Source organism: Solea senegalensis, linkage group LG8, assembly GCF_019176455.1.
Source record: "Solea senegalensis isolate Sse05_10M linkage group LG8, IFAPA_SoseM_1, whole genome shotgun sequence".
Taxonomy (NCBI): Eukaryota; Metazoa; Chordata; class Actinopteri; order Pleuronectiformes; family Soleidae; genus Solea; species Solea senegalensis.
Genome location: NC_058028.1, coordinates 14,442,352 through 14,564,247, shown reverse-complemented (window position 1 = coordinate 14,564,247; position 121,896 = coordinate 14,442,352). Strand labels below are relative to the sequence as shown.

Below are 121,896 nucleotides of genomic sequence, written 5' to 3'. Positions count from 1 at the left end.
CCATTTTATCAAAAGTCCATCTTGTTATTGCACTTTTAACACAGCAGCATCCAGCAACCACAAGGGTAATTTCTTGTTTGTGGAAAGAGTGAAAGTCAGTAAGTGACTGGTATTCTGCATAAATGAATAGGGACTGTTAAAGATGACCAATACAACCTTTGTTTTTTATCATGCATTTCTTTTAAGTGATTTCCTGTGAGTGGGATGAAGAACGGAGGCTCCAGAATCTTTTGGTTTGTTGAGATAGAGATTTTACTGTCAGATGATTCACTTTTTAAAAGGTCATGGCTCTTCAACGTTACATCAGTTAACATGAGTTGATTTGAATTTGAACCTTTACCCTGCAAAATAATGGATTAACAATGAAACAGTATTTCTATGGCGCTTGCAGATTCAGTACTGATATTAACACAATAAACCTTTCACTCAGATTACCATGGAAGTCAAGTGTGTATTTTTAGGCGTGCCTTATCCTCTCACTGCTCTTTGCAAAAAAAACACCAGTTGTGCAGTTAACCACAAGAGAGGATTTATAGACACAGACTCAGAGAAAGAGCCAAAAAGGCATCAATGCACAAATTAACCACAGCCAAACTAAGACCAGGTGTTTGCTCCTGGTGCAAATGTTTTATCATAAAAGCTAAGGAATGACAAATGATTATTCTCTTTTAAAACACCAGAATGATTCAACAACATTTTTTAAATAAAGCGGAAGGAGAATCATGAATGCTTCGATTTTCCTTTCCTTTGCTTCTCTTTCTTTGAACCTTGTGAGTGTTTTGTTTTTTGTTCCCCAACAGCCCTCCATTGCAGTTCACTGTGCATCATGTACTTAGTGAATAAGTGGAAAGAGGAAACAGTCTGGTGAGAGCGAGAGAGAGATGAAACTTGAGGTGACGTCATGGCAGGAAACGTGTCGTCGTAGAGGGAGGGGAGTTGAGCAAGATAGGAAGGTATCTAGAGAGAGCTATGTATATAACAGAATTTGTGGGGTAAACCTGGTTTTTATTCTTCAAACAGACATCACTGTGCGAGAACTGCCGCTTCTGCTCAGTCTACATTTATCAAACACAGTTACACAGAGTTGTTAAGGAACAAAAAGATGTGTCTACAGTTTAATTTGCCACAGTGATGCCTGGACCAACGGATTACACTGGTGACTACCGTGTGGATTACGTGTGAATAATGATTCTCCGGACATCAGAAATCGATAAAAGCAACAAGATGCCAGTTCTTCTCTCCCTGGTTATCTGTATAAACTCTCTGTCAGGTAATTATGAACCCTTTTAAAAGTTACGTCTTTGTCTCTTTATTTTTCTCTTTTTTCTTTTTTACAATACCATGTTTATCATGGGGAAATTAACCAATTTTGTCCTTGTGGGATTGTTTGTGATCAATTTGAGTGAAATACTGTGGGACAAATTCAGATTCAGATAATTCAGATATTGGAGGGGAAAGAAGAGATCTAATCTTAAATGTTCCTGTTCCACACTGGTAAATGATTATGCAGCTATAGTAGAAGTGGTTATTTCTCAGTTCTCTTTCATGACGCCCAGAGTGTTGAAGTGACCAGAAATCCCCAAAATTTGGAAACCATGAGGTCACCATGAGATTAGTTGTTTTAACAATGTAAATATAAGAACCATCCAGTATTATTATATAGTGCAGTTATTTCTCCTGTATGCAGTTTTAAAATAACATTGAAAAAACTTTTTTTTTTGCAGCAGCAGTACTGGGTGTTCCTAAGCCTGCTGACGTGAAAGTTAACATTTCAGATGGAGAGGTAATAGTATATTGGAAACAACCCGTGGACGCCCCCTCAAACTCCAAGTACAACGTAGAAATGGCAAAGTAAGCTTCACTCACCAGTCACAGTGTCCTTTTCACTCACATCCTGTTATTTTGCAATTCAAACTTCCCAGTATTCTCAACCTTCATTTCCATTTGCCCACGGACTGAAATTTGTTTGTCTCTCACCTCAATAATTCAATTAAATGTTAAGACTTTATTTCGTCTTTGTTGTAAACATATGACTCCAACCCTTCCACAGGTACATTGATGATTGGGCCAAAGTAAGAAGCTGCACAAAGATCACCAACACCTTCTGTGTCCTGAGCGGCCTTATTCACGACTACAACACTCTGTACAAGGTCAGAGTTCAGCTGGTCGTGGGAGACGACACATCTGTGTGGACATCAAAGAAGGTTCGCCCAAATGAAAGTAAGCATGGTTACTCGTTGAGCTACTTACTTTGCTAAGCTGTGACTGGTATGACAGGACTAGTAATAATAACATAGTATTTTGGATTTGTAATTGTTCTATAATGACAAACTATAAGGCTGTTTTCATATCTTTACACTCTTTAATCCTTCAGGTAAACTATCCCCTCCCACCTTCACTTTGTTGGCTACATCCAGCACACTCTCAGTCTATGTTCACCAAAAACCCATTCTGAGAATGCTCTTTCCTTATGGCCTCACCTACACCATCTACTTGGAGGAGGCAGGACAAAATAAGGTGGGCATCAGCATTAAAGGCGCAATTGCAGCCACTAATCTAACTGACAAGGCTGATTAAAGACATGGATTAACCATTTTGTTTTGATCACATTTCTCAATGCAGCTATATGTATGTATCTTTACATATACCATTTCATTCACATTTTGATTTTTACCCAACAGACGACCATAGCATACCTGAAGGATGACGTAGGGGACGACCAGAGGAACACGACTTTCAGGTCTCTCAAATGGGAAAGAGTGTACTGTGTCAGCATGAGCGTAGAAGGCAATGGAGCCATTTTCCAAAGTCCTGTGTCATCGAAACAGTGTCTGCTGCTACCTGAGAGAGGTAAGGAAAAAACATAATAAAGATTAAACACAACTATGAGATGACAGCTTTAAATAGTATTCTAAGTCGTCACCCAGGTAAAGAAACACTGCTAAAAATGTAACATACGGCATATAAAAATGTTGTGACTTCCTCAGACAGCATCCAGATAAGGGCCAGTTCAGGCAGTGATGTGGCACTGCTGGCTTACATCTGGCCCAGACAGAATGGATGTGAGCCAAAAGTGGCCCAGATGTGAAATATGGCCCTAATATGTAAATCTGGTTCTGTTTTGGAAACTATGCAGTGCTGTTGGCAACATGTAATCTGGCTGTTACCCTAAGGTGGATGTCATAAATAATAAATTATTATCTTTAGATAAATGTGGGTGAGCACAACATTGACATGTGGCAATGTAGGGGCAAAAAAAAGTAAAATCAATACTAATCTGCATCATTCTTTTGTTTAACATGGTTGCTACATCTTTGAAATATTTTTTCGAGCAAAAAGTAAAGTTCAACACAAGTTTCAATCTATATATCTGGAGAAATCCACCATCACGCCTATTAAATTATTTTGTTATTGCTCTCTTCAGAATGGTTCGTAATTGCAGCAGCATCCTCGTCTATTCTGGGAGTGCTGGCAATGATTGCTATCATTGCAATCATCCTCATGTGTTACCTGAGACGTCCAGAAAAAACACCTGCTGCGCTGGTAAGTAGATGTAGAAAATTGATTAGAAATTTCAGTAATATAAATTGTATCCAGCCAACAGTGTAGGAAACATGAAGGAAATCTTCACTATTAAAAGATAAAAAAAGCTGATTGTGGACACTGCCTCGCATTAAGCTCAAGGTGACAATAAAACAATGTGAAAAAAAGACTACAGCCTTTGTCTTCTCTTGTTTCGCCCCAGAAATCTCCAGTACGTTACTGGCTTCCACTACCTATTGAAGAGGGCGTCATGGAGACAGTCACAGACAGAGGATGGTTCCTATCCAGTTACAAACCAGAAGTCAAAAACTGTGACAATGACCCACAGACCCATGTTACGGTAACAGACGACAATGAAAAGGAAGACAGAAGGACAAGCATGGACAGTGGAGTCAGCATGGAATCCAGCTCTGCTACAAACAACAGAGGAAGTCCAGTAACGAGACAGGGAGACAGTGGCTGTGGAAGCATGGGAGGACCAGAGAGCTCCTCCTGCAGTCAGGCAGATTACCCCCTGCAGGATGAGGGCACTGACATTGACAAAGTTCGGAAGAGGGAGGACAGCGGCGTGGGGCTGGGCTGCCAGATTGATTCTTTTTCCGTTACTCTGGATCAACCAGACAGCAGGCTTGTGCAGGAGTCTGGTTCTGGTGGGAACTACCGCACGCAGAGCCCCTCTGCAGTGCAGATCCACGAAGAGGAGTTTAAGCAGAAAAGTTCAGATACAGTTTTGGCTGAAGTGGTCACAGGTTACAGGGCTGGTCCTCAGCTGTGCATCTGTTCAGGAGCAGGTCAGTGCACATGGTGCCACAAAAAGTGTCACAGTGGATCTGATGTTATCAAACAAAACAGCATGGGTAACACGTATCCAAGTTGTTACAAAAAATCACAAATGGACACTGTCACGGTGGATGATTTTACAAACACTTTTTCACAACTAGGGGAAATGTTCCCTCTGCTAACAACATTACCTCCACTGCCCCTGCTGGAGAGAGGACATGACCTCAATATGAATAATGTGTTCCTTTCTCTGAGCGACATACAGCTGAACACTGACTAACAAACTGTGGAATGTAACAAGCACTATTTATAAAACTATGCTGATGTTACCTTCCTGAGTGGAAAACACTCCTTTTTTCTTCAGATATCTCGTGTTGAATCATGAGATATGGAGTATGGAGCGGGAAACAGAGCTGCTAAAACTCTTGCAGGTTGCACAGCTTCTGGCTGGGAGCTGTTGCTTTGATTCCCATGAGATGGACAGATGGAGACTCAAATGTCAAAGACCCTATTTAAACCCGTGTCGTAGGGTTTATGTAAAACTGACAAGACAGCATGCCGGAAGTGAAACTGATGTGGGGGAGCAATGAAAATGAACGGTTTAACAGATACATGTTTATGGATATTTTGTTCTCCCACCTCTGCCGACAAAGAACTGACTCTTTTGGTTTCTGATAATTTCGCAACTTACAATTATTCTGCAATTATTTGCAAAATAAAGTGATTTTCAGGGAACAGAAAAAAAGGAACCGACAGTCCTTCACTTTCAGCTAGTGACTCTCATTATGTCATACTGCAGACTCCTCTTTTAGCTACTTCCTGTATATATTATTTATTAAACATTATTAAACATATTGTTGAACTGTTTTGATGTGATTCTGCGTTTTCCTTTTTCTTTTTACAAGTGAACAAAAAAGAGCCCTCCCTGATGCTTAATGTCAGATATTCATTAAAAACACCATATGAGTAAACAAATCATATGATGTTGATTTTCAGAAACCGTGAGTCAAGCAAACACAAGGAAAACCCTGAAACGAGAAAACTTGTACCTGTTGGGGAAATTAAAATATTACATATCTATTTTCTGTACATGGGATTCCCAGTTGTAAAATAACAGGAACCAGAGCAGTGGTTTTAAAGCTTGTAAAGTGAGAAACAAACACTTCCTCTCTCTCTCTCTCTCTCTCTCTCTCTCCCCGCCTTCGACTCATTTAAAAGAAATTAACTCCATGATGAAAATAACAAGAGATATTATTAGCGAGGCTGAATTTTCATAGACACTTAACAGTATCCTCACAACTCCGACCTCTCCTTACATGGCATTAAGCACACAGAAGGGAGATACTTTTTAGCAAACAACATTATTTAAAAAAATGAAAAAGTGTTACAGGTTTGTAGGTGAATATTCTTGTGTGCAGAGCACACACCCTGTCAACCTGCCAAATCTCTTGTCGTAACCAGTGACACCGGTACTCCCATGGAATAATTACAATCTGTTGTCTCTCAAAAACTTCACATAAATAAATTTTGATGCAACGTCCTTTGACAAGATGTAGTCAAAAGCATTAGCTTCTCAAATGTTCAGCCCGCAATTAAATGAGGCCATAATAAAAACCGGTTGCATGTTTTAATGCGGCCACTGCGTGGTACATGGTATCAACGTCAGTTCAGGGGCACGTCAGTGTGAGGAGTGCAACTGAAGACTGATCTTAGTCTTGAAACCACTGTGTGAAGATCTTAGTCTCGTCTTAGACTTGCACAGATGTATACTCGGTCTTGTCCTCGTCTCAAACATAGAGGAAACCAAAAGTGTTTTTTTATATGAATCACTATTATGAAAATTTCTATCTTCAAATGCAACCAATAACATACGCAGTGAGAATGTTTTTGTCACCAAAAACAGCAGCTGTGTGTCGCTTCCCTTCCAGTTTGTTGTTATTTATATAACATCTGAAGAAAAACACTACACATCACTACACATAATAAACATATCAATACTTTTCCTGGGTACAGGCAGATGAAGAATGACTTTCTTAATTCCAAAAACAGTAAAGCTGCATTTCCACCGGCTCTCCTCGCCTCAGCACGATTAGGTTGCATCTCCACTACAAAAAAGTACCTACTAGTCATCACTGTACGGCTGAGTGAAACTGCGGTGACTTGTTTTATACGCGACACACACCCACACACACAAGTGACTAGTGACTTTACACCACACACTGTAGTTGTTGGAGATTAACCCATGTTTTTAGGATTGTTAAGTAGTTAATTTATCTACAATTCGGCACTGTTCAGCTTGATTTCTGTCCACACGTCTCCGGAGTACAGCCTCCTACTCCACAGACTACAGCGGCAGCAGTCTGTGGCTCACGATCAGCGGCGCTGTTCTTAAATACACCACTCCACTTTAAAAGACTCCTGTTAAATATAGAGGTTTCCCTGGTAGTTGTTGGAGATTAACCCATGTTGTTAGGATTGTTAAGTAGTTTTAAGTGATCTACAGTTTGGCACTGTTTGGCTTGATTTGTGTGTGGGAGGTTTCTTCCTGTGACGGGACTCAGTGGCCGGGAGTCTGACCAATCATCGCATAGTACCTGCTTTTAAGCACGCATGGAACCTCGCCTGAGCAGGTACTAAAAGTAGTACCTGGTACCAGATACTAGGCTAGAGGAAACGCTACTTAAACCGTGCCGTGCTGAGGCGAGAAGAGCCGGTGGAAATGCGCCATAACAGATCAAATATATGCACAAGCCGTCTAGGCATGGACTCTGCACATTAAAATGAAACTAGTAAAACATTAAAGTGGTAAAAGTCTTTTAAATGCATCATAGGCGTTCCTGATTACAATGCATTTAGGTTATTAGTTGTAGCATTGGCCCCTCAGAGATATCTACATCTATCTGTGTGTGTGTGTTTGGGGGTCTGATTGTTACATATAATTAGAATTCTTTCATTTTCAGTCAAGTTTGCTATTTCAGTTTTTTTCAAAAAAACACCCTAAAAGTCTTGACCTTGTCTTGATATCTAGCCTGTGGTCTTTATTATGTCAAGACTTGGTCTCAGTTGAGGATGTTATGTCTGTTTTTGACTGACCCTAAAATTTGACCTTTCTCCAGTTTAAAGTAGACAGTTTAGATCAGAAAAACATCCGATGAAGAGAAACACGTTTTTGTTATATTAGAGGAAAAAAGATGAGACACTGAAGTTCTGGCAAATATGAGAGCATTGAAAAGTAAACACATGTGGAGGGAAGTCACCTGCATTTTACAAGAAAACTGATCTGCCTGGTTACTGTGGTTAAGCTGTTGATATTCTGACTTCACCTCAAAAGTCACTTTGTTTCTTTGTGTGTGTGTGCGTGTGTGTCTGCTTCTCATTAAAAACAGCATCGCACTGAATTATACATTTAAATTTAAATGTTTTATAATTTTATTTCAATATTTTAAAGTACATGACAAGACATAAAAATACAACAGCTTACTGTACCATTCCATTCCTTCATTCATTTGAAGGCAAAGTAGACATTTTATAATGTTGGCAAAGGGGCAGTGATATGGTTTGATAGCATCACACCACCCAGGTAGGTTAAAGGTTATTCTTAAATAATATTTAATTTAATCTTGGGGTTAAATAAAAAAGCAGCAAGTCACAAACAGGAAGAAATAATAGAACATTGAAAATAAGATGTATGGCATGTAGGCAAGTGGCAGAGTGAGTGAACGGGTGAGTTTTCCATGCTGATGGTTGTCAGAATCAACTGCATCACACTTATTTTACCCTGCTGCTGATTGTAAAGGGAGAGGAGGACTTCTTCAAACCGACCGTGCTGCAGAAAGACAGAGGAGATCAAACACCATGCTTGTCCATGCAAATATAAAACTTCTGTATGTATGAGGGGAAAAAGGATTATTTGGCCTATGTAGCCTACTTACGTGAGCACTTTGTCTTTTAATGATGGCTCTGAAGGAGAAAGAGGAGAAAGTACAAAGAAAGTGCATTATGACAATTGAGTGACAGATTCATTTAACTGCCTTCGTACATTTTAAACATGCATGTCTGTTTCACAAGGTTCAAGCAAAGTCACCCAGAATAAAAAAGCTATATCAATAAATGTAGCTTTATTTATGCTGATTTGAAATATCCATCTCTGAGATGTGCTTTCAAATGAACATCCTTTCACTAAACTGACAGTCAGCATTTCTTCATATTCTTTCAGTACAAAGTATAAAAACTGTCTTTGGATTAAAGTAGAAGAAATGTTGCTGCTGAAAGTGGAGCACAAAAATGCAACTTTGTGCAGCACAAAGTTCATTCACCTCCACTGTAGCAGTGAGGCTGCAGAGACGCACATCAAAACCAAATTGATGAAGAGATAAGACAGAAAGTATGTTTTTGTATCATTACATTCCAGCTCCACTCACCTTTTTTCTTGCAGCACTTCTTGCACCTTTGGCATCTGTACTTGCAGCAGAACTGTAAGATGCCAACAGTGAACAGGACTGCCAGTATAGTGAAGCCCACAATGATCCCAACTGCTGTTGAGTTTACCCTGCTCGCTGCAAATAAACATACAGGGGTAATTATATCGTGACCAGAGACGAGCACTCGTCTGTGAGCATTCAACAACAAAAAAGAGGCAAATTAATGACAAAAGATCTTCTTCATTTTACAGGTTATCACATCACTGACATCCAGATGGTCTGCCTGGGCCTAATTCAAAAACTCAATATAAATATCTGTTTGTTATGAATGAATATTCACAATGATCGATGTCTGGGAAGGATCTGGCATCATTAGCAGTTTGGATAGACACTGAAAACCGTGTGAATGTAGTTTGAGAGTTCATACGGTACATCATGCCAGCAGCTGGATAATGTTATGATCCGATCATGTTTTGTCACTGACGTACATAGAATTTAGAACAGCTCGATGGAGAAATCTTTACTAGTTAACTACTGTTTACCCAGGGTTTTAACTTTCAAACACAAAAACACTTTTTGCTTGTATATTTCTCATATACAAGCAACAATGACAAAAGTGAGGTTTAAACTCTAATCTGAAAAGTTGTCAGCTAATACACTCCAAAGCTTGTATCCTCTCACTAAATAAGACAAAAAAAGTATTATTTCTGAGTGAAATGTACAAGGAGCAAAAAAGAAAGGTAAATCATGCTTTGGAAGTTGTTTGTGTGTCACAAACCATACAAACATTAGTGAAATAAGCTCAGTTAATCAGTTAAAAGACTCTTACCATAACTCCCCATAGCTGGTGAGCCAGGGTGACAGATGTTATCTTGTGTCGGTCCTGTCCTCTTCTCCCTCTTCAAGTGCTGTAGAATTCTGTCACTCACACACTTGGTTTTTGTCTTTGAATTAAAGTATTTTAACACTTGTCTCGGAAGAGCAAAATCTGCTGCTTACTTCTTTGCCCACGTCAGGCTGTTAATGTCCCCATACCAGTCATACTTGAAACTGGTTTATCTTCTTTCTTTATCCTGCCTTTTTGCCTTCCCTTTATTAGCAAATGCTAAAAAGAAAGAGGATTTAAGGACCAATCGTTCTCACGCGGATAATCATGTGAAGCGACTGCTGTTTTGACATTGTCTCTAAAGTTTTGTGATACTGTGTAACATGGCAACTTTTCACAAGAAACCCATCCACTTGCATGACAGTTTCACTGAAATTCAACAGGACACAAGCACGGCCAGAAGCTACTCAACAGCCTAAAGAGACTGAAGAGAACTATCTCATCCCCACAATAAAGTTCCTTACAATTCAGTTTCCATCACAGCTTCAACAATAGCTTCTATTTCCAGCTCTCTGAAATCCTTCATACACCTGAATCAAATGACACTTGGGGACTCCTACTGGACGATGGGAGGTGATACACGTCTTCATTGAAAGAAAACCATGATGCAAACATTGGCTGTACCTACATTGAATGTGGCCTGTTAGTAGAACCAAAGCTTCTGACTACAAGACGTCATCATATTTAATATGAAAGCTAATCTGCAACAATCTGTGACTTTTTTTAACCCATTCAAAGGTTATACAAGTCTGAAAGATGTCACCACTCAACCACACGATGTTATCAGTTCCTGGTGGTAAAAGGTTTATTCTCATTTCACAGGGTTAGATGATTAACACTCTTAATTCTGCTGCCTTCCCTTTCAATGATTTGATTTAGATGGTTGATGACATCAATTTAACTGCTAAGCATGACTTTTAACGTCCCTTAAACGCCCCCACATTCATCTGAAATTTAAACTGAACTAACATTCATTCTGAACTAATTTTTCCTTTCTTTTCAAATGAGTATTTAATTTGAATCTTTTCCAAAATGCAAGAAGTTACTCTATTTCAACCAATAGTCTGAATTAAATTATTGTGTTTACATTGATGCCTATTGCTCCTTTCTTGCTACCTTTAAATCCTCTCAAATTTTAGTGCAAGATTAGATCAGTCACGACGAAAGTTACTACCGGGTCTGAATGCGGCCTTCACAAAGACAAACATGTAAATGGTAAATGGTAGACTTGCTAAACAACACCATAACAGCTTTGGCATTGTTTGAATAATGGCATCAGCTAAAAGTGCTGCTGTTCCACCTCACAGAGCAACAACTATGGTGGGAGGTGCTCATTATGAATGCTCCAGGCAGTAAAATTAACTAAGCTCTCTTTTTAAAAGACAAGTCAAATTAAGTTTTGTTCAATCTCCCCTGAGATGTGATCAAAAAAATGACTCCTCACTGCAGGAAACTCAAACCCACAGAAAGAAAAATCTTAATCTTTTAGACAGCATGTCTAAAATGAATGACACTTGTGGCAAATAACAACCTTTAGTATGTTATACAATAGAACAATAGAACTGTGAAATAATTTAATAGCATTCATCATGCTATGCTTTACTTTTAATTTGCTGCAATTTGTATCTAGAGTGAAGTTATAATGGGGTCTTGAGGGTGTTTGTGTGACCTTTTCCTGCTTCCTGTAAAATTATCTACTGATCCTTTATTCTGTACCTGCCTTTATGAGCAGAGGGACTATTTCTGGGAATTTCTTGCAACCACAGCGACATTTTCCAGGAAATAATTGGCATTATTGCCATTATTCTATAGGCCTCTTTATGAAGACTGTATCCATCACTCTGTCATGAGAAACAGTCAGATGCGTACACACAGCCTGCAGGGGTCACATAAAAAGTATAAAAAGTTTCTATTTCCTGGTTCTCAGTGTTTAGCAAAAGTACTTCCTTATACTGTAAACCTACTCGATAAAGTCGGTCAGGTGAGGTGAGTGACAAGTGACTCAGCGTGTATTGTATTATCACTGATGTAATGCTATTTTGGAATATCCAAATCTAAACACTTTAGACAACAAATGCCACAATAAAAAGAAAAAGCCCCTTCTTTACTTGTCCTTTTTTCCTGGAAATGCCATTTGTATTTTCCTCACTAACTTTATAGATAATATATGCTGACATTAGGTTGAAAACAATTTGAAACAACGTGCAAAAAGAAAAAGTCATTTTCCCACATGACAAATGGTCTACATGCAACTAGAGTCCAGGGAACTTGAAAGATTAACAGGTAGTTTTTCAGGCTGGACTTCTCTAAACTTCTTTGAAAAGTTTTTTGTATCAAGTTTCAAATAATGCACACCTGTGTGGGGGTGAGGGAAGTGGTGCAATGGCTCTGGACATAAATTGAAGTGGAGAGAGAGAGAGAAAAAGAGACAGGGAGAGAGCGAGAGATATAGAAGGGCAGAGTCTGGTCCTCAGTGAACAAATAAAAGTCATTTGAGAAAGAACTTGCGAGACTATGAATAACATTTTCCACCAGCATGGGCTTCTGAGACTCCACTGACTAGGAGTGAAAGCTGCTTTACAGGTGAGGAACAATGCAGGATACAGTGGTGTGAGGACTGATGGTGGTGCTTGTGTAATAATATTTTCGGTTAGTTTGTCTCCTGAACAACAGTGAACAGTGCTTGGACAATAAAGTAATAAATGCCGTTCTTTAGATGTTCACCTGTGCTCTTTTGCAAACTTAATCGAGAAATGAACTTTGATCAATTGCTAATCAAATCAGTGTAAGCTTGTATGATAAGGAGGCATAATGATTTAAAAGAAGTTCCTATAGTTTTATTTGTGCAGGTTTGCCATTTATTCAAACCTACGGTGACTTTGTTTTTTAAAAAGGAAAACTAAAAATAAACAGGCCATTTCACAAGTGAACATTTCAGGTTATTTGCTTTATGCAGAACAAGCCTGGTTTATAAATGATAAGGACGATGCTCCAGTGCGATCAATCAGGGATCGTGCCGTGCAACCACTGCTCAGCTTAGATTTACACACAATCTGAACCTGCTGCCACACTGTTTGCAAGTCATAAAGGAGTAGAGCAGAGGTATAACACTGACCTCCCTTTAAATAAGTAGCACAAATGTTTGAAAATAAAGGTCTGGGATACTGTGAATACAAAAATCTTAGCAATAGCCCTGACATCATTCTGTTAATATGTAAACCATCTGGACTACATGCTGTTCAGGAGATGACTGGTCTTGTAAATTGTCCTTGAGATTGACATGTCCCCAGTTTCTAAAGAACATGGCAGCATTTTAAGCAGAAACCATTGTGTTTATTGACAAAGAAATAAAGAATAATGGGCTGATTCATTTTATCCGTCTGCTATGGATTGTTGTTGCTGTGAGGGCTGATGGTATTATGAACAAAATGATCCAGTTGGACTCGGCAGAACAATAAAAGCCTCAAGTCAAACAAGGGTGTAAAAAAGATTAATTATATCCCTGTACTGCTCTCATCTTCTCGTTTACAGCGTGTGCAAACATCTTTTCAGCCATTGTTCAACCATGTCAGACAGGATAAACCTTGCGACTGCACAATATTCAAGTCATTTACAGAGTGGGGAAATGTGCTACATTAGAGCCAATGGAAACGGGTGATTTATTGTGCATACAGTATAGCCAGCAAATCACTTTGACACGAAACTCATTTTAACGAAGCTCAGTCAGCCAAACACACAAGAGAAGGTCATGCACTATATTTTATGCCAGGTTGGAGACCGGCGGCTTTAAGGCAACATGAATATCAACAAGGTTAACAGAGGTTGTTGCGAGACATTAAGGGGCCGTCAACCTTAAACTGATCCATTTAGTGTGAAGCTATAACCATTATGTAACCATCTGAAGTAAATGTATCATAAATGTAGATAAATCTATTCTCATGATAAATGACTAAGAAAGGAAAGGTTGGCAGAGAGTTTTGAGTTTCACTAAATTTAAAAGTTGCCGTTTCTATGGATCTATGGATCAATTCTTCTCACACTCACACTCCTGATCAAGCCTTGTGTCCCATAACATTCACAAGGGATGAATCACTGATCAGGTGACCAGAGTGGACACTGAATGCACAGTTTGCTCCTTCAGACTGACACATTGAATGAACATGTGCTGCTGTATTAATATTCACTGGTTGAAAAGGACATGTTTCACTGCATGCCACAAACCAAAGTGTCAAAACAAGCAGCAGGTGACGTTATTGACACGGGTGCGGCTGCAACTGCAGCATTCTTGTGTATTTTGCTGTAACCCATACCCAATAGGCTTTGCACATCTAATTTAATGCTCAAATAGCATTTAACACTGTACAGCATTACAAACAAACTCATAGATTTGACCATACGACCTCAATCAATAAACCCTAACTCATGTTAATGATTAAATCTGTGTTTGTCCTACTATTTCATGTCAAAAATTAAAGTCACCCTGCTTGAGCATTACCTGAGGTAAACGCATTGACAGTGTGCTAAAAAAGCTGACGGTGCCCCAAGACTTTTGCATAGTACTCAATGAGTAATGTAAATATTTAAATATATGAGATCATTTATACCTAATACATACATCCAAGTATTTAACCAAAGGATTAATATTCCAATATTGTTTAAATGTTTACTTTAATTTGCCGTCCAACAGGAACCTCTGACTGATACCACCTGACTTCTTTTTATACTGTCAAAACAACACACCTCAACCTCAGGGCATGTTACTGGACACACACATTATGCCCTGTTGTGTCTGGGTTTGTGTGTGTGTGTGTGTGTGTGTGTGTGTGTGCCAATATGCCACACTTTGTCTCCAAATGTGTGGCTGTGTGTGTGTGTGTATATATTTGGGTTTAATCTGAGAGGAAAACAGCAGTGTTGCTAAGGAAAGATTGACACAACAGAAGAAAAGGTATCGAATAGGTTTATGTCCAGAGGGTTTGAAAAGTTTGGAGTGGGAGGATTAGTGGGAGGAGGGACAACACTAGGGAGGGAGAGACGTGAGTGAGGAGCATTCAGGTGTCACATTACCTGGAATATTTCAGTTTTGTTTTGTCAGCAGGGCTTGGTCGCTGCAGCTCTGAAACAGAGCGCTACACAGGGGCAGACGAGGAATCCTTTAAGCCAGATTCAGTTACCTCACTATAGAAAGGAGAGAGAGAAAGAGAGAGGGATTGAATCAGACCAGGTTTCACATTTAAAGCCAGTGGAGTAGGAGAGAGACAGGAGAAGGGCAAAAGGACATACACAGGACAGGACTGGAGTTTCTGAGGAGACCCACCTCCAGAAACGGAGGGCAGCATTTAACTGTTGCTGTTTGTCAGATGAGGTGCAACTGGGCCTAATCGAAAAAAAACAACATCATGTGGGTGAGTGTCACTGGTAGCAGAGTCAACATACTTAAATTACTTGAACATAGCATCAAGTAATTTGCATTGGAGTGGCTTTTGGAGGGAAAAATACAGTCTCTGTGTATCCTGATAACAACTTTCTTACTCGGGTACAAAGCAACATTGGCATACTTATGGTTACAGTACATTACATTACATGTCATTTAGCAGACGCTTTTATCCAAAGCGACTTACAAGGGAATTGAGTTACAAACTGCCAGGGGTGGAGTTGAACTTGCGACCATGAAGTCTTTTGCACACAGGGTACCGGTCTTAACCACTGAGCTCCCCCACCCCCCGCAATACAACCACTTCTTTTTGTTGGAAACTAAACTAAAAAGCTGCTTACTTGTGCTTTATACATGTCACTGTCACTTGTCAATGGTGTGTGATCAGTAACTTCTGGTGCAAGACACAAGCTAATCCCGCTGATACTCATTAATTTTATATACACCTTTGCTTTAATAACAAATACACATGATGCCTGTGCCTTATAATACATAACAATGTGCATAGCACTGGTCTAGATCTCTGCCTTTGATTAAAACTTGTCCAATCATGTCACATATAGACTCTCAAAAGCCCTTTTGTGAATGTTTCACCTCATTGGAACATAATCCAACAATGCTGAAAGACAGTAAAAGGGAGCAGCAGGTTTGAACAAAAGGATTACCGTGTCACAGCTTTTAAAGTTGACCCAGTTATACTTTTCTGCTGGTGCCGGAGCACTTACCACTACTGTGTCCATATTTGGGTCACGTTTTACAGGTTAGTTGTTGATGCAGAAATAATATACGCAAGATGTGATTACACTGAGATACTGCTAACTGCCCTGCCCAATAAACTGGTTTGTTAGTCATGTTTTCAAAAATGATTGTGACGTATGTCACCAATGAGATACTCTCATCATACATCATGATGTGGAAAACCGAACCTGTATTTTCAGGTTTGTGTTTAGTCCACTCATTCATCTTTGAGCTTTTATAGGTTTTTATAGGACCTCTCACTTCTTTGTGCTGTCTCATTCATCGGACTTATTGACCTCATGCATCAGGTGATAATGAACTGTAATGTTCTGCCACCTGGTATCAGATATTCTACTCCAGTGTATCAATCTGCTTATTTCTAAATTAAATATTTTGGTAATATTACTATGATCCAACTACGTAGACTTTCACTATGTTTTAATAATTCTATGTTCAAATATCTAATATGGGGCATTTCAGAAGATCCTAGGGACAGTGAATTGCTATGAACTAGGGCTGAATGATTTTATATAAATATCCAATTGCGATTATTTTGACTAAAGTTGCGATTGTGATATGAGAGGGAATGGTAATGTTTACATATAAAATAATTATTATTTTATTTGAATAACGTATGTAAAATGAAAACAGTGATATTTGTGCAGACCTGTGTGAAAATGGTCATTTGACACACTTTGACTTTAAGAAATATTGTGCTTCCCTCCAGCAATTTGAAAATTGCAGGCCATATTGCTATTTTGATTAAATGTTGATTAATTGTTCAGCCCTACTATGAATTGAAGATTTCAGTGAGTTACAAATCACACAGGTGAAGCCATCCTTAATTCAGTGAAAGGAGAAATTAGAGAACGATTTGACGATACAAGTGGGAGGGAAACTAAATGTAAGGATCTCTCAGCAGCATGCAGTGTGTCACATTTAAGGCTCAGTGTGATTTTATGAAGCTCTTTTATATTTATAAGCAAAACTGAGACAAAGTGGCTGATTTATAAGAGAATAAATCAAACTCCCTTCCAAAAAGAGGCAAAATAGGGGAAAACCATTATATAGATTTATTTTCTTGTTCCCATATTTGACTGACCATACTTTTATCCTTTTTTCTTCAGTGTTGATTTAAAAAACAACAACTTTCGGTTACTGAAATAACATTAGTAGAATGGGCCTGGTGGCAAAGGGATATGCAAATGACGGACATTTATCTAAGACATTAAAGCAGAAGTGAAATTTAGAGAACAGGATACCAGAGCAGTTGGCTGGTTTGTTTAGCTACAGTTTCAGGCAATTCCTAATTTAGTCATCAGAGATTCAACATTAGATATTTCTTTTTTTTTTAACAAAAGTATAAACGGACATCCAGCATATTCTGTAAAATGTGTTTATAGTTCAACAGTGCTGTGAGGACAAGACAAAGGAAAAACAGCAGGTAGAAGAAATGCTCTTCTGTAAGAGTAATCCTATGAGCTGAAATTCTCCAACTAGGCAAGTCAGCGAGCATACTGATGTGATGCGTACGTAAAAAAACATAAACTACAAAATAAATTTGTTTAGTTTTGACAAATATAAGCTCACAGGTTGGATTACCTTACACAATTGCCACAGCACCTCTGTACACCTAGAAAAAGGTTAGGACTAAATTTAATTTCAAAACATGGTGGATTAGAGCTATTGCTAAATATTCTGATGAATGATGACTTTGTTCCATTTAGTTTCCCAGAGTATGAGCGTTCTCTCTCTACTGTTCTAAACTGTCCTGACTTGCATGAACTGAACAGAGCCATCAGTATAATGTGTGCTTTTCTTGCTGAAACCTGTCAAAATGTCTGGTGTGAAAAAGGCCAAGTGAGTAATATGTCAGTCTTAAGCCTGACGTTTTGGAGGACAACAATACAGGTGTGGTAGACTCAGAAAACATCATGTTACTACATTGTTGGGCTATTCAAACTACTCAACAACTAAAGACGACTTTACATCACTTCAGAGGCTAACCTTGATGTTAATTGCTACTTAAAAAAATAGTGAGTTTGTAGCCGATAAAGAGTAAGGTATTCTTTGATGCTGGGCTTAGCTTTCTATTCAGCATTTATGTGAAACACCAAGAGAAACTTAAGTATTCTTTCTTAAAAATATTTTTTTTATCCATTTCATTTGGCTTGAAGCCTTAAAAAACAAGAACTACAAAAGCTGACATTTTGGCCATTTTTGTAACATCAAGGAATACCATGCAACTATGAAACCTAGACCCAGTCTAACATTATTTCTGTATCAACATTACCCATTACTAAACACACACAATGCTTTTACAAATATTAGCTAAGTTACAAACACAAATGTTAGCAAGAAGGTGGCTGAGTCAGAGGCATTTTCTTTTTTGGCCTGATCTGGTGGAGGAACAGACCTGGGTAGTGATGTTGTATAGTTATATATATATTTGAATAATCAACAACTCATATATATATACATATATATATATATATATATATATATATATATATATATATATATACACACATACATATATATATATATATATATATATATATACACATAGTTGTTGATTATTCAAATGCTGTGGCATACACAGACATTTGGAAGGGCAGGGGGGAAAAAAAAATTGAAAGCGTACCAACTGGGAAAAATTAAAAGGGCACCTAGTGCGCACCGGGCAGGCACCACTAGTATGCTTCAAGCAGGCATGTCAGTTCAAACTGGGGCCAAAGGCAGCCTGCCCATGGGGACTGAATATCATGTTGACCTCCACACATTATCTTTTAATTAATTTCGTTCACTGAAATTGTCATTTTCTATGCAGCACTAGAGATAATTTAGTTTCAGGATACTCTTTGGGACACTGTCATGTAGGGAACTTCATAACTGCACCCTTTTTGATTGGAGGGACACCTGCAGGACGAACGAACCTGCAAGGGCATCTAATAGGACACTACATCACCTTTCTCTACTAGAAAGACTCCTTAAGTAACATTTTTACTATGAAGAACAGCCAGTAGGAAAATTCATTGTGTTTTTTTTAATCAAGAAGGTACTTTAGTGTGCTGCCATTAGGGCACTGTAGGGACAGGGCCCCCTCCGTGCACGCCACTGTTCAAAATATTTAACTAGCTAACTAGCTGTCAACAAGTGTTTACAAAAAAGTCACTTCTGCAATACTATACAATACAGCCTCCAAATTCATACACATCTTCAACATTTCAGATGTGTAGAAACGAAGTGGACAGACGAATTAAAGAATAGTCACAGTACTTACTGCTGTTGAGTATAATTAAGCCACTCCAAAGCTGAGTCACCGCATGCTGTGACACATGTCACATGCTAGCGTGGCTAACCTTAGCAACTAACTACCAAATAAACGAGAGAGCTTTTGAATTACCTTGTTAGAATAGTATGTCCATCTGCTGGTAATGACCACCACACCCTCCTCCACCTGTCGCTCCAGTGCTGCAGAGAACATCAAACTCATGGTAAGGGGAAAGGAACACACCTCCAGCCTGGAGTTTCTAGCAAAAATAAAATGGCGTTATCGCCACAACATGTTCACCTGCTTACAACACAGCCCAAGCATTCCCACCAGATACAACTTAGATCTTAAAACATGTAACAAAAAAAAATGTCATGTCATCTCTCTCTCTCTCTCTGACATTTCTTTGGCAAAGTCATTAGTTTACATAATCTCATAAAGTTCAATAGGTTTTGCTGTGCTTTGTTTCGAATGGTGTCATCTCCATAATAACTTGATGCAGGTTATTAGTAGTGTTTACATGCTGTACTTGAGGGCAACACCCTGGTGATAAACATTCAAATGACAGATACACTGGTATATCATTCAGGTGTAGTTTCCCAGGTTTTGGTTCTTTGAAAGGGCCTACCACTGTGGCATCATTAACTCTGGCATGTACGGTACATCCCATGACAGCAGGTTTTGAAAGGTTGAGTAACACACATGTTGGGAAGCTCCATAGGGTCCTACCCACTGTACAGGGATATAATTTTTCTTCATCCTACACACACACACAATACAGAGTGAAATGTAATCTTTGCAATTTTGTAACCAGGGATACAGTTGATATTCGGCTCAAGAATACTTGAGTAACACTGGACAGTGGACTGTCCCACATAATGCCACACAATACTGAATATTCATGGTGGGGTCAAATTGTCTGTGTGTGTGTTAACAGATTATGGGAACTGCCTGAAGCATATGGAGCGGCTGACATACTGTACTTTGTGGCAAATGGGTGAAACATGAAAACTCATGACAACTGTGTTCAATATTACACACCTTTGAAACACATTTTCTATTTTTGTTGTCTTTTTGGACCAATACTTAATTTACACTTTAATACATTAAAACAATCACCTGAAAATAAACACAAAAAGTTACATACAGTTACTGCATGTAAGCTCAGACAATTGTATGGAAACTTGGATTCAAAATGACACAATCACAGACCTACACCTCCTCCCAGGAGTGACCACACTGGGTATTTAAACTCAAGCAATGCTGTGCTCACTGTTGTTTTGACACCTGTGCTCACTGTATCTCGTGTATTTGCTTCTCTTTCCCCAGACAACCGCCCAGGTGCAAGAGGAAAGCGCTAAACCATTGAATCCCAGGCAGGCAGGTAAGCTTTCAGCTGGGATTTGGATTTGTTATATGTAGGTGCACTAGTAGAATAATTCCATGAATATTATGTTGCACACTTGGAAACTGTGGCGTGGGACTGTACATCTGCACATTCGCCTTGTAGCATTTTTTTCACATGTCTAACTTTCACTTCCCATTCTCTTTTCATTTTCCTTGTACTTTTGATTCCGCCTTCCCCAGTGGTTCCACGGCCAGGCCGTCACAGAAGGCCCATGGCGTCGCCAAAGACTCAAGACAAGGCGTCTAAGAGGAAGAGAGTGTTGCTGACTATCTTGGTAGTGGTGGTATTTCTGGGAATATTGGCCACCGCAGCATATTTTAGTGAGTCATGTCTTTAACATGAGGTCCTTCCTCAAAAGATTCAATTCAATTCAATGTTATTTGTATAGCGCCAAATCATAACATACATTATCTCAAGGCACTGTACATAGACAACATTAAGGAGAGCAGAGAACCCCAACAGTTCACACAATGAGCAAGCACAGCATCAGTGGAGAGAAAAAACTTCCTCTTAACAGGAAGAAATCTCTGACAGAACCAGGCTCAGAGATGCACCCATGTCCATTTTTTGCAACTTGGATAGTAGAAAACAATGCTTTGTCAAGGTGTGAAAATCACAACAGGATTCAATCATCCAAACACATTATTCTAACCCAAATTCTCTTTTCCTTTTCCTCAGTTAAGAAGCTAATCGACAGCAAATACTTCTTCTGTTCACAATCATTCAAGTTCATCCCATTAGACAAAACCTGTGACGGGACAGATGACTGTGCCGGCGGTCAGGATGAAATTACATGTATGTCAAGCTTTAGCGTCAACACTACATATCCAGGTAAACAAACAACCGATTCTCTCTTGCGTTGCCATCACAGACACAAAAACAAAGCCTAAATATGACTCCTCTTTTCTTCCTATCTGTTCCATCCCTCCCTCCAGTGCGTCTCATGTCAAGTAAGCAGGTCCTGCAGGTGTACAGTCCCGGCTCCGGTTGGAGGAGTGTGTGTAGTGAAGACTGGACCGAGCAGCACACAAAGACAGCATGCAATCAGCTGGGATACGCAGAGTGAGTTTACACTCACGTATGAGATAACATGTATGACAGTTATGCTAAGCACATTTATTTGATCTTAATCAAGTCTTACATGGCCTCTTACGTCTTCTGTTTCGACAGTAAACCTCAGAGCACCAATGTCCCAGTGAACACGTTAATGTCCTCCCTGAAAACTGGGCCGTTCACAGCTGTCAGACCTGCGACTAGAACCACACCAATACACCAGGCTACCATTGACCGGTAAGACAGTCAACACATTAGTCATCAAATGATCAAAAAATCAAAAGTGTTTCATAATTCATGACTGCATTATTTGTCATTGTTATGATCTAACAACCTGTGCTGTCTGTGAATACAGCTCATTTGCTGTTAATTATCAAGACAACACCCTCATTTTTTTATGGTGCATTCAATTCTTTTGTTTCAAACCAGCATTTGGCAGATACATGTCTCACTTTTATTTTCTCTTTCACAATTTAACTTCTACTTTCTACTCCCCCCCGCCCCTCCTGTGTCTCTTTTTATTTAGACAGACTTTGTTATCTAGGAGTTTCTCTTCCTAGATAACAAAAATCCCCCACAGTTTTTGTTCCCTCGCTGTCTAATCCCCTAGCAAAGTAAACAACACCGGCCGGCATTTTAATCAAATAAACTGGAACATTAAAAGGGAAAGCATTCTACAGCTGGGTGGAGTTGGGTGTGTGTTTTGAATTTTAATTGTGAAGCCAAGTGCAGGTGTAACTTTTAATATATAACAATGTTTTCATTTTTTCCGTACAGCACTGCGTGCAGATCTGGATCTGTGATATCTTTGTCTTGTTCAGGTGAGTGATATTTTTAGTAAAGCAGCCCCAGTCAATCACAGTGTTTACGACTGTTTGACTAGTTTCACACTAACAGGCCCAGACATGTCTACAGTGAGCAGAAAAACTGTTTCTTGACAACATGTGGCAGAGTATGTGTCATCATTCACATAATATAAATTAAAAAGGAGTTGTGGGGTGTGGGGTGTGGGGGGGGACTAATCCATTGTGACACTTCACTGAACAAAGACATCAAATAAATGATTGAAAGCAATGAATGGAGCTCAGTAAGGAAAATGACTGTCAAAAATAACAAGACAACTTTTGTTTGTCAGACTGTGGATCGGTTGGCAATCAGGACCGTATTGTCGGGGGCACAGATGCGGCCATCGAGGACTGGCCGTGGCAGGTCAGCCTGCAGCAGGGTGGGCAGCATACATGTGGAGGCTCACTGGTGTCACCTCGCTGGGTAGTCACTGCTGCCCACTGCTTTACAGGGTCGGTAGCGTCTTCACTATACACTGTTCCATTTCCAGTAAGTTTAATTTTTGGTTGAAATCTTACACATAAACTCACACATCCTCCTCTATCACCCCTTTTGGGCCTTGCAGCGGTAAGAAGGAGCTGACTCGCTGGAAAGTGGTGTCAGGCCGGACATTCATGGGCACACTGGGAGGTTCCAGTGTGGACAGAATCATAGTGAATGGAGAGTACGATCCAGCACAAAATGACCATGACATAGCACTGATGAGACTCAGCAGCCCGATCACAGTGGGAGGTTAGAGTTACATTTAATATTCATTCTGGTATGTTCATTAGTCACCTGGCTTTGTGATCTGTAGTCTGTGTCAAGTAGCCGTAAAAGGGCAAGGAAGAGTGCATACTAGACAGCTCTATTGCCCTCTAGTGGAGTCTATCTCAAACAGCAAGCTCTATTAGCTGAAATTCAGCTCACATACAGTACTGTAGCTGTTAAGTTGAACTGTGCCTTTCAGGGACATTTTAAATGAGACAAACATGAAAACTTAGAAGCCTATAAGATTAAAATTGTCATACCAATTGCACTGCTTGTTTTCCAGTTGCCCGCAAGCCGGTTTGCCTCCCCCCTAAAGCTTTTGGCCTGGCAGCTGGAGCTTCCATGGCAGTGACAGGCTGGGGATACCTGGAGGAAAATGGTGAGAAGGATAAACACTACCTCTTAATAAAAGGACTTTAAATTAAAAGAAAAATTCAAAAGGACTCATGTCAAATGTTGTATCCCTGTTCTGCCATCAGGTAAAGTTTCTCCTTCACTTCAGAAGGCCAGCATCCCTTTGATAGACCACAGTGTGTGTGCCAGTCCCACAGTGTATGGCAGTGCCGTGACCCAAAGAATGATCTGCGCCGGTTTCATGAAGGGGGGAATTGATGCCTGCCAGGTAACCAGCCACTGATTCCAGTAACAATCAATACTGATTATTAGAAGAGCTCTGGTGGCTGTTGTCAAAACAAGGCCATTTTGGCAGGAAGCTGCACTGTTTAAATCCATAGAAATATACAGTATACCAGGTGATATATTAAGCAACGTGTATTTTCACCTGCTTTTTTCATAAAAACTAAAGATAGCGGATATATTTGTGCCCCAGGTTACCAATAACAGATCCCTAGAGACAGTGATTGCTTCATATCAGGTACATAATGCAATGCTAATTAATGTTAATTTCCTGCCACCGTGGGTATGTAAACAAATTGAGTCAGGTGACATCCTGCACTCTAAATGACCACAAAACAATATCTTTCACCCATCAATCATATTTATAGTACCATTAATTGTGGGTATGAATCATCCAAATTTCATCTTTTCCCAATCATTGCTCTTATCCCAGGGGGACAGTGGGGGTCCTCTGGTGCACTTCTTCTCCTCTCGATGGCATCTGTTTGGAGTGGTGAGCTGGGGTGTTGGCTGTGCCCGAGAAAGGAGGCCAGGTGTCTACTGCAGCGTGGAAGAAATGCTCAACTGGATTCATGCAGTCATGGAGGTACAGAATACACAAATATTACTGTTAGTAAAGTCTTTCTCTACTTTGATTCTGCTCCTAAATATCGTGCTTTTGCTCTGTCTGTCTAAGTACTTTGTAAATGTGTGTTTTCAATCAATCAATCAGACTTAATTTATAGAGCACTTTTCATACAAAGTGATGTAACTCAAAGTGCAAAAACAAAAACAAAACAAAGCCCCTCTCTGCTAATCACTCATCACCCAACCGCTACTACATGAAAAGCACATATAAAAACAAAATAAACAGACAGAAAAATGAAAATGAAAACACAGTGGAAACTGAAAGCACTAGTGATTGAACAGAAATCCGAAGGGCTAAAAGAAGAGTAAATAAATAAATAAATAAGGAGATAAATACAGTGAATGAGAGAACAGGCCAGTGAAGTAAAACAGTGGATAACATAGTGATAACGTATTACAAGTAATAAATATAATGTAAATGAATATGCTATTTTTATTACTCACCAGCTTTTCCCTCTGGGTTTCAGTTTCACACACTGAAACCACAGGATTGTCCATTTAGCTGCATATTTGTTGAGAAAGACTGTAGAGCTGCTAGTACATAGACCTCAGAATAAATCTAATAAATTATAGTATTAGCTCTGTGTTGAAATCAATACATATAATCTTGTCCAACAACAGCCCTGATAAATGATACAATTCCAAACTTAACTACTATGTTATCCAGTCAGTAATGTTTACAAAATCAACTTTTTTTTGCTTGCTTTGCTTTGCTTGCTTGCAGAAAAACTCCTGAGAGAAGCAGCCACTACAAGACTCCAGTCCAGGCGACCACAGCCAGAGTGACAATGTGAGACAGTAGGAGAGAAAGGAGAGATAGGAGAAGATGTGGATAACCTGATAACACAGCCATCAGCATAAGCATACATACAAAACACACAAATTCACAAACTCACTTTTTTTTTACAGACCGATTACAGGTGTTGTTTGTGCCATTTCAGGGTCTTATCTCAGGGGACAAGTATATATATATATGTAGCTGTCTGTTGCTGGCCAGTCTGAAATCATGAAACAAACAATAACAACATTCATTTTGTGTTGACAGACCCACTTCAACAGGTTTTAAAGTATCAAATAATATTTAATAAAAACAAAAACAAAAAAAAAACCTGTTCTATTTTGCACCTTAGCAGACTGGCAGACCTCAGACATAATGTACTTGATAACTGTGATTTTAGGTGTGAGATGTTTTATGAGGGTTCACGGGGTTAAACTGCTATATTAAGATAGGCATCAAGTGTAAAGCCTCAGGTTATTACCACTAGTTACATTAGTTCTGTGCATTTATGGTGCCGATTCAGTTGATCTGATTTGTGCCCCTGTGAATGGACAAATGCACCGTCGTCATTAGCGATGAGGTGCTTGCTCCCTTCCACAAAATGGTTGACATGAGCACTTTAATTGAAAGAGTGAGAAGTACTTGACTTTACTGTGTATATGTGCGTATGTGTGCGTGTGATTATCTCTTTAGGACCATTTCTGGTGTGAACACTAACCTTGTTAGGACCAGTAGTCCTCATGGAAACCCAAACCTGGTCCTGATGAGGCAGAAGCTTGTTTATGGGCGACTGGTTAAGTTTAGGGCTACAATTTGAAATGCGGTTATGTTAATGATGGGGTTATGACTGCTTATGGTTAGGGATGACGCTTTGTTTAGGCTGTCCAAATGAATGGATGTCAATGTGGTGTCCTAAGAAGGTGTGCCAACCTGTGTGTGTTTGTGCTTGTGTGTAATGCAGATGATTCATGTGCACTGAAGACTAAAAAAAAAAAAATCTTGGTGCCTTCACACTCACTGAGGCTCAATTAACCTGGGAGATCAGGTGCGCCTTTGGAAAACCCATAATATTATCTAGTGTGATGCCATGTTGTTTTGCCTGCCTGCACCGCCAGAGAATTTAAACACACCTTTCTAAATGTAAGCAGGTGTTTTTTATTTTACCTTGTGCACTTTGGCAAAACTACACCATCATCTCTTCAATTGTTCTGTACTGTATGTAGCAAATACAAAGCCAAGCTGTGTCCTGTTTTAAAATATGTTCTATTTGGCATTCTTGAATTAAAAAATGATAGTAATAATAGCGATTGATTTTATTTCTCAAATGTTGCATACAGTACAGCAGTGGGAAACAGTTGGCTGTATAAAGGGTGGATGTTGATTGTATTTACCTGTAAATGTAAATATGTATGTAAATATAATAAAGACATTTTTTTTAATGTGCCTATTGCTCGACTGACGTGTCATTTGCTATTGCACGCAATGGAAATGTGTTCCTTGTTCCATTGAGTATCGTTCCACCTCTCCAACACACACACACACACACACACACACACACACACACACACACACACAAATCATTGTGAACAAACCATGATCAAAGTAGATCACCACCAAGTGCTTCAAACCAACATGTCCACTGTCACACTAAAGCTTTGGGTTTGATTATACTGCCCCCATATGGTGAATTGATGTAATTTACTGCGTGTGACTACTATTAGCTTTTGATTGTGTTTGAGTGGGATACACAGACTTCAACTGATGAAAAGCAATGGAAAAACATTTATTTTTCCTGATTATCAGAGTACCACAAAGGCTAATGACAAAACCTGAACCTTGAACATTAGCAGCTTGTTAATGTTAATCATCTACTGTCAACACCAGGAAGAAGTGGGTGCTTAAGTAAAGGTAAACATGCATTCAAAACAATGCAGCACCAACCGGTTTCTTCATTACAAAGAACCTGTTAATGATAAATCAACAACACACAAAGTAATACGCAGTCGACGCACTTGAGGTTATTTCCGTGAACGATGGCTGGGGCCTTTGAATGGGTTATCCTGAATCAGAAACAGAACACAAGAGAAATGGGATTTTAAAATAGCTACACAAATCTGATATAGTACATTTTGACAGAAAGAAAACAGAAAAAGTGGATCATGTTACACTAACTATAAGGGTAGACTTTAAAAAGAAAAGAGATTGGGAATTCAGATCAGTTTCACTTTCTGGAAAACATAGAAAATAAGTTAGATATGTCAATCCACAGCTCACTGTTATTCAATCAGATTAATTCCTACCTCATTATCATCATCATCACTGTCATCAAATGCAACTCCTCTGGACTGGCTCTGAGAGCTGTACTTGGTGAAGGACGATGATGATGATGCTGCTGCTGCTGCTCTGTGTTTAACAAGAGAAAGGCACAGGAAAAGGTTTTCAAATATGCAGGTAGTGGATTTCTGGATTACCATACTTCATATCAAAGCAATCATACCTGGGAGGAGGTCGGGAAGCTTTTAAGTCAGGGAAATCTTCATCTGAATCATTAATGGTCAACTGAAGATAGATAATTAGAGTTAAGAGGATGGTATAGTTCACAAACATTCAAAATTCAGGTGTGTTTGTTAACTCAGATAGACATGTTTTGACGTTACTTACGTCAACTGGCAAATAAGATTTGCTGGCTCCAGTTCGAGATGGTTTTTGAGATGTAGCTTGAAACGCTGAAGAATGAGGTGTGGCGTGAGGGAGGAGTTAAGGTAAAAGAATTTGAAACATGAGGATCAGGAAAGATTTGTATGATGGTAAATCAAAACAAACTTTCTGTCAATTTCCTGTTATGTTTCTACCTGCAATATTAGCCATGTCTAGAGAACATCACTGATACTCTCTTACCTTGCATAATGCTTCTGCTTTGGGTTGTTGTTGTGGATTTCCGGGCACGACCTCGACCGGCTGGCTTTGGTTCAGAAGCTGTTGCTCCTGAAAAGACAGATGTAAACAGTGGACTTAGGACTTGGAGTGAAACAAGAGCATCCCCTAATTGTATGCTTCTGTTTTATTGTTCTGCCAAATCAACAATGTCACATTTTCACATACACTTCAAGAATAAAATATCAACATTTACAGTAGATTATCTAAAATAATCGCTAATCATTGTGGCTCACCTCCCCTCCTTCAAAATCATTTACAGTGAGAGGCGAATGGCCTTACAGACAGACAGACAGACAGGACACACTACCACTGCCGAATAATGGCCAAGTTTAACAGTGTCCCTAGTTTTGAAGAGTCCTTAAACAAATGCTCAATGGATGGTGTTGACTGCCCTCTACTGGAATTTATGAAGACTGTGACATCAATCAATGGCATCAATGCTGTCAACTTCCAATGAGGATCTTTTACTATCCAATATCAGCTGACATAGGGCAATAGGTGGGGTACACCCTGGACAGTTTGCCATTCGATCGCAGGGCCACATATAGAGACAAACAACCATTCAACCATTCACTCTTACACCTATCTTTTACCATTCTTGTTCATTTTAGTACGTGTACAAGTCAAAGTTTATCAGATTACCTCTCACTTTAGCTACTATATTATTGAACTAACCCATTGACCCAACCACTGTTATTCTAGACTGTCGACCTACAGGTTAACATTCTAAAAAAACACATGTCTGTTCTGATGTTCATGTCATGTGCACATGAGAACATGCAAACAGTGCATGTGAGTGGAAGAAACTATCTATTAGTGAAGAAGAAACATTCTTAACACAAAGACAAAAATCAAATTGTCTCATTGGAGTGCCATCATAAGTGCCTTGAGAATTAGGTCAGACAATTGTTCATGAGAGAAAACGTGACCGTCTTAATCATGATTGAAATTAATAATCAGTGGCGCGTTTGCTTTGAGTCATTGTTTAACTAGGTCCACATTCTTAAGTAAACCTCTGGAGTATTTATTTCCTTGTCGGATATACCTCTGAGTTTCGATTTTCACTTTGTATTTGTGACAGACGGTGACAGTAACTCACCCCTCCCTCTCCCTCGGCTACCGCGCCCTCTGCTGCCACGCCCTCGTGTTGGGAGAGGTAATGGGACAGGGTCTTCATCAGAGTCCATGGCGACATCTCCAAATTCACCAGATATATCCGGGTCTAACGGCACATCACCACGTTCCAGTCGGAGAGCTTTGGCTCGGTTAATAGCCTGAGGAAGTAAATAAAGAAGAGCATACAGTTCTGACACAGCAAAAAAGTCCAAAATGTCCGACTTGTGCTTTTGACACACTTACCTCTCTGATTTCAATCTCCTCCTCAGTTGTGTTCTTTTTGGAGTCTCTGAATCGTCGGACCTGAATATATAAAAAATATGCACATTGTAATTATGTATTATAATACCGCATGATTTAGTTTAATATTACTATAAAACCTTGGTGTCATTTGTTCCATTTCCAATGTGAGCTCTACCAGTTTACCTCTGTATCGATGTCCTGTTCTGAAGTTATTCCTCTGGCCTGGAGGTGGCGCTGTGTCTTTTCTAGCTGATATGTGATCAGCTCTTGGATTGCATCTTTCTCATCTTTGTCTACAAACTCTTGAATAGCCTTCCCCATGCCTTGCTCTGTCAACAGGGACAGCTGAACAGTCTGTAAAGGTATGGAAGAAACTTTAGTGAGTACACAGCAATAATGATGATGACATCACTATTGTTAAAAATGAAATGTTGATTTCACAATAGCCCCCGTCCAATTTAATAGTTCTGTAAATCAAATTCTTATAGGTATGTTGTAGTATTTTATTAAGTTCAAGTCAAGTCAACCTTTGTTATAATTCCTCTGCATATTAAGTATATTTGGACACAATTATATGCAAACAGAGCAAGACAGACAACAAATCACAGACAAGCTTCAACCATCACAATACACAGTAACCAGTACGAAGAGTTTAAAAAAAAAAAAACCCTAATATAATGAAAGCAATACTAAGTGTTATGACGCCTTGTCTGTATGTCAATGTCAATCCATGCGTGTGCTGTACCTGCTCAGCTGCTTCAAAATACTGTTTAACCAGGTTCTCGACTCTCTGTCCTTCGACCGCAGTGGTTTTCAACAGCTTGCTGTAATCAACATCGAACTCATCTAAAAAGCACAAAGTTTGACGCATGTAAGATAGAGAATAATGTACACTGGTCTATGTTGATGAATCACAGCTGTGCATTTCTTCTGAGCCAGACCTTTGATTTTCTCCTTTTGCTCCCGTTGTCTGAGAAAGTGGATGAGGTCTTTTGGGTTGGCCACACGGTCCACAAACTTCTGACTGAAGCGAGAAGTGTTAAACGCCTCAAACCCTCCACTGTAGTCCACCTGGGGAAGGCAGTGACGTGGAATCATTTAAAGCAAGTGTAAATATAAGGGTGTGTGCACATGCTGTGAGTGTATCTATCTTACTCTCAGGCGAATGAGAGGTTTCTCTGGGGTGAGTGGACATCCAAGTCTTTCTCTCTCAGCTTCTTCTAACATCTCTATGACCTTATGAACAGCACAAAGAAAGAGTGAGAATCCAATCTGACTTTATCACAGACTAAAAGCCTAGTGAAAGTCCATAATAATATTCACTCACTCACCTTGTACCACTTTACCCTCCACATGAGACATAGGTGGTTATACCCTGGACAAGTCGCCAGCCCATCACAGGGCCAAATAAAGACAAACAATCATTCACTCTCACACCTCCAGTCAATTTAGAGTGTCCAATTTGCCTAATCCCCAAAACTGCATGTTTTTGGACAGAGGGAGGAATAATTGTTTGGAATAATAATAACTTGAGGGTTACCTTGGCATAGCACAAGTCCTCCACCTTCTTTGTAACCTGGGGTGTATCAGGTGTGAAGAGGTCTTCGTAGTCAGCCAGCACCACATCCTGAATGAAGAACTGACGAACTGTATTCAGGGGAATCTTCTGCAGGTTCATCTTCCTACCCTTCACCTTCAGAAGCCCAACGTGCCTGAATATACACAAAGAGGTGTTCAATGAGGCAACTTGATAAAACACTCAGAATACAGAGGCTACGCTTGACACTGTGTGTGTTTACATACTTTTTAGTTGCTTCTCCAGGGGACAGGGATGTTGCTACAGAGCTGCCAGGCTGGGTCACATAGAAAAGCTGCTGTTCATTTCTGGTCGGTGCTATTAAGCATTCATGCTCATGACCCCACACCACCAGGTCAATAAATTCATCAAGGAACTGCTCGGGAATGTAGTTTGTGGGGCCGTGCTTACTCCTACAGAACACACACACATTGGAAAATAAAAAAACATGAGGACGGTCTATGGATTACATGACATATATCTCTGCTGTGCTTTCCGACTAGTCTTGTTGCACCCCACCCCCTGCACAGGCAGAGACATACACATAGATCTGTCGCACACAATCTGAGCGTGTCAAATACCGTTAACTGCACTATTCACATCAGTGCTAAATGATTCAACAGCATTTTAAAATTTGGTACCAGAACCCATTTAGTACCAGGTTTCGTTACCCATCACTACAGTAAGTGTTAAGTAGCAATGACTATCATCCAACACATGCATAAACATACACCTGTTCTGATGGATGGTGAAGAGGTTGAACCATTTATCCTGATCTTCTTTGGGCCGAAGCATGGTTACCTGGTTGTTGACAAACATCCTGTACAAGCGCTCGTCTGGGATAGAACCTAAATACAAACACAAATGATTTTTTTACTATTACTTCGATCAACCCCAGAAGGATTAAGACAAATATAAATGACATACTAACCAAGACCATACAAGGCCAGCTTGGTGCTGCCCTTCTGCAAGAGGATGGGACTCATTTCGATTCTCTCAACAGACTGGGAGTGACCAAAGTGATTTACAAGACCAGAGGCACTTAGCAGATCCAGCGCACACAGACCTTCAGCCTTGGGGAAACAAAAACATACATAGGTAAAGACAAGTGGAAACACATATTTTCGTGTCATAAAACACCTTCTCCAATACTGGAGGCTACTCACCCCAGTGGGGTCATCATGGTTGCCATGAATGCTGAACACAGGAATAGAGATATTCAGGTTTTCATCCTGATAGTTAACCCAGGGGAACCTGCAACACACCAACACATACTGTAAAAAACAATAACACAATTTGTGTTGTGTTATTTGTTTGACAGTTTTGGCAGGAGGGACTGACTGAGTGGTGTTGAAGTTGACAGTCTGGTCACTGAGGATGTTGAAGAGTATGGGCGACTCTCCCATGCAGTATCGTCTAAGCATAGTGATGCAGTTGTGGAGACATCGACGTGATGGTTTGTTTTCATGAAACAAATCTCCTCCCAGCAAGATAAAATCCACCTACAAACAAAAACACGACAAGTGGTCTTTAGGGATGTCCACTGATGCAGATATTTAATATTTTATAATCTATATGACTTGATCATATCAGTGTGTATGTACCTGATTCGTCTTGGCACATTTGAGGATCTCATCCAGTGTCTTGTAAGTGTCATTGCCACGGATTGCATCCTTCTCGAGGTAACCGAGGTGAACATCTGTAGCAATCAGGATCTTGAAGGTATCCTCATCATCTCTAGAAACCACACAGCAAAATCAGTAACGAGAAATACAATTAATTAAGACAGGTGCATTAGACAGCATTGTTCACAGCCTATATACAGAATTAACAGTATTTATTATTCACTGGGACAAATTTGGAGCTCTGATTATAGCCAATCTTTATAATCACAACATTTCTGGTTTGATAATTCATGAACACAGACTCACAAGGTGCTCTCTGAGGACATGATGGTGTGGGGAAAAGACAGATTCAGCAAATTGCTTTTCCTACAGAAAATAGACGTTGAAAAAAAGTACACAAGTAACATTAAAACAATTGTCAGAGATGGCAACTATGTCACAGGGACAACACTGAGCACATCACAATTTGCAAGTAAAATGTCCCAGAAGTAGGGCTGCAACGATTAATCAGTTATCAATTGATTACTAAATGAATAATCAACTAATCGGTTGGAAAGTTTTATTATACAATTAAAACAAGTTTTCAGATTTTTCGGCTAATTAGAATGTGAATATTTCCTGGTTTATTTGCTTCATATATAAATATACATATTATGGACCAAACTACTATTAATCAAGAAAATAATCATCAGGTGAATGATTATGAAAATAATCGTTAGTTGCAGTATTTCCATAACTTTTATCTGTGTTTCTACGGAGTAATATAATTAATTATGTATTTAAAAATATTATGTGAGACAGTAAATTAGAGCTGCAATGATTAGTCGATTATTAATAATCACTTAATTAATTCAGAACTGTTTAAATAAGTTAGCTTTTGTGATTTCAGCTTGTTAAATGTGAATAATGTTGGTTTCTTTAGCCTCTATAGCAGTGAATTAAATATATTTAGATTGTGGACAAATTTGAGGATGTGTTCAATATGAGGTTTCTCAAACACAAGTAAGAGCAAACACAAAACAACTAATCAATTGACTGACAAAATAATCGACAGATGAAAATATTTAGCAGCAGCCGTACTGTGTGATAGCTAGTTAAGCTAACTAATGATCGGTTAGTAAAGTAGTAGCTAACATGTGATTAAAGTGCAGGTAGTTAATGCGAATACGTTAAATTAGCTTTCACTTATGCTAGACGCTGATGAGTTCAGTTTGTATCAGTATGACTTACTCGAACAAAAAAACTACAAACATATTGGGTCGGTCTAACCTTCAGGTAATATTTATACATTGTTTATTATCACAAGAATAACGTGCAGAACCTTTAGTTTTACAACACCCACCTCCTCTGAAGTCTCTCAGACCACCTAACTTGCACTGAAATCCCGGCAAGTCTTCTTCTCTGCCCGCCCCTCACAATGGTTCACGGTTGTTGTAGTTTTACTCAGCAGCATCTCCTTTTCTGAAGAGGGGACTCTCCGCGAAAGAAAAACTACACTTCCGGCTAATACGCCATGTGCATTTGTTTTGCTCAAAGAGTCAGACCGGACCTGCAGTTTACCGGAAAGCAGTGCGTTGCCGTGTACCGTTCCTGTCGGGCCAACCTGATATAAATATGATTCAAACCCTGCTAGAAAGGAGAAACTTAGTTAGCCGTGTTGTCTGCCAAGTGAAGTTTTCTTTTCACATTACTCATTAATTAGCACGACAGCTATCGCAAGCTGTCACACTAAATCAACGAAATCAAAAAAAACTCGGACCATTTGACTAGTTTTACTTTATGCTAGCGTGATTTAGTACGATTTAACTGCAGAATTTCGCAGAATTTACTCCCTGGTCCAGTACAAGCGAAATAGACTGGTTCAGCTTCATTCATGTCAATGGATACTCGGGACAGTACGGTAAGGGTTGACTCTAATTTGCAACAAGTTCAACCTTATATAGACGACAGCGTTTACTTGAAGCAGTTTATATTGGCTTTATAGTGAGCTACCTAGCAGCAGTTGTTACAACTCAAACGTAAAAGCGTAATGAAGTTTGACTATAGTGTGTGTGTGTGTGTGTGTGTTGTAGGACCAACATGGCATAAACCATACGAAGTGAGGACTTTTTGACTGGTCCTCACATCTTTAAAGGGCTCATATGTTCTCACTACGAATTAAATGTGTGTATATTTTTTTCACAAAGTGTACTTCAAGTAGTTTTTATCATTCCGTTTTTCTAAACAGAAGCTCCATCCTCCACCACCCAGTGGAGTGGTATCTGACAACCTGTCCCAGTCATCCTATCAAGACTATCCAGCACACCGTCCCCTAATCAACACATTTCTGCATCACACTCCCCGACAACACACACATCAGTCATGTCGCACATTATCACCCAGCAAGGCCTTCCCAGAAACCAGCAGTGCAGGTACAGAATATTTCATTTGTGTGTTGCATTCACTTCTTAATGTTCCCATTCAGGCACTGTGGTGTTTTAGAGCTCCATGGTTACTCATGCAACATGATGCTACACTACTTGAATGTCTCGGCTCGGCTGACATCTTTTCATTCCTTCACATTATCCTCTCTAAGCCACTCCTCAGCTACTTACGCAACATCTTCATCTATACTAACCTTTACATCATATCTTATTACACACTTAACATGCTTGTATTTTTAACAGTATACTTACCAACACTCACACAATTCACCTGTGTGTGTGTGTGTGTGTGTGTGTGTGTTCAGCAATCTTATCTGCCTTGAGGAATCTCCAGAAAAAGATCAGGAGTTTGGAGTTGGACAAAGGACACATAGAATCTGTATTCAGAGACACACCATACACACAACTACAGAGTGACAAAGTCACACAGGCATCCTTAAGTAATCAGACAGACAGAGGGAGAGAGATGAGTGATCCGTCCAACTGTAACCAAGGTCAGTATATGATATAAAAAGTAACATCCTAACCTTTACGTTAACAGTGTTATTCACTGCTTGTTGTTATTGTCTTCTCCTTCTCTCCCTCCATCCCTGGGCATCATTGTTCTGATAGTGTTGATCACCCACCTTGCTGCTGCAGAATCTCGCTGTGTGAGACTGGAACGACAGCTGGAACACATGAGAAGGATGTTGCACAATGTCAAGGCAGACAAGACCAACCTGGTCAAACAGCAGGTTCACCCCTTATTTTTCAACTATTTTCTCTAATCCATCATGAGGATGGTTTGGGTTTATGCACGCTCAGCTATGTGTCCTAAAACCACCTCTGTGGTTATTGCGATCGGATCTGAGGATGCATTTAGGATGAATTGGGTGTGTTCAGACCTGTACTTGGCACTGTCTGCATGAGATCGGATCACTCGGGGTGGATGTTTATACCAGGTCTTAACAATTTGCTCCTTCAAACTGTCAGGTTTCCATGGATACAGCGGAAAAAGCCCATCAACAGCCTGACGCAGTGTCCGAGCATGTCCATCTGGAGAAGCTGGAGCGACTTGAACAGGAGTATCTCCGGCTCACACGCACACAGAAAAATACTGAGGTACAAATAAAGTGAAATGTAAATGAATTAGTGGTATAGGAATGTTTACTGACCTCAACCACTGAGCTGTCCAGGTAGTGTCTTATCACTGTCAAAAGGAAGAGCACTAAGTAATGTCATAATTGCTAGATTTCTGTGTAGTTTTCATTCATCCAAGTCATAATTATCCACAGTGAAACCCTGGAATTTTCTCTGTCAAGTGGGATGCTGAAAGCAAGTTTTTTCTGTCCTGGGATGTACATCTGTATCCTCAAAAGAGTGTCCCTTTTTCTACAGATGTAGGTAGACTGTTGAGTGTTCTAAAAACTGCTCAGGACTCAGCTGTCTACCTACACCACAAACTTTGAGAACTGAAGAAGCTTCTTAGGTAAAAGGTGAAACATCTTCAAGAAATCTGCACATCCAGTTGCTAGTGATTCAATGACATTTGGTCAATATACATATGTATGGTTTCTTGTGGGTCCTTGCCACTTTTGGTAAAAATCCTACAAAATAAAAAAGAAGTCACCATATGATTGAACTTCTGATGTCCACACATAGTCATGACCTGTGGGAAAAGGTTGCAAATCATTTCCTATACTGGACATCTCTCTGATCTCTCTTTGGTTTAGAATCAAACACTGAAATTTTCAATTTAACATGCTTTAAAAAAAAGAAATCAACAAAATCTTTGCACAACATGTGTCTGGATGTGTCAGATAAAGATGCGTGAGCTGGAGATGAAACTGCAGGAGGAGGAGCATCAGAGAAAGCTGATCCAGGATAAAGCCATTCAGGTAGTGAGATTTTTTATTGTTTTTTCTCTCTCTTTATGATGTGATCTCTTTTATAGCTTACAGGACACACAAGGTTGTGTATCATTTTTTTGTATCTTTTCTCAGCTACAGACAGGTTTGGAGGCCAATAGGATCCTGCTGCGGTCAGTGTCGCCCTGTATGACCACTAGACAGGCCAAAGAGAAGAGGTCCAGTTCCCAGGTTGGTTCAAGGTTCAAAATACACTCATCTCATCCTTTCTCTGATTTGGCTTTTCTAAAAAAGAAAATCGTCATGCAGTCAGTTTTATGTTATGCTGATTTTCTTTTCCCAGAAGTCTTCACCGCAGCTGTTGTCAAGCACACAGCCACATTATAGACTGAGCCTCAGAGACGTGCCTTTTGTTGCTGGAACGGTACTATTTTGGTTTATAGAGTTAAAATAAAATGGTATTTATGTAGTTTTCTTTGACACTGTTTTTCTCCATTTCCATCTTTCCCCTCTACCACCTGGCCCTCAGTCCATAGGCGGCAGCCACTCAGTCAGAGCAAATGTCCAGTCAGTTTTGTCTCTTCTGAAGCAGCACCAGCCACACCTCTGCAACAGCCATGTACTCTCTGACCATGCAAGCAGCTACAGGACTGTTGGCCACACGTGTTCAGAGAGTTCCTCCTCTTCCTCTTCCACCAGTGGAGAGGAGCTGTCAGAGTTGATGCAAGCACTACACAAGGAGCTGCGACTCATGAGTCTGTGAGTGTACTGGTGTCACATGTTCTATATCAGGGGTAAAGTAGTTTGAAAAAATCTTGTGTTTAATCGTGTGTGTGTGTGTGTTGCAGGGAGCATGAAGAATTAATGAGGCAGATGAGGGAGAGTGTGTCTCAGCAGGAAAGAAGGGAACTTCAGAGGGAGCAGGAGAGTTTGCTGCTCAAAATGGAGAGGAAGGGAGATCAGATTAGTAAGCTCTACAAACATAAAAAACATGTAGGTGTCCACACAACTTACATTTCACATGTAGCACAATTTTTGGATTTTTTGTTTTTGTTGACTTATTTCTGGTACCTTCTTCTTGACTCTCTTGTAGATAAAGAAGCTCAGAAAGGAGGCCAATTTAAGGCATAACTGTCGGAGTGAAGTTAAAATGGGTACTGCAGTGCCCACAAGAGGGCGCTCCACTGCAGCAGTCAAACTTAAACCAGGAGAGAGAAGCAAGAGGAATCTGGAGCTGCTGAGGGACATGAAGGCTTTGCAGAACTCATTACAGAGCTGAAACGGTTTAGTCTTGTTGGTGCTATCTTTCTACACAGTACAACCATTGACTGAAAACCACCAGTTGAACATGACAAAGGAAATAACATGTGGACTGTTTGACTTGTGATTTCTTGAGAAAAATCTTATTTTAACAAACTGGGAAAATGACATTGTCTTTGTTGTCTTTAGTAGTCCAATCTAATCGTGTCATGTCAGGATCATTTATACTTCAAACAGACCATTAAAAATGCAGCATTTTTGTTCATGGTGCATCAAGATCTGGATATGAATTCAGGATTTTTTTGACACTCTCTGAGTGCTTTCTCTAGTTTTGCTTTGTGTATAACTGATTATTCACTCAGTGCTGGAAAATATGTGTTCATTTCTCTGTTTGATCTTAAGGTATAGACACCCAATTTTACTGCCATGGACAACCTGGTCTTGGGAACCACCAGGAAAAAAAATTAATGATGCTAAAAAATCTCTGGGTTGCTTGATAGTTACACATTCTCACATTGTATTAACATTTACAAAGTGGTTGCATCAACTGTCAGTAGTAGGAAGAACTGGCAGTGATGAGTCTGAGTGGAATATATTACTATAATTGGAAAAAATAACAGTTACATGGCAGACGATATCGATGCATACTTGGAAATATTCCTACAATCATGTGCTTTTTTGAAATGAAAATGTGTTTGTTGGGAAATAAAAATTGTATTGCTTGCATATCCCTAGAATCTATCATTTAGTTACAGCTTGTTTGTTTCTGCACCCATGAAGTCACTATTAGCACCTCCAGGCATGTCACTGAAGTGACAGGGCTTTTGCTGTTCAGGCCCCTTAGCTCTGGAACTCAGTATTATCTTCTACATCTCTGTTTAAAACTGGCATGACATATTTTAAACTTTTAGCGTTTATTTTTGTCACATATTTTACTTCCATGTTCCAGATTTTGCTTTTTAAGCTATTTTCACGCTTGCCTCATTTGTTTTATTGTCTATGTGACAGAGACAAAGTGAGGTGATTTCCTCTTTTACTTCAGAGACGTGATGAAAAAAGTAGCACTACACTTACTGCAAACTGGAAGCGATGAGCTGCAGACACATCCCCCCACACACACCCTGCTGCTAGTCTGTTATAACAATATCACCCACATTAGCTGCTTCACATGCACCACAGCAAGAGGAACTCATCTCGACAGTAAGTTTGTCTCCTTTTTCCACTGTGTTGTAATAGGCAAGCAACTTATTAACCATAACTGTCATAAAGTATACTGGCTTCTTTAAAAGAACCAGAAATAACTGTATCATCATATGTAAAGGTACCAGAATTACTTTTATCACAAGTACTAGAAATACTTAAACTCGTTTCATGAGGAAAGGTATCACAGATAACCTTCACAAGTCACAAGTAAATCACAAGTAAAAGTACCAGGAAAATTCTCATTACAAATACAAATAAAAGTACTGGGTGTATAATAATTGAAACAAATTCTTAAAACAAATGTGTAAGTATCAAAAGTGCCTATTATGCACAAATCATGTCCTCTTGTATTTTGCCGGTTGAGATTGACAATGTTCTAACTAAATATATAGTTTAGGCTAAAACAATACATATTCTAGATTACATGTATTGTATTGAAATGTAGTGGAGAAAACAGCTTAAAAGGGATGTAAAGTACAAGTACCTCATATCTCTACTTACTTATTAAGTTACATTTAACCACAAACATTACTTCTTCACTTCCTTTATTAAAAACTAATAGTTTCATTCAGAAATAATGGATATTTATTTTTAGGACAAATATAAGTGTATTCTGATTGATGACCGTGTGACTGGTGGATATAAACATCTTGGATATGTTAGTGTGAGGTTGTTTACTGAGGAATAACACATGGGTCAAACTGGAACATGCAAATCTTTGATTGTCCATGTTCCATTTACATTTTGACATGTGTGTACGTCAGCGTGTACTTAAGTTTACGAGGATCCTGATTTGAAGATTATAGGAGCGCTCGGTGTTGCATGAGTCACTATGTAGCTTAGGATAATTTATGATTTTGATTACACAAGAATGTTCTTGACTTGTGTGTGTGTTACACAATGAGCTGTTCTTTCCACTGCTATCCTTCCCGTCTCATTTCCTTTCTGTGACCATTCAATCCTGACAGTGACAGTCACAGTAAAACACACTCTCATTCAACAGCTCACTGTATCACATGTAGAATAGTTTCCATTTTTCTATAGGATGCCATACTGCATGTCTGATGATGGAATGAATGCTGTTTTATGATGGAATAATGCTTGTTTAATATCAAGCGATATTTCACTATCGATTATGGCCGAATGTGTGGCCTAAAGTCCACTGTGCACCTTGCAACCATTTGACAGGGGAAACGAAGGTAAACACAGGTGTTAGATAAGCACATTAACAAAGGTGCTGTTCTTTGTTAATGTGTGAACACCTGTGTTTACTATAGTACATGAGTTAATGTCTACTGCTGTAAGAAAAAAAAGCCAGTTGAGAAGTTACAACTAAGTGTTCACCCAAGAAATATACAGGGTTTTTTTTCTTTCTTTTTAACTAATTGCCAGAGATAAATGTGTTATTTGATCATTAGACAGTGGATCTGAGATACAAGTCTCATTCCCACAACAACAGAAGAAGTTGGGATTGAAAAAAATAAATAAATCTAAAAAAAAGTCGATGTCAAAGTTGCTTCCTACAAAGAAAATAAAAGCCCTACATTGCTCTTTACTGTGCGCACCAGAAACGTTTAGTTTTTAGTTTTTTTTTCGATGTCCCTTTAGGGGCTCCGTATTACTGTGTTTCTGTCAAGTTCTGAGTAAAAGATCTGAAAAAACTGGTCAAATTTAATCAGACTCTAGAATAGAACATGAATTAAACAAACAGCAGCAAACTTAAATTCATTATGTGGGGGAAAAAAATGGGTGAAACTGCCGTTTAACTTAAATCAGTTGTAAAAGAAATGCATTTTTCCTGTTTTCTTTAACTTGTTTGATCAGAAGGTTAACCCTTGTGAAAATTATTCTACAGTTTAACATGGGAATAGTTTGTTGCACAGACTTTTGTTGACAATTTTAAGATGAAAGCATACCCTTTAAATGTAACCACTGGGGTTTAAAGCAACACGTGACACGGACACAACAAACGTACATGGACAGAGGTGTGGTGTCCAGTCACAGGAGGGCAGTGTTTCTCTAACAAGTGAATCTCAAAAACACTATGAAACCTTGTATTTCTTTCATCCTTTCTTTCTTTCTTTCTTTCTTTCTCTGCCACTTTAAACCACTTCCTGTTAACATCTTCACCGGTGAATTTATGTCGTTGCAACTACATTCGACTTCCTCTTGTCAGCTTTGTCAAAACCAGGAAATACAAGTTTTATTTTGAAATTGATGCAGCACAGCTCATTTGAATTCTTGAAAGCCAATGTTTGTTTACTGAGGCTTTTGACAATTTGGAGGCACTCATGTGTGTTAATGATGGTATCATCAGTCTGATTAATGGCGTTTAAGGTGAAAGGGAGTGGTTGTGGCTTTAATACTGAATGTATGATCATAGCAGGTGATTGTTTGCTCTTGTAGGTGATGTGTTTACAAAATGATTCACCCTTTTGTTTGTTCCCACAGATATGAATAAGTCCCACGTGGTTTAATGGACGGCTCACTGGTTCAACAGGCCGCATAAGTGGACAATATGACCAACGGCAGACAGTACATGGTACAAGTCAGGGTCTAATTGGTTTCAGATATTTTCGAAATCAGCTCCTGAAGGTGTGTCTGGGTTTACTGTTACTACTACGGCATGAAGGATGGGCCAAACCTGCTCGGATCTGTCGCACAGCAGCGCCGCCACCCCAGGCAGAACGCGGTGGAGCGCAGACGAGAACCAGCAGCGAGTCTGCGTCCGCGAACCGAGGAGCGGAGAGAAGCCACGGAGAGGACATTTCAGGAGGAATCCGATGAAAAATAAAGTGCTGTCGTGTCTTGGAAGGAGAAAGCGAGACTCCAGCCAAACAGAAGGCGGTTTCTGTTGCGGAAACGGAGCGGCGGCGACGCGACGCGATCACAGAGTGGGAAAGTTGCCCAGGGACGAGGCTGTGTCGGCGGTTGGGGAACGGGGAGCAGCAGCCACGGGTTGTTTGAAAACACCGACGAGCCTGGATGCCAACACCGACGCTTACCAAGACGCCGTGACCGGAGAGGAGACGACTGGCTCGTCCGATGCGTCGGGTACCGTTAAGCGGCCTGGTGAAGTCAGCGGTGCGGGCATCGAGGATCCGAAACCCGAGCGGGAAGACAATGCCTCGGATCCCCCAGCGAGGGCCATGGAAGATCATCCACTGGGGGCAACAAACAACGACGGTCGCCCTGAGCCCGAGGTTCGGTTATTGACAGGGAGTTGTGTGACCGCAGCCGCTCCGTTCACCTCTGACCCGGACATTCAGCGGACTCTGACTACTTCGCTCCCGGATCAACCTTTGGACAGTGGACTGTCGATAACGGACGAACACACGGAGGCAGAAATGACAAAAACTGACCGCAGCGACGTCTCATGTCCGCCCAGCGCGGCCGGGGATTTAAACAACTGCTGTGCGGTTGAAACCGAGCACAGAAAAGACTCTGGTCAGGACACATGGATCCCGACAGGAACACCGAGTTACCCGGGGACCATACCGAAACTCATTATAACCAGGGACCCCAGTCCAATCCGCTCCCACGGGGCCCCGCCTTTGCTGACCGTCTCCACGGATCTCAGCTCTTGTCTGGAGCCTCGCGCCGAGGACGAGTCTCCCTGCTCGGACAGCGGCTGCGGGGGCTCCCCGGCCCTGATGCGCTCACTGAGGAAGTTGTCCAACTCATCGTCCATCGGCCTTTCCTCCGCATCGTCCTTTGAGGAGTCCGAGGATGACTTCACCGGCAGCGACATTGAATCCAGTTTGTCTCCTGCCCGGTCTCTGTGCAGTCCAGACGACGGGACAGTGGTGAGTGTCTTCTCCCTTTTGATTTTTACGATGTTTCAGTCATTTAGAAATCCCACAGCTATGCTCAATCAAAACAAAGTCATGATCCGTTCTCACTGCTCTGCCTACCAAAAAAAAATCACAAATGCAAATATTGTGCAAACAACCATAGACCGTAGCAAACAAAAACTAACTGTACAGTTTATCAGGCACACTGTCCAACTGCTTGTTAAACAAATTTTATTTTATATTCCAATCACATGGCAGACTCAATACATCCGTGCAGGTAGAGGACCTGTTAATGTTCAAATGCAGCATCACAACTAGGAAGGAAATGTGATTTAAGTGGGATGACACCACTTTTTTGTGACCGATAACACAAACTCTAATATCTATCGATGTTAGTCCAATACAGTCATTTTAGAAATGACATTTTCTGTGTCATTTCAAAGACACAATTCTCCAACTGTTTAACACATATTGAAGAAATAAACAGCCCAAACCTCATCTGTGCATAGAGAAGCATGTGACATACATGCTTCTGTGAATTTACATTTCAGTCTGTAAGATATTTTGACCAGTACCAGACCGACAGACAGATTTTCACACACGACCATCTCTAGGGTTGACAGAGAGGGGTCTGAAAAATATCCAGTGAGACACAGTTCTCTGGGTGAAAACGTATTGCAGAAGACTAAGTTCACAACATGTTGAACCTTGAACACACAACAGCAGATAAACTACAGCACTTTGTTGAGATATACTGTGTACCTAACAAAGTGGCCAGCAAGTGTACGGAGCAGCTTGTGATTGTGGGCCACTCCTCACCTGCGGAAACATTGCTCACTCTTCTTACAGGATACATGCAGGTCAACACTTGTTTAGTCATCAGATAGCTCCTGGAGACATGAAGACGCACTCCTGCATTTGCACCTTGTTGCACAACGACCCTCACACCAATCAGTGGATACACACACATCAGGCCTGTCACTACAGGTGCACAATATTATGAAAACATGCCGTAATAACTTGTGATAAACAAATACTGAAGTCTGCAGGGTAAATGTCTTTCTGCTTTTAGTTCTTATCCTTACAGTCCATACTATCTGGATGGTTGCAATAAATGAATAAAGTGTGCCAGGCTATACCAGATGATAAAATGGATAATAACAAAACCATAAAACTTGGTCTAACTTCATGCAAGTCCTCAAGCCAAACAAAATTAGAACAACAAATTTGCCACATTTCAACCAGTCATTATAATATGTTGATTGTAATTGTACAGTATGTTGCGCCTGACAATTCATTTTCAACGTTTTGTGCGGCTCTAATTCACACGGCTGAAACGCAGTCAGGAGTCAGAAATGCCCGTGATTTGTCAGTATCAAGAATACGACAATGTCAAAGTAAAAGCAGGTTCCACCTACAGTGTGCGATTCATGTGGTTTTGCTGGATCTGCTGGTTTAGAATCACATCTTTGGTTCAGAGCTGTGATGTTTGGACTCGCACCACTCTGATAAATGGAACAAATGACTCCAAAAAAAATGTACACAAAGTAGGAAGAAATGGGCTCGGTGGGATTTTCCACCCTTTCTGTGTCACTCGACTCACATGGCTCATGATCACAAGGCTTTGATGAGCTCAGCCATGTCTCACCACTCGTAGTCTCAATGCATATTTGTATAATTTGTCACCCCATTATTATTGCTGCCTCCACTGTACTGTACTGCTCATTTACTGTTAGGCGAGACAAATGCTATTAGAGGTCATTTAGACAAAGTCTTCTGCCACAGGAGTTCATGGTATTCTTCACCTCCAGGCATGACGCGCAATTTAAAGTTTCCATGTAGGAAGCTGTCTGTCTGTCAGTCAGTCTTTGATGCTGCATGACGAGAAATGCTTGGAATGGGACGCGACTTAAAAACAGGATGTGTCCGGCACTCAGTCCACACCTCTCTTCTTGGCAGCATGTGAGTCTCCTCAGGTTCTCTGTGATTGGGAGAGAGATGCTTACTTGCTAAACTAGAAAACTGGGCTGAAATTGTTTACATTTTAATAATGTAGCCCGAGTTATTTTTCCACTGTTCCACCCTTGTCTGGTATTTTTTCTTTTTACTTCTTTTTCCCAGAGGGGAAATAAAGACATGATACACAGAAACGGAAACACTTGACTCATTCTCTATAATCACTGTGAAGTGAAGAGAGGTCACAAAGCAATGACTAATTACTCTTATATTGTTGTGTCTCATCTTTAAAATGACCGACCCAGATCTATATAAACATCAAAGCAAAGCTTGAAGGTTAATCATTTCAGTTTCTCAGGGAGGTTACACATGTATCTCCAAAACAGTAGAGCACACCTACCACAACATATATACTTCTACTATACTATGAAAAATACACACATTACCTAATACTCATAAATCAGCTACAACTTGTCTACAATTTGTTGTGTTTGGGTTCCCATTCAAATAATCCCATTTTCAAGAAATGTGTCCCTATGTGGTGGTAAGATAAAACATAAATGTACATAAATCAAACTGTACAATGTAAAAAAATATACAAACATTGAACATTCTGATCATTTTTGACCCTGCTATTGTGTTTCCTGTCCTAAGTCGGTGTTATTTTTAGTCACATGATGAGAATGGCTCTCCTCCATGCACACATTTCCCAACAGCTTTAATTAAAGTGATTGGCTACCATTAATAATCATTTCTATCAGCAGGTCAGTGGCCCATGTAATTTCCTGGCTATTACAGCCAGGAAATGAGCAACGTGGGGAGTGGTTGCACTTGAGCTGTTTCATCAAAACATGATGATGTTGGCCTGTGATAAGTGATGTTTCTGATAAGAGCAGTTTTATAATGGTCACCTTTTTAACCTATACCCCCCCCATATATATAGTTGTGTTAAAGCCCTGTCAGTTTTATAGTAATTAGTGGAAGGAGGGTGTGTCCGTGTGTTTGTTGTTCTCAGCTTTTAAAAGTTGGAGTCATGCTGTCAGCTCCCAGCCAAACCTGTTACATTTCATATGCTCGCTGATGTGAACAGATACTTGCTCACACATGCATGCTGAGACACACAAATACACATTTGCAGTAATGCTATTTTGCATTCAGAGTTGAGTGTGTGTGTCATGGAAAATTGGGCTAAAAGCAGAGCCGGTTGCTATGTGATGCCATATACTATATGTTGTTGTTTTTTCCTCCTCTCTTGTCTTGTCTTGTTCTCTCTTTCTCACAGACAGTTTTTAGTCTGTCCCCTACATTTGAACGTTCAAATTCCTAAACGTCTTTCCAGCTAAAGAGTAGGAGGAACCTTTTCTCCCCCACAGTGAGCCTCTTACAAAAAAAGCCTAATAATTTCCTCAGACGTTATGAGACATACAGTAAGACAGAAAACGAAAGAGGAAAATAATAGCAAGCTGAAAGAAGACAGAACACAGACAAAAAACACTGACTGACGGTATGAACACAGAGCCTACACGTGATGATTTATACACCATTATTCATGTGAGCCCCAACTGCTGAATTGTGTTCCATGTTGCTCATTATTCCAAGTCCCACACACAACTCCCACATAGCTTGAAACAAACTTAATAAGCGGAAAAAACCCCGTCATATGAAATGAAAACAGAAAAGAGAGAAGTACATGCTTTAAAAATGGAAATCATTACCACTCACACAGGAGTAGATGAATATTCAGATGCTGTGTTGTATTAATAACTGCATTTTTTTTGTTTATATTATAAATTTGATCTGCAACCAAAATTCAATTAAAACCAGTATTATTTATTATACCATTAGGTATTTTTGTTCTTCTCTGAGAGCTCTACGTTATGAAATGTCTCCAACACTTTTCCCAAAACCTCAGAAGACACAATGTTAAAAGGTAGAGAAGAGCAGTAAATAAGTGGCATAAGTGTATACAGTATTTGCCACCACAGCTGAGCTTGGTTTATGTCGACAACTCTGGAGAAAAGAGCATTGGCAGAACCTGAAAACACCCTCCCAATGTACGCATGTGTTGTTACTGCTGAAGCCTATGATAGTTGTCTGACAGGTTCTGTTTTGTGTACGCACACACACACACACACACACACACACACAAACATGTGCACACCTGTAGGTTACATAGTAGAGAGGAATTTGTCATGCAGGCAAAAAGGAGAGCCAGATCGTGTGTGTGAAGGCCTGTTGTCTCTCAATGCAGTCAGTCAGTCATGAATCCTGGCTCAGTGTCAGGCTTAGGAAAAGCCCTGTGGGGGGGATTTTGTGGGAGTGAGATGGGGGGCGGGCGGGGGTGGTTAGGGTCAACGGTTTGACTGAGTAGAAAAAGAAACCGATTCCTGTACCTTCAGAGTCGAGAGGCTTTAAAGAAGGAGACACAGTTGAAGTGAACATGTACGAGCAGGCAGACGGTTGAAAGTAAAGGCTACAGCTTCAGGACAGTACGTAGATAGACTTGACGACAGAGCAGAAGACACGGTGTGTTGAGCAAGTGTCGAGAGAGGAAGGGTGGTTGACAGGGTGATGAAATAGTGAATTTGGTTGACAAAAAGATGTTGCAGAGGAGTAGATGGGTTGAATGATCGATGCTTAACAGCAGTAATACAACGGCGCTTTATCCACAATCTACCTAGAGCCGCTTTTCAAAAAGCCAACAGATGACTGTGAAGGATCTCAGTCCCACAGTGAGACACACATCCCTGGAGGTGGTCGTCTGTGGAGACCCTGTACTGATGGCGCAGAGTATTCTGTGCTGGCTTCATTCTCAGTTCTTTCCCTGCGGTGCTGTGTGGGCCTGTGTCAGCACCTGCCTCCTCGTCTGTTTCTGTCAGGTAAGAAATGGCGAGTGGCGACTTTAACCGGCGTAGGTTTAACATTATCTTAAAGTGGAGCTGTCCCGTTGCAAGTTCAGTTAGATTTCAATAAATCCAGTTATAGTTTTAATGGATACAATGGCTTTTGATGAATGAGAATGTCATTGATAATTAGGATAAGAAACACGTTGTAGCTTAATTAATGGTTTCACCAGCAACAGTCACGTTTCTCATGTCACTTCCATTAGCTAGGTGTACCTAATATACTGACAAGTAAGTGAATGACTTGCTGTGTCTGGTGTTAAAGATGTAGAGGATGTCTTGGCTTTCAAATGTATGAAAGGAGCTTGTGTGTGAGATTTGTATGACTCTTTGTAATGTAATTAGTGTTGTCATGTGGACAGAGGGACCCCGGCCGAGGTATGTTTGCCTAGGTGATTGGCTTCATGATGAACATGGGAAACATTCCAGTCGTTCCAATTACATCCCAGAAAAGCCTAAAATATTTGGATGGGGCAAAATTTATGACGAGCGAGAAAGCTAAGCGTTTTACCGATAATTAGGAGATGCTGGGAATTCTAGGAATTTGACGCAGAGAAAGGGGGAAAACCTTGAGAAGGGAAACAGACAAATAGGCTTTAGACTTTGTGATTTATCATCATGGAAACATGGGGTATTGGAGCCTTGTCTGTCTGTGACTGTATTAGTCAGATTCATTGGATACAAGGAAGGCTATCACATAAAACACATAAAGCAATTACAAAGAGGGAGAACGAGCCTGTTATGATGTTGATAAAAGAAGGGAAATAAAAGACGGTGGTGATTTGAGTGTCTCCTTTAGCCTCCTCTCCATCCTTGGTGTCTTTTGTCTACAAACGAATGTGACTGTTGATTTAAAGTTATTATTGGTATTTCTTTTCTTATCCGACACCAAAATGTACTCCGTTTTTCTATCATTTATGGCAGAAAAAGCTGCACATTGATGAACCTGAAGTGAATATGATGTTTGCCTGAAGAATCACAAATAGATTATAACAGTAGCTGATTGATTTCTATCTGATGATCGACTAATGGATTAAAGAAAATGGCATCAACGTGTCCTCACAATCAAGTATAAATGGATTCTTTAGGTAGGGCTGAGCATTGAACGTCTGTATCACTCGATATTAAATATGTGTTGTCATTTGATATCAAATTTTTGTACCTCAGGAGTTAATCTCACCAGCGTGAGTCAGCCAGTAAGCATGCAGCATGCCGTTTGACCAATATCTCACAGTGCTTGACTGGCTGTCTTGCAGGAAGTTACCACTAGAGATGGAGCTCATTCCCCAAAGGAGTAGTGAGTGTGTTTCTGTGTTAATGAATGAAGATGTCAAGAAGATCTAAATTGCTTGGAATAAATGTGAGAGCACAAAGTTGGTGAGCCAGCCAAAACTGAAGAATCCTATGTGTAATGTGAATTTTAAAAAAATCCACACCCAGCCCTTTCTGTAGGTCTGTACCTCACAGTAGTAAGCAGGTAAATACTATGTACATATACACCAGTGCCCCCTCTCCTCAGATTACTATCTGAATCACCATGCAGTCTTTATCCCTTCTGTGTTATGAACCTTACATAACGGGTTCATAAATATCCCTTACAGCAGCACTTTGGAGGCCAAGCACTGGCGACAGTTTTACTGGACTGACTGGGTGGAGTGTCTGAAGGTGGACCACTTGTTGTGTTTTACATGGGTGTAGATTGGAGGGGGGATATGTGTTGTACTGTTGTAAACAGGGGGGGGGCAGGATAAATGGAGGAATTGCTGGAGAACGTTTGGGCAATTTTGCTTTGCCTTGAGACATTTTCCACCTACCGGGAGTTTTCAAGTCGGGGTCGGATACCTGTCTGTGCAGTTTGCCTTTGAAGGATTCCTCAGCAACATAGGTTTGAGAGACAATGGAAGTGAGTATGACAACACTCCATTACTGTGAAGGCTTCCTCTAAAGGAATGTATTTTTAAGTACCAAGCAGAACAGCTGAAATGGAAACATTCAAAGAATATACAATGTAATAGATGGACCATACCATGTTTCACTGTGAATTGCAGCACTTGTTGCTGCTGGAGCACAGTGTGACATGACGTACTGAAATGAGGAATGTTGCAAATTGTGGCTTCTGTGCAGCACGTTTTTGTGAAATGCTGTAGCTGTACATTTCTTTCATCACTGCTCTTTGGCCTAAGGTGATGAAGGTTGCAGAGGTCAATCCGGTGATGCAAGCAACGGAAGGCTTCAGGTCAAAATTGTCAAGTTCAGGTCAGGTCAATTGATGGGGTCAATATTTTTTTCAGTAACTGGCACTGGCCAATTGGTATTCAATAAATGACTCTAATTAAATTGAATCATCAAATCATAATACATTTGTACACATACTGGTATTAATCGGCACAGTTTGGTTCTGAGACACTTGATAAATGGTGCCATGTCGCTAAAACTTTATATTTTTTATTCTGTTTATTAAAAAAGTTATTTTATCAAGTAAAAAAGGTGGACCTCGAGTTAAGTTGTGTGTGTTGTTGTGTTTGTTACCTCTTCCTAGTTGTCATAGAGACCAAAACTTGGCTCCTAATGAGGCCTAACCTAATTTTTGAGGAACTGGTTAAATTTAAGGCTAAGATTTGAACTGTAGTTAGATTAAGGTTAGACACTAACTAGTTATGTTAAGGTTTGGGATAACGCATTGTTTAAGCTGTCTAAATGAGTGGAAATCAGTGCAGAGTCCTAAGAAGAATAGAAGAAATGTGCAAAATGATAATTGTATAATATAAATGGAAGTAGAATAGTTACCTATATACTAGGTACTGCTCTGTAACCTTTCTGGATTTTTTTGGGATCTTAAAATAGCTAAAGCCTCCAACCCTTTGGAATCAAAGTTTTTCTCAATAACAAAAATTCCAACATAAATATAACTTCAGCAGATTCTTATGTCTGTCTGTCTCATTGTAAGGGGTGGATTGAAATAATTGGCGGTTCAAATTCCAGGGCTTTGAGTTACAGAACAGCACTACATCAATTTTTCCGATAATGTTTTTTCGTGTGGTTCGTCTGAGGTAAACACTAACTCTATTTCCTTCTTTTGTGTGTGTGTGTGTGTGTGTGTGTGAGGTGTTTATTTCTGCACGAAGACTAGGTTTTATTGTGACAGTGTTTCAACAGAGCAGCTGTGGAAGGAATGCGTGAGAGAAGAGATAGGCCGACATGTAAACATGGCAGAGATAGGCTTGGCAGTCATTGACACAAGTGACTTAGTTGTAAAAAAAAAAAAAGAAAAAGAAGATGGTTTTGTGATTTGTTATTTCACACACAAAAAAAATCTGATTTCTAATTATTTGACATTTATGAAAATGATTATTGGTGTGATATGATATCGCATCTGTTTTTCATTGTTTGTTTCTGTGTCTGTTTACTTAAAAAAAAACAACACTGAAGGAATGATTCAAGAGTTTGGTAATTGAGACAGAGCCAAGACAAATATTCAGTCATCCTGTTTGCGTTTCGGTAGTATCCTTTGTTACATTAACACATTCCCATCATAAACTGGCTGCTCGTTTGTTGTGATTTCCCGCACACACACACACACACAAACACACACTCTAATCAGTTGATGACATGTTCTTCTCAGATTGCTTGCGTCAAACTTGCTGTTGCACACTGTCCTTGCACTGGTATTTCCCAACACAGATAACAGTGACACACACACGGTTTTACAATCCCCACAGGGACAAGTCATTGATATAATGCATTATCACACCCCCACCCTGTCCTTAACCACAGCAGCTAAAAGCTAAATTACTTTAAACTTAACACTAATCTAACCCTTATGTAATTGTATCCTGATTCCTAAAACTAAGTGAACCCTGTGAGAGCAGTCATGGCCAATTTAGAATCTAATACAACTGTTCTCCATCTGCTCCTGGTCTCTCTCTTCTGTCAGTACCTTTCCCTTTCCTTTTCTCTCCCCCTTTTAGTCGCCCCCTATTTTCTGTTCCCCCCCTTTTTCCCCTTTGACCCCAACCGGCCGCACATCTTTGAGTCTGGTTCTGCCAGAGCGTTTTGTTTTTCTCCTCTCCACTGATGCCAAGTGCTTGGCTCGCTGTGTGAACTGTTGGATTTCTCTTCACCTCTGTCCATAAAAGTGTAAGGTTGAGCTAATGTATGTTGTGATTTGGTGCTATACAAATACAAATTGATAAGATTTGATTTGGCTTTGAAATACACACACACACATATACTGTATACAGTGTGAAAATAAAGGTCTGTTTTACGACACCACAGCGATGGCTCTGGTAAATGTTTTATGAATGGGCTTTGTCACGTAGGTTGTCCACCTGGGTGTACAACCTTGGGCAAATGGGCGGATCTGTCCAATGTCTACAGATGTGTTTGTGTGTGTGCGTGTGTGTGTGCGTGTGTGCGCGGGCGCGCTTGTGTGTACTACAGGGTGTGTTTCCTTTTAATGAATAATCACTATTGGCCTGCATTTCACTCAGTGCTTTGTTTGGCCAGAACATAAACCCTCAGGTTGATTAGTCACTTTCAGCTCTGGTTTTGTCATTAGTGTGACTGACCACCCAACTCCTTAACAAGAAGATGATGTACTTTGTTTTGTGCCCGTTTCCCAGAACAAGTCCTGGCAAAAGTTGAAGACTATGGTCCACTGGTCCCCCTTCATTGTGTCCTTCAAGAAGCGCTACCCATGGGTGCAATTAGCTGGCCATGCAGGTATGCTTAAACACACATGTGCCATTGTGAAATATGCATACATGGTCATTATATAATTCATTTACTTCATTCTAATTTCTGTTCAAGGTCATAGACTGTTTCATTTTTGTTACCTTTTAATAACATTGTCCACTCAAGGGTATTCAGTACTACTAGTGAGCCAGTGGTGTCTCTTTTTGTTTATTTGTTACTAATGGATCATGACTACTTGTTGCCGTTTGGTTCCTGTGCTTTGCTGCAAATGCATACGGGAACCAAACAAGACTACAATACCCATGATCCCACACTGCTGCCTGAAGTCCTCAAACTAGGTCTTTTGTTATTGTTTTGAATGAGAGACCCATAATGGCAAAAATGACTGTAAATTGATACCAAAAACAACAAGATTTTACTATGAGCAAAGGTTATACAGTCAACAATCATACCTCATTTATTTCATGTGTAAAAGTTGTGTTTTCTTCCTGACTTTATCTTCAGAGTTATAATACAAACTAGAGAGAGGAAATTGATTGTATCAGCTAGAAGTTTGAGAATGATTCAACAATTTCCTTCCAGGTAACTTCCAAGCAGGAGAAAACGGACGCTTGCTAAAGCGATACTGCGAGTGTGAACAGCAGTGTCTACAGAAACTGATGAAGGACACTCTGCGTCCCCACGTACCTGGTTATCACGGTGTGGTGCAGCGAGACGAGCAGGACTATAATGTGATGGATGACCTGCTGGCCGACTTTGAGTCACCCTCCATCATGGATTGTAAGATGGGCAGCAGGTAAGGCTCTAAGAAAATGACAGAACCTTAAAATTAACCGATTTTACAATAAAAGAAGGAAGATTAAACAACAAATACCTTTCAGGACATACCTTGAGGAGGAGCTGGTAAAAGCTAGAGAGCGTCCACGCTTGCGGAAGGACATGTATGAGAAGATGGTTGCGGTGGATCCCGGCGCCCCAACAGAGGAGGAAAGGGCCCAGCAGGGAGTCCTCAAACCCAGATACATGCAGTGGAGGGAGACACTCAGCTCCACGGCCACTCTGGGCTTCCGCATCGAAGGCATTAAGGTGAAGAGTCATGCCTGGTGCAGCAATCAGTGTAACCGTGGAGGAAAAAATAGTTACTACAAGAAGTAATATTAATCAGTCCATTCCACTGGTTAGACCACAAACATAAAATGTAAAAGTCTTTTTAAGTCTTTGGCTGGATGTGCAGTCATGAACGGGACTTAAACCCATGGCTGGTCTTCATGATTTACCAGTAATTGTAGATCTTTGTAGAGTTTTACTTACACTAGGATAAAAAAAAAGAAATGTAATGATGATATGCTGTATTTATGTATCACCATTATTTTGTGGTTTTAGTTTCTTAAAAACACAACTCTAACATGTACTGGATATAAAAAAAACAACCTGTTAGTGATGTAGGTCATGAAAATAAAAATAATGAAGCGAAAAAGGAAATGTACAATATCCTGTTTTCTTGTTTTGTGCAGAGAGCTGATGGAACATGTAACACCAACTTCAAGAAGACAAAGAACAGAGAGCAGGTGATGCAGGCCCTGAAGGACTTTGTGGATGGCAACACTCAAATTTTGGTAAGTTACAAGTTCAATGCCAAAAAATAAAGTTTTTTTTAAAATGTGTGTTTAAAAAAAATGTTGGTGCAAGATGGAAAAAATTTATTTTCCCTCCTGTTATGATCAAAATAAGAGTAAATACATACTTTAGATGTGTTCAAGTTGGCTTATTACAAAATAATTTAAACAGAAGTGACACTGATTGTCTAGTATTTACTGTCACTGTAAAAACTTACTGCATATGCATTTAGAAGTGCAGTGTGTAAGAATTAGTGACCTCTAACGGTGAGAATGCATATTGTTAAACACACTTTTCAGGGAACTACGGTGGCCTTCACAGACCAGAAAGAATGCAATTCATCTTCTTTTGCATAGAATAAAATATGAAACAATAAACACAAGATTTTAAAATGGCTGTTTCTTTCAGAACTCCTGTTCTGCCACTCTACATTTATGTTGTTGGTTTTTTTTAAATAGAAACTCTACCTGCAGCGGTTGGAGGACCTTCGCTCGGTCCTTGAGCAGTCACACTTCTTCAGGACGCATGAGGTGAGTCACACACACACACACACACACACTCAGTTTTCTGTGATTTCTCAACAGACCTGTTGGTCAAGTTGGAGATATGTGATATAATCTTGTCATTAGCGTCTGTGTGTAATTACCCACACGCCTAACATCACTAGTCTCACCGGTTTTGTCCTATCACAGGTTGTGGGCAGCTCTCTGCTGTTTGTGCACGATGCATCTGGAAAGGCCAGAGTGTGGATGATCGACTTCGGGAAGACGGTTCCACTCGTGGAACCTCAGACCCTGGACCACAGGAGTCCCTGGTCGGAGGGCAACAGGGAGGACGGCTACCTGTGGGGACTGGACAACCTCATAGACATTTTCACAAGTATGCTCCCTCACACGCCTTGATGAGGACGATCAAGACTGGAATGAGAGTTTCCAAGCTGTGGAAAAAAAAAATGCAACATGAGGAGAATCTGAGGGAAAGTAAAGACTGCCAAAGGAATGATTAGAAGAGTTTGATTGCTTTTTTTTTTTTTTCAAAACCTACACTATGATCCAAGTGTCTTTATCCTCTTGTTCCTGTTTTGAGAAGAGGAGGAAAAGCATTGACAAGATTTCTATTACAAAGTGGAACATGCTAAAGGCCAATGTTGTGCATTATGCTCCGATTTTTGGAAATTACAGACAGACCTGCGATCAGGTGGTAGGTAAGGTACTAAAAAGACGAAGAGGGAGAATTCTGTGTAGAATTCTATCATTTGTCACTGACCGTGAGAACATGATCCTCTGACTTCATGGATCCTTGATAGTCATTATTTCCTGCAAAGACGCATATTTAGCATCACTCAGCTCCCTCTTCACCAGCTCCCTCTGCTGGTTAGAGTTGCACAGAGCACTCTGTCAGACCTTAATTTATTACAGCAGTATAAAACCTATTTTTACACAGTTGTGGAGTTTGGCTAATGGAGTTTTATTATTGTCATGGACCACCTTTGATGTTTAAATATACAGCAACACTAAAACACTGGTCAGACCACGTGTTAACTAACTTGGTGTGTAAATACAATTTTATTTAAAGTTATTTTTGGCCTTGGTATATCCTCCTTATCTTGTTTGTATAACTTCTGTGCCTAGCATTTTTAAAGAAAGAGCTGTTTGATCATTCCAGTGCAGTGAACTCCCGCTGGGTTTGTTTCTTCTTCCAAAGACTTAACCCACGTGGTTTACATCTAATCCCGAGGTTTAACTTCTAGTAGAAGCTGAAAGTGTTTCATTATTTGGATTTTTGTATGATTATGCAGTGAAAGATTTATTTTTTATTTTTTTTTCCAAGCCACTGTGCATGAATCAACTTGGCTGCCAAGTAGTTTGTCTGGAATTTGTTGCACTATGAATTCTCACAAAGCCATTGAACAAATCAAGCAGTGCCTCGGCGTGTCTTACAGTGGGAAGCAGCAGCCAAGTACTGGGTTTACAGATGCAGACGTTAAGCAACTTAACAGGGATTTAAACTGGTGTTCTCACTCTATGCTCTCCGGTCAGTGTTGTTTCAGATTTACAGTTTTACATTTGGAAAAAAAAAAAAGAAGTGGTGTAAAGGGTGAAATGAAACTGGAATTACTCGATTGAACTGATAAGGTTTTGTTTTTTTAGTCTATTCATGAAATTTCATTTGTGTACCAACTTACACCTGATCTTGAAACATGTCTTATGATTCAGAGGATAACGTGTTATTGGATGTGAGGCTGTTGCTGTCAAACATGTTGTAAACCTCACTTTGTGGGTTTGAATTTTTGTACACAAGATCTGGAGTTTATGATAAATTTGGACGATTGTAATTTCCTGGACTAGAACGCAGCAGGTCAGTGGACACAACAGTCTCCTAGATGTCCTTGGACTGTGTCATGCAGCACTGTGAGTGTGGGCGTGTGAATGAGTGTGTGGACATTTGGACTGGCACACAAACTGTCTACATGGGTGTTGACTGCTGACCTCATGATATTGAAATTTAAAATTCAGGAAACTAGTTTTTTCCATCTTTAAATGAAATACACATATGAGAGGAATAAAGATGTTTACAAAATATTTTATCTCTTTACCTGCAAATCTATATTTGTAAAATGTCAAACTATCAGCTTTACAGAGTGGGTGCTGCTTTATTAGTAAGAGAACTGGATTCACAGCCACATTTTGTAAAGGCCATGCATTTTTAAGTTGTAAAACAGAGACAGACTGCTGAAAATGGTTAATGAATCCCTGCTTTGTTCAGAAGGTCGTGGATTGCAATAAACTGGAAATTAAGAGTTTTGAGTTTTTCCTCTTTTTTTTTTCGAATCTCAAACCCGTCACAAACATGGAAATATAATTGTGCATAGGACTGACACAGAACCTATGCCCCCAGCATAATAAATACAATAGTGTTGAAACAACGATTTCAATTGATTACTTAATTTATTGTCACCTATTTTGATAATGGATTAAGTCGGTATGAGTGTTTTTTTTAATGATGCTTCTTAATTGTGAATATTTTCAGGTTCCTTTGCTCCACATAACAGACATTTCCTGATTAACAGGGAAAATAATAAATACAGATTAACCTTTATGCAAAATAATTGTTAGTAGCAGCCCGAGCGCATCTGTGTCTCTGCATCATCAAGTCACTGTCATTACTCCACCCAACTATAAGGAGCACACCATATATAATGCTATATGGTTTGCAATATATGGGTATGGATAAATAGTAAAAACCTCATGAGGAAATATAATAAGGTCATCTAAAATTTAAATCATGTTTTTGAGGAAAAGATAATCTAAGATCTAAGAATCTAAGACTCTTGTTTATTACCAAGAGATGGCTTCCTGATTTTCTCTTTTTATTAATATCTCACACTAAATATATTGTCATATCAACACTCCCCGTTAGGATCACCAATCGTGCAACATACAATACCGTCATTGTATTAAAGTCTTTTGTAAAGCCCAGGTGAATACATTTAAAAAATATTGTTTTATACCTGAGAGAGACTGTTCCTACTGTATGTCCAATGTGATTTACTGTAGGATCACACACACACACACACACACACACAGTGCATTTTGGCATCCAACACTTTCGCTGCAGCAGGGTCCTTTTGGTGAGAAGGGTCACTCACACTTCTTATACTGCTCCTGTGTCCTTGTGTGGAGCAGCACCGCCTGTCCAGCCAGCCCGGCCTCCACACCACCGTCAGGGACCACATACTGTGTCCCGTCATCAGCTCTCTGTGGATCCATAGTCCTCAGTTGCACATTGCTCTGAGCTAAACTGTCCAGGCTCCACAGCTGGTAGCGCAGACTTTTCCCCTGCTTAGCCAGGACGTAAACCTCTCGAAATCCTGAACTACCAACGGGACAAGTGAAACTGGTGTCGTTAAGCAGGTGGAGCCACGGCAGACTGGGATCAGTCTGATGGTGCTTTTCACTAACACTTCCCTGATCCAAACCGAGGAGAACACCTGGAGAGAAAGCACAAATAATAATAATAATGTACAGTATCTAAAAAGTATTTAAATAACTATTCTCAACAGAAGGGACCTGTTCCATGTCTCCACAGCTGGGACTGATGACGAACAGTGCTGAATGTGATTTTGGACAGGACTCAAAAATATGCCACAACTCCTCATGGAAATTTAACAAAAAGACTCCTTAAATCATTTTGAAGAGTATTAATGTGCACTGACATGAACATCCCACTGACACTGCACCATCTAGGCCTCCTCAGTAACATTCTCAGAGCATCATTATGCCACCTCTGCTCTTTGAATGCTAGATCAACCAAATACTGTTTTAAAAACTATGCTCTATTACTATCCTCAAATCATCTTCTTTCATGTGTTGCTAATAAAACAACATTACCATTTTTTTTTTTAGAGTTTAGTGTTATGCTTTATCACATTAATCCTGGCTTTTCAGGACCACCTGAACAAAACCTCCCTCTGATTGACCAACTATCCCGTCTTACCTGAGGCAACTGCCCAGTGTGCCCTGTGGCCACTGCGCTGACATGGCTCATGGTTATAGTCCTCATCGTATCTGTACATACTGTCAAAGAATTGTGCAGTCCAACCGAACGTTAAAACAACCTTTCTAAGACTTTTCTATGATCCCCACATGACTCCCTCTCAGTAAAGGAGTATTTTTTCTGTTTTGTCTGCGGCGACTTTTCCACACTGCACACAGTGAGGCATGTTATGTCACAACTAAGCAAATAAAAAAAAAGAAGCACACAGCACACGTAAAGCAAAACAGCTTCACTATGGTTGAAAACAAACTAGTTTGGACAAATAACGCTACAGTAAACAATAAACAACACATGGTAAATCAAAATCAAAATAGGGTAGGAAAAAAGGAGCATGGGAGAAAAACTAGGTCCAATCTGGACTCTATGGTCCACAGGGGGTAATAGAGGTTTTGCACAGGAACTTTTTCCTGATTGTTATTTGTTTTAAGTAACTAATTTGAAAAGTGCTCCGTGTTTCACTTTGGGTTAAGGATACGGGATGAGCACAGGCTGTCTCTCCCACAGGTGTTTGACGATGGTTGCAGCGTTGTTACCACTTAAACCTCCAGACAGCAGTTCAGCCTTACAGCCACAGATCTCTTCTGCCAGGAGGGCCATGTTGTTAGCTGGTAATATAACACATCTCAATGAGAAATAAACACAAATGAACCAAAAACAAAACAACTCAATACAGTCAGACAGCTTATACAGTATGCGTATGAGTAAATCACCACTAAAAACAAGGTCTATTTAAACTTCATCCTGCATCTGACTCTGATGGAGCCCAGCTAAGTGTTGTGTCACCTCATCCTTACGTTTTTTAATTTTTGTAGGAAGATTACAGTTCTCAATTCACGTTCATTTGTTCCGTTTTTTCTTCAAAAAGGGTTGCTGTTCTTTTCGCTAACTTCCTTACTCGTTTCTAATTTGATGCAGATGTACTTGATGAGTAGACTTTTTTTCCGACCCAGTGGACAAAATTTACATAAAAAAAAGCTTTTTTCCCCCTGCTTTCAAGTGTTTCATAACAGCTTTAAATGCTCTAACATGTTGGCTTCAGCAGTAGTAAAAATGTCTGCACCACTAACACCAACAATACTGGACTGTGTCCATGAAGATGCCGTGTCTTCATGTCATGTGTGGCATGCCATACACACAACACTCTTTCACTTTCACAGTTTGTAAGACATAGGCCAAGTTACTTTGAGGCTTTGGGAGTATTCAGTGCTTGGACGTTCGATCAGAACCAGTCTGCAGTGATACTGATTTGCATGTTTTTATTACCTGAAAACATTTCACCCTGTGCTGTGTATCCCCTGCTCCGTGCCGTCTGAACCACAGTTTCCATGTCAACACTGAGCGCTGGCCGTCGAAGGTGAGCAGCCATCCACAGTGCCACCAGACCACACCTGTGTCACATGAGTCACATGAGTCACACACACACACACACACACACACACACACACACACACACACACACACAGTCACGCTCCAGCGAACACGTCATGTGTCATGACTTCAACTTTAAAGCATTTAGGTCGAATGAATAACACAATGGCCCTGCTGTGCTAAGCATTCTACTGGTGTGACGTATGACGTGCTTTTCATTAAATGTTACTTGTCAAGAATCGGGTTGGCACCAAAGTTCACTGGCTTACTGTGGACCATCTTGGATGAGAGACGGCACGTATGTGTTCACCAGAATCCACTGCAGGTCCTTCCTGAAACTGGAGCACAAAATCCACATTACAAACAAGCATAAGTAAAATAACTGCTTATTTGGTACATGTGTATAATCTCTGACTGTCTGTGTTATCAGATATTTGTGAACCTTGTGTTTACTGTGACTGTGTTTAAAAGAAATATTCCAGCTTTAAGAAAGTGAGGTAGACAAAATTAAAACTTAAAAGCAAATTGCTGGCCAATCATTTGCTCTATGATCGTTAAATATTGAGTTTTACTCCTGAAGGAGTATTGAAGAAACTTGTTGTGTTTTTAAACTTATTCACAGATAGGGAAAAAGAAACACTTGTTAAACGCAGTCACATTCTGTAAATCTGAGGAAAAAAATGTCTCAAAGTGTGTGTTGCACAGTGCATGACACCAAGGTTCAAGATGTCTTTATTATCCTCAAGGGGCAATTTGGTTTACTTCCGGCAGTCATATGTAAACATCAAACATCACAACACGATAGATACATAAATACAACAATAAATAAGTACAACACTAAGGGAGACATATTAGAGGGCTGATCCCAGCAGAATTATATTACATTTTGAACCTGTTGGTTCTACATCACGGTAACAAAGCATAAACATTTTAATTTTAATTTTAATTTTATTATTCTATTCTTTAATTCTATCACACAGCACCTTACCTCCAGAGGTTTTAATTTTTACATTTTTAATTTTCAAGTTTATATTTTACATTTAAACTGTTATTTTTTATTTTTTGGGCTGACCGGGTTCTGGAAGCCTGGATTTTCGTTCAAACCTCATGTTCTAATGTGTGTTGGAATGACAATAAAGAATCTTGAATCTTGAATCTAAAGTTGTCCCTCAGAGGATGGCTCCGGTCAGCAAAGATGGATTTCGCTTTTTTAACACCTGACCTGATAGAGGTCATCAAAGGTGTACAGGGCTGTTATAGCAATTTTGCTGTACACCTTAACAATACCCAGTAAGTATTTTACCATTGCACTTTAAACCTAATAATGTAAGTGATAAGATAATCCTTTATCAGTCTCACAATGGGGAAAGTGTCACAACAGCAAAGGCAGTCAGGGAAATAAGAAAATGCATTTCTACACCTGTGAATGTATAGTATACAATATTATCCACTATTAATTCAATTATTTTCTAAAAAATAAAATAAAAAATGACATGGTGTGGGTTCACGACCCAGTCGGAACAAGGGCCTTTGTGCATGGAGTTTGCATGTTCTTCCCGTGTGTGCGTGGGTTTTCTCCAGTTTTTTCCCCACAGTCCAAACATGCAGATTTGAGTGTGACAGTGGACAGTTGTTTGTCATTATCTGTGTCACTGTGATGGACTGGCGACCTGTCCAGGGTGAACCCCACCTTTCACCCTATGTCAGCTGGGACTGACACCAGCGCACCCCATGACCCTCATGTGGTGGATAAAGTGGTATAAGATGGATGGATGGATGGTGGAGACAAAGCATATCAGACTGACAAGCTTTTGTATACTTTTAAGTGTTGCTGTTATCTTGGGCAAGTCTCTCTTTTAATATCAATGAGACATATAGTGCAAACTATAAACTTTCTTGTGTGTGACATAGTGGTGTTTTGTGTTATTTTACTTCAGGAAATAATACTTCATTGATATAGTTACTACAGTAGTTACTATCTGCTTGAAAAGACTGTTATGAAATGTTTATATAAATTCCAGACAATAAAATGGGACTTATTTTTTATGCAAATAAAGAGACATTTCTCTCAGTGTTTCCCTCACCTGCTGTCCCTCTGACTGAGCAGTAAACACGCCTCTGTGTTGTCCCCCTCTACAGGACTCCTGCTGCTGGCTATGGTCTGATAAAGCTTCTTGCGTGTCGAAGTTGAAGGAGCTGGTGGAGGAGGACCAGGGGCAGGAGGAGGTGGAGGAGGTGGTGGTGAAAGAGGACACTTCACTGACATTTTCTTACAGTTCCTTCCGAGTTAACCCTACAATGACAGGAGGTTTGGGCAGTGTCAGCACCAGTACACTGTAAACAGTGAATACAAACGCAACCCGTCTGCCGTAAAGAGTTAACTAAAACATGTGTTGCTCTCGAGTCAAATCGAATTTAAAGTGCTTTCACTCACATTTAGCACACTTGCTTCCACTCCCGCTCTGCTCACCGCCGCGGTCAGTCAGCTAACAGCACCGGCACTCGGCTTCGGTTCCGTGGTTTCATCCATATTTGGAACACGAACTGCTCTCTTCTCTTCTTCGGTTGCAGTTTGTGGCAGACTAAACGCGACAAAAGCGCAGTGCTGCGCTCTTGTGGTCATTTGTAAATCTTCGTTTTTAGTTTTGACTTTATAAAGTACACTCTGATGAACTTCCGGAAAACGGTCGAATGACGGATGGAAGACAAGACGTCATTCTTCAGTACAGATATGTTATTCAGTTTTTACTAGTCAAAACTACAGTAACAGATATCTGCTATTCAGTTTTTATTAGTCAAAACTACAGTTACAGATATCTGCTATTCAGTTTTTATTAGTCAAAACTACAGTAACAGTTATCTGCTATTCAGTTTTTACTAGTCAAAACTACAGTTACAGATAACTGCTATTCAGTTTTTACTAGTCAAAATGACAGTAACAGATATCTGCTGTTCAGTTTTTATTAGTCAAAATTACAGTTACAGATCTGCTATTCAGTTTTTACTAGTCAAAATTACAGTAACAGATCTGCTATTCAGTTTTTATTTGTCAAAATGACAGTAACAGATATCCGCTATTCAGTTTTTACTAGTCAAAACTACAGTTACAGATATCTGCACATATCACACATACATTTGCTGTGTCTCAGGTGTAGAATTATGAAAATGTGAGTAAAATCAAATGATGACATTTTACAAACCGTATCTAGACAACGAAGAAATGCTGGAAATTGGAAATGCTGTAATAGCAAACATAAGAGAAGAATTTAAAATGTCAAAATTTTTCATGGACATTATAAGGAGATATGTTTAAATTGTTAACCGTTTTTAATATAAACAGTGATGGACTTCATAATTGTGTATCACAGTGATAGAGCCAAAGGTTTCTAAACATTTCATGGCAAGTTTCAAAGCTGTAGCAGCTATGAAACATCAGACTTTTGGCTTGTGTCAGCTAAGGGAGTTTGTCGCTGGACTGGACCTGCTGTATGTGCAAAGTTTGATTTTGTTTTAATGCACGGTAAGTTGGATTTTCCCCATAGAGGTAGTAATACCAATAATAATATTCAGCTTCTGTCAGTGTCTAACGTCCCTAACAAAACACAAATGCGCAAAACATGGAGGAAATCCATCTTATTTCCATAACGGTTATTCACTTCATCAGCAGTTTCTCCCAGTTTCCTCTTCCTCTAGCCAGTTAAAAAAAAAAATCTTTTTCCACTCTATTGTTCTCTTTCATCCAAAAGCAAAGAAAAACATTTCTTTCTAAAGCTTCAAAATTAAGCAGTTGGATTATGTTATAAGGTGACAAAAAAGTATTTTGTTAAGCTTTGATTTCTATTTGTCTTAAGGCTGCTCATCTCAACTCTCCAGCTTGGTCTTAGGCCTTGAACATTATTGATAGATTTTGCGTTTGAACTTAACCAGGACAATCAACATGTTGTTCAGCCCATCAGGTTCACGTTAATCTGCTGTAATGGAAAACTTTTTCCTGAGATCATCATTTGTTGAACCATTTAGTGGCTGACAGGTTACGTGAGTCGTCTTGTTCTATTCAAAGTGGAACAGTACGTTGTTTAGTTAGAGATAAAAAAAATAAAAATAAGCAGATGGTGTCAGGAAGACAGCATGATCTGGACAGTCTCTCCTTGGTGCTTCCGCTCCTCCTGGTCGTTATATAACTCCACACTGATGGGAGGGTCATTTCCCTGCTTGGACTCTTCCACACAAGTTCTTTTCCCTTTTTCTCTAACGTCTGCATTTTCCAGGAAACTAAAATGTCTTTGAGCAGTCTTGTTTTTCTGGCTGTTTTATTGGGGGTAAATGGGAGCCTCAGTGTGACGATCAGACCTGAGGCTGCATCAACGGACATGTCAGCTCATCCCAACAGCTTACCAGAGACAGCAGATGAGGCTGACACCTCTGGACAGGTGAGATAAAATGAGTTCTCACCCTGAAATTAAGCCGTTTTTGTAGGACGCAGCCATGTGTGAAGTGATTGCCACTCAGGGTGGTGTGTACTTTACTTTGTGGGGGAAATTAACAATCTGCACAAAAATACACTTTAAAAAGAACGGTAGCCTATGTGTATTTGCTGCAAGTATTATTACATCAAAACCACTATGTACATAGTACAAAAGCCATAACAAGCTCAACTCAACACACTGAGCTTCCTTATCAATCTCCATCTTAAAAATGCAGAATCTTGAGGTCATAATGTGGTAAAATCAAAGTAATAAATAAGGGTTTTACTACAAAGCAAAGGTGAAATGTCAAGTTACGTTTGGCTTCACTAATTAAAGTCGCTTCATGGTTGATGTTGGACAGAAAAGGTACCTAAAGAAGGAAGGGTGTCATGACAAAGTCCAGTTGGGCAAACAGGAACAGGCTTCAGTTCTTCCACTTGTTCTTCTTTGCAGGCAGCTGCCCTGTGGCCTCAAGGTATTTGTGGATGAGTTCTTCTTGTGTGGATGACAGGCATGCCTGATATCTGCTGTAATCCATGGTGTACTCGCCTTTTCCCTGAATAAACAATGATAGAGAGCGTCAGCTGTCTCACTGGCTATAACAAAAACATAGACACACTAATCTGAGTCTTAAAGCTGTCGTGCATAACATTTAATATCAATCAATGTCCATAATAGTCCAGCCATTGCCAAATAAGTTTCACACAATGCTGATGGAGGTGGAACCACATCAGCTACATAGTGCAAGTCAAGAAAAACAGCTGAGAACACTTAAGAATGTAGCTGAAAATGTCCTGAAACATCCATGAAAGTTTCAGAAGTGGATTCTATTGCTAAAAATAAACCTGAATGTTCAGCAGTTCAAGGGGCTAAACTCTTATTGCAACAGGGTGGTAGAGAGTGGGGGTCATGCGGGACCACCGTGGCAAAAGTCATGTAGAGATGCTGGCAGTGTTTTGGTAATTACTCAGAATTCCTCAGGGGAGCAACAGATGTTTATACACTAGATCTACAAAGCTGAATAACCGATGGCCTTCTTATACCAAGGCTACACTCTTTCTTCTCTGATATATCAATATGATCTGCATTAATGCACCAAATTTCCTTTGAACTTACTTCAGTGCAGGAGCGCAATTCTGAGGCATATCCAAACATGTCATTCAGTGGAACCTGGTGGGGGAAAAAAGAAGATGAAATTACTCAAATACAAATCGAAGTGAGGGATCATGGAGCTAACCTTGTGAGCTACAACACTCTGGATACCTGCTGTATGCAAATGTACAAACAGGACTCACATCAGCATATAGAGTGAAGTATCCCTCATCCCCGTCCTGTCCTGTGATAACACCATGCCGACGGTTGACACCAGAAATGACTGCTCCCTGAAACTCTTGTGGTGCTACGATCTCCACAGACATGATTGGCTCCAGGATGACCGTCTTGGCTTTTTCCATGGCTGTGGGGAAGACATAAACGTTTAACCAATAAAGCAGAACAAGAATTCAATTAAATATAACGACAGCAGGAGAGATCTCCAGTAACTTGAACACATGCCTTGCTTTAGAGCGCCCTCTCCTGCACGGATGAAGGAGATCTCATTGGAGTCAACCATGTGGTTTGCCCCATCTTCTAGGACGAACCGGACTCCTGAGATCTTGTGCCCACTCAGCGGTCCCTTCTCACAGGCCTCCCTGAAACCCTGCAACATGATGGGAAGGAACAAGGCAACAAGGTCAAAGAGAGAGAATCTGGAGAAATCAAATCATTTAATGTTTTCATTTCAAATATCTACATTTTCTTTCAAATATTTCACACCTACTGTGCAAACTGTGACCACAACATTACAGCATACCTTTTCAATAGCGGGTACAAACTGCTTTGGGACGTTTGTACCAACAGTCTGGTCTTCAAACTCCAGCTTGGTGGAATCCTCTGGCTCCAGAGGCTCAAGGACCCCAATAACTTTACCATACTGTCCAGAGCCGCCGCTCTGCTTCTTGTGAGTGAAGTCAAACCTACGACAGACGAGACAAAATGCATGTTACTGGCTTTCATGTTTTTCCATTTCATTTTTATTGAGATGTATTGACTATAAAGCTGTAACTAACGATTACTTTCATAATCAATTACTTTCTCTATTAATTGAGTTACCGTGTGGTCCATAAAATGTTGGAAAAATGTTGAAGGAAGTTGATCAGTGTTTCCTAAACCTGGAAATTATGATGGTCTCAAATGTCTTGTTAATTATTCAGTTTTAATGATTTATTTGTTATGTGGAGCAAATCAACCAGAAAATATTCAAATTCAAGAAGCTGAAAAAACAGAAAAATATTAAAATAGTTGCTGATTAATTTGGTAATAGATGAATTATCTAGTAATAAATTCAGCCTTATTTGACTATTACATTTGGTAAGAAAGAAATAATTCAGATTATAAAATGAAAATGTATTTAGGTTTTATGGTAATATAAAGCCTCTAGTTAAAAAGTTGTAATATAGGCCTTTATATGTTATAATTTAATGGATGAATCTGAACAAAGCAACATTTGGAAATCATTCTCACTAAAACAGTGCTATGGAAAACAAGAATAAAGTTCTGCGTCTTTAAAAAAGGGGGCCGTCCTAAACCTTTGCTGTCAAAGGAAGTAGGAAGTAATCTTTCCACTTGCATGGGGAGCAGCTGACTCTGAAACACGGAGCTGATAAAAACCTTCCACCTGCCGTATACTTGACAGGAAAGCTCAGCATTCCAGGTATAAATAAGATCATTCTTTTCAGGAACACACATCTTTACTACATTTCTACATATTTTATTTACTTCCCTTTGTCTTGCTTGAACTAAGGCTTTTCCTATATAAACTGGCATTTGTCAAAAGCTCCACCCTAGTGAAAATCGAGGGCCAAAGTCCTTCAGGATCTGGACCCTCCCTCCTCACAACAGCATTTTCTCCTTTGTCTTCATTTTGTCACTTCTCTGGAATTACAGGTGAGAGTTTTAGAATTGGAGGAGACTGAGGAGGATGTGATGGCGACTGGCGAGCTGAACCCCAATCACTACCCTGCTCAGAGAGCAGCCAATGTGGTGCGACACTACCTCAACACCCGCTACGGCTCGCCATACAGAGTGTTCACACTTAACAGGGTCCACAGTGGGAACGCAGAGGTAAGATCAACTTCAGTAATGAAATTTAAACACTAAAAACTGTGACCGCTCTGCAACTCTGATCTTAACGCAGAACAGTGAAAAGTTCTGATACTGGTGTTTTTTTTTCCTTTTCAGGACATGGCAGACTCTGGAAGAAAGTATCAGCTGGAGATCTCAGTGCAGGACTTCATTAGCAATGTAGGTTAACTTTCTTTTTCTTTATCAATCATACACAACATGATAGACACGAGCATCACAAGTTAATAGTTTGAGCTGATGTTAAAAGTAGGGATGGGAATCTGTATCAGGCCGATACTGGTCAAAATCACTGGATTGGATATCGGACAGATAAAAATGTAAATTCTGAAACAATCCAAAAATCCAATAAATCGCATGCTTCACTATGCACAGACTGTAAAAATGTAAATAAAAGTCAGCTAAAGCATTGTAGTCATGTTTGGGCTGTTTATTTCTTCTTTTTGTGAGAACAATATTTGTTTACACATTGTATCAGACTAATATCGGTAGATACTTGAGTTTGTGATATCATTATCGAACACACAAAAAAGTGGTATGGTCCCATCCCGAGTTAAAAGTACCAAAAACAAAACAAGGACTTTATTTTCCATACGGTAACATCATCTTATAAAGACTGTAAAGTCTGTAAATTTAAGTCTAAAGTAAACAGCTAAATAATCCCCATTCACAGAAAGCAGGTGCGGCCAGTACTGACATGATTTATTTCAGAGCAGATAAATAGGAGGCTCACGTTTGTTTGTATGATGGATGATGTGGTGCAACGCTGACTCACTGGCTGCCATGGTAACAGTTTGGACAACACCTTTGCTCTGTATGTTTTTCCTTCAAATCTGCCTTTTATACATCTAGAAAACAGAGAAATGCTCCGCAGAGGTTTTGTTTCCAAGAGGAGAACCACAGGACTCACCCTCTGTTCAGGCCTCATGTGAGGAGCTGCTGAAAATCGACACTAAAGCTCAAGAAGAGGCCTGGTACCAACAGAATAAAAACCAAAGCCTGGTGACGGCACATTTACCCGGTATGTAAAGTAAAACAAATTCTACAATAATATGCTTTATGGTTTGTGGTTTTTATTGAAGTGCTGTCTTTACTAATCTTGACTTTATAGACAGCTATGGTCACATTGACCCTGGCAATGAGCCTCTGTGGCATCTGGGCATTGTGGCTTCCAGCTTCATCATGCTGAATGAATCCACTGAAAACACTCTGTACAACATGGCTCAGGTGGCCAACGTCACACAGCTGGTATGTACTTAGTTGCTTTACCCCTTAGGTTTACTCGCTAATCCTTGATTGATGTGTTACTACAATCCTTTACTAAATGTTATGTGCCTATTTAAAATATATTGTATACATTTTCTGCAGTTCTTGACACTTTAATTTTCCTTCACCGGTTTAGGAAACTGAGAACGACCAGCTGAAGTTTGACTACTACATACTGCTGCATGACATGGTGTCTCAGGTAACCACTTGGTACAAGATACCTTTAAATGCACTGACAAATAGTCAAATAAAGAGCTGTGATTTTCATCATCATAATTATTTAAACTCATGCTCTGGCTGCTAGTCTTTGTTTTAACATTTTATACTGAAACAAATGCAACAATCTGTTCATCAACCATGGTCGGGTACATGATGGCGCTAAAAGAGACGACCTACAATTACTCTCATGCTTAATGTGAAGAACTGAATCACCACCTTTTTTTTTTTTTACAGGAAATCATTCACTGGAAACTGCTGTTCACCTGGTCTCCTGCAGAGGGCGTTAAAGTGCTGCAGAAGGAACTGATGCCCAAATGCCATCACTGTGAAACAGTGGAAGTGATAGCAAACACAAACTAAACCACAGACAGTCATCACACTGCCACCAGAACCAAAACAGAAGCTTGACTTGTGTGTTTTTATGAGAAGAAAGGTGCAGTTTATAACCGATGTAAAAGGTTAATACTATATAAATGTTCAGTTTTGAGCTCTGTGTGTATTTGTTCTTCTGTCTTTGCAAGAACCAGATCACAGTGAGAGAACCAGGTGGCCTTCAAACATCCAACACTTAATTGTGGGGTTAGAGTTAGGTCTGGGTTAAGGCTACAGATATGAGTTGGGATTTAATTGACAGCTGTGACAAGGTTAAGGAGCTAGGTAATACAGCATGTCAATCAATGCTCTGGCAACTAGAGTCATAGGTGTGTGTGTGTATAAGGAGATGAGGACTTACGTTACAGGAGCGGTGATGGTTTCTCTGAAGGCCACTTTGGGTTTCCCCATCACACATGTACAGTTATATTCCCTCTCCATTCTCTGAAACAACAAAACACAATCATGGATTAGAGATATAATCAGTTTAAACTATATCAAATTTTAATTTTAGTTTCTTTGGTCTCACCATCACAAACTGTATATCCATACACTGTACATGATTAAGAACAATAAATATAAAACAAAATAAAAAAAATGTGAGTGACATTTTTCTTAAATTTGCACATTTTAGTTATTGGTTTATTCACTTCCAAAACCACCTTGAACCAACGCACCCCCTGTGACCCTCCTGTGGAGGATAAAGTGGTAGAAAATGGATGGATGGATGTCACATGTGTTTAACATGCAGCATGTGCTTGAGGTACCTGCGAGTAGATTTCCAGGTGCAGCTCGCCCATGCCCGAGATGATGGTCTCTCTGCTTTCTGTGTCGAAATGGACTCTGAATGTTGGATCTTCCCTGGTGAAACGGTTGATACCTTTGGAAAATTTGTCCAGGTCGTTCTGTACAGTCACGGAATAGTGAGCAGTTAGAGTTACAACTCTAGAGTTAAAGTTACAGTACATAAAAGGGGAGTTTAAGAATTTTACCTTGTCTGTCGGCTTTAGTGACATGGAAATGACAGGTTCTGGGACGTGAATTGACTCCTGTCAAAACAAAGCAATTTACTTATGTTATTATACGAGCTCTACGTCATCAAATTTCCCAGAAAAGCTCCATATAAAACAGGCATGTTCTGTCATACGTCTTTAGCCCAGCAAGAACATGAAAGCAACTCACCATTGAGATGTTTTCGTTGGTTCTGTAAGTAAACGTGTCTCCACTAGCACAGTCAATCCCAAACAGCGCACAAATATCTCCTGCATAAACTTCATCCACATCCTTCACAAGATGGAAAAGAGACAAAGGATTAATAGACAAAACAACACAGGAAGACATTTAATCTCCAAATGTGTCATGTCATTTCATGTTTCTCTGCCATTTCAACTGCGATTGTGTCTTCCGACAGAACCAAAGTATGCCTTTAACAAAAAAGAAAAAAACTCACCTCCAGCTGGTCAGCATGGAGACGCACGAGCCTCTGAACTCTGACCTTCTTGCTGGTGCGTGTGTTGTAGATGTATTCACCTTTCTTCAGGCAGCCCTGGTAAACCCGCACATATGTCAGCTGACCAAACCTCCCTGCCTATTAATGAGAGGAGGAGATCAAAGGAATCAGCACAACATAATGGAATGAGGGATTATTGTTAAGCAAAGACTACAAGAATGAAGAATTCACACAGATTTGATTTATCATTAGAGCCTCACCTCTAGTTTGAAGGCAAGACCAACAAATTGATTTGAAGCATCTCTTGTAGGGTCCATTTGAATCTTTGATTTTTCACTAGAATCTCTAACACAAACAAAAACAAACAAACATAAAAAAGAACCCTGACATATTATTATTATATATTATTTACAGACTGAAAACTCTACTCACTCGTCATTGAGGATAGCATAGTTCTTGACTTCTGTGGGGTTCGGTAAATAATCAAGCACGGCGTCAAGCAGAGGCTGGATGCCCTTGTTTTTCAGTGCCGTTCCCACCAACACTGGGGTAAAGAGACGCTGCACTGTGACCCTGCGGATTGCAGCCTGGAAGATATTAAAGGGACATCAAGTCAAATGGTTCTTGTTCCAGTTAAGATATACATTTGAGGAGATTTTAAGGCCCTGAGCTAAATCACCTTGCACAAATAGAATGCATATCCTCCTGCTGAGTGGTGGGAGGTTCCAAATAACAAAATAATAGAACTGAGTTTGGAGGAGTTTGTCTCCTGATTTGTCCTTTAGCACCACCAGCAGGTTGACATTTGAATTTTAAACTGAAATGTTATGAAGTTTGACTCACAGATTCCCATTTCCCTCAGAATAAATTGTTACAACTTCATCAGCCATCATTCCAACAAATGTAAAAGGTTTAAAACCTATTGTCTAGCCAAAGCTAATATGTTTAACGTGTAAAATGTTAGCAGTTAGTAAGTAAAGTGTCTGCTTCTCTGATTGCCTATTACATCAAATCCAAATCTTAATTTAACTTAATTTAAGAATAACTTTTATTCTCCTATTCAGTGTCTTACCTTGTTTATTCTTAACTGTAACAGCTGTACCTGAATGTCTGCATCGGATTTTTAAAAGTTGATTAAGTTGTAGTCGATGCACTCTCTCAAGAAACACAAACCTTCAAGTCTTCATTGGAAGGAACTTTTTCCTCCAAGAACATCTCTCCCAAGATTTCATCAGCGTTGGCCACACACTCCACAAGCTCCTGTCTCCGCTCTGCAGCCTCTGCACGAAAATCTGCAGGGATCTCATCATAGCGGATATTTTGCCTGCAGGGAGGAGAAAACTGTTTGAATTGGTTCCATTTTGCTGAGGTACACAGCCTCAGTGAATAAAGATTTTGATTGTTATGATCATACAGGTTTTGGGATTCTACTTATCTTCTACTGCTCTCACTCAAGGTATAAACAAACATTTCTTGTTGGTAAAAACTGAAGCACTTTTGGAAAAAAAATGTAATAATAAAGTAACTAATTACACAGATAAAGAGACTGGTCTCTTCATGGTCAAGCTCCTAGAGGGGAATCCCTTACCCAAATGGTCCTTCAAAATAGATGCTGCGCTCCTGTACAAGATCAATGATGCCGCGCATGTTTCCCTCCAGACCGATGGGGATGCTCACAAAGGCAGCATTGTGGTTCAACTTGGTTCTAAAGAGAAAAAACAGCTGACTACAACACTGCTTGTGAAATACTTACTTAATTACAATTTCATGTTAAAGACAGACATGCATATTCAAATCTGTTACAGTTTGAACATAAAGCAAACTTCTTGCATTCATGTGGCTAACAAATAGTTTTTAGTTCAGGAAAAACATATAGGATTTGTGTAGAAGTCATTACCATTTTTAAATATGATCTGGAATACAGTATCTACCAGTTTACCAGACAGGTCAGGAGTATCTTTTTTTTCTTGAAACATTTCATAATGTACCTCATCTGCTGCAGGGCTCGGTTGTGGTTGGCGCCCAGTCGGTCTAACTTGTTAATGAATGTGAGGAAGGGCACGTTGTAGCGTTTCATCTGTCTGTTCACGGTCATGGTCTGACACTGGACGCCTCCCACAGCACACAAAACCAGCACTGCTCCGTCCAGCACACGCAGTGCTCGCTCCACTTCAATGGTAAAGTCCACGTGACCTGGTGGGACACAAAATGGACGTTGATATTTAGAAAGACAGCAAAGTAAACATGATGATTTAGTGAGACCTTTGAGTTGTGAGCCACAGTCCTGGAGCTAGTTCACTTTTCTTTATGGCCACATACACTGATCACATTTATGTAAATATATTTAGTCCTTTTATAACACGCCAGTAACTTCTTTTGTTCTTTTACTCAATGTAACAAATTAAACAACAAATTTGTTATATGAAAAGCTGTTGCATATTCACACGGTTTGTACAGTAAAAGATTGTAATAATTACTAACAAAGAGAACAGTGAACCTCACACAGGATAAAGATAAGGTACGTGATATATTGACATACCATGCCACGAGTTGTGTTCTGTATTCTATTTGATAATATTATGATTTGTTAGATGTATTTCATGTCAAGCTAAATGCACATTTTCATGCCTTTGGATTATAAAGAACTACAATTACTATTACTGTTGTCATGATTATTTGAAATGGTGGTGTTACGTAGCTCCTGTAAGTAGGTCTGACCAGATGCAGAGAAAGTATTTTATTACCTGGTGTGTCGATGATGTTAATGTTGTGGTTCTTCCACATGGTGTATGTAGCAGCTGACTGGATGGTGATGCCTCTCTGCCTCTCCAGCTCCATGGAGTCCATGGTGGCTCCGACTCCGTCCTTCCCCTTCACCTGCAATCCACAAAACAGCTAATTAACCCATCAGGGGCAGACAGCACATGTGAAAACTTTCACGGTGAACAACCACTGCTCCACCGCCGCTCACCTCGTGAATCGCCGCTATCCTGCCGGTGTAGAAGAGGACACGCTCGGTCAGTGTCGTCTTCCCCGAGTCGATGTGAGCCGAGATGCCGATGTTGCGGATCCTTTCGTTGGGGAAGATACCGGAGGAGCATGACCGACAGCTGTTAATGAGCAACTGTAAAGACAAAACCACAGAAAAAGACCAATAATCAAACCACCAACGGTCAGCTCTGGAGTCAGATAATTAAACACGTAATTAAATACACTCCAGGTCACCTTCTTAACAGTGACGCTTCGTGGTGCTAAAAGATGCGTTTTAGCCAAAGACAGTCCGGCATTTAGTACTCTCATTTTGACAACAGCTACGTCAAGAAGAGTGATATTATTCCTCCGTTCAGGCAACCTCCAACCCCGGACACACCGGTGAATGTCACGCGAAAGCGGCCACCGGTGCTGGCTTGTGAAACAATACTTCCGTGTCTACGGAAGCCCAGAGGTGTCAAAAACATATCTCCTTCCGCCTCCTCTCTTCTTCTTCCGTAGCGTGCGGCAGGCTAGACGTAGCAAGGACGTTTTGCTGCCCCCTATCATTTGTAGAGCCCAGTTAGTGTTCAGTCCGTCTTTCACCTGGTTAAATAAAGGTTGAATAAAAATTAACAGGTCACGGTTGAAAGATCACAGGAAACAATTATGTTAATGTTAGCTGAGTTTCCATGTACAGTAGGTTCCACAGTTTTAGGGTGCATGCTGCTCACAATGGTTACATTGTCCTAATGGAGCAAAGTGCTACATAAAAAAGTGGAAAAATACATTTTTGATTTCAGTTTTTTTTATTGAATTATTCTGCTCAGTCTTTTATGATCATGTGTTCACATTTTGAATTATAAAATATATTAAAAATGTCTTGTTTTGTCATGCAGCTTTCTGGTACTTATTGCTTCCCGCTACACACATTTACATTTCACCTCCAAGCCCCCAGCAAACCCAAAACCATCTTCTTCCACCACCTCCTTGAAACTAGTTCTTCATATGTCCAGTACAATTCCTTTTCACTGTTTTACTTCCTGAATTTAAAGTCAATTTTTCTGGTGTGACGTAAAACAATCACAAGTACACGTCATTACCGAAATGTGACGCATCAGACATTGTACTTGGACTCATACATAGACAACACAATACAAATACGTAAAAGTAAGCATCACATGTCTGGATTAAATTCAACATAACAGTTCACAAATGGACTGTAGTGTAAGTGTACTCAGCTCACTCAGTGGATGATACGCTGGGACTCCGTTGTTAAAATGTGCCAATACTGTATGTACTGTTTTCTAGTAACGGAATCTTTCAGTGATTTTGACTTCCCACAGGTGAACCCAATCCTGAAAGATGTTAACACATGTAAACATTATTGCATCCTTTTCTCACCTCATCTTTGACCACAGAAGGCAGCATTTGTTGGATTTTCATTTTCCCATCATTAAACTGACAGAAAAAGTGCAGGATAGTCACAGAACATAATAGCTAGCAAACATAAAATGGCTGGTTGTAAAGCCAAGATGATTTTCACTCAAGTAAAGTTGTCACTGTGTGACCTGTATTCACAGCAGCTCACATTAGATTAACTCAGGTTGAGAAGTCAGTCTTTAAAAAGACATTAGTGCATCTTGATAATATACTGTAGACTTAGCAAACAAAGGCTTTTCTTTTTTTAAAGAATGAAGCAAACCTATCGAATAAGAGTGGGTTTTTTTCGTTTTTTAAATCTTCCTAGTCCTCAGGTACCATGCTCATAAGACATTACTATAATATTTTAATTAAGACTGTGTCCACCACATAAGCCCATATTTGGAAATGGGTCTTCAAATCATCCATTGTGTGTGAAACAACAAAGCCTGGCCAGTTCAGTGGAGACAATGTGTTCGGTTAAGTTAAGCTGGTGTCCAGTTGAGTACAGTTTATTTCATTGGGGGAAATCTTGTTGTGCATCTGGTCATTGATCACCAGCGAGAGGAACAGCACATGTGCTCTGGCGCAGGTTTAAAGTGAGCAGAGCTCCTCAGGCCACAGCTGTGTGGAGCACAAATATCTGTCAGAGTTTGTGTTCAGAAACCCAGGTACTCAGCCAGGAACACGGCCATGATCTTGGTCAGGTTCTCCACAGTGGGGCGGTGCATGTTCTGCTCCGTGTCGTCCAGCTTATGCCAGAACTGTGGGAAGGGAGTGGCAATGACATGCAGCACAGGAACACCTGGAGATGGAGAGGAAGGAGGAAGGTAGTGATGATGAATGACAGACACATTCAGCTCAGTAAGTGTATTCTGTATAATATGCAGAGTTCTGGACTGCTTAATGAATTATATTATATTTCTATTTATCTCTTGTGTGTCCACACAGTAGCACAGTTACAAACAAAGTACAACAAGGTTACAGACAAACAGTCAACAGCCATATACATACTTTGAAAACCAATCACCAATAAAGTGATAAACGCTTGGAAAACACACATGAATAACGCTCAGCCTCGTTTATGTGCATGGAGGAGACAGTTTGCTGCTTATGAAAACTTTATTGACAATGTATGTCGGGAAACAGTGTAAGTTTCTGTTATGTCATTTGTACAATCTGTATTTTTTCACGAGGTCACAATGTTAAAACTGAATAAGTCACAAAAAGTGTTTGTATTGTGTGAGTGGAGGAGGTTTAGGATTCCAACCCGTGGTGGGAGATGGACAGTGACATGAGTGGCAGTAAAGACGAGCCGAGAATAAATAAGGAGGTAAGAATTAACTGCACCAGAGTCTTAAACTGTAGTGACTCTGCAGGGCGGATTAAACACAGCATCATTCTGGAGGAGTTGCAGCAGTCTGGTGGCAGATGATACGGTGAATTGCAGTGCTCTAAAGCAGCAGATGACAAATACCAGGATGAACATTTTGACAGCTCTCCCCAATGAATGAGGGATGATTTTCCCCAATGCTGTGAAACATGCTGCTGCAGTGATGGTGTGATTTACCTGGCTCTCCCTCTCTAAAGCTGTTTCCCTTCAAATGTTAAGTGTTTTTTTTACCTGCATGTCTTCCCTTCTCTTTGACAACTCTCTGTCCAAAAAGCCCTGCACCTCACAATTGTGGTAAATTAGCGACACCGATTCCAGTATCAGGCACACGAGCTGCCCTTGTGTGCGTGTAAAAAAATGACTCCAACACTGCTGCACCCAATACCACTTTAGGTATCTTCAAGTGAGCTGAGCTGGTGTGCAGTGATAAGCGGAGGTGTCGCTATATCAGCAGTTTGGAAGTACTTTAATATGAGTGATGATGACAAAAGTAGAGCAGAGTGCAACCTGTGTTTTGCTAGACTGTCTCGCCTCCTCAACAATTTGTTAAAACATCTGTTCCTATACTTTTGCACACCTCAAAATCTGGTGTTCCAAAGTGACATGGTCACCCGGCGGACCAGTGGTTAGTGTGTTTCCCGAGTTTGAGACCCAATCAGAACAAGGGCTTTTCTGCAAGTTTCCCACCTTTCACCCTATGTCAGATTGGCACCAGCAGCCCTGCGACCCTCATGTGAAGGATAAAGTTGTAGGTGATGGATGGATAAGTAGAAATATGAGATAAAATAAAGGAATGGTCCTCACTCTTCCAATACTTTTGGAAGGGACTGTAAATGTTTAAACAGCGGCAATAGTATCTAATGTTGTATTTCAAGTTGCAGCATTCCCATCTTCAGCCAAGCCTAAAATCTATGCAATATTCTAAAATGAAATTCAAATCATACACAAAAAGGGATGGGGAAAATCCACTTGGTGTCATCACTCACCTCTGTGAAGGAAGGGGATGTGGTCGTCCTGCACAGGTCCAAGATACACGTCCTTCCTAAAATACGTCTGCTCTGATGGGTGAGATGTCAAAAGTCCCTGACGGTGGAGTCGCTTCTCTGAGGATGAGGGAATCAGAACCTTCATGGTCATTACACAAAAAGTACAACGACATCCATTCAGTGCAAAAAGAGCCGTTTAACCACCTTTCTAAACATTTCTTCGTATGTACAAAGATTAACACACAAACCACAAAAAAAGAGGACTTCATGAAAATGAAGTTACAGCCACTGCTCACCTGCAGCAATCAGACGGTCAAACCAGCGCGCTGTGTTGTCAAAGTGATTAGCAATCAGTGGATCAGCTCCGCCGAGTAGATCCAACAGCACAAATAAGTCCTGTGGAAAGAGGTCAGAGTTAAAAGAGAGCAGTCGGTGGTCAAAAGTGGCAACTGAACATTGGTCCTGGCAAAATTTGTCCTATAAAAAAACTAACTTTAAAAATTCTTTTCAAACTGAAATTTGTAAAGAATTTGTAATTTAATTGTTCTGTGTTCCATGCCAATCAAACATAAATATTTGTATTCTCATAACTGTAAGCTCTCATCCCTGTATCAGAGTATGGTAATTAATATTTTTGATGGCATCTCCTGTGATAATGCAGCGACATCTTGTTTCAAATTCTCTGTATACCAAAAGAAAAATCGTGTTATGAGGCTTGACTTTTAAAAATTAATTCAACAATTTGAACCAAATTGTTCAGCCCTACTTGATACAACATCGCATGTCGATGAGACACTAGTGCTTAGTTACACAACTACAAGAGACAGTGCAAGATTAAGATGCTGTCCATCATAAGAAGAAATTTAAAATGTGCTGTGTGCTGTCTGCTAAATATGACATAATCTTATGTAATGCCGCTTGTGTGTGGATCAGGATGTGTGGACCACCAAAGAGGATGGATGTGTTTATTTCTGGAAAACGCAAACATGGCTTTCTCACCACAGCCTGGATCATGGTGGTGTGTGAGGAAGCAGCGGGGTAAGGCGTGTTGGCCATACGCTCCGCCAGATGCCGAGAGCCATACAGCGAGTCTGTGGCGGTCCACTCTTCAAACGACTCCTCGCCATCAAAGAACACGAGCTGAAGGGTGACTGGAGGTTTCTATGAGACAAAGGGAGGAAGTCAAATGAGAACGCACTTTTGCAAAAAGGATTAACGGAGTCCTTTCTCTCTTCCTGCAGGGGTGTCGCAATGTGTCTCTTCTTCTTATCTCAAACTATGGAAAGCACACCCTCTGGAAAGACAGTGTGATACAAAAATAACCGCTGCACTCAATACACCAGGCTAGAGTCAGCATTTTCTATCCTAAACTGCAGCTGCAGCTGCAGCGGCATAACATGAGAGAATAAGGGGAAAAAAGGTAATATTCTCAGATCTGTGAAAGAATATGGAAAGTATTAAACAACTACTTATATAATTCCACCAATAGTAAACTAACGGACAGCTGCTCCAGGGTAGAAAAAAACTAATTAAACACAGTGTATACCTGCTGTTTGAATGATCTAAGCTGGGCGTCCAGAGAAGTGGCGAGCTCCAGGATCATTGCACATGGCACTGCTGAGTCACTCGCGCCTACAAACACCTTCTCTGGGGCCCGAGGATCTGGGGGCAGCAGCTTGGAGTCATAGTGGCAGGCAAGGAGCAGCCTCCGCGGTGCTGAAGGGTCCAGAGTAGCTACAATGTTAGTAAAAGCGACCAGGCCTCGAGGGGTTGAAGACCGGAAGGAGTCTAGCTCTATGGACCAGCCGGCCGACTGCAAGGATATGGTGGAGGTGATGTGCTGAGAAAGAACAGAAGAAGAGGTTTGATTAAAGATAAAGGAAGAACAAAGTAATTGAATATACATCGACTGTTTTTTTCCCCCCTCACACACACACACACACACCTGCTGTACAATCAGACTGCCCTCTGTCCCCGGGAGCCGCTCTATCAGGATGGGCCTCATGTACGTTTCCCACAGACGACTGCCGTCCACCTGAGAGGCCAGACGGCGGATCTGAGCCGGTGAACACTTACTGGGTTTGTGGGACAACTGGACAAGAGACAGCAAGATCAACAAAATCTTGTGAGCAAAGAATTAGGCAGCGAGTAAAATAACAGCATGATGTTTTTTGTCTTTTAGACTCTTGGTTAGATGCATCATTTTGGGAACTGCATTATGCTTTATGTGCTTTTATAAAAATGTTTAACTGCAACAATTATTAACCAATTATCAGTCAATTACTAAATTATTCGTCAACTATTTTGCCAACTGATTAATAACCTTTGAGTGTGTTTTTTTTTGAATGGTGCACCAACACAGCCTATTTAGCCAAATGTAATCATTAGTCATATCGGCAGATCTTGGTGTGTGTGTCGATATCCGATTATACATTTTAAAGCTAATATCTGCCGATATCAATAACATGTGCATCCCTTAAAGAAATCCATGGTTTATGGACAAAACAAGACATTTGAGAACATTATCATTTTGAAGTTTGGCAAACACTGAACTTAAACATCTGACATTATATGGATCAAATAACTAATCATTTAGTCTAGAAAATAACTGAGAGATTCATTTTCTGGCAATATGACACATGGGGTGATGAGACGATATTATGTGATATATTGGGATTCTATGAGCAAGAATCTTTTTTTCTTTATTCTTTTTTAAACTGTCATAATAAAACAACTCTATGGTCGTTGCATAAATAATACACAGTTTTGTTTGAGTAGTGAGAAGAGAGGAGGGAGGAAGAGAGAGTGCACAAAACCACTGTCAAGGACATTTTCATATCGATCGTTTTAGTGGACAAAATGAGTCAAATTACAGTTATTTACTTGCATTCCTGAACAGAAACATTAGCTTTTGTGGTTGAATGTTATGGTTGATTAATTTCTGGCTTCCCAGAGAAGAAGCCCAATGAGCCGCCTCAAATTTGGCTATAAAAATGTAAATTCAGTTTGTTATTTGCCAAATAAAAAAAAAAGTTTCTGAAAGATTTCTACACATATTTATGTTTTCTTGTTTTTATGACACGTGGTCTGATCATTGTTTTAAGTAAATTCATGTTCATCATTAGAACAAATACAGTGTGTATGTGAATCCTTGACATGTAAAGTACTTAAACAACTGTGTGTAAATCATGTTATTGTTATTCTTCCAGTCATTATTAAACTCACCCTGTCTTTGGTCAGGTCCACAGCTGGTGTGCGGTTCACATGTGCACTGGTGCTGTCTTTGGACAGATAAACTCCCAGCACTAGAGTCAGCACCAGAATCCCGAGGAGACACAGCAGCAACACCCGGGCCCGAGGCATTCGAACGCGCTCACAACCGGTGAAGGAGCCGCTGCCGTTGCTCTGCTGCAGCGGCTTGTACCGTCGACTTGACCTGGGCATGACTGAGATACAGCCGCTCTCCAAGGGGAAGTGTAGTAACCACACAGAGCACCGAGGAAGGGAAACTCACACCGGAAGCGGACTAAAGAGTCTTTACCACAGTGTGTAGACCAGTTTATAAACAAAATGATCCATCCTTCGCTGGGAAACGTCCGCACACTGTGGTGCTCATCCTCCTCCGTGGGCTCAGTGGTCACCGCACAGCAGATGTCAGCGCTGCTGTGATCCCGAACATTTATGAGGCATTTTCTGAATGGTGCACCTACACAAACGTGCAGATACTAACTAATTTGTCCGCTCATACAGCCAATGAACGATAAAAGAAACGTGCATCGACGTGATCAAACAGAGAACTTGTGACAACTCATCAGATGTTTCGCCAGCTGTTCCGTTCGCAGTCTCTCAATGGCGTAAATAAGCTCCTCCTGACCAACCTTCTGCTGTTTTAACGCGGCTGGCACATGACGTTGATGCCCTCTTTCGCCACCTGTTGAATGGGAGGACAAACGACAGTAACAAGGATCTGGCTATTATAGACACAGATTAGATCACAGTAACAGTAAAAATAAGGAGTAAACATTTATAATAATCACAAGTTACATTTTTGATTTTGGTGCCTATTTGTTTCCCAGATATATTAGTGTGTGTGTGTGTGAATAAGTGAATAAGAGGCATTAACTTGTAGAAAGGGGCTTTATGAAGTTCAGTCCATTTCCTCCAATATGGCGGCGACGTCGACGTACGATTCAGCGCTCAGTGCGGCGTCTACGTATATATTTCTATATATGTATATATATGGTGACATGACCTACAGTTCTCTGCCCCGCCAGATTTTAAGAACGGAAGCGGAAGTGGCGTGTGTGTTACAACGCATACTCGCATTCCGATTAGTCTGCACAGACGAAGTCACCCCTTGTCTCGCCACTGATTGGGCAAACGGTCCATCAATCTCGACTTCCGACGCGGACGTTTCCGTACAAAAGCAGCTTTCGCGGGATTTTCGGGAGTCGTTCCCGCGTTGTCCTGTGAGTCGGACCGGACTCTATTTGCTGCTGCACACCGAGACACCGAGGACAGTTTGGACGTAAAGCCGTAGAGCTGCTGTTTTTCCCCGGGAGACGAATACACACCACACCGCGGCAGCATGCACGTGATCAAGCGAGGTGATTCTATGTTGTTGTTGATAATATTGACAGGCGTCTGTTAGCTTCAGTGCTACACCTGTGTTCTTTATGCGCAGCTTCCAGGAACAACGTAAACTCACTGTTAAGTGAGTGTTTGTGTTGAATTATTAAAATGTAAATGTATGACTATGTGTTTTAAGGTCTTTATTGACGTTGTTTATAGTCATGACGAGCAATTATCACAGTTGGCGCCAAAATGCTAAGTTATTGTCCCCCATTGTGCACACAACGTGGACAGTGTAAGAAGTAACCCTTTCAATCTTCATAGCTCGTCTGTAATATGTCACAGTTATCTGTACGTTACTTGTTCTTAGTTAAAAATAAGAGAGACAGATAACCATTCTTGTGTTTAGTTTTCTTTATTGTGAATATGAGCAATTAAAATATCACTATCCATGATTACAGATTGAGATATCTACAATTCAATTTTGGTAGTAAGTAACTGCCAGACATCTTCAATTCCCTTTTCTAGCAGTCAGGATCAGGGCTGAAATGATTACTCGATTAAGTGATGACATTATTAATCTATTTAGATATTAGATTAATTGGTGTGTGTCTTAAATGCGACTGTTTTCTGGTTTCTTTGCTCCATAAAACAAATGAATCATTAAAAAGTGAATCATTTTGGTTTGTGGACAAAACGAGACATTTGAGAACATTATTTCCAGATTTATTTCAACATTTTCTGACAATTAATTGCAAAAATAAGATAGTCAGGATTAAATCTGGAATTATAGATGGTCATAACTCTTTAAAAACATTTGTTATTTGTCCCTAAGAAAAATGAAGTGGATATCTGAAATAAATAACATAATTATAACAGTATTTCATTGAGCAGTGATCAGGACTGTAAATTCATAACGGGTCTTTAGTTGACTTGTTTCTTATGCTCTCCTCCGTTTATAGTAGGTCATATTTCCTTTGGAGTAACTGCATCACTGTGTTAAACTAGGGATGGAACAATACCTCTTTCTTTTGTCCTATACCGATATCTGTTGTTGTTGTTGTTGTTATTATTCCTTTTCCATTAAAAATCTGTAGCCCGTCACTGCACAGGAACTTCTTAACAGTGAGGTTACTGTAGTAACTAGTAGTAACTAGTATACTGAAGTATTTCTCCCAAGGTGAATAAATCCTGAATCGAGATTTATGTCTGGAACACACCGAAATTTAACGTCTACCTTCTAGCAGGTGTTTCCCAACTCTTCAGATCCCAGCACCCAAAATATAAATAATACAAGTATTATTATTGTTTTTAAATATTATAAATGGTCAGAGTTTTTAATGACTGTTCTGTATTGAATGACGGACCACTTAAGGCTGATAAATTTTTTCTTTTCTTTTTCAGATGGACGCCAGGAGCGCGTCATGTTTGATAAAATCACCTCTCGTATCCAGAAGCTTTGCTATGGCCTGAACTCTGACTTTGTGGATCCAACCCATATAACAATGAAGGTGATTCAGGGTTTGTACAGTGGCGTCACCACCGTGGAGCTCGACACTCTCGCCGCAGAGATCGCTGCCACTCTCACAACAAAGCACCCAGACTACGCCATCCTCGCTGCACGGATTGCCGTCTCAAACCTGCACAAAGAGACGAAGAAGGTGTTCAGTGATGTGATGGAGGACCTGTACAAATATGTCAACCCCCTGAATAAACGCCACTCTCCCATGATCTCCAAGGCGACCCTTGACCTGGTTCTTGAGAACAAAGACCGCCTTAACTCGGCCATTATATTTGACAGAGATTTCTCCTACAACTTCTTTGGCTTCAAGACACTTGAGCGGTCCTACCTATTGAAGATCAATGGCAAAGTGGCAGAACGGCCTCAGCACATGCTCATGAGAGTGTCTGTTGGTATCCATGAAACCGACATCGATGCTGCCATTGAGACCTACAACCTGCTGTCGGAGAAGTGGTTCACGCATGCCTCTCCTACACTCTTCAACGCAGGAACCAACAGGCCACAGCTGTCCAGCTGCTTCCTGCTTGCCATGAAGGATGACAGCATTGAAGGCATCTATGACACACTGAAGCAGTGTGCCCTGATCTCTAAATCAGCTGGAGGAATTGGCGTGGCAGTCAGCTGCATCAGGTCGACTGGGAGCTACATTGCCGGCACCAACGGCAACTCAAATGGTCTGGTCCCCATGCTGCGGGTTTATAACAACACGGCACGGTATGTCGACCAGGGTGGCAACAAGCGCCCTGGGGCCTTCGCCATGTACTTGGAGCCTTGGCACTTCGACATATTTGACTTCCTGGAGCTGAAGAAGAACACTGGGAAGGAGGAGCAAAGAGCCAGAGATCTTTTCTATGGAATGTGGATCCCCGACCTGTTCATGAAGAGAGTAGAGGACAACCAAGAGTGGTCACTGATGTGCCCGAACGAGTGCCCCGGGCTGGACGAGTGCTGGGGGGAGGAGTTTGAGAAGCTCTACACTGAATATGAGAGGGAGGGCAGGGTCAAGCGAGTGGTGAAGGCTCAGCAGGTGTGGTACGCCATCATTGAGTCGCAGACAGAAACGGGTACGCCGTACATGCTGTACAAAGACGCCTGCAACAGGAAGAGCAACCATCAGAATCTGGGCACCATTAAATGCAGCAACCTCTGTACAGAAATCGTGGAGTACACCAGCCACGATGAGGTCGCGGTCTGTAACCTGGCCTCCCTCGCTCTCAACATGTACGTCACTCCTGAGCGGACTTTCGACTTCAAGAAACTGGCACAGGTGACCAAAGTGATCGTCAAAAACCTCAACAAGATCATAGACATTAACTTCTATCCAGTGCCTGAAGCAGAAAAGTCCAATAAGCGCCACAGGCCGATAGGCATTGGTGTCCAGGGTTTGGCAGACGCCTTCATTCTGATGCGTCATCCATTTGAAAGCCCCGAAGCTCAGCTGCTCAACATCCACATCTTTGAGACCATCTACTACGCTGCCCTGGAGGCCAGCTGCGAGCTGGCTGCAGAGCTGGGCCCCTATGAGACGTACGAAGGCTCTCCCGTCAGCAAGGGCATCCTCCAGTACGACATGTGGGAGAAGACTCCCACCGACATGTGGGACTGGAAGCTGCTGAAGGAGAAGATCGCCAAGCACGGCGTGCGGAACAGCCTGTTGCTGGCTCCGATGCCCACGGCCTCCACCGCCCAGATCCTGGGCAACAACGAGTCCATCGAGGCCTACACCAGCAACATCTACACCCGCAGGGTCCTGTCGGGAGAGTTTCAGATCGTCAACCCCCATCTGCTCAAAGACCTGACGGAGAGAGGCCTGTGGAGCGAAGACATGAAGAACCAGCTGATCGCTCACAACGGATCCATTCAGGTAATGTGTTGAGTTCACATCACAGGCAATAATGAGTCGTTAATTTCATAATTGTTCCAGCTTTTCAAATGTGAGGATTTATTGTTGTTCCCCTTATGACGGTAAACTATGTTTTTTTTTTTAACAAAATGAAACCTTTGCTAACATCCATAATGCCCATAATCTTCCAAAGCCATTTTAAACATTAAATTATAAATCAGAATATATAAGTTGATTGATTGAGAAAATGACGTTAGTTGTGATCAAATGTAACTGAATTGCACAAGATGAGTTGAAAAAGCAGAAAGCCCTCATGTGTGTTTTTTTTTTAGAAGCTCAAATCAAAAAAACTGATTTTGTTTATTTTATTTGAACAGAACGTTAACGAGATCCCAGACGACCTGAAGGAGCTCTATAAGACAGTGTGGGAAATCTCCCAGAAAACCATACTGAAGATGGCTGCCGACCGCGGCGCCTTCATCGACCAGAGCCAGTCTCTGAACATCCACATCGCTGAGCCAAACTACGGCAAACTGACCAGCATGCACTTCTTCGGCTGGAAACAGGTAAGATGCGGCACCTGCGGGAGAAATGAGAAAGAAAGCAAATAAAAGTGAATGATTAAAGAATAGAGAGCTAACTGCTCTGTTATATCTTGTCCTCACTGTAGGGCCTGAAGACAGGAATGTACTACCTGAGGACAAAGCCTGCTGCTAAACCCATCCAGTTCACCCTCAACAAGGAGAAGCTGAAGGAGGCTCTGCCTGCCAAAGCCTCGGAGCAGGAGGCCAAAGATCGCAACACTGCAGACATGGTTTGTTCTCTGGAGAACAGAGACGAGTGTCTCATGTGCGGATCCTAAACTTTTTTTTTTCCTTGCTCTCTCGCCACCAAATCACACTCTAAACCTGCTAAAGCTTGAGGTTCAATCTCGGCTCTGACTTGATGTTAAAACTCTGGATGACGGGACTTAACTTATGAAAGTGCTTCCATTATGACAGTTCACACGTTTTTCTGTTCATCATTGTATAGTATTTACTGATTGACGTACCTACTACAAAATGTATTTTATGTGAATGGCTTTGTCATAGAAAATAAAAGTTTTATATGCAAAATTGTGTCTTTTTTGTGCGATGAAAACAAAGTAGCTAAAACAAAAACTAGTGCATGGCAGCAATTCAAGTTCTATCAACGTTAAACATCTCTTGCTTGAAAGATGACTTCACTTGGTTTTGAATAGATTGATTAATGTTAGAAACTGTTTTTTCAACAAAAACTGGTTCAAACTTCTCCAAAATTCTCAAAGGTTCCAAGTGGGTTCCAATTTAAGGTGAACACTTAATTCAACAAGCTTTTCTCTCATTCACATTCACACTCAATTTGTCATTTATGAACAATACTCAATTGGTTAAGTAATTGTTTTGTTTTTTTTTAGTAAATAATGAATCAGTATTTATAAATTAGGAAGTATAATAACTTGTTAATAAGGAGATGTTAATGGTTCAAAAAATCTGTAGGTAAATGATTAAGACGTACATTTATGCAGGTACTAATACATCTAGTTATGAAGACTTGTATGTTACTAACATGCTTTATAAACAGTTTATTACTGTAATGAATGATTAATCCAGTCACTTACTGTTACATAATGTGTAGTTATTATAAACTGTGACCATAAGTCAGTAATAGAATTTTCTACAGTAACAATATAACAAAGGTTCAATTAAAAATCACCGTCATCTTCATTGTGCAAACACAGTTTAAGACACAAATGGAGTCAGAAGCAAAACTAAATCTTTATCCATCTCATATTACAATAATTATTAGACTGATTTGAATCATGACATTTGTGGCCATATCACACAGACTTAGCTTCAAATATCATGTGTTTAAGTCCCAACTAAGGCTGGATAATTCATCTCAAAATCACAATTTGACCAGATCAAATATTCAAATCAAAATCTCTGCAGGAACGATAATAAAACAGCATTAAGAAGATATACAGTGGTGCCAAAAGTCACCATCTTGGAGTATTTTGCCAGTGAATGTCAAATTGTAACCTTTTTATCATTAAAATGAAAATTAAGATCAGTCCAAACAGTTGTTAAGCATTGCAATGGCAATATTTGATTTTCAACTGAAACTATGTTTAAATGTCTCATTTGAACAAATGAACATCTGCAAATCATCTTCGATATATTTTTTTTTAATAAAATAATGAAAACATAATTTACACTTTTAAATGTACAAGTTATTACAACCCAAAAAACAAACAAACAAAAGGTTCAACCAAACGTTACTGTCAATGCACAGAGAGTAAAGATGATGTCGGAAAATAAAAAAAAAAAGAGAATCATACAAATTTACTTTGTACAGAAATCAGAAGTAGAACGACGTCAAAAAAACACAAATGAAAACACACACACACACACACACACACACACACACACACACAGTACCCTCTCATCTTCACGACTGTCTGCAACAGCGGCCAATGTGTTAAAAAATAAATTATCAAAATATTTAACATCTAAAAACAAACATCGTTATACAATATTACCATTAACCTTAATAATGCATTATTGATTTGCTCAACAGGATGTTGTTGTGTACGCGATAAATAGCTTAAAAATTATACAGAACATGAACAAAACTTATATATATATATATGTATATGTATAAAAAGAAACCTTGCCTCTTTTACATAAGCAAACTAAAGATTAAGACTTGCAGATACCAACAACAAAAAAAGTCACAGCTACACCAGCGAAGCTGCGTGAGAGAAAGATTTCCATCGGGAGGAATAACAGGAGTGTCACGTGGAGCCTGATTTCACTTTAACATCCAATCCTGAAAACTGGAACAAACATGGAAGCTTTCTGAACCCTGTAAAAGCCTGAATTTATTAACAACAGACTGTATAAGACGTATAGTATCATGTGAATATATATATATATATATATATATATATATGTATGTATATATATATATTTATAAACATCACTGGTATCAAAGTTACAACAGCCCAACAAGATGCTGTAAAAACTGGCTGCAGGAGAAAAAGGAGGTGGTGACACAGAAGCAGGAGTGGTTTTTGTATCCGTGTTTCTGTCAGTGATTAATTTATTTAGGAACAGGAGTTCATAATAAACTTAATTTCATGGAAAATCTGTTAAACTGAATTCACTGCAAATCGATTTGCCTGCAATGAACTGAAACAATGGCAGAAACTCAAGGTCAAGGTCCTTGTCCACGGTATAGTGTACGTATATTACTAACAGCATATAGAGAAACCTGAGAGTGAGCGGACAGTTCCAGTTCGGGACGAGGAGGAAGTGAGAAGGAGCTGCTTCAGCGTACACCGCAGCCGAGCAGGAGACGCAAATTTAGTAAAATTTTTATTCCCCAGAACGAAACGTACGACTCGTCCTCTGCAGGGGGACGCCAGGTCCATTCAGTACCAGCATCAAAAACACACCGACACACATCTCTGTATGAAAAATAGATATAGTAGACAATATTGTTAAGCGAGCGAGCAGTAGTTTCTGTCATTTTGGGTTCATCGCGCGCACACACACACACACATGCGCGCACACACACACACACACACACACAGACACAGACACAGGCGCTCTGATATGAAGAAGCTTCAGTGTTGTCTGGCAAGACTCATGTACAGTAAATGTTTGAGTTTTTTTTTTCTACAAACACATCACAGGTGACACAGCTTCATTTTGACGAGTACAGTCACAGGAATAGTTTTGAAAAATGCACTTTGTTCGCTTTCGTTCTGAAATTTTTAAAATCGATTCCACTCATGGTTTGTCCAAAACCCTTATTTGGTTTATACTGTAGTTTGGGTTCCTTCGTCAGTATGTTCACACAGAAACAGCACACACATTTTGTTTAGATTCAGTGCAGTTCCAAGGATGCTATTGTACCCAATGTTTAAAAAAAAAGAAAAGAAAAAAAAGAAGCAAAAACAAGTTCCTTTTAACCACAAAAGTTGCCTGAGAATGGTCACATTTTAAAGTTTTTAATGATAAATGCTAGTACTTATTAATTTGCCATACTTTACTTTTGCCAACATGTGAATGAAACCTTTGGATGAATCAATTTGTCTTTTTGTAAAGATAAGGGAAGACGTTCAGCTTTCATTATACTGATACTTAAGACCATGATATGTCGCGTCACGACCAAATCTATGCGTTAGGGAGCGGTTTGCTGACAAACGGGCTGCTTAAAATCGGACACGACAGGAAAGCGAAACGTTTGTAAAGAAAAGATGATCCAACAACACTAAACTGTTAAAAAGGTTAAAACACAAAGCCAGTTTGACGAGAGCGGAGATGATCTGATCTGAGACAAATGGAAGAAAACAGCGAGAAGTCAAATTCAAACACATGGACAGCTGATGGCTGGTTTCACATCAACCGGGCCGCGGCTCGTCCACGTAAACCAACGGAGAGGAAAGAACTTCGTGGCCCGCGGGTTTCGTATGACAGCGGACTCATTTGTTCAATAACCGGCCGTCGATCTTTCACACAAGCACACATCGAGTCTGGAGCACAAGCAGCGTTTGTGCAGAAATGCATCAGATTATTCACTGTACCATCAGTCACTCACACACACACACACACACACACACACACTCACCTCTTTATACTGATACATGACAATTGTACCACACAGGCATCTATCTACAGTACCATGTCTGTAGAGCTTCCATTACTCCTAGTGCATTCTGGGAGATGCAGTCTGTCTTTTTTCCATCTTCTCTTTCCTCTTTTTTGGCTGATTTGCTGCAGGAACAGTATTAGGCCTCTCCAGGTGATTTTAGTATTCTCAAAAACAGTCAGGTCCTCTTCTCCTAGTCGCTACTCCAGCATAGTAGCACATACAGCATATTCATACACAAGTACTGTAGATAAGCTTGAATTATAAAAATAAACAGGCTCAGAGAGAAGACAGTGAAGGGCGTCTGCTTCATGTGTGCACAGGCTCGCTGAGACGTTCTGGGAGGGTTGGATTTAAAAATAAGTCTTTTTCTTACTCTCTGGTTTAAGGCAGTCAGTCCACTGGAGGCTGAGCGAGGGGTCATCACTGTGACCTCCTCTCAGATTATCACTCTCTTCTCCTTCTCCTACATCTGTGGCTCAATCCCTCTTTCCGTCAGGATCATGAGTTAAGGAGTGAGCCTCGTCGTCACTCCCCGTCTTGCTGAGGGTGTTGAAAAACGTGTTGAACTTACGCAGCTGCTCACTGGCCGTCACACTTTCCTCCTGCAGCCGCTGGTTGTTCTGTCTCAGGTTGGCCATCTCTGCCAGCAGAACCACTTTATCCTTCTTCTCCTGATGGAGGAAAAATGAAAACTGTTCAGTTCATCACTGTCTTTTGTTTGACATTCAGGAAAGTACTCTCCCTCTTTCTTGCCAAGAATTTGAAGTCTTTACACTAAAGCTACAAAACATTTGATCAATTGTGATGCTGAGGTATTTGTAAGAGGCCACAAGCTCAATAGGTGTATTGCTTCACACCTTCTTTGTACCAGAAAACAAGATTAAATTGGTTTTGTCAGCATTTAGCACTGGTCTAAGGTGGAAAAGGTGAGACGCTTTTCCACTACATGGTCCCACCACGCCCCCATCGTGATGGAACCTCGCCTGAGCAGGTTCCAAAAAAAGTACCAGATACCAGGTACTATTGCTAATGGAGAAAGCCAAATAACGCATTGGGACAATGAAGTGGAAAAGCAACAAATTGTGTCAAATGCTGACTGCAGACACTCAAATACATGGGCAACAGTGTGTGCACAACAATAGACGACAGTATCGTCTGCATACACGTGTACATTTAGATATAGACGGTGAAAAGAGTGGATCCGAACACTGAACCCTAGTTATGTTGACAGGGCTGAAAGAAAGACCACTGAGCTGCACACACTGACAGGCCTATATGTGACAGATGATCAGCAGAGTCCTTTACATTAATATTGCCTGCCATCTGTATGCTAAGCTTGCTGTAAATTATACATTTTGTTGATTTTACACACACATTTCAAACACATTCAGCTCCTGCATGCGATGCAACTCTTACACAATGACTATGCAAATTTTTTTTAGAGCCAACCTTTCAAAAAAAAGAAAAAGGACATGTGAGAAGTGGTTTGAATAAACAACCCAGATTATTAGATTACAGATTATTTAATTTCACTGTGACATATGACGTAACCCTCCCATTTATCCAGAGTACACTTTATGAATTTTACTGTGGTAGACCATATCTTCTTTTTTAAAGAACTTGCGCATTGCAGTGTGTGCATCTAACTTTACATACATATTCTGAGTTCAAATCTGGCCTAAAAAATGAAAACTAAAATAATTAACATTTAAATGAATAAATGAAATGCAATAGAAAACATACTCACCCTCTCCAGATCAGTATTCAGCTGTTTTAACATGACTTCCAGGTGGTAGAGCCGACCAGACAAATCATTGGGCACCTCGTCACTGTGAACACACGCAGCACAGATAATAAGTGTTTACTGAAATAACTACAGACAAATTACACAGAAGTAAACGACCGGAGGAATCACTTCAAATTCTGACACCTAAGCGACTCACCACAAGGTGGCAGTAGTGACAAAGCAAACCCACGTGTGGAGACACAACAAACCCATGAGTATTTGAAGCAGCTGAACTTTTCTGTTGCTGCAATGACAAATCACTTCACCTGTCTGTCCGTGTGATTGACCTACCAGCTGAAGGTGGGAGTGGTCCGCGGTGTCTGCGGAGTCTGGAACTGAACTGGGCTTACAACTGCTCTCATGTCAGGTCCTCCACCCTGTGGCTCAGTCAGTGAGAACAGGGAAACTGCCCTTTGTGCTGAAACAGAGAGAGACACACGATCCCACATTCATGAGACTTTTCCTCGTGTCCCCTCGAGATGTGACACAGTTACAGCTGAACAGGTGTTAGACCAGGCAGCAGGTAAGGCTTGGATCAAGTGTTCACTGTAGTCGAGTGTATTTGTGACAGTCTGTGTGGCAGCAGAGGACACGGGGGGACAGCGGAGACACAGATTTGGGTACGAGGTGAATACAAAGACGCCTTTCTTTCTTTCCCAGGAGTGTCGAGTGACACTGTGAAACCAGTTAACCCCAAACTGACGATAAGTTCAGTATTAAAACTTCAAATTTTTATCATAACACAGACGAGTGCAGGTTTGTGTCTAAACTAGTGAACCATCATACATGACTGAATCAATGGTGGTTATAAGAAGTGGTTTTGCATGTGCAGCTGATGTTAATTACGCCCCAAAAATGCACCGTCTTAACTGAGTTCAGATCAGGAATCTGTAGTCCAAACTATGAGAGCAAATACACAACCAAAACAACACTGGTGTACGATGCCTGCATACAACCTAAAAATATCAAAAGAGCAACTTCTTTTTCTCTAATATTTCCTTCTTGGCATTTAGAGGTCTTTTTTTTTTACCTAGGAGTCTGCTTTGAGATTTTTCGATGACTCATCTTGTACTCAGGAGTAAACTAATTTGCATTCAATGAAGTGGTGCATGAGTCAGTGCTCTGCTCCAACATGAAGTACCATTCAGATGCATTGACTCCATCGCAGGGATGAGCTGCATCAGTTCACTCCTCATTCTCTTCCTCAGAAACATCACTCTCACGTCAATCTCCGGCATGTACCAGTGACAGTGTGTTGTAGCTACAGTGGCACTAATGGCTACTTCAAAACCACTCGCAGAAATATGTGAATATACTGAAGCTACTGGCGCTCAGAGAGCCACGTCATGAGGACTTTAACAACAAATGGAAACCCTGAAGTGTCTCTAGCCTCACCTTCATAGGCTTTAGCAGCACTGACCAGGCTGGACCACTCCAGTCCACAGGCTGTGTCAGGAAGAGGCATCAGTCCAGGATCGAGCCTCCTCAGTGGGGGAACTTTGTCCCTGACTTCAGTGAGAGACAGCTCGGACGCAGACAGAGGCGCTGGGGACAGTTGAGGACAAGAGTTGCAGTCTGTGAACAAACCTCATGAAAGAGGGAGAGGCTACATGCTTAGAACGTTATGACAGCGACACGTACACTGTGACAATTCAAAATATAGGACCAGTAACACACACCCTTCTTGCTCTGCAAGTGGTTGGAAGAGTTGGAGCCGTGTCTGCGCGTGGGCAGAGTGCAGGTGAACAGTACATCAGTCGCGGTCATTTGGTTCTCGGAGTTGGCGAAGCTGGCGTCTCTGCGTCCACTGCACAGCGACTCGTCTGAAAATGTGCGCTGTAAAGCTCGTCTGGGAGACTTCAGGGGGAACAAGGCGACCGAGGTCAGAGCCGTGTGCGCATGTTCATGACAGCCCAGCTGATCCACAGGTGTCATACTCACTGGATCTCTTTGTGGCATCTCTCCCGGGTTGTCCATGATGATCAGTTTCTTCAGGTCGTCTTCGATGGTGCTCTTATAAGTCCGCCGCGGAGAGCGCAGGTCCCTCAGTGAGGCTCGGAGTCGAGGTTGTCCAAACACGTTCTTTGAATTTGTATCCACCTGCCTGGAGACACAGGACAAATACATGAGCATCGAGTACACAAGGGATAACAACAACAACATTCAACAATATCCAGTCCTTTCAGAGGGCGTACTCATTTAAAACACACTGACCATACTAAGTAAAAAAGTGAAATTACTGGAGCATCATATTATCATCAGTGATGCCAAACTGTAGTTCATGGCTGCAACAAACACTTCACATGTGTGCTGCACACTGATCCGTTTATCACTGACTTATCATATATTGTTGGAAACCAACAATTACGGTAAGGTTTTTTTGTGAGTGTTTTCAGCTCTTTGTTTCCACCTACTTCTTGCTGTTGCTGCTTAAAGAGGCAGATGCTGTGGTTGTGTTCGACGGGCTGCCGTCTTCAGTCTGCCAGGTGGTTTGTCTGCCCTTCCCGTATAAGGCCTTGGGGGCGGAGCTTGACAGAGGAATGGCGCTTAACTGAGCCGAAGTGGGCGTCGCTGTCGCAGCTCGGACATGTCTTGCTTTCTCTGCCGTTGGAGTTTTGTAACCCTGCGGTGTGTAGGCCCTGAACAGGACACACAGATATATACATACATACATGTAAATAACGCATCAACATCATCAACGGTATCCTCCGGTAAACTCTCTCTTCTTCAGCCAGCCAAGTTTCCCTCATTCATTTGAACAACACCACCACGAGGAAACATGAAGTAGCATCCCTGCCAGTTTAGAGCACCAGAATTTGCTCATATCATTTATCATGTATCAGTACTTCATATTTCACTTAACTCTTATTTTTAATCGATGAAGCTACAAGTGAGCCTCTTGAAATCGGAGTTACGACCTTTTGCAACGCCAAGACAAAAATTCTGTGAAGGCAATGAGTCACAGTTGTGAAAGATCCTCTGCCAAATACGACTTTGTGCAGCGGGTTTATTTATTTATTCTTGCAGAACCTTTACTCCCTTTCATTGATAAAGTGACAGAGGAAGACGGAATGGGCAATTAAAGTCCAGGAAGAGGTGTCCATTCAGTAGGCTATATACACAACACATACTGTGTTACTGCCGACATTTCCAATCTGTGTGGACAACTAAGACAAACGGCACAAGAGTTATGAACTACTGCTAATACGAGCTACTATTTCAGCTACCATTCAGCAAAAATGACTTTGACTAACTGGACCTAACCTTCACCGCTGCAAAGCTAATTAACAACAGTGAGTGCAACAACCATTTTTCATTTTCATTGTGATTAGTAGACATGAGACAAGTGCTACTGTCCATCATAACGGCTTGTTGATGAAGCTGAAGGAAGACGCTAAAGTACAGCTGTATTTGCTTACACTTGTCAGTTGGTGCGAGCTCATCACCACAGAAGCCCGTCGGGAAAAAAATATATATAACTGACACCTGAGCAGACAGACACCCAACATGATGAAATCTAAAAAAAAAAACAACTCGGTACAGAAACACATAATTACATCATGTCCTCAAATATAACTAGTGATGAATCATCGCTGTCTTGTCTCATGTCCATCGCATCCCAGACACAGACTGCAGCAGCTTCAGAGTCATACCAGCCACTCTGGGTTTTAACAAAGAGTATTTAAGACCTAGTGTATAAAAATAAAGTCAATTAGGCAGAAATGAACTGTTAACTGTAAATGCTACACTGTGAGGGACATTCAGCTAAAAGAAAAGGCATGCTCAACAATAAATGTTGCCAACTCTTACACACTGTACCTTTAAAGTGGTGGAAGTATATGTGTGTGTGTGTGTGTGTGTGTGTGCGTAGGATTAATGACTTCCTATTTATGATGTGGGTTGGCAGCATCGGGTCGCTGAGACCTCGTGATGACCTGTATTTTTCATTCGCATTAGGCTTCTCTAATCCTCCATGTTCATGGATTTCCATCTATCATCTTCTTATTGTAGTCGTCTATGGTCTGATGCTGATACATAGCAGCCACGTGGTGGATCAGTCACTAAAGACGGGCCTGGGAAACGCACTAAACTGGAAAATACACAATAAAAGCTGGCACACATCTGGGATAGATCTGCCCTTTACTGAGGTGAATTTTGATCTCATGTGAGCTTCAGAAAAAGTGCTGTAAAAGATAGTGAGGTGGTCTCTTACCTGGGTTTGAAAGCATCCATTTTTTCAGCACTGGACCCAGGAGGTGGGAATGTCCTTGTCCGGTACCCTTTGTTCTGGTTTGCTTCGGCCGGTATGATGGGTGAAGACTCTCGTCTCCTTGCTTCTCCCCCGCCGCTGCTCCGTCCCACAGACAACTCCTGCACGCCACTGTAGGTCGCAGAGCAGTGTAAGGGCTTGAGAGCCTGGTTGTTGGACATGTTTGCATGGCGGGAGTTGGTGTAGTGGGTCGAGGCGTCAATGCCGCTGTCGTTGGACCCTCCCTTGTTGAGAAGGTCGGGGTCAGCATCAGATGGGTCACCCCCGCCTCCTCCTCGCTCTCCTCCAGCTCCTCCATCAAACCATCGCTCATCGCTGTGGCTGCTGGAGGCGTTACTGGACAGAGTGTTACTGCTGGAGTGACTAGAGTACTGAGTCTCACCCTGCAGAGGATACAAGGACGACCGTCAGACCAGAGAATAATGAGGCAGAGAAGAGGACACATGAACAACATGAGACAGGTTGAAAGTAAAGACCTTTGAGTGTCTGTTTGGAGAGTCTTTCCCTGGGACATCTTGTCTGGGTATTCTCCTCTGTCCCACGCCAACACCTGGTCCCCGTGACGACGATGCTGGGACATGCCAGAGGGGTTCTGGACAGGAAACACACACAGACAGTCACAGGATGAAATCAAATTACACTGAACCACCAAGTTGTGAAGGAAGATTAAAAACTTATGTCACATTTGAATATATAGTTAGACAGATTATCCTGATTAAAAGAGAACCAACAGCTTGGCCACATGTTATCTGGTTTATGGGAGCAACTCATTGTTACACTAAATTATTAGCCAAATAATGGGTCCTCTTAGCTTTAAAGAGTATTTAAAGTAAGTCTAGACACCCAACGTAACTGTTGTGACTAATTGTTAAAGCTCTGATTGTGTTTCCATCATGTGTTGGTGACCAAAAATAGAGGTAAAATGTATATATGTACTGTTGCTATAACAGAAGTGAGCTGTGAAACCTAAACCGGGACCTGGGAGCTGTTAAAACACTGAAATGCTGAGAGAAACAAATTAAATATGTAATGTTCATATTAAAAACGTGGGATTGCAGTAGCTCTACGGTAGTTTTAGAGATTGCTGAAGGGAATAAACCTGTTTTGCCGCGCTCCATGGTGCTCTCTTGGCTGGTGAAGCCTGAAGAAGACTCCCCACTGGAGTTGATGTCCACGCTGAGGTGGGGCTCATAAGGCAGCAGGGGGCGCTGTCCTGTTCCAAATCTACAGAGACAGATCACAGACGGTTGAAGTGATTGATGGTTACTTTCATACATTCATGCCCATGTCTGTAGGCAATGGCTTATTCACAGCATAGGATATCCCACCACGACAATTTTAAATACACAAATATTTGGATTTTTCAGTTTCTGTTTTGTATCCTGATGGCAGTTGAATAAAACTGGTTCCTCTTGTCAGGCGAGATCTTATCAGCCTCCACACTGTGAGGAAGAGCCACCCACACAACAGATCCTTCCTCTGGGAGACAGTGTGTTCTTACACATCTAACTGCAAACCTGAACACACAACATTATTCATCCTTCACTCTTCTGAACACGTGTATACCACCTTTAGCACGTAGAAAAACAGTCAAAGGACCGATGGAGGAGAGTTCAGAGAACAATGAACCGCACACACATGTACACACCTGTCGGGGGAGTGTTTGTAGCGTACGAAAGGTCCCGGTGTGATTCCAGGCACGCCCATCGCGGAGAGGCCGACAAGGCCAGAGGAGGGCGAGGAGAAGCTGGCTGAGGGGTTTCTGTAGGGTAGCCCTCTATCGCCCCCTGCAGGAGACAGAGTGTAATGGTTCTCTGGGTAGCTCACTGGCCTGGAGGACACATGGAGAGAGAGTGGTGGTTAACCAAGGATTACAGAATAAAAACAAACACCACAGAAGGGTGTGGGGTATGAGTAACTGCAACTGAAACAACAGAAGCAAATCTTCTTTTACCAAAAAACAAAAAACGATCCAGTTAAAACATGTCGGGATCCGAGTCTGGATAGTATTTAACTTTGGGTTGTGTGTGGTGAACGAGTGAGAAAACAAAAGTAAAACATTCTTAACCATGAAGCTATTTCAATATTTCATTTAGACGGACACCAGATTAGAAACTAGAAATCTCTAGTACAAAACTTTTACATATGTTGTAAAAAACACAGCTCGCCAGACAAAGGCAACAGCAACATTGTGCTTGTTAAAGCATGACAGCTGGTTACAGTGTGCCTGAAAACACAAAGAAGTGTCCTTGCAATGCACTGCTGAATAAACCTGGAAGTTTAGCAGTTTATATCACAATAAGTGGAGGAAAAAAAAGAATAAAGAATAAATAAATAAATACAACTTTGAAGCATCCGAGTCTCACCTCTTAGAGTTGAGGTGCTGTGGCTCTCTGTAAGGAACTGGCATTAAGGTTTTGTGTGAGCGGGGCAGTGGAGGTGGAGGGGGTCCCATGGGGGCCCAGCGCTGAGAGTTCGGTGCACTTTGGAGCCCTGAAGGAATAGGTGGGCTGTCCCATCTCCACGTTGGACGAGGAGAGGGTCGGTAGCCCGCTGCCAGAGGCTCTGGCTCTGACTTCTGCTCGATGGTCTTCATCTCATACTCCTCTGTGCAGCCCCTGGGGAGACAGCAACCAATGCAACAAGTGAACAGAAAGCTCGACTCTTAAATATCATCAGTCCCCTCCAAAATACCCTCTTTTTTAAATCCATGTAAAGGTTTTTCTTCTCAGCTCGGAGTCAGTAAGATGCAGTAATGGGGAAAAAGCAGCTTTGCCTCTGATTCTGAACTGCTAAACTGCAGCTGACCCAGAACTGCTTCTGGACAGAGCAAGTAAATACAACTCAATGAAGAGTCATAAAGACTCCATGTTATCTAAAAGCACACTAAGCGGATGCTCAAACACACAGCAGATAGGTAACTAATGAGCTCCCCTGACACGACCGAGGGAGAGAGGGGAAAGGAATCTAATTATTGGCACGTCAGGGCTCCATCTTGCCTACTGTGAGACTGAGGTCAAGTGTGTGTGTTTGTGTGTGTATGTGTGTGTGTGTGTGTGTGTGTGACAAAGAGCACGTAAAGTGAAAACACTCATCTCATCAAAGCGATTCTCTCTCAAGGTCTTAGTATAAACAGAGGATGTGTATATGCCTGCACAAGGTCAAATAAGGCATTGCAATAAATATTTAAATAAAAATCTATAGAAACAAATGTAATGTAACGTAAAGAAACAAATAATATTTTTTAATTTAAAAACAAATCAGACATAAATCTTTTTGGCTACCTGGAAAGATCAACGAAAAAGAATCAAACCATGAGTAGAAAACAGCCCTCAAATGAAGAAAAGCTGCCATTTACTCTCATTAATAATGAAAACACTGAGAAAGCTTGCAGCTGGAGGGCTGCTCATCCTTTTTAATCAGCTCAGGAAAGAAATGCAACACTCAACTAAAAATGCTCTTGTTCTGATAGTAGCCACATGCGCCGTATCTGCTCCAGATCATCATTATTTCATTCACAAAGCCAATGTCAGGAGAGCAGGAAGCATCAAATATGCAGAGACGGTGGATGAGAGAGATTAGGCCAAAGCGACAGTGATATCAAAGTGAAAGGAGTTTGGACAAAACCAGACATATAATCCAATCAAGTCTTTTGTGACTAAGAAATAGCCATTGTTTCTAAGAAATCTTGATGACGACTAATTCATTTCATTTCACGATTCCAGCACTCGTTAGAGCATTTTGTGAGGAATAAGCAAACCAAACACACACACACGTTGTTTTTTGAAAATACTATGAAACCCAGCAGGTGTCACAAACAGCAGCTCATTGAACAGAATGCAAAATTCACACTCAAATGAATGAACATGAATACATGTTGATTTTTTCAGGGAATACTAAATAATGAATCGCTGTCCTTACAGTTACATGATAGTAGTACATGCTGCCTGCAAACACACACACACACACACAGAAAACCAACCTTAGAATGAGCAGAGCCTACATCTGTTGACATCCAGTGTTCCTTCCATCACACTGGATCAGGTGAAACAGCTGGAGCTCCCCACACACACTTACACTACACACATTCACATGGTCAAACGTGCCACTCGCATCAATCACACCTCTTCTCTGCTGTATCCATCCATCTTACATCTGCACAGCCGAGTGGGAAAGACAAAGAAGAATGCTTACAACTCCCATCGCTTGCTCGCTCTCTCTCTCTCTCCCACCCACTTCTCTCACTCTCGCCAGTGCTGAGACACGTCGTGTTCACAGAGCGCTCAAGTCAATACTCTCAACCCTGCTGTTTGCTCGCTCTCTCTCTCTCTTACTGTAGCGCGCTTTATCTCTCCCACTTTTCCGCCCTTTTGTACAGGGGATGCATTTTTAATTAATCACTTCCACTCATTTATTTATTCATGGCCTCCTTTTTTCTTCTTCTGCAGATTCCCGGCCTTAATCTCATGCAATCTGCTCGCCTGGCACACAATGGCAAGCGAGTCAGACACAAGGAAAGGAGGCGGAGAGAGAGGGAGAGGGCGAGAGAGAAAAGAGGGGGAGAGTGAAATCCAAGACTCTAATTATCAGCTGCTCCAATGCCATTGCAGAGTGTGTGTGTGTGTGTGTGTGTGTCAGTGGGATTTAACTTGGTGTAATTAAGCTGCCTCCTTCATCCTATGAAATCTAACCACTATGCGATTGCACAGCTAGCCACAATTACTGTATTTAGGAGCCTGGTTCCCTGTCAGTAAAACACACACACAAAGCGGGTATTTCTTCACCTCTGTCACTGCTATGTCACACCACATCAGAGACTCTGAAGGCCTTGTTATTCTGTCTGAGTCAAGGCCTTAAGTGTAGATGAAAGGTTGGAAAAAAGGGGGTGACAGCAGGGGAAAGAAATAGAGTGTGGGGGGAGAGGAAACAAAAAGACTGGAGATAAAAAGAAACAAAGGAGGGCAGATTCCATTAATTCATGTTTAACAAATGCTGCTCTCTGCCTTTTTTGTCTCTGTGCCTCATTTTGCAGATTTCCTCTTAAGCCACACTCCATTCTTTCTCTCCATTTGCTCGCTTCCTCTTTTCACACACTCCCACACAAAATCCTATCAGAACATTGGAGTCTGGCCACAATCTCACCCATACATTTGTGCGTTTGAGAGAAGAGCATGCTGTGCTTGCTCTTGTCTTTTTACTACTAGCGTGGAAAACCTTCAGCACCTGCTGCTGCTGTGAGCCACTGCCTCGACATCTGCATCTGACTCACTTTCATGATTCAAGCTTTGAAGAAATGTAACGAGGAGACTTTAGCGCACCTGCGAGGCCCACCCTCTTCGTACGGAGGGATGATGACCACTTTGACTGTGACTGAAGTCCTCAGCAGGTCGATCATCTGCTCGTGAGTCAACGTCACCGCGGCCACCTTGCAGATCTCCACCAAACGGCTGCCTTGCCTCAGTCCTGCCTGCCAGGCAAAGCCATACTCCTCCACCTGTAAGAAAAAAAAGCACAAAGACAGTGTTCAAACAAACCATTTATGTGCAGCCATGATTCTCAGTGATGTGGCAGATGGCCGCCTGACCGTACCTCAGCCACGGTGCCATCCAGGCGAACATGGAAGCCCAGTTGTCCCAGTCCATTTCTTCTCAGAGTCATATCCACCGTCTCACATCCAACCGTCAACGACTGGTCAGGAAAAGGAAAAAAAATAAATAGAGTTACATGATCAGTCTATTGTGTCTACTGTTAACACCCTGTGTGTGCAATAAACATCAAATAAAACATCATAAAAACAGTCTGAAAGCAGAAACTCACAATCGGTATCATCAACCAGCATTCTGTAAAACTTTAATCTATGCATTTGCTATGTTCAGAGAGATTAATTACATCAATAATATTTTGTTTTCTGGATTAACTCAAAGCCCACTAGAGACGAGGAAATGTCCTTTTTCCAGTATTTAGTCAGGGATTATCACAATATGAAATGCTGTTCATCGGCCAAGTGCACGCAGTTTCACTGCTTCGATGTATGATAATGTACGTGTTTAATACTGTCCTTAAAGCGTTGAAGCATTAAAGACATAAAAACCATACGACTCACGAAGATTAATAGCGCTGACAATAGACCTAAAACAAGTTTCAAGACAAAACTGAAACTACACATGAGCACGGTCGTTAATCCACTGACAGGTGGCAGCAGCCAGCCTGAAAAACACCAACCAATGCACAAACAAAGACAGTGAAGAAGAAAAGCAAGCTCCTAAATAAATACTCAGATACTCAGGATGCCAACACAGTACTCGGTCGAATAGTATGGAATTAGATTAGTGTCAATATTTTCAAACAACACTTTATGAATTGAACAAAAATGAACCACAAAATCAAAATACACAAAAATAAAATAAAATATCGATTTAACCGTTCAAAAATATTGCATTTTATTTGTTTGAAAATACAATTTTTGTATGCAAAGATCGACTATTTTGCGTCTTTGCTTCCGTGGTTTTTTGTTTGCAATTCTGACCATGGGCGGGCCATAGGAAGCTGCCTGCTGATTGGCTACTGAGTTTTGGAGTGACAGCTCAATGGACCGGAAGTAGTTTAGTGCAAATTCAGTAATAATATGTAATGTTTATCAAACGTTAGATACTTACAATAATTTTGTCGGATATTGGCAGGAAAAACTTGGGAATTGAGCTGTCACTCCACGACTTAAAGCCCGCCCATGGTCAGAATCGCTAACAAAAAAACAGCGCAAACGCAAAAGAGTCGCAGCATACAAAAAGTGTATTTTCAAGCAAATAAAATACAATATTTTTGAATGATTAAATTGCTATTTTATCTGCAATTTGTGTATTTTGATTTTGGGGTTCATTTTTGTTTGCTAAGTGTTAGAATTCTGGTCAAAATCACAGCATTGGATATCACTCAAAGAGTAAAGAGTGCAAAATCTACTCTGAACACTCACCTTCAACCTCTGAACCATTTCCCTGATGTCCTGCGCACAGCCCTCCGGTACCCTCACAGCAATGTGGTCTCCTCTACCATAAAAGATTTTTAGTGCGAGACGCTCCGGTGTCCAGCCGATCACGTCCGCACAGAAACAGTTAAACACCACCTCTTTGGTGGAACAGTCAGTGAGGAGGACGTATTCAGCTGACAAGCCTAAGGCACATGGGAGCTCCGTCCCACCTCCACTAAAGTCCTGAGCCTGCACCCTCCAGGCGACGGCACCTGCAGCTCCCAGCTCTGCCCCCTCCCTTGCTTTGGAACGCTCGCGCTTTTTGGATGCGAGTGAGATGAGGTTGTTAAGCTTCCCGGATGAGTCGAGCGGTGTGCTGCTGACGTAGTTCTCGGCCAAGTCACGCAGGTACTCCTGCCGCGTTCGTGTCGCCATGGTGTGAAACTTCTCCGACTTGTGCGCTGCGTTTTCTGCATTGATGACTTTGGCAAGGAGGAAATTACGAAAGGTTTCTGGGTCACGGAAGGTTACGCCAATGGGGATGGATGGGCCAAACGGAGGCACGTCCTTCATCCTCGTCACAGCAACACTGAAAGGCAAGAGAACACAGGGAGGATTTACAGTGTGAGAAACTGAGGTTTGTTTCGTTTAGGTAGGATCTTGTGTTTTGTTGTGTACTAATCATTTACCTGTAACAGGTGTGGTCAGAGCAGGGGCTGTGCACACGCACAATAACGAAGACATGCTGGAAGTGTGAACGGATATTCTGAGGGGTGAAAGGCAACGCTCCAGGCTCCTGGAAGATTATGGTGACAATGTCGTTCCCTATGTGCCTCTTCCTCAAGAGCTGTAGAGAAGTAGAGACAAATCAATTAAATCAGCTTACATAATTGGCACATACTCTTTTTTTTACTAACAATAGTACAGGCTGACAAGCAAAATAAGCGATTGAGACGTTCATTACAAGACGCTGAACAACAGATCTTTATGTAATTTGTTTTTTGGACTCTGTGTGGGACGCTATTTGTGTCTGTGTGTGATGGTTTGTCTGTCTCTCTCGTTTCATGTAGGAAATGTGGCGCACAGTTCAGGCTCTGTCTGTGGAGCAGTACTCGCCAATCATCACTTCATCTGCAGAGGGAAGTGTGAAAGCACCAGTTATGTAATCCAGCCCACGGTTACACAGATTCTCCACCATAGTACGACAGGAGCACCCTTCACTGAAGCTGAAGTTTGAGGTTACAGGTTTTGTACACAGAAAGGTGTTTCCTCAACAACATCTTATTGTCTACACCCATGAGCTTTTGCATTGAAAGCATCATCTATTTTATGGTTGTGGTTTATGTATGTGTTTATCTTCCTAACAAACATTTAAATACATAATATATATACATACATACATATATATATTGTATATATATATATATATTTATTTTTTTTACATCCAGATACAAAAACAAAAATTAACTTTGTCCTGTAAATAAATCACATATGTATCATTGTATCTGATTTTAATATTACGGCTGATGCATTTCTGTTTCACTCCTAAGAACACAAAGTATGATGCCGCCACCTAGTGGTCCATATGATAACGTGACAGCCGTTGCTGTTGCAGTCTCTAAACCTCTGGATGGAGTTATTGTACAAGTTATAAAATGACACGTTTAGATGTAAAAGGTGACACAGTTATTACATGTGCAAAACCAACTTTAAATCCCATCATGTTTACTTACTTGTTTTATATGTTTTAAGAAGATTATGTTTCGATCAAAAAAGCTTGTTTTCGCTAATAGGTAACGTGGTAATAGAACTATTGTTTTCATGTTCACAAGATGAATGAATGATTTGAATGTTTGAGGAAAAAAAAGGACTTCTCCAGGGTCTGCTCTCTCCTACAGCGATGAGCAGACACCCACAGGACCTGTGTTGGCACATGTGTTCATGTATCACACTCATGCAACCTACACGCAAAATGTTGTCTAACACACAGGTCACTCACATATGACCCATGCTGCAAACACACAGAACCCAGGGGAATGTGTAGGAAGTAAAAAAGAAAAGAGGGAGAAAATAAAGACACTACTCACTACTGAACCCCACCCCACTGAGCTACAGCTAAAGAATGAGAGGCAGAGGGCTGAGAGGGTTAGAGAAAACATGTCACTGAGTAGAAGTGAAGAGAAGAAACCACAAAACAAAGACTACAAAAGAGGAAAAGACTAAATGAAGAAGGCAACTCCAGTCAGTTCCAATTCAGGAATTCTTGCGGTGGTTTATGACCCAGAGCAAACGGCAGAGCCTTCAACTAACAACCACACAGAGACTTTGAAAGACCTGGGTGACAAAGGACAGTCCTGGATGCAGCTGCACACACCCGTCTTTGACCTGGAACACAGCATTCAGCCCCAGGTGGTGGTGCTGTATTTAAGAGCGTGGTGGCTCATGAACGCTTACCTGCTGTGGGTTGCTGGGCATGTACGGGAGCATGGTGGACACGTGGAACATGACCTCATAGCCCTGGTAGGTTGTGTAAAGGGAGTGGGTGCCTGTCGAGTCCGCTGGGGGAAAGAAAAGGAGGAGGAGGAGAAAGATATTTCAAATTCATGCTCAAGGACAGGAACTCCATGTACATTCTGATGTGTGAATTCACATTCAGAGGAATCATGAGAGCTCACAGACTCGTTACCTGGAGTTTCTCCTCGGGTTATGACACTTGGCGTTCTTGTCTTGTATGACAGCATCATTACATAAGGAGCCGAAAAGGTCTCACTGTTTCTCGCAGGCTGCTTATAAAAATGTGATTTACTGTAGAGCACTTTGATTACTACTGTTTCCCCGAGTGAAATGTATCAGTCGACTTGTCATAATAACTATTCTGATTTTGTCACAGTAGAAACTGATTGGTTTGCTTTCTTCCCCTTTGCACTGTGACAAAATTAATAAAGGTGATCGTGATTAATGATGGCTTATTAATAGCAGTTTATAGTTTCCAGGAGATCATTTAAATATGTTTTTTTTATTTTATTTGTATTTCAAAGTGGAGTTTAAATTTGGGGAAAAAGAGCCTCTTACTCTTTGTGTCGAGCTGTGCAGCGTATTTGTTGAATCCTTTGAGAACCACCTGCTCCCCCAACAGCTCGAGGAAGGCAGAGAAGGCTGGCGATGCCTCCTCGTTGTTGTACATCTCTTCCTCTGTGCTCTGGCCTGCACGGCACAGCAGAACACCCACCTTGTGCTTCTGACTTAACTACAAGGCAGAGGAGAGATAACACGTAAGCTGAAATACTACAGTGAAACAAATTTTTCAGCCTCTATTTATTAATATTGATGCTACAGAAACCCAAACATGCTCTCATGCGTGCACACACACACAGAGGACAGTTTCATAAACCACCTGCACGTACAACAAAAAAGCCTGCTGCTGACAAAACAACTGTGCCTTGCAAAAAAAAATAAAAGGTGAGATAATGTGGCTAAACATTAAAGGTTTTATGGCTATAAACATGCTCAAACACTCCACACCCTGCTTAGAACACAGCTTTCACTGCCCTCAGCTGAGTTTTGTATTTCACTCTCACAGTTCAACAGTTACAGAGGTTTCAGGCTCTTTTCTTTGCAGTTGCCTTCCCGACTGCTCGTGACCAAGCATTTTGCCTGCAAGGACAATTTGCAGGCAGGTATCATCGCTGCTGGGATCGACCTTTCCACGTGTTTTAACACACAAGCTCAAAAATAAAAAGACACACACACACACAGACACACACACAGACACACAGACACAGACACACACACACACACACACACACACACAGACACAGACACAGACACAGACACACACAGACACACACACACACACACACACACACACACACACACACACACACACACACACACACACACACACACACACACACACACACACACACACACACACACACACACACACAGACACACACACACACACACAGGCATTAACTCACCCCCTGTTCATCCAGTTTCAGGAGCTGCTCTGTGACTTTGGGAGTGCTGACTGCCAGTCTCAGACAGGACACATTGAGCTCGGGGACTACCTGGTCCAGGACTTCTTTGAGCGGCAGACCCCGCACTGTTCCGTGTCTACCCGTAGTAGCCACCGTGTCCTCTAAGATGGAGCCTCGTAGCGTAATCAACTGTATTTAAGGAAAGAACAAAAGATGTAAAACTTGAAGGCATATTAAAACTAATGCTAGCAGATTAATATATGTTCTGTTGATTTAAAACCCTTAACATTATCCTAACAGAAAGGTCTTTCTACCCGAGTTTGGATTTTTCACCCACTCCAAGTTCTGAGCTTATTGGAATAATCACCGCAACACAGCCATTTAATATCTACACATACTGTACGTAATGACATTACAGGTAGTTGTATTGATCCTGGTCTTCCTTCATAGAATAGTCAATTGTTTGGCTCAGCTACAGGCCAATACATCTGGAAATATGAGGGTGAATGATTAGATTAGTCTCACTAACAGTGACCCTGTTGCCCTGAAGCTTAACTTTTCATCCATGTCACACACACACACACACACACACACACACACAGTGAAAGTGCTCTTTGTGGTTTTCAGCCCACTAGTATTAATATTCTGCTCAGCATTGTGCTGCCACAATGTGCCGCTCCCTGGTGAGGGGAAATTGACCTGCTTCAAAACAGTGCGACTATAATAACCCCAGATACAGTTGGGATGGGGTACCACTCACACATGCACACACATACGGGTTCATTAAAAATGGATGGCAGACTGTGGAGCTGGCAGGGGCCGGAGAGAGACAGTCGAACCTAGGAGCCCTGGGTCTGCCGCAGAGAAATAAAACCTGACTGACACACAGCGGAAGTTACGGTGCTGTCGGTTCAACTCGTCAGCTTCTGTGCGACGCCCTAGTGTGAGTGAATGAATGTGTGATGGAGAACGAGAGGAAGCCGCTCCACCTCGCCGTATCAGCACTACCCAACAGAATGAAATGACAGACTCAAGGGGGTGGACATTTGAGAGAGGCTGAGGCTCGAGTGAGAGATGAATAGACTGCAATCAATCTCTTTTTTTGTGTGTGGGAACAGTAGGCCTGGGTGAAATGGTGGTGTCTGTTAACTCAGCTCTGTATACTTAGATGGCGGAGGGGCTCCTTTATTGTAGCAGAGCTAAGGTGATGAGGTCAGGCAGCCATGTAATCCAGTTTAAAACAACATCTCAACAGAGACAAAGAGGCGTACACTCAAACAAAACTATGTGAGCACAATGAACACAGGCAAACTATTCTGTTTGTTGGAGTGACCTTGACAATGCCAGGCAGGTGTTTATATATTTAATACTGAGTAGATTAAACTCAAGAGAGAAACAAGACCCTCTGTGACCCAGCTTATGAGGACGATCCTTCACTTGTCCAACAAAAGAAGTGCTGAGACAATCAGTTGAGTGACAGGAAGTTCACCTATTCGCCTGTTTTTGAAAACACCTACGCTTTACTTTTAATTTTCCATAATGAACAAAACCTGAAAAAGGCATGTAGAATGATCATAAAAAAACTATTGTAGGTGAGTTATCTACTTTGCCAGTAAGGTACAAATAACTTTAAATTGAGTGAGCTTTTCTTTGTTTCCTGGCACTTTTTACAGTCAACAGAAATTCATATTTAACGTAAATAAGAATAATAGGACTGTGATCAAGTGATGAGCTGACTAAAATTATACCTTGCCCATAAGCAAAAAAGCTTATAGCGAACTTTTGCTGCGTTTCCACCATGATATGGCTCGGGTTGGTACAGTATGGTGGTTTGGAATGGTAAAACCCTGGGTCAGGTTTGCATTTTGACTAAGAACAGTACCTGTACTTGGTAGGCAGACACAACAGACAACAGTGGAGGACATCCAGCTGTTGTATGAGAATATACTGCAGGTTTTTACCTCAACTTCCCTGGGATATTTACACTGATTGCAAGGGAGCAATGTTTATCCGTGACCATAGCGTACCATTTGACTCTGGTACCCCAAGGGAAGAGTACCAGAGAATAGAATGGTTGGAGCCAGTTATTTTGGCACTACTCCAAACAGAAACGCAAAAAACTTACACTACCAAACCAAACTTTTTGGTGCAGCCACAAAGCTGCAAACTGTCCATGTCAACTAAACTACTAAATCAATAAAGATTAATAAATGTGGAGTTCTGGAAGCGGAAATCCCCTTGTGAGGGAGGTTCAGGTGAAGAAACTTAATGAATCATTCATAATTAGTTTTTGATCCATCAAAGCAGGAACATGACTGGGCGCTCTCCCACTACTTTGGGCAGAGAGCAGTATTTGGTTTGGGCTTTAACATACTAAGTTTGAACAGATGGAATTTTCCACTGGGGAGCAAAGAGAGAGAGAGAGAGAGAGAGAGAGAGAGAAAGGGAGAGGGGTGAGGTTATAATCAGAGCAGAGAGGGTGAATTGCAGGTGGGGAGGCTGGGCAAGATGAAAGTAAGTAAGTTATTAAGTTGAGTGCTCACACTCGTGACTCATCACTCTGTCATCGCACTGAAATCTCTCTTTGTCGAGGGACAAGCATACAAATGGCTGATTGTGTGTACCTCGCTGGTTCTGACCACAAGGCGGTACTGGTACTGGTCTTTCAGGTCTTTGGTGTCTTCCAGTTTCTCCCTGCGGATGCTCACCGCCACAGGACCCAGTTTATCATCTGTCCCAAAGTAGTTTGAGTGCTCTGGTGAAGGACAAAGACAGGTCAACAACAAGGGTTGGATATGTTTCATTCATTTGTTCATTTCTGTGCAAATGTGGGCCTGTGATGAATCTATGGCAGGAGACATGATGAGAGAAAAAAACTGACAGTGAATGGACATGAAGTCAAGGACAGGAACAAGTTTAGTAGTTATCAATATTCAGGTAAATACAAAATCAGGTAAAAAAAAATAGTACAACCCAGAGAAAAGCTGAGAATGACACAACAAGAGATGTTGAAAGTCTTTCTCCTGTTGTGTCGGAGCATCTTAAAAAGACGGGATTCAAACACTTAAAGACTTTAAATTTGACAATGACTAGGATGAAACTATAGATGGATTCCCTGACCTTTGCAAATTCAGGTGTTAAACAGTGTAGTAACAGTGTTGACAGCACACAACGTAGTCATCCATTAAGAGGCTGGGACACTATCAATTTACTTCACAAGCATCTTGCATGTCCTCCTTTGAAGTGCTGAAGCTAAGCTGAGCTAATTCCAACCCCAATGGCAGTGAGGAAGCTGATACACAAACTCTCTCCAGACACTTTGAAGAGGAGACTAGCTTGATATGTATCCCTTCTCCCTTTCTCACCACTTTGACTGGAGTCAACCAGGAAAAGACCGGCTTCTCCCGTGTGTCACGTCCTGTGGTGAAAATGTCACTGATTTGATGAAGCTTTCCTGACATGCACACAGGGCACATGACAACACGCACACAGTATTGTTCAGCTTAAAGTCAGCCAGCGGATGTACATATTTTTGGAATGTTAACCTTTATCTGTTAGGCTGCAGGCATCTCTCCCTCTCTTTCTCGTCTCTTTCTCTAACACACACTCACACACTAGCTTGTGCTCCTAACTTCATCTGTCACTAATCATCCACACATTTTGAGGAGGTGATGTTGACAAAAGCTGCACTGACGGACCATGTTCAGTGGTACTTGTGATCACGTAGAAAGGCAGGTGATATAATGAGCTCAGAGTTTGCCAACAGTTGCAGGTACATGTGCAATAAAACTTCTGGGAGGGTTGCCAGTTTAGGTTTAGGCCCGGTCTGCTCTGAGCCCAGCACATCTACATGTACACTCTCTGATTCACACACAAATAATAATGGTCCAGAATTAGAAGAAACTGGATCAGTGTTCTCCGCAAACTGTCAATTGGTATGTCTTATGGTTATATTTAAAAATCAATGGCACAATACCCATATACACTGGTTTTCAATGGAAAACTGCTATAATCGTCAGTAAGAAAATGAATAGAATTGATATTTGATTTTCCATCACGGGGGAATTGGAGCATTGTTCTTCTGTAGCCTTGTGTCTTTGTTCCCACAGAAATAGCCACTTGTTCCCTGGCGGATGTCCCTTAATACAGAGCAGCACATCCTTTATAAACCTGGCAGTCTTAGTCCATGCTTAAAACCACAACACTGTTGTTTAATTACAAGCTCATATTGCACATATTTGGATTATGTTTTTGAGAAACATTGTGTTTGAGTTCCAAAAATGAGTAGGTATGAAAATACACCAAAATATGGAAATTCATTTGAAATGGCCTTGAGTTGTAGTGACTGAAGCTGCAACACATAAAAACATGGGAATGTGGATCCAAATAATGTATTAGTGTAACTGCTGCCTGACTCCGCTGTCTAGACAATTTGCAGCATATTGCTGCCTGTTATTGTTCCCTTATTGCAGCATAACAAAAGATTGACTCTGCCCTATTCAGTACAAACATTTCATTCCGCCCTCACTGGTGTTGAATATGTGCTCAGATGTTGCCAATTCCCCCTTTCTCTCCCTCTCTCTTTTCCTCCCTCGCTTAACATCTTTTGGTGTGGCTGACAATTACAAAGCTGCCTTCATGGTACATTGGATTCAATATTCCTGCGTGAGTAGAGATTATTCACCCGATGTTTGGGCTACAGCCGATTATCTGTAACAGCCGGAGATGTGCGGTCAAGGAGGAAAAGTTAGCATGACCCAGATTTTTTCATGAGTTCTGTGCATCGTGCAGTTTGCAGCAACATTTTTAATTTGATATATAAATATATATATATATATATATAAAATGCTTTAACTCATGTCACCACCTTGCTGCTTGGGTAATCTAAATTCCCCGACAACCCTAAGACATGCAGCTCAAGGTGACTGTCAACTCTAAATTAGAACAGTCCCTTTTCCTGAAAATTAAGTTTGAACAAAATATTATGTAACAAGATATTTTCTTCAGAGAAATGTGGATTTTGTCCCTTGCCACACACACAGCTAACAGCTATCTATGGTGTAGAACCCAAAATACATCCATACACCACATTTCAAGGTCTACCTTACTTGTGTTTCCAAGCAAAATATAATATAAGGCCAAAGTTGTGCTCACAGCGCCCTCTGCTGGACCATGGAATAATTACATCAGACAGTCTGCTGTGCTTCTGGGCCTCCCAGTTATCCCAATGTTGCTTATAGAGTGACGGCACTACTCTATATTGCTCATAGAAGTGAGTGGGAGCATGAATGGTTGTTTATTTCTCAGCCCAATGAAAGAAAAGCGAACCTCTCTATGGCACATGGTGGTCATGGTGTAACCCTAAATGGATAAGCAACATGGTTAATAAATATCCTGCAAGCTGGCTTTATTTGCTTTTTGACCTTAACTTCTTCTACTTCAGAAGTATGGGTGAATGCATCTGGATTCTTAACAACGAACTTTGTCATATCAACGTCAAAGTCCTGTCCTGTTGTCTCCTCTCTTTAATCCAGGGCATTGCTGCACCTCGGAGAAAAGAAGATTAAATTGAATACAAATGGCTTTTTTCCGCTGGTTGGTCAATAATCACCTTTGGGAGATAAACAATATCCATGTCATTCTCCTGCATTTTTTTCCCACAGAGTTGCAATGCAAGCTGAGTATTCTGAGTGGAAATACTATCAGCGTAGAGCACACACATTTGACTTGGACAGTTTCCCAAAGTGAGGGTTCATTATTGCCCTGTTGGATAATTGTCACCAGCCAAAGTTAGCTCAGAGCAAATGCCCCATCGCCCCGTGGCTTTGTTTCAGCTCAGAGGTTCACACAGAGGAGAGGAGATGGGTAAAAGGAAGAATAAAGAAGCTTAGGACGCTGTGTTTGGAGCTCAGTGGAGGAGATACAGTTGGAGAGTGTATAAGACACAGACATGTGCACTGACAGCCTTGGACCGAGGGTGTTACATTTTTAAAAGTATAGAGAAGGGTAGAAGACTGAAGTTAGAAGATTGAGAAATAAGTGTGGCATTATCTTAAACCACTGCTCTGCCTGGAAGCTGTTTGTAATTGATTCATATATCTGACTTTGCTATAAAGCAAAGCTGGCATTAAAAAAGTCATGCTGGTCATATAAATATTAACACTCATGCTGCAGCTGCATAAACATCGTTACCTCTTGAGTTTCTAAAGTGAGGGACTTTCTCAAAGTGGAACGCATCACCTGTGTGAGAATACTGTCATGAATGCTCCACAGATAAATCAATTCATCTGAACGTGGAGTTAAATGGCATATGCACTTACTTTATATCATGTTAGGTGAAGTGAATCAATTGAAAAATCTAATAATCCTCCTCTTCTGCCGCCTTTCCTCTGGCATTCATCAAAATAGACCAAGCCCAAGTTTTCCCATCAGGAGTTCACCTTTTATCACGGAATAGTCCAGTGCGCCCATGTGTCTTTAGTATGTGTGTGCATGTCTGCGGTCATCCACTCATGGTTGCAAACCTGCATTATGTAGACGATGTGTGTGTTTACTAACATGCCTCTTAGCTCAATGGGTTGGAAAAGCCTGCAGGGCGGACGTGATGCGTGTGAAGAGACGGCGTGGGTCCATATGTGCACTTGGTGATGCTGTGGAAAATCTCCACATGCACACAGACTCAAACATACTGTATAGTTGGTCCGTAAGTCTTCTCACCACTTTATCCTCCACATGCATCCTCCTCCGCATCAGGACGTCATAACCCATTCACGCTGGTCAAAGACAAAAAACAACCTGAGGTTTGACACAGTGGAAAAACACACCACAGAACAGAACAACCACTGGCAATGAGAATCGTGTTAATACTCCCTTTCAGTGGGTTCATCCGCGTTCACGAATCCCCGGTATACCCACCAATTTTAGTGTGAAAGTAAAAACTGAGTAAACTGAGAAAGGAGGCAGAGCTTCAACTGATGGCAGCCTCATGTCACCCTCTTCTGCGTCTCACATACACCACCTGCAGAATGAGATGGGAGAAGTTTAAAGAACATTAATGGGGGGAAAAAAGACATAGTGCCGTGAGAAAGGACAGCCAGACTGTTTTCTTTTTATTCGTGCAGCCCATGAATAAATCACACCAAGGCCTCCGCTGAAAAATGAACATGATTGATAATGTATGTTTTAAATTGGATAGTCCTCTTCGAAATACAAAGAGGTTTGTGTTGTGTTTGTTTTTAAATTTGAGTTTTATACCTGTGAAGTATAGAAATTTAAAGTTTCCACAACCCAAAGACAAATGGACTGAGGAGCCCATCGCTCATAGTCACAATATTGATGTCAGTTGATCACGTCTGTGCAGACAATAAAATTGTCAATGACAATTGGATGTATAGCTGTTAAATTAATGTTGATACCAAAAACTGTAATACACTTGCGTGACCTTTCCTCGAGAAATGGATGAAACTTATGTTAAAACAACTATTAGATGGATGACATTGATTTTGATTCACTCCCTGAATTTGAATAATTTAAACAATTCTAATTCTTCCGATTTTAGCGCCGTCATAAATTATTTTCAACATCTTTAAAAACGAACATAATTCCCATCAGCCTCAGTTGCACTCTGAGCTTTCTTCTAATGAGCAAATGTTCACATAATACACCAAAGCGTAAAGACCACGGGCTATCTGTAATTAATTTATTGATCGCTGAAGGGAATCTCGGTCTCTTTACTGCCTACTGGTTTTGAGCTTTCATGGTTTTAATTGCAGATGTTGTTTTGTGTGTTTGCTGATGAATGTGCACACGGTAATTCAGAATTATGTGTCATTAATCCTCAAATCCGACTGACCCTGCTCTTTCGCTCGGGTCATTATTAAATCAAAGTGAACCAGATGTTGAAGTCAATAACCTGCAGTGTGCAAGAGTGGAGGGATCCTCTGGATGTAAACCACAGTTGACATGCTTTGATGATTATGTATCTCCTTTTAAATCATTCATCTTCTTGAGCTGTCTTCAGATGGAGCACTGGTCGGGGAAATTTACCAACCGTCTCATCTGTCATCACAGAGACACTTGCTGTGATTTTCTGACCAAAGTCTGTGGGGCGGGGGGGAATAGTACATTGTTGATACCCTCTCAGAGTCTCCACTAAACCTATACCTGCATGCTGTGAGACAACACTGCTAACTCCTGCAACAGCATGGAGCCTTTCTCGGTTTATTTTATCACTATTAATATTAATTTATTATCTTTAGCAGCATTTTATGCTAATGAGAGGAATATCATCTCGTCTCTCCAGCCTCCCCACACCTGTGACTCAATCAACAGCTTAGTTATCTGAGCATCAGAAACACTTTGCCTGGAAATTTATGACCCAGTTCCCAGGCTGCCACTGCATTGCAGAGGAGAAAGAGGGTTGAGGTTGTCTACAGTCGGGCTCTCCGCTCTCTGTTGGATGTTGTTGTTTAAGCTGGATGACTGTGGCACTTGTCTGCACCTAGCTGGGGCTCAAATGAAAATTTGTGCATCAGTTGAGCCATAATTTCTTAATCTCTTTTTTAATTTCTTTTTTTTCTCTCTCTTGAGGAAAATAAAACTGAATACATTTCAATACAAACAGAGACGATATAAATGCATACACACCAAACAAGCCACGTTAATAAATAAAATCAGATTGAAGACCAGCAGATTTAAATGACACACCCACACTCTTATCTACACACATGTGGGAAGGCAAGATCTTAACACGTTCAAGTACAAGTACCTTAAGCACTTGGAAAGCCCACAATCAATTCACAATTACCAATTACCAGCACAATTATTACAAGTGCATTTAGCTACTGTACGCTTGAAAATGCACATCGACCCAGATAAATAAATGCAATCACAGAGACACTCAACACACACACGCGGGTTTGCGCTTCTTCTTCTTCTTCTTAACCATAACCAGTTAATATCTAACCCTAACCTTGGCCCTAAACTTAACCAGCTCCTCTGTTCTGTATACATTATTGGTGTACTGGTAAACAGTAGATGCTGCTGAAATGGCACTTTAATTGACCCTCAATATTTTTCAATAGCTAGTTTCATATACTACTCTGGGGTTATTTGCAGTCTTGTATAAAGTATCTCACCAAAAAATGTCTTTGGTAGAAGTTGAAGTCACAATTTAAAAAATCTATATTGCCGTGTGTATTCAAATAACTAGATTTACTACAAATGCCAAACTAGGTCTCATGAACCTACATACACTGCCTAGTGGTGTACAGTATATTGGTTTTGAAAGCTGTGAGTAATACATCAATTTTAAAAATAAAACTGCACTTGTTTTTCCTTGTGAAGCCGTGGCTGCAACTGGACCTCAAAACAAGATTATCTTGATTACAAATCTGGCTGTAATATAATTCTACTTCACTCAGAAACAGGACTCAGCCTGCGTCAGCAGCAGGAGAATTGTGGGTGGGGGTGGGGGGGTCTAATAGATCTTCAGCATGAACGATATTTAACATTTGACAGGCTTTCAGAAATACATTGCACATCATTAAATCCAGATATTGTTCCGTTGTCCTGTTGTTAAATTACAAAATAAAGTGGTTTTTGCTGACTCTGCTTTAACCCTCAGTTCATATACACTGCAGTGAGTCATTTGCATAATCAATAGTTTTTAATTGAAGAGTTTGTTTTCTTGTAAACTTTGAGTATACAGCACACAAAGTCCTTTGAGTGCACGGCGTACAATTTATCCAGAGCGGTGCCAATAGATCACTGTGGCATTAATGCCAGACTCGAGTAATCAATGGTCTGATAAACATGATAGATTTCGTATCAAGGCTAAATATGTGGCCCCTGGAGCCTGTTTTTAAGGTTTTTAAAAGCCTTTATTTTGGAGTCAACCTGACACCGTGTTATTGTGTAGCATTAGTGGCGACACAGGAGAGAGAAAACTGGCTTTGATCACAGGTGAAAATAAAGCTTTGTCCCAATTTTCTCATCTGCCAATGTTGTTGAAACAAATTGCTGTATTATATAGGAATTCTGAACAGAAAACATTTGTAACTTTGGAATTTCAGCATTGTGCTTACTAATGTTCCATGATTCGATGACAAAATGGTCAAATCCGAAGCTGAAATTATACCACTTAATTAATTAGTCAGTACAAAGTTAGCGTGTGCAACCATTTTGACATTTAATTCTCCTTTTTTATAATTTTCAAATATGTGCCAGTCTGCATTTCCAGCTTGAACAGTGTGAGTATTTGCTACTTTTCTCCATTTCTTATAAATCTAATTGTGTCTAGTTGCAATGACAATGGTAATTGTAATCGACATTAAATGTTAATCTGACATAATGAGTCATTTCAATCCATTGGTGGAGATCATTTCTGCAGTTTAAGCAACAGAATTATTAAATAATTAATTAAAAGACATCATCATCATCATCATCATCATCATCATCCTCATCATCATCATCAAACTACTCAATTACAGTTCACGGGAATCAGAAAAAATTGGTTTAATTCGGAGGTTAATCTTGTTGCAGTGAGAGCATGAATATGAAGTCGCTCACATTCGTTATTTCAATTACCTGATAACCAGGTTCTCCACAGCAGCAATGCTTTGCAGGGTTATATCACTAGCAAGGTGTGTGAGTGAGGCTGCTGCTGCTGCTCCCCCGCTGTATAATTATTCAATAATTTAATTTCATAGTCATTCTTGAAGCCTTTGATCGTCTTATATGCTCCTCATCAGCAGCTGAGCTATTTTTTCTTCACTGTAGATGTTTCATGTATAACGTTTGTATGCACTTTTGTCAGCCACGTAGAAATAGTTGACCTTGTCGATCCTCCGCTTAGTCGCTGATCTTAATGTAGCATAAAGTTACACACTGCAAAGATTTTTCCACTCTAACTCTGATTAGTTATGATTGAATATGATTAGATTAGATTTTATTGATTCCACGCTGGGGAAATTCACTCGTTCCGGCAGCAAATGGGTCAGAAGTAACAAAATACAAAAACTACTGCAATAAGATACTAAAATAAGCATTAGAAACATATGAGGATAAAAAAATACTAATGCAGAAGTGGATGTCGAATGAGCAATACGAGAAATATGAAAATATGCAGTTAAAGTTTTGTATTCTCTATTGATTTTAACTCAGTCCGACTTAACCATATAAAGGCTTGTTAACACTGCACATTCATGTAATGGGAAAAACCACATTACCTCTTGAGAGGAGAGCAACTCGTGATCTTTCTTGTGGGCTAATTGCCCCGCAGCACGCTGCAGGTGTATGTGCAGACACTCTGTCCGTCGGAGATGTGAGTTAATTAGAGGGGACATCGGGCATGACGAGGCACCGTTGTCTGTGGATATAACTGTGTGTTTAATTAAATGGCTGGAGTGAGCCATTGTCTAACCGGGCTGTTCATTAAAACCGAATCACACACACACAGAGAGGGGAAAAGGGTGGATCCTGAAGTCACAGATAAATGTGCCGTCCACTGAGCATGTGTGCATTGCTCTGTTTTGCATATAGTATTTGTTTCAGGTCTTTTTTTGGAAACAGATGCTGCAGCTTGAATAAAAAGAGAGGTTATTTTATTTAAATAAATTTGACCGAAGGCCACCACTTCCCAGCGGCTACAGAATAGCCTTGCGTGCAAATGAATGCACTTTTGATCAGGCTGGCATATATTTGTGAATATGCATATTTCTGCCCTTCAACCCCTAACACGGGCTTGCACACACACTCACGTGACACTGAGTATGAAATGGTTTGTTCATCTTGATAATATGCCGCATCTAATGATGCATATGAAAAGCAATCAGTGAAGCAGCAGTGGATCTGCTTGAGGAGCAACGTTAATAACTTTGGGCGAAGTGGGAGATTGTGATGCCCTCCTCACCCTCAGCTCCACAACAGCACATACACACATTACACACAGGGCATTTGCAATATACAGCGTTAAGCATGTTGTACTGCGATGCATTTTAATTTTGTTGAATGTAGGAATACAGCGCACACCCTCAGACACGTTTGAGTGGAGGTCAACTGCGTTTACCACACATGGCATCTAATGTGTGTTTCTTTAGGCTGCACTCTGGCTGTGTAGCGTACAAATGAGCGCCCTAAATTATTTACACACTGCCCATTTGAGCCAAACTCACTTTCACACCCTCCACAGCAACAGCGGTTCGATCAGCGCGTAACCACAACTGCAAACGTGCATAAATGTGTTTTAAAGGGTTTTCCACCTTCATTGTACTTCACTTTAAAGCATAGCAAACGTAGTATCAGTGCAGAACATGATGTGGTCAGCACAAATCCAACAGATAAAACCCATATACATAATTTATGTCAATAAATGCTACGGATAGGACTGCTGCTTTACTGTTAAAACACAGCGATTAACAGCGTTGTCCGTCTTTTAAACAGACAATAAACTCGTCTTATTTTGTTCACAGTCCAGCGAGCAAGATAAGACTGGAGTAAAGATTTGGCTCATATATATTATCAGCTTTCATGCATTTCAGTTCTACTTCTGTCTATATTTATACTTTCCATACAGACAGTTTACCTGCGGGCAACTGAAGCTCAACGTGACTGATCAAAGTAGAAACAGGAAGCAAACAGTGCTTACAGCCATACATATATATATTTCCCCCCCTCTTCAACAGAGTCTGCATATTCACATCGTTCTCCGAGGCGATCGAATCATCCAGACCACGCTGCTCTGTCGTCCTCCCTCACTGTGGGAGCTTTAAACTGTCGTTTTTGGACTGGAGCCCAAACAGCTCTGCTGGACACTGCGTTTGACCTTTAACTTTACCCGGCTTATGTCAATTTTTAGTCATTATACTCCTCCCCTTAATGAAGAATGAATGTGTTTTCGGTGGAAGACGCGGGAGATGAGATGTGCACGCCGTCCTCTTCCTCGGCTGTGTTGTGACTGATGTGGGCAAACAAGGCATGGACAGGTCCTCCCAAATTGAAATGCCAGCTATCACATTCATTCCACAGAATTAGTGGAAGAGAGATATAGAGAGACAGAGAGGGGGAGAGAAGCGTGGCATCAGGACGGGTTTTCACCAAACCCATGACCCCGTCTGTCCTCCTTTTATTACCACCCCCCCACCACCTCCTTATTTGAATTTTTCATTTGCTACAGCCTCTTCAATTATTCCACATCAATGTTCGCCACCGTTTTCACATTTCTACCTCTCGACCAGGCGCTCACCAGCATTCCGCTCTGCCTCCCCCTCCTTCCCCTGACTTCTCCTCTCTCTCTCTCCTCTCTCCCTCCCCCTCTCTCTCTCTCTCTCTCTCTCTCTCTCTCCCCTTTCAGTGAGATGAAGCAGGAGCTGGCGGAGGAGGGCAGCAGATGCTCCATCCTCTCCAAGCAGCACCGTTTCAACGAGCACTGCTGTATCCGCTGCTGCGCGCCCTTCACCTTTCTGCTCAACCCCAAGCGTCTGTGCCTGGACTGTCAGTACAACGTCTGCAAGAACTGCTGCGCCTACGACAAGAGGGACAAAGCCTGGCTCTGCTCCGTGTGCCAGAAGGGCAGGTTAGTGTTTTCACACACACACACACAGTTGGGAGACAAGTGTAGTAAGAGAGAAATGAATGGGGACGGGAGATACAGTCGAAACTCTGAATTGGTTGATTGAAGGAAAATAATCAGTTACTAAATTCAACATTTTATATATCGATGGGCTTTTTTTGTATTTAAAACAGGTTTTCAGCTTCTTAAATGTGAATATTCTCTGGCTTCTTTGCTCTATATCACAACAAAATCATTAAAACTGAATCATTATGGTTTGTGGACACTATTATTTCTATGTTTGGGAGACACTGATTAACATTTTTCAACATTTAATGGACCAAAAGATTGCTCAATTCATTGAGAAAATAAACGGCAGCAGCCCGGGAGGGAAATAAAAAATGGGTGGAAAGAAGGGAAGGGAAGAAATTGAGAGCAGTGTGTGGGGAGTAGACCGGAGGAGACAGATGTGAGGGGGAAAGAGTGAATGAGTGACTTTGACAGAGTCAATGCTGCGAGGATGAATGTACTGACGGGTGTTTTTAAGGATTCCAACTCGTTTTCCCTGACTTTTTAAGATCGATGCTGGCTGCACAGCAAAGGAGGGAGAAGATATGGGTCCAATAAGAGGAGGCAGTAATGAAAAGGGCGTATAGAGGATGGGAAGAAATTGAGGGAACATATATGTACACGAGTGAAGGGAAGATGAATA

The 121,896-nt window shown here is 40.8% G+C and overlaps 12 protein-coding genes across 20 annotated transcripts; 7 read left to right on the top strand and 5 right to left on the bottom strand.

The window, feature by feature from the left end:
• Positions 1 to 956: 956 nt before the first annotated feature.
• Positions 957 to 5,190, top strand: il10ra (interleukin 10 receptor, alpha). 3 transcript variants are annotated; one of them, XM_044031474.1, is made up of 7 exons: positions 957 to 1,270; positions 1,728 to 1,851; positions 2,051 to 2,220; positions 2,375 to 2,517; positions 2,682 to 2,850; positions 3,425 to 3,543; positions 3,746 to 5,190. In XM_044031474.1, the coding sequence occupies exons 1-7, from the start codon at positions 1,186 to 1,188 to the stop codon at positions 4,601 to 4,603; spliced, it is 1,668 nt and encodes a 555-aa protein (XP_043887409.1). In that variant the 5' UTR covers positions 957 to 1,185; the 3' UTR covers positions 4,604 to 5,190. The 3 variants fall into 3 exon arrangements, with proteins under 3 accessions (XP_043887409.1, XP_043887407.1, XP_043887408.1); XM_044031472.1 differs by having other exon boundaries at positions 1,722 to 1,851; XM_044031473.1 differs by having other exon boundaries at positions 958 to 1,270; positions 1,725 to 1,851.
• Positions 5,191 to 12,059: 6,869 nt separating this feature from the next.
• Positions 12,060 to 26,617, top strand: tmprss4a (transmembrane serine protease 4a). 2 transcript variants are annotated; one of them, XM_044031721.1, is made up of 13 exons: positions 12,060 to 12,213; positions 20,406 to 20,460; positions 20,664 to 20,804; positions 21,163 to 21,315; positions 21,420 to 21,546; positions 21,655 to 21,774; positions 22,315 to 22,358; positions 22,673 to 22,835; positions 22,949 to 23,115; positions 23,417 to 23,512; positions 23,613 to 23,755; positions 24,203 to 24,355; positions 25,121 to 26,617. In XM_044031721.1, exons 3-13 carry the CDS (start codon positions 20,696 to 20,698, stop codon positions 25,130 to 25,132), a joined length of 1,287 nt encoding a protein of 428 aa, XP_043887656.1. In that variant the 5' UTR covers positions 12,060 to 12,213; positions 20,406 to 20,460; positions 20,664 to 20,695; the 3' UTR covers positions 25,133 to 26,617. The 2 variants fall into 2 exon arrangements, with proteins under 2 accessions (XP_043887656.1, XP_043887655.1); XM_044031720.1 differs by lacking the exon at positions 12,060 to 12,213 and adding an exon at positions 14,698 to 15,035.
• A 319-nt stretch (positions 26,618 to 26,936) lies between these two features.
• On the bottom strand, positions 26,937 to 34,237 carry mre11a (MRE11 homolog A, double strand break repair nuclease). Its single transcript, XM_044031715.1, has 20 exons — positions 34,014 to 34,237; positions 32,978 to 33,037; positions 32,651 to 32,783; positions 32,388 to 32,548; positions 32,213 to 32,300; positions 31,978 to 32,119; positions 31,780 to 31,894; positions 31,274 to 31,459; positions 31,011 to 31,182; positions 30,626 to 30,706; positions 30,412 to 30,541; positions 30,216 to 30,316; positions 29,654 to 29,824; positions 29,471 to 29,530; positions 29,211 to 29,385; positions 28,073 to 28,159; positions 27,836 to 27,900; positions 27,672 to 27,733; positions 27,475 to 27,577; positions 26,937 to 27,234 (listed from the first exon to the last, which is right to left on the bottom strand). Exons 2-20 carry the CDS (start codon positions 32,995 to 32,997, stop codon positions 27,193 to 27,195), a joined length of 2,094 nt encoding a protein of 697 aa, XP_043887650.1. The 5' UTR covers positions 32,998 to 33,037; positions 34,014 to 34,237; the 3' UTR covers positions 26,937 to 27,192.
• A 14-nt stretch (positions 34,238 to 34,251) lies between these two features.
• Positions 34,252 to 38,942, top strand: cep57 (centrosomal protein 57). Of its 2 annotated transcripts, none has more exons than XM_044031719.1 (11): positions 34,252 to 34,571; positions 34,899 to 35,082; positions 35,400 to 35,588; positions 35,707 to 35,828; positions 36,067 to 36,195; positions 36,894 to 36,971; positions 37,077 to 37,172; positions 37,288 to 37,365; positions 37,471 to 37,700; positions 37,790 to 37,934; positions 38,035 to 38,942. In XM_044031719.1, the coding sequence occupies exons 1-11, from the start codon at positions 34,545 to 34,547 to the stop codon at positions 38,218 to 38,220; spliced, it is 1,464 nt and encodes a 487-aa protein (XP_043887654.1). In that variant the 5' UTR covers positions 34,252 to 34,544; the 3' UTR covers positions 38,221 to 38,942. The 2 variants fall into 2 exon arrangements, with proteins under 2 accessions (XP_043887654.1, XP_043887653.1); XM_044031718.1 differs by having other exon boundaries at positions 37,285 to 37,365.
• Positions 38,943 to 39,371: 429 nt separating this feature from the next.
• itpkcb (inositol-trisphosphate 3-kinase Cb) lies at positions 39,372 to 57,169 on the top strand. Of its 2 annotated transcripts, none has more exons than XM_044031717.1 (8): positions 39,372 to 39,401; positions 41,856 to 43,210; positions 52,680 to 52,779; positions 53,335 to 53,548; positions 53,634 to 53,838; positions 54,267 to 54,368; positions 54,828 to 54,899; positions 55,062 to 57,169. In XM_044031717.1, exons 2-8 carry the CDS (start codon positions 42,038 to 42,040, stop codon positions 55,269 to 55,271), a joined length of 2,076 nt encoding a protein of 691 aa, XP_043887652.1. In that variant the 5' UTR covers positions 39,372 to 39,401; positions 41,856 to 42,037; the 3' UTR covers positions 55,272 to 57,169. The 2 variants fall into 2 exon arrangements, with proteins under 2 accessions (XP_043887652.1, XP_043887651.1); XM_044031716.1 differs by lacking the exon at positions 39,372 to 39,401 and adding an exon at positions 41,477 to 41,741.
• Positions 56,440 to 62,879, bottom strand: lg8h19orf54 (linkage group 8 C19orf54 homolog). Its single transcript, XM_044031722.1, has 7 exons — positions 62,729 to 62,879; positions 62,379 to 62,587; positions 60,564 to 60,632; positions 60,190 to 60,314; positions 59,402 to 59,531; positions 58,867 to 58,937; positions 56,440 to 58,360 (listed from the first exon to the last, which is right to left on the bottom strand). The coding sequence occupies exons 2-7, from the start codon at positions 62,558 to 62,560 to the stop codon at positions 58,011 to 58,013; spliced, it is 927 nt and encodes a 308-aa protein (XP_043887657.1). The 5' UTR covers positions 62,561 to 62,587; positions 62,729 to 62,879; the 3' UTR covers positions 56,440 to 58,010.
• A 229-nt stretch (positions 62,880 to 63,108) lies between these two features.
• On the bottom strand, positions 63,109 to 74,688 carry gfm1 (G elongation factor, mitochondrial 1). Its single transcript, XM_044031713.1, has 18 exons — positions 74,473 to 74,688; positions 74,219 to 74,371; positions 73,992 to 74,124; positions 73,236 to 73,440; positions 72,836 to 72,952; positions 72,421 to 72,571; positions 71,680 to 71,834; positions 71,508 to 71,592; positions 71,248 to 71,385; positions 70,980 to 71,081; positions 70,790 to 70,846; positions 70,565 to 70,702; positions 70,159 to 70,241; positions 66,613 to 66,775; positions 66,315 to 66,459; positions 66,056 to 66,216; positions 65,877 to 65,930; positions 63,109 to 65,316 (listed from the first exon to the last, which is right to left on the bottom strand). Exons 1-18 carry the CDS (start codon positions 74,545 to 74,547, stop codon positions 65,185 to 65,187), a joined length of 2,247 nt encoding a protein of 748 aa, XP_043887648.1. The 5' UTR covers positions 74,548 to 74,688; the 3' UTR covers positions 63,109 to 65,184.
• On the top strand, positions 64,520 to 70,395 carry lxn (latexin). Of its 2 annotated transcripts, none has more exons than XM_044031723.1 (7): positions 64,520 to 64,724; positions 67,746 to 67,922; positions 68,040 to 68,102; positions 68,793 to 68,961; positions 69,052 to 69,188; positions 69,343 to 69,405; positions 69,660 to 70,395. In XM_044031723.1, the coding sequence occupies exons 1-7, from the start codon at positions 64,572 to 64,574 to the stop codon at positions 69,783 to 69,785; spliced, it is 888 nt and encodes a 295-aa protein (XP_043887658.1). In that variant the 5' UTR covers positions 64,520 to 64,571; the 3' UTR covers positions 69,786 to 70,395. The 2 variants fall into 2 exon arrangements, with proteins under 2 accessions (XP_043887658.1, XP_043887659.1); XM_044031724.1 differs by lacking the exon at positions 64,520 to 64,724 and adding an exon at positions 67,409 to 67,512.
• Positions 74,689 to 75,007: 319 nt separating the features above from the next.
• Positions 75,008 to 82,289, bottom strand: LOC122774013 (glutaminyl-peptide cyclotransferase-like). The gene is made up of 7 exons (XM_044033062.1): positions 81,244 to 82,289; positions 79,964 to 80,110; positions 79,565 to 79,858; positions 79,018 to 79,179; positions 78,315 to 78,414; positions 78,019 to 78,135; positions 75,008 to 76,444 (listed from the first exon to the last, which is right to left on the bottom strand). Exons 1-7 carry the CDS (start codon positions 81,460 to 81,462, stop codon positions 76,299 to 76,301), a joined length of 1,185 nt encoding a protein of 394 aa, XP_043888997.1. The 5' UTR covers positions 81,463 to 82,289; the 3' UTR covers positions 75,008 to 76,298.
• Positions 82,290 to 82,457: 168 nt separating this feature from the next.
• On the top strand, positions 82,458 to 87,063 carry LOC122773952 (ribonucleoside-diphosphate reductase large subunit). Its single transcript, XM_044032962.1, has 4 exons — positions 82,458 to 82,625; positions 83,995 to 85,976; positions 86,333 to 86,521; positions 86,626 to 87,063. The coding sequence occupies exons 1-4, from the start codon at positions 82,607 to 82,609 to the stop codon at positions 86,815 to 86,817; spliced, it is 2,382 nt and encodes a 793-aa protein (XP_043888897.1). The 5' UTR covers positions 82,458 to 82,606; the 3' UTR covers positions 86,818 to 87,063.
• Positions 87,064 to 87,543: 480 nt separating this feature from the next.
• Positions 87,544 to 110,534, bottom strand: LOC122773392 (signal-induced proliferation-associated 1-like protein 3). 3 transcript variants are annotated; one of them, XM_044032055.1, is made up of 20 exons: positions 110,260 to 110,534; positions 107,636 to 107,824; positions 106,728 to 106,902; positions 106,110 to 106,213; positions 104,345 to 104,502; positions 103,662 to 104,244; positions 102,281 to 102,379; positions 102,010 to 102,185; positions 99,058 to 99,309; positions 98,340 to 98,522; positions 97,791 to 97,915; positions 97,168 to 97,283; positions 96,635 to 97,074; positions 94,836 to 95,060; positions 94,363 to 94,525; positions 94,101 to 94,278; positions 93,817 to 94,008; positions 92,713 to 92,839; positions 92,383 to 92,464; positions 87,544 to 91,306 (listed from the first exon to the last, which is right to left on the bottom strand). In XM_044032055.1, the coding sequence occupies exons 1-20, from the start codon at positions 110,437 to 110,439 to the stop codon at positions 91,112 to 91,114; spliced, it is 3,942 nt and encodes a 1,313-aa protein (XP_043887990.1). In that variant the 5' UTR covers positions 110,440 to 110,534; the 3' UTR covers positions 87,544 to 91,111. The 3 variants fall into 3 exon arrangements, with proteins under 3 accessions (XP_043887990.1, XP_043887991.1, XP_043887992.1); XM_044032056.1 differs by having other exon boundaries at positions 93,817 to 93,996; positions 110,260 to 110,533; XM_044032057.1 differs by having other exon boundaries at positions 93,817 to 93,966; positions 110,260 to 110,533.
• Positions 110,535 to 120,990: 10,456 nt separating this feature from the next.
• LOC122773561 (rab effector MyRIP-like) lies at positions 120,991 to 121,811 on the top strand. The gene is made up of 2 exons (XM_044032327.1): positions 120,991 to 121,208; positions 121,763 to 121,811. The coding sequence occupies exons 1-2, from the start codon at positions 120,991 to 120,993 to the stop codon at positions 121,809 to 121,811; spliced, it is 267 nt and encodes an 88-aa protein (XP_043888262.1).
• Positions 121,812 to 121,896: the final 85 nt, after the last annotated feature.

What these genes read in the sequence shown, in the direction of transcription:
- gfm1 (XM_044031713.1), bottom strand. Translation starts at nt 74,547, where the DNA reads ATGAGAGTACTAAATGCCGGACTGTCTTTGGCTAAAACGCATCTTTTA. An exon ending in TAACATCATCGACACACCAG is followed by an intron (nt 73,441 to 73,991) that starts GTAATAAAATAC and finishes GTGTCCCACCAG; the next exon opens with GTCACGTGGACTTTACCATT. An exon ending in AATTGCGCTCCTGCACTGAA is followed by an intron (nt 65,317 to 65,876) that starts GTAAGTTCAAAG and finishes TTGTTTATTCAG; the next exon opens with GGAAAAGGCGAGTACACCAT.
- LOC122773561 (XM_044032327.1), top strand. Translation starts at nt 120,991, where the DNA reads ATGAAGCAGGAGCTGGCGGAGGAGGGCAGCAGATGCTCCATCCTCTCC. An exon ending in TCCGTGTGCCAGAAGGGCAG is followed by an intron (nt 121,209 to 121,762) that starts GTTAGTGTTTTC and finishes TGACTTTTTAAG; the next exon opens with ATCGATGCTGGCTGCACAGC.
- cep57 (XM_044031718.1), top strand. Translation starts at nt 34,545, where the DNA reads ATGTCAATGGATACTCGGGACAGTACG. An exon ending in CCAACCTGGTCAAACAGCAG is followed by an intron (nt 35,829 to 36,066) that starts GTTCACCCCTTA and finishes TCAAACTGTCAG; the next exon opens with GTTTCCATGGATACAGCGGA. An exon ending in TGCCTTTTGTTGCTGGAACG is followed by an intron (nt 37,366 to 37,470) that starts GTACTATTTTGG and finishes CCTGGCCCTCAG; the next exon opens with TCCATAGGCGGCAGCCACTC.
- LOC122774013 (XM_044033062.1), bottom strand. Translation starts at nt 81,462, where the DNA reads ATGCCCAGGTCAAGTCGACGGTACAAGCCGCTGCAGCAGAGCAACGGC. An exon ending in TGGACCTGACCAAAGACAGG is followed by an intron (nt 80,111 to 81,243) that starts GTGAGTTTAATA and finishes TCTCTTGTCCAG; the next exon opens with TTGTCCCACAAACCCAGTAA. An exon ending in TTAGATCATTCAAACAGCAG is followed by an intron (nt 79,180 to 79,564) that starts GTATACACTGTG and finishes TTTGTCTCATAG; the next exon opens with AAACCTCCAGTCACCCTTCA.
- tmprss4a (XM_044031720.1), top strand. An exon ending in CGTCAACACTACATATCCAG is followed by an intron (nt 21,316 to 21,419) that starts GTAAACAAACAA and finishes CCCTCCCTCCAG; the next exon opens with TGCGTCTCATGTCAAGTAAG. An exon ending in CACCAGGCTACCATTGACCG is followed by an intron (nt 21,775 to 22,314) that starts GTAAGACAGTCA and finishes TTTTCCGTACAG; the next exon opens with CACTGCGTGCAGATCTGGAT.
- mre11a (XM_044031715.1), bottom strand. Translation starts at nt 32,997, where the DNA reads ATGTCCTCAGAGAGCACCTT. An exon ending in AGGACTTGTGCTATGCCAAG is followed by an intron (nt 30,707 to 31,010) that starts GTAACCCTCAAG and finishes GCTGTTCATAAG; the next exon opens with GTCATAGAGATGTTAGAAGA. An exon ending in AACCTCTCATTCGCCTGAGA is followed by an intron (nt 30,542 to 30,625) that starts GTAAGATAGATA and finishes TGCCTTCCCCAG; the next exon opens with GTGGACTACAGTGGAGGGTT.
- LOC122773392 (XM_044032055.1), bottom strand. Translation starts at nt 110,439, where the DNA reads ATGAAACATATCCAACCCTTGTTGTTGACCTGTCTTTGTCCTTCACCA. An exon ending in TTGTGGTCAGAACCAGCGAG is followed by an intron (nt 107,825 to 110,259) that starts GTACACACAATC and finishes CCTTAAATACAG; the next exon opens with TTGATTACGCTACGAGGCTC. An exon ending in TGAATACTGATCTGGAGAGG is followed by an intron (nt 91,307 to 92,382) that starts GTGAGTATGTTT and finishes TTCCTCCATCAG; the next exon opens with GAGAAGAAGGATAAAGTGGT.
- lg8h19orf54 (XM_044031722.1), bottom strand. Translation starts at nt 62,560, where the DNA reads ATGTCAGTGAAGTGTCCTCTTTCACCACCACCTCCTCCACCTCCTCCT. An exon ending in CTCATCCAAGATGGTCCACA is followed by an intron (nt 60,315 to 60,563) that starts GTAAGCCAGTGA and finishes CATGTGACACAG; the next exon opens with GTGTGGTCTGGTGGCACTGT. An exon ending in ACAGGGTGAAATGTTTTCAG is followed by an intron (nt 59,532 to 60,189) that starts GTAATAAAAACA and finishes TTATATTACCAG; the next exon opens with CTAACAACATGGCCCTCCTG.
- LOC122773952 (XM_044032962.1), top strand. An exon ending in CTCACAACGGATCCATTCAG is followed by an intron (nt 85,977 to 86,332) that starts GTAATGTGTTGA and finishes TTATTTGAACAG; the next exon opens with AACGTTAACGAGATCCCAGA. An exon ending in ACTTCTTCGGCTGGAAACAG is followed by an intron (nt 86,522 to 86,625) that starts GTAAGATGCGGC and finishes TCCTCACTGTAG; the next exon opens with GGCCTGAAGACAGGAATGTA.
- lxn (XM_044031723.1), top strand. Translation starts at nt 64,572, where the DNA reads ATGTCTTTGAGCAGTCTTGTTTTTCTGGCTGTTTTATTGGGGGTAAAT. An exon ending in AGGCTGACACCTCTGGACAG is followed by an intron (nt 64,725 to 67,745) that starts GTGAGATAAAAT and finishes CTGGAATTACAG; the next exon opens with GTGAGAGTTTTAGAATTGGA. An exon ending in TGGCCAACGTCACACAGCTG is followed by an intron (nt 69,189 to 69,342) that starts GTATGTACTTAG and finishes TCACCGGTTTAG; the next exon opens with GAAACTGAGAACGACCAGCT.
- itpkcb (XM_044031717.1), top strand. Translation starts at nt 42,038, where the DNA reads ATGGGCCAAACCTGCTCGGATCTGTCGCACAGCAGCGCCGCCACCCCA. An exon ending in GCAATTAGCTGGCCATGCAG is followed by an intron (nt 52,780 to 53,334) that starts GTATGCTTAAAC and finishes ATTTCCTTCCAG; the next exon opens with GTAACTTCCAAGCAGGAGAA. An exon ending in ACTTCTTCAGGACGCATGAG is followed by an intron (nt 54,900 to 55,061) that starts GTGAGTCACACA and finishes GTCCTATCACAG; the next exon opens with GTTGTGGGCAGCTCTCTGCT.
- il10ra (XM_044031472.1), top strand. Translation starts at nt 1,186, where the DNA reads ATGATTCTCCGGACATCAGAAATCGATAAAAGCAACAAGATGCCAGTT. An exon ending in CTGTATAAACTCTCTGTCAG is followed by an intron (nt 1,271 to 1,721) that starts GTAATTATGAAC and finishes CTTTTTTTTTTG; the next exon opens with CAGCAGCAGTACTGGGTGTT. An exon ending in TCTGCTGCTACCTGAGAGAG is followed by an intron (nt 2,851 to 3,424) that starts GTAAGGAAAAAA and finishes TGCTCTCTTCAG; the next exon opens with AATGGTTCGTAATTGCAGCA.